This window comes from Centropristis striata, chromosome 7, assembly GCF_030273125.1.
Source record: "Centropristis striata isolate RG_2023a ecotype Rhode Island chromosome 7, C.striata_1.0, whole genome shotgun sequence".
Classification (NCBI taxonomy): domain Eukaryota; kingdom Metazoa; phylum Chordata; class Actinopteri; order Perciformes; family Serranidae; genus Centropristis; species Centropristis striata.
In genome coordinates, this window is record NC_081523.1 from 17,935,117 (window position 1) to 18,057,012 (window position 121,896).

At 39.2% G+C, this 121,896-nt stretch overlaps 5 protein-coding genes across 13 annotated transcripts in view; 2 read left to right on the top strand and 3 right to left on the bottom strand.

The window, feature by feature from the left end:
• Window positions 1-28,135, top strand: part of ntrk2a (neurotrophic tyrosine kinase, receptor, type 2a) — a 97,021-nt gene extending 68,886 nt beyond the window's left edge. For 2 of the 3 annotated variants that reach the window (XM_059336329.1, XM_059336331.1), the window contains 6 exons: window positions 9,579-9,709; window positions 15,511-15,683; window positions 16,248-16,403; window positions 16,722-16,812; window positions 25,455-25,613; window positions 27,893-28,135. In XM_059336329.1, the coding sequence (XP_059192312.1) occupies window positions 9,579-9,709; window positions 15,511-15,683; window positions 16,248-16,403; window positions 16,722-16,812; window positions 25,455-25,613; window positions 27,893-28,078 (896 nt within the window). In that variant the 3' untranslated portion in view covers window positions 28,079-28,135. The remainder of the gene's footprint in view (window positions 1-9,578; window positions 9,710-15,510; window positions 15,684-16,247; window positions 16,404-16,721; window positions 16,813-25,454; window positions 25,614-27,892) is intronic. The other variant, XM_059336330.1, reaches the window with a different exon arrangement.
• A 28,579-nt stretch (window positions 28,136-56,714) lies between these two features.
• Window positions 56,715-86,929, bottom strand: agtpbp1 (ATP/GTP binding carboxypeptidase 1). 6 transcript variants are annotated; one of them, XM_059336437.1, is made up of 27 exons: window positions 86,777-86,929; window positions 84,194-84,252; window positions 82,777-82,907; window positions 77,862-77,929; window positions 77,377-77,440; window positions 76,879-77,025; window positions 76,194-76,325; window positions 75,988-76,081; window positions 75,771-75,808; window positions 75,309-75,517; window positions 75,011-75,188; window positions 73,775-73,875; window positions 72,943-73,059; window positions 71,978-72,735; window positions 71,309-71,392; window positions 71,079-71,168; window positions 70,754-70,902; window positions 70,512-70,599; window positions 69,278-69,422; window positions 68,567-68,717; window positions 67,894-68,074; window positions 67,543-67,672; window positions 66,209-66,340; window positions 65,351-65,527; window positions 63,825-63,976; window positions 60,085-60,147; window positions 56,715-60,000 (listed from the first exon to the last, which is right to left on the bottom strand). In XM_059336437.1, exons 2-27 carry the CDS (start codon window positions 84,223-84,225, stop codon window positions 59,829-59,831), a joined length of 3,783 nt encoding a protein of 1,260 aa, XP_059192420.1. In that variant the 5' UTR covers window positions 84,226-84,252; window positions 86,777-86,929; the 3' UTR covers window positions 56,715-59,828. The 6 variants fall into 6 exon arrangements, with proteins under 6 accessions (XP_059192420.1, XP_059192422.1, XP_059192421.1 ...); XM_059336439.1 differs by lacking the exon at window positions 60,085-60,147 and having other exon boundaries at window positions 56,715-59,997; XM_059336438.1 differs by lacking the exon at window positions 60,085-60,147.
• A 156-nt stretch (window positions 86,930-87,085) lies between these two features.
• naa35 (N-alpha-acetyltransferase 35, NatC auxiliary subunit) lies at window positions 87,086-95,983 on the top strand. The gene is made up of 23 exons (XM_059336444.1): window positions 87,086-87,236; window positions 88,757-88,885; window positions 88,995-89,028; window positions 89,331-89,445; window positions 89,597-89,671; window positions 90,094-90,261; window positions 90,784-90,850; window positions 90,979-91,022; window positions 91,131-91,181; window positions 91,625-91,708; window positions 91,874-91,988; window positions 92,673-92,851; window positions 92,975-93,034; window positions 93,202-93,308; window positions 93,417-93,483; window positions 93,695-93,793; window positions 93,944-94,122; window positions 94,229-94,365; window positions 94,489-94,556; window positions 94,646-94,786; window positions 94,979-95,101; window positions 95,251-95,331; window positions 95,464-95,983. The coding sequence occupies exons 2-23, from the start codon at window positions 88,765-88,767 to the stop codon at window positions 95,521-95,523; spliced, it is 2,175 nt and encodes a 724-aa protein (XP_059192427.1). The 5' UTR covers window positions 87,086-87,236; window positions 88,757-88,764; the 3' UTR covers window positions 95,524-95,983.
• A 2,152-nt stretch (window positions 95,984-98,135) lies between these two features.
• golm1 (golgi membrane protein 1) lies at window positions 98,136-107,638 on the bottom strand. 2 transcript variants are annotated; one of them, XM_059337327.1, is made up of 11 exons: window positions 107,439-107,638; window positions 106,069-106,210; window positions 105,313-105,492; window positions 103,957-104,011; window positions 103,747-103,849; window positions 103,407-103,530; window positions 102,652-102,811; window positions 102,243-102,470; window positions 101,964-102,128; window positions 101,719-101,817; window positions 98,136-100,948 (listed from the first exon to the last, which is right to left on the bottom strand). In XM_059337327.1, exons 2-10 carry the CDS (start codon window positions 106,195-106,197, stop codon window positions 101,720-101,722), a joined length of 1,242 nt encoding a protein of 413 aa, XP_059193310.1. In that variant the 5' UTR covers window positions 106,198-106,210; window positions 107,439-107,638; the 3' UTR covers window positions 98,136-100,948; window position 101,719. The 2 variants fall into 2 exon arrangements, with proteins under 2 accessions (XP_059193310.1, XP_059193309.1); XM_059337326.1 differs by having other exon boundaries at window positions 102,652-102,814; window positions 107,439-107,637.
• A 924-nt stretch (window positions 107,639-108,562) lies between these two features.
• lmbrd2a (LMBR1 domain containing 2a) lies at window positions 108,563-121,120 on the bottom strand. Its single transcript, XM_059337833.1, has 18 exons — window positions 120,993-121,120; window positions 118,054-118,271; window positions 117,690-117,799; window positions 116,339-116,437; window positions 116,029-116,196; window positions 115,695-115,905; window positions 115,507-115,581; window positions 115,277-115,381; window positions 115,005-115,188; window positions 112,936-113,117; window positions 112,598-112,731; window positions 112,349-112,454; window positions 111,554-111,651; window positions 111,056-111,159; window positions 110,265-110,311; window positions 110,035-110,143; window positions 109,735-109,828; window positions 108,563-109,235 (listed from the first exon to the last, which is right to left on the bottom strand). The coding sequence occupies exons 2-18, from the start codon at window positions 118,225-118,227 to the stop codon at window positions 109,172-109,174; spliced, it is 2,064 nt and encodes a 687-aa protein (XP_059193816.1). The 5' UTR covers window positions 118,228-118,271; window positions 120,993-121,120; the 3' UTR covers window positions 108,563-109,171.
• Between the last annotated feature and the right edge of the window lie 776 nt (window positions 121,121-121,896).

The following is a 121,896-nucleotide window of genomic DNA, read 5'->3' on the forward strand; positions in this document are numbered from 1 at the left end:
TCCTCATTGAGTTTGAGAGGTTAAACTTCATGTTGCCTGAAAGATGCTAACTTACTTTGTGGTTGAAGAACTAATTCCTGTGGTGCCCTGTATGATCCATACAGGCGAGCATTAGCGGGCTAGCGTTAGTGAGCTAAGACGTGTATAGTGGCGCAATGATGTGGCACTCTAGCCTGTGGAAAAGCAAACAGGTTCTGAGAAGCACCAGCACTAGCACTAGAACTAGAACTAGGTTCGTGTTGGTCGAAAAAGGGGTAAATGTAGGTAGAAGAAGTTTTTTGTGTAATTTTTAGGGATGGGAAGAAACCTGCCAACTTGAGCTTCTATAATGTTAGCGATCAATTAATCGATTAATCGCTGTATGCATACATGGGCAAAATTAAATATATATATACAGTACTATGCAAAAGCCTGTTTGATAACGGGTGCTTTTATTTTGAAAGGACAAAAAGAGACTTCCTGTCGATCGTAAAACTAACTCAAGTGAGATTAAACTGTAAAGATAACGTCAAGGAGTTCAATGTTTCATATTTAAGCCCCTGAAGAGGCACGAGGTTAGTTTTCACATTAATCTTGCATATTTAAGTGTGTTTTGTGTTTAAATAAGTTTTGAATAAAATTAGACTCAGTAATTCATATCAGCAAGGTTTGATAGCCTACATTAAGCTAGTTTTACTCAAATTAATACTCTTGTATGTCTCTGTGTTTTATAATTGTTATTGGAACTTTTAGTTTGCAAACTGTAGCTTTATCCAACTTAATTCACAGCTCATGGGCTTAATGACCTACGGCCGCAGAACTGAGCGCTCGGCCTTGTTTCAGTTCAGTGAGTACTGATAAAATTTAAAAATACACACAGATCGATTAAAAATTCCACGTAATCGATCAAATTCTTAACAACCATTAATTGATCGATTAATTATTCCAAACCCTAGTAATTTTTCTTTTGAGAGTGACCAGCTCCCAATTAAACTAGAAACAGCACGACATGTACACAGCACAAACTCAACAACGCAAGAAACAAAAAGGCAAAGAGAGAGTGGTCAAAGAAAGTGGGAAGGAGAACAAGACAAACAGAAATAGAAGAAAAGAGAAACATGAGGAGGACAGAAGGAGACAGAGAGAGAGCAACAGTCAAACAGACAGACAGAGAGCACATAAGGATATTGACCTGGTCCATCAACGTGACATTAGAAATATTGGCAAGTAATAAAAGCTTCTCCAGGCTTTGGCCTTGTGTCGTGGTAAATTATGGAACAGCGTGTGTGTGTGTGTGTGCTCTTTTTTTTGAGGGCAAGGTTGAAAAAGATATAATGGGGGGGATTGGAGGTTGACCTCCTCAGTCCTGTGGTATAACTAAAAAATCCTGGGATTTACAGCCTAAAGACAAGAATGAAAGCAATGAAGATCACTGAAAGGCAATACGGTACTGCTGCGTATGTGTATGTGCCTGCGTGTGTTTTTAATATATTACAGCCATTACAACTATTATTCTGTACGCTTCTTTGACTCGCAGACAGGCGCATAAATACTAAAAAGTATCTGACCGATTATTTGGCGCTCTGCCTTTTCCAACCCGGGCAACAGCCTTTGATGGAGACAGTTTGGCAAAGTGGCAGTAGGTTGCATGCCAGGAACTGAACTCTTTTTAAAACATTGGCCTTAACCAGCTTGTGGCCTGCAATATTGAATATGCGCTCCTATTTAAATTATGGCACAGGCTTCTTCCTGGCATCAATAAAGCAACAATTACTCTGCAGAGATGATGGATCCTTGTGTAATTACGGGAACTCTTAGCCGTGTTGCAAAGCTTCAGTTGTGCAGCTTACCTCTGAAGTGAACAGCTCATTAACAATAATAACATCAGAGCAAGCAACTCAGTTGGCGAGCGTGTCACACGCATTATCAAAGTAAAACAACCATTTACCTCCATAGGAACTGCTGCTGTGTTTATGTCTAACTGCACATATACAGCATATTAGAGATTATTGCAGCATAATAAAGCAGGACTGTAGGGAGGATTTTATTAGTACTGAAATCATGGATTTAATTCCCACCAACAAGCCCACCCAGAAACCAAAATAACTTTCCGGTATTTGGAAATTCTGAAGTAAATAGCTACATTTTATTTTCCACACATAAACTTCTTAATGTTGTGTTTATTATTTTGTTGGCCTTAAAGGAATAGTTGGATAATAGTTAAATGGAAAGATTGATATTACTCTCATGTCTGCAAGCTAAATATGAAGCAACAGCCAGTTAGTTTAGCTTAGCTTAAAGACTGAAAACAGAAGGAAATTGCTAGCCCGGCTCTGTCCAAAGGTAACAAAATCTGCCTACCTGCACCTCTAAAACTGAAATAACTAATGTGTTACTGGTGAAACTAGGGCGATAACTGCATCGCCACAACACCACAGTCACATGCTGCTATGATGCATGGTGATGAGGTCATCATTAGGGTCAGTCAGCGCTCCTTGGAACGGTAAACCAGTACGGTTAGTCTCCTCCACTCCAAACCCACTCAGCTAACCCCCTTCACTTTTTCAGCAGTTGGATAATAAAAGAGGATATTTGTTCTCAGAAGCTGCAGCCTTTATGTTAAGTAACATACTGTAACTTGTATTGTACATCTCGACTGACAAGTTAGTGCTAAACTTTTCCTCTGCTCCACCCATATTCACAGACGCAGTCACTTTTTGCCACTTGCTCTCTCTTGTTCAACCATGAGGGGTGTGGCTTGGTCATGTCAAACCAGGACTGTGTATGAACCTAGAATAGACCTAGCAGACCATGAGGAGATTTTTGCTGAATCTGACAAAAAATGAATTGGATTAGAATCATCGACTCAGCCTTTACCTATTGCACGAAGCAGAATACTAATACTTCCCAAAATGTCAAAGTACTTAATTTAAACCTACTGAGCCTCAGAATATAGGGATTTGCTTATAAAACACTTGTGTAATGCATTCTAGGTTTTTAAAAAGTCAGAAAGAAAATACAGAGGGCTTGACCTCAGCAGTCACTAAAGGAGAGATTTCCTCTTCTTTGTTATGTTACCCATTCCTCTTGGCTTTATCTATAATATATCTCAATGTTTCCACTGTTTCCATCCCAGCAGATCTTGGGATGGGGTTTGTATTATGTTGTATCCAGGGAATGAGGATTAACATTGTTCTGGAAAATGTTATCCACCAGTCAACATGTGCATACAGTACTTGAAAACACCCATTTAGAGAGAGAGAGAGAGAGACACACACACACACACACACACACACACACACACACACACTTTAGGAAAAATTAGGTCACAATTAGCTACACCTCCTGATAGGAGGGCATACAGTTGGGAGCGGTGGCTGACTAGAAGAAGGTGTAGTGAAAAGGGAAAGGAAAAATTAGAGTCATGACATTAACTGCATGAGGAATGTGAGGGAGAAAAGGTTTGAAGTCTCTGTCGGTCCTGTTTTCAAAGCATCTGTCAAACATTGTTGTGCCTTTGACCTATCATATTGCTTGGTTCAAGCTACCAGACACACAATTTCCAAACTGTTTTATGTCAGATTTCAGGGTCATGGAAAGATTTGGGGGAAGGAGGAAGGGAAGAAGAGGCAGATGGGAAAAGGAGGAATAATTACGTCCCAAGACATTAATTTCTTTGGCTGTTTATAAGATGCTGATTAAGGAGGATAGGTGTGAGAGGTGGCTCTATCGGGAGGTGGGGAGAGATCGGGGGACAGATGGAAAAATATGGGAGAGGAGGTGTATGATGGGAATTATTATTCCTCTTGATATTAATGTTGTAAGCGCCATCATAAACAAGAAATGGAAAACAGAGTGACGGAATGGAGGAAAAGCATGTGCCTGGTTGTTAATGTTTAGAGGATGATGATTAAAAAGTGATAGGTTTAGCAGATGAGGAGAGCAGCAATGGGGAGAAAAAATGATGGAGCAGCGGGATGCTAAATAAGGAAAGTGAGAGTAAGATAATGAGACTGGATGGAGGGATGCTAAATGAGGGAAAATTAGTGAATACGATAAGCATGGAAAGCGGGTACTAATTAAGAAAAACATCAGAGAGTAAGAGTGTAAAGTTTGGTAAATGGGGAATAATATTTCTGTAGATCTTAATTAAGGATACTGATTAAAAAGAGGGGTGATGTGTTGTACTGCACAAAGAGATACAGTTTAATAATGAATGCAGGGGGGCAGAAAGAGTGTAAAATTGGCAAAGGCAGACAGCTGGAAAGCAGAATTCATGAGTGATATCAGGCCATAAAAAATAAAACAACATCATTTTCAAAGTTCTTGATTGCTATGCGCAGCAATTATAAGAAAGTCTTGAATATATGAATGCAAAATTAGTTGCAGTGACACGTTATAAATCTAACAATAAAGACAAGTTTAAAAAAAACTGCAGGAAAAGCTGTGAGAGAAACACCAAATCTTCCTGCCACAGAAAGAAAAGCAAAAGGGGAAGCACTGGTCTGCACACATCAATTTATTTGCTATTTGAGGGTGTTAATTAAGGAGAAGTGGTGCGAGGCGTTTTCATGGGTGAACGCTTATTATACAACCGCAGTAGGAAATGGTGCGGTGAGGTAATTAGCTGGTTAAATAGTGGGTAGTAGGCTTGTGGGGATATGGTTTATTGTGTGCTGCTGCTGCACAGGGAGTTGTGGGAGTACTGAGATCTGTGACCTGCTACTGTTGTTTTTGAACTGAAGACAATTATGTCATGAGGAATAGGCCATAGATGTGAAACATGTTTACATAAAAACATAGTGAGACCGCTGCACCCTTTCTTCTTTAAACATTATGCTTATATCATACTAATTTGCACATATCAGAAAATTGTTTAATGATGAGGCATTTCATTTTTCCCCCTACAATAAAGGTTGTCAGAATTTTTTTTTTTTTTCTCAATATCACTACCAAGTCCTAGGCAAACAAAACAGGATAATTTTTTCTTGCATAGTGCTGCTTGCTCGTGCTTTCACCTCAAGTCACAAGACGCTTTGTTGCTGGAGAGAACTCAGCTACAGGTTGAGGAGCACTTGATTTTCTTCCCTGTTGTTTTATGTATGCAGCCTTGGGTTTAAAATCTAATTGTAGATCTGTTTTTCTTTATGCCTCAGCACTTTCAATACAATCAAGTGTATAATTCCCAGAGATTTAAACACATTATCAATAAAGTATTTCATCATTTACAATATCTGCTCTTTGGCTGGCTGGAAAGAGTACAAGAATATTTTATCCAAGAACAAGTAAAAGTACTTGTGTAACAATCTACTTAGGTAAAAGTAAAAAGCAGGTAACTTCAAATAGACTCTGAGACTCTGAGAAAATATACTGAATATGGAATGCATTCGCATGTAAACATATACACAAAACACCACAGACCCTTAATGTCCAAACTAACAAGCCTGTTCCTATTTATAGAGGGCACTTTGCAATCTGTCACACTACTGATTATCAATTACACAAGAGCTTTCCTCAGTGTAACTTCATTAGAATTAACCAGGAAATAGATAAAAACTCAGACAATCGAACAAAAATGACTGAAAATATGTAAAAATAGCAGTGGACACCACAGTTGGTCCAATAAGCAATATTAAGCTACATAAATTACAAAAGCTGGCACTTGTTAAAGAATCAATAGCAGAATAAAACATGATAAAAAGACAGCACAGAGATGTTTCAGCAATAAATCCTCCACACAGCGCTGCAGCCCCAAACACACACATTAAAGCAAGGTTTACAGGTTGTCACACTGTTAAGTCATTTTTTGTCAAAATTGTTTTTTTTTCCTAAATCATCTCCTCATGACGCCGGCCACCTATGGTAAAATCGCCTACATCCTCAGTTGATCAGATCGTGTGATTTTACCCCTTTAAGATAATGGCCTATGCCAAGTGTGTGACTTAAGCGGATTTATTATGCCTAAGTCAAAATAAAATGTGACTTAGGCAATTTTTTGAACATGACTTTGTGACTTAAGCAAGATATGGTAACACTTTATTTTGAAGGTGTCTACATAAGAGTGACATGAGCGTGTCATAAACATGACATGGGATGTGTCATGAACATTAATAACACTTTGGAGTAACATTAATGCTCATTATACTTGTCATGTCATGTTTCTGACGGGCTTGTGTGACTCTTATGTAGACACCTTCAAAATAAAGTGTTACCATATCTTGCTTGAGTCACAGTGGCATGTTTAAAAAATTGCCGAAGACATTTATTTCTCTTAACTTACATAATTTACACACAGTGTTATTACTATGCCAATAGCCATCCTTTGTTACATCCTTTTGAATGAAATGATCAATAATTGTCATACGTTACACTTTTGGTGAATTTTTTGTGTTTCTTGCAAAACTTGAAAAAAAAATGAGTTATGCGATTATTTTAACAGGGTGACGAGGTCTAATGCACACATGCACGCAATGCTATTGACATTTCAACCATCACAACAAGTGTGCTGCTGAACTCACCTGTCTGCACGGCTCTGTGCGCCCACAGTCCAGTTTCTCTGCTCGTTCATTCCGGATGCTGGAGTTCACTCGGCCTTTCTGTTCCGCCCATAGGTCCCACTGTGCTCCTCATAGGTTACAGACATTGTTGAGCAGAATGAGGCTGCAGTCACACCAGGGGTTATTGCAGCTAAAAGCAGAAAGGCCTCGCTGAAGGTAAAGGTTCCTCACTGGACGCTGCTGGAGGATGCTAACATGAGCATGTTAGCATTCAACTAGCATATATCTGAGGGTGCGCTCGATTTTCACCCCGTAGCGTCCTCGCTAAAAGGTGCATTAAAACGGTGATTAATTAAGGTACATGAAGCTATCCATTCTTTTTTTGGTAATAGACTACTCCAGTCCTTCTGAACAGTTTTTCTTTGATTAATATTCTTGAATAAGATCCTGTTGCAAGACTACCCACAACTGTTTCTGGGTTCTCAGCAGACTCTTCAATCAACTGTTACCAGACAGTTTAGATTAGCTCTTTGCTATTAAACTTAACTCTGAGTCTGTTATACTCACACCTGTCCCCCACAAAACAAAGGCAGGTAGGAACTAAAAGTTCTCTCAGGCAATGGCGGCGAGAAATAGCAACGAAAATGCCTACATGTATGAATATGATAATGGACAGCCCCTAAGGTGCTTTTTTTAATGCACACAAGATAATAACTTGTGCAAGCTAGTTAATATTACATTTACATTTAGTCATTTAGCAGAAGCTTTTATCCAAAGCGACTTAAAGAAAAAGGGAAACAATCAAGATATATAATAATATAATATGATATAATAAAATCTATAATATAATAATATAATATTCTTGTGCACACAAGTTATGTATTACCTTATGGGAGTTGAAAGGCTCCATGGAATAAATATCGTATGTAATATAATCTGATCCTGCTTGTTTAAATAAGTCTGTTTCTTAGCAAAGTATAGTAGGTCTTCTGTTTCAACATATATTAGTATAGCAAACTTAAAGGCATAATTCACCCACAAATGAAAAATTATAATGCATCTCCAGCACTCAGCACCTCACAGCAAAACAATGTAGATTTATATATAGCACTACAGGGAAGAGAAAAAATATGTATTTTCGATTTGTGGTTGAACTGTAACTTAAAATGTAATGTGTACAATAACTAAGTTTACACTAACTATTTAGCTATTTATCCTTTGAATTTTTGCATCCTGCACACCTCCTGACACTCATGTGAACATTTTCATTTAAAGCATGTAGGCTATCATTCAGTGTCAGCTGAGTGTCTCCCATATAACTGAATGGGTCTTTCAGTCCCTCGGCCTCCCTCCCTGCTGCCCTGAGACTCCTTCGCCAGGAGAGAGTGGACAGCAGCTATCAGGGATAGACAATTATTCTGCCAGCAGCAGGGAGAGAAGGGCAAGGACTACTTGGTGCACTAGCAATCTGATAATTGTTTGATTTGTGGTCTGATAAACAGTAAATTCATCAACCCAAACTAGTGAGTTTGACACATGCACTTTACTGCCCCTCTGATGCATGTTGTCACCATAAAAGCTAAAAACAAACAAGTTAAATGTCAACAGCAAACTGTTCAACGTCCATTCTTCTTTCACTCTATTTCCCCTCTCTGCAGACAAACCATGCAGCATCTTGCTGATTTATCACCTTTCTTTTGGTCCATTCTCACACAGTTTATCAGGACTTTTTAATGTGACTTTTGTTTTTGCTTTATCAGGGATGTGACTTGAAAATAGTAAAAGTACAACACTAGCCTAAAACGTCTCCTCTTGCCGTTGGGATACAATATGGCAAAGCAAATTAGTAGTATGTAGACACTATTTTGGGAGATAAAGTTGACATACTGTAATGTATGGTTACAAAACCTCTGCCACCACAATCTTACACTGAGAATTTGATGGGTTTTGAGATGTAGCTATTTCTCTCTTTCTCAGTCTCTCTCTCTCTCTTTCTCTCTCTCTCTCTCTCTCTCTCTCTCTCTCTCTCTCTCTCTCTCTCTCTCTCTCTCTCTCTCTCTCTCTCTCTCTCTGTGTCTGTACAATATTGGGTTATGGTGGACGTCAGTAGCTCACAGTGTAGATCGATGCAGCTTCTGAGAGTCAGGCTGGGCTTTAATGTGATATTCTGAGTGGACAGCTTTTCTTCAAATGCACCTCTTAATCACATCACAGATAAATCTCAGCTCTTGGTGTCCTCTGTGTGTGTGTGTGTGTGTGTGTGTGTGTGTGTGTGTTCAAGATGTACCCAAGTGCATGCATTACAGGATAATCCGTGTATCCTTGCGTGCAGACAGTTGCACATCTGGCCCGCAGTCAAAAAGGCAGGGCTTAGCCAGGTTATAGTAAGGGCACCACTCTGTTCTTCGTTCTGTAGAAGAAATTCTTCTATCATCACCATGGTGAGATGCCAAATTTTCTAAAAAAAATCAGCTGGCATGAAGTCACGAGTTACTTAGCAACAGAGAGCAGGTTTGTCGACTCTGATCCAACTGTGGGTGAGCAGAAGGCAGGGAGAGATTACGTACATGAAACAGAGAGAGAGAGAGACGTGTTTTTAGAATTTACATTACAGTGAAAACTGGATCAAATTAGTGTATGACAAAACAGAAAAACATTTCAAAAACGTAGGAAATCCCCATTAAAGAAAACATGTATACAATATGATACAATGTTCCGAATTGCATACTGTTTCTTTTTACTTTTAGTTCTGCAGCCGACCTTAAGAAGTATGTACTGTTGCATGTAACATACAACTGGGAAATATTACTTCATCATAACATTGCACCTTTGAACTTTGACCCTCTTGCTCATACATGCTGCACAGAGAATTGTGGGTCAAAACAGCCAGAAGGCCTGCTGGCTTGCAAAATTCACTGTGATGCAGTTGTACATCCTGGTACTTCTGGTCTACTGTATTTGACATATTATGTTTTAGGACATACAATATATTTTTCTGGCACACTAAATAGTATAATATTATGGATACTGCAAAGTGTTTCCAAACCAAGATGGACACATTTTAATTGTTATCTTCTTTTCTGTATTTTCTCTTTTCAACAGTCGTCCAGCATATAAAGAGACACAACATTGTGCTGAAGAGAGAGCTGGGGGAGGGAGCCTTTGGAAAAGTCTTCCTGGCCGAGTGTTACAACCTCTCGCCTGACCAGGAGAAGATACTGGTGGCTGTGAAGGTAATTACTGCAACAAACACATTTCAAAAGGAGAGAAAAAATGTGTAACTTTAAACTGTCCAAATGTTATAGTCCCATTGATATAGTATTGTACCTTAAAGTTACAAGTCTACATATATCACGGAATAGCAACGACTTCAATCCACAGGCATGGTTTGACTATAAAGAAGACTTTATAGATTTCCATGTGGAAGCATTATGTAGTCTGGTTGTTCATCCCATTCTCATGAACGTGATATTTCAGGAACACATTTTTGGCCATAACTCAAGAATTGATATACTAAGTATGACAAATTTCACACAAATGGGGTTAGGTAGGGCTAAATAGGTTAAAATGATGAAGTGATGACATTATATATGAAAAAGGTCAAAGGTGAGCTTCACTGTGACATCTTAATCAAAAATGCTTTTCTGGCCATTATTCAACACATTAACTCAGTGACAGAAGGGGAAACATTTGATCAGATACTGAATTTATGACATTAACCTTGAAACTGTGGCAATTGTACAGTACATATCTTCTTTGCAGCCATTTGCAAGTTGATGATGTTTGTCAAGCATCCACCTTTTAGGATTTGTAACTTCTTTACATATATATATAAACATATATATGTATATATATTATGCTTTCTAGAAAATAACAAGAGAAATCCCAGACTTCAAGGATTTGTTTTCATAGACTTTCTATGGCCATTTTGTCCTTATGTTGTGAGAATAAACAGTAGCTTACAGTCTAAGTGAAAAACCACTCATGTCAATCAAAAGACAAACTTCATAGACATCAAAGGACTCTGTGGTAAAAAGACGATATTTCAAATCTCGAGTGTTGTTTCAGTATGTGATCATCTGAAAACCCCAGCTCCTAAAGAATGACTGGTGGAACCGATATAATTTTAGCTGAAATTATTGCTTTCTGATCAGTTGATATTTTCCTGTAATGGATACTTTAGACTCCATGTTCGCCCTCTCCTCACCTCCATTTCCTCTGCTATTGTTAGAAAGTCGTTCCTTTCAAGATTTTCTCTTAAAGTAAAAGGTGGAATTACACTCAAACCGCTGATTTCCGGGGTCAAATTGAACGGTTTCCCAAGGAGCATCCTCCCATCACATCTATCCGTCCATGCATCTCTCCATCAGGGATGCTTTCTGTCCTGGTCTGCGGTGAAACAGGATCTGATTGGTGCAGATCTTCTCATTAACAATACATGACCTGTGTGAGAGAGAGAGAGACCCCCCTCCCTCTCCTCCTGTCCCCCACTTCCTCTCCTCACTTCCTCGCCTCGCCTCTAACTCTCACCTGCAGTATACTTTTTCTCTCTTCTCTGCAGTCCTTCATCCTGCTACTTTCCTCTCCTCAAATCCTCCACCTTCTTTTCTCTAAACTGCTTGCTGGCCCGTTGATGTTTGCTGCCAGCTTAGCTTCAGCTCAGTCTGAGCTCTGTAAAATATGCACCTGAAAATCCCAGGAAGCACAGTTTTTGGTTGTAGAACAAGATGCTGTGTGTTGCTGTACTGCATTTCAAATCTGGTGAAACATTATATAATCAGCAAAAAACATGTGTATTTAAAGTGTATTTCTCAAACTGCCATAGGTGTGGCTGCATGTAGATTAATCATTTGGTCATTAGAGTCACTTCATTGATTCAACTCTCTCAATTCATCTGATTTTTTTTTCAATTAGCTAATGTACCACCTGCTTAGAGAACGCTCTTCCTGCTCTTTTTCGTCCTCATCGTTTTGTCAACTGGCATGACTCACCGTTTCTCTCCAGTTGTCTCTTCCTCCTCCTCCTTGTTGCTGCACCAACAAAGAGGAGACGTGATGAAAGCTGGTGGAAACAGATTTTTCAAATAAATGATGCCATTGTCATTGACTCCTCCTTGTTTAAAAGGTCAGCTCATCCAAATTACAAAACAAACTAAAAAGAGGGATTTTCCTTTGGTAGAAAGGGAGCTCTCGTTTTAAATGCTGGGAACACCGCAGACAAAACACCTTTCTTCTCCGTTGTACTTTGATGGAAGCCGAAATCTCACAGGCAGATTTTTCAAAACTGGTTAAACTAATGGTTATATCATGGTGCTTGAGTACAGTTTATGAAACACAGATTTACTGTGATTTTGGTGGACTGGCACTTTAATTTTTGGCAGTCAATTCAACTAGTTCATCAGCATAAGTTGCTGTAGCAACTGCCCTTGAACTGGGTTGAATTTTGCTGTATTAAACTGAATTAACTGAAATGAGACAGACTAACCAAAGTAAGCCTGGCTTATTTGGTAAACTCGCTTTCTGATTTGCATTTTCTTGTGCCAACTTTCTGAAAGTTTAGTTAAAATTTGTGCAAAACTGCAATTGAGATACAGGGTGACCCTTAAGTCTCTTTACAACTTTACACATTATTACAAAAGCAAATGAACAGACAAATATGGGTAATTATTACAAAATGAGGAGTAGATTTTTGCCTCATTTAATACACCTTACATGGGCACCATTAGTTGCACAAAGCACATTAAGACAGTACTCTATTTCTTGCCATGTTTGCTGTAGCATAGCTTCATCAATGGGTGCAATGGCATCAGTGATCTTTTTCAGGTCAGTGATGTCCTGTATCTTTGTTCCATACACAATATTTTAAACATAACCCCACAGAAAAAATGTTTTTGTTTCAATAAACCATACAACACATTGTTCCTTCTCTTTTATAGGGGTTCATTTTCCACTACCTATTTCATCAAGACAGTACCTGAAATTCACAAATGTAATGTAATTAAAGACTTTGACAACCATGGAGTACATACAACAAATCTGATTAAGATTTATCATCAATTGCCTTTGTAATTGCCTTTTTTTTTTAAATTGTAAAGAGGCTTTATGGACACCCTGTACATTGAGCAGCTCTAGGATGAGTCAGTGCATTTTATCATCATCAAAGCCTGTTTCGACATCATTTAGAATAATGAGCGTTTTGAGCTATTCTACATTACAAAAACACCAATTAAGGTGTATTATATTTTTAAATACCCCCCACCTCATGAGTACATTGTTCCTTTTCTACATACTTCACTTATGTTGCACTCTGTCATGCATGCTACATTAAAGAAACATGTACACCAAATTACAATAACCCTCACTCACTAATAGAGCTTAATGGTCCTGGTTTTAGAGGCGGCTATCAATCAGCCAGTCAGCCATAATACAGGAGCCAGTTTTACCGTTACTGTATATCATGCATACACTGAGGTGTCATCGATCACAGGCACACTTTAACACATGCAGATACACACAGAAACATACACATGCCTATTCAAGCTTACTCTCCTGCATGCCATCAATCACTAGCACCTAGCACTTTCAATAATGTTGCCGTCACACATGTAAATGTGAGTCACTACATTCCCGGGCTAGAGGTTGTTGATTGCTTCTTATTTGTCCAGGGAGCTGAATGTGCGCACACCGGATGACTAACATCACAATATTATGGCTTTTATCCTGGGAATTAAAGCTGCATTGAGTTCAGAGACTCATGAGTGTGATAGTTCATACTGTAGGTAGAGGTTTGTGGTTCACAGGAAAGTTTCTGAATTTAAAATGAATATGGTTTGCTCTGTTACAGTGGTCATATGATACATTGAACAGTTCAGCTGATTGAGTGCAGGTGTTTGCCAGAACACAACTATTTTTTTCTTAACTAAACAGTGTAAGGCCAATATTGTACATGTGCAGAATGAGTTGTGATATCTCTGATTTATAAGTTGTAAATATTAAATTAAATTAATTTATCAAATCAAATCAAATCAAAATTACTTTATTTATCCCCGAGGGAAAATTCAGTTAGTCTGGAATGAGACAGCCTGATGGCTGTAGGAGCGAAGGATCTTTTGTTTCTCTCCATCCTGCAACGGAGAGAGGAGCTGTCCACTACTTTTTTTTTGGTCCATAAAGGTTTTTTGTAGCGGATGATCTGGGTATTTCAGGATGGCCTGGAACATGTTGACAGGTCATCTCTCCACCACCTCCTCCAGTGTGTCCAACCTGGCTCCAACCACAGTACCAGCTCTTTAGACCAGTCTGTCCAACCGCCTTGCATCTCTGTGTCTGATGCTGCCTTCCCAGCAGACTGCAGCATAAAACACACTACATATTATAGTTAATAAATAATTTAGAAATGCTTTGAAGATAAGTTATAAACCATTGTTAGAGCGAAATCTGGGTTGCCCAGTTGTAGTCGTTGTTTTCCTGACACTTTCGTTGTCTTTCCAGCTTTTTATTTCCTCATTATAATCATATGAGAATAAAAATAATAATAATAATAAATACATGCCTCTGATTATTAATTTGACCTCTTATCTTCTGGACAAATAACTTTCTTTAATAACCTATTTACATTTATAACTGCAGATTTAATGGATTCTTAAAAAGTGAGTATCTATATATGTATTTTATTTTATTAATTTATTTGACAGGAACAATACATTTAGGCATTGTTAAATTTAAATAAAATGCAACTGCAAAAATCCTAAGCATATAGTACAATATAAAATACTTGTGCCATAGCACAACAATCTAATGCAGGGATAAAAATAACAATAAAACAGACAAATAAGCACTAAAAGCATCCACTATAAACAGATCCTGCAGTTATGACTGGATAATTGCTAATCAAAGGAAGTTTTTCACAACCTGACAGCCCAAAAGTAAATGATTTACGATTATTTTGCATCAATGTTTTTATAATCAGAGTGTTTTTCTTTTTAAGAAACCAAAAACAGAATTAATCACATGAACGGGAGGGTCTGACTAACGCAGGCTATCAAAACGCATTATGTGAGAACTCATCGGAGGAAAGTCAATCCAGTCAGCCAACCCAGATTTCCCAAACATGTCCGATATCACATTTCAAACTGTGATTGCAGCATAAGCTTTCATACAGTATCCATACTGTAATAATCCACCATATATCATAATGTCGTATCACATTACAGCCTGTAATGTACGTGATGTGACCAAGCTTCTGTTTGATCTTGATACATGATTAGCTGAACATATAAGTGGGTGGAGTTACAGTGCATCTCATTTTCTGGTATCTCAGCATTCCAGCTGAAAGGTCGCGGGTCATTTCCGTCTTCCTGAGCTTTCTTAGCGACGCCTCCTTGTCCTGTAAACCTATATCTGTAATAGGAGATTCCATCTGCGATGTTGGTACACAGAAAGACAAACACACACACACACACACACACAAGGTGGAAGGTGAACATATATCCATATCATATACTGTAGGAAGACAATCAATTATTCATGTAGGACAAGAGGAATTTTCTATATTTTTCTTCTTTTGATATGAAATGAATACAGACCCCGTATCATTTTCATTTCCTGCAACTCTCTCTCCCTCTTTTCCACATGTTCTTTTTCTGCCTCTGTCACAGATGCTTGCGTTACACAACCTCCCTGACAGATTTCCTGATTCATGGAAGGGAGAGGAAGATTAGTTTCAAAGGGAACCAGGGAATATAATGGATCTAAACAGTGTTGTACTTTGTAATGGCTTACATTAATATAAAATTTGTTCCTGCTCTGCTATTGTATCAGCCCTTGCCAGTAATTTCACAGTTACTGTAACTCACTTTTACAAGGCAAGACACTCAGTTTTTTTTCTTCTAGTGGACATCAGCCAAATAAATTGGAGCAGACTGGGTGTACTGTGAAAATGACTAATTGCCAATAGTGTATGTGGCACAATGTGTGAGATTTTCATTTGTCAGTGTATTAAAATGTCACTTCTCTGTGTGTTTATGTGTGTGCAGACACTTAAGGAGGCCAGTGAAAATGCCAGGAAGGATTTCCACCGCGAGGCTGAGCTGCTGACCAACCTACAGCACGAACACATTGTCACTTTCTATGGAGTGTGTGTGGAGAGCGACCCTCTCATCATGGTGTTCGAGTACATGAAACATGGAGACCTGAACAAGTTCCTCAGGCATGGCTCTTTTTTTGCATTAAATCAAAATGTTATTAAAATTGAAGCTGTTATATTGAAGAATATGATTTTTCCTGAAATGTCGTCATGAAAACAGAGGGATAAATACAAAATGATTGTACAGTAGAAGTTTCCTCTGCTATTTACAATAATAATAAAAAAAAAGCTTGAAAGGATATTTGGTATTTCATATTGCTCTTTCTAAAGCCGCCAGACTCAATTGACGAAAATAGTAATTTTCCCTTGCAGGACACAGGAGTTGCTGGTCTACTGTTGCCTCGATGGGTTAGTTTGTTTGTGTTATTGTGTGACTTTGGTCTTTTTAAGAGTGAGGTCAGATTCACCAAAGTCACACAATGACACAAGCAAACTCAACAATCGAGGCAGCAGTGGACCAACAACTCCTGTGCTCTGTGAGGGAAAATTACTGTTTTTTGTCAATGGAGTCTGGTGGCTCTGAAGAGAGCATAATGTAAATAATGGCTTCAGTTTCCACCCAACATAAAACAACATGAATCCAACAAACTGGGCCCACATAACAATTTTCCACCTGTTTCCTTCCAGGGCTCACGGTCCGGATGCAGTTCTGATGGCAGAGGGTCAGACCACCAGACCCGTGGAGCTGACCCAGTCTCAAATGCTGCACATCGCCCAGCAGATAGCATCTGGCATGGTCTACCTGGCATCACAGCACTTTGTGCACCGCGACCTGGCCACCAGGTTTGTCACCAACTCTGTTGCTACACTATTTGCTTCCTTGTGACATTACACACTTTTTCTCTTATAATGTAAGAAAACAACACCATGAAAAAACATGTGAAACTCTACCAGCCACAGATATACAATTACTATTAAAAAATACCAAATATAATAGTCAATTCTTACACCTTTTGTTAGGTGTATAAAAAAAACACATGTCTGAGGTTTAATACCCTATATATGTAACTCAAGTTATGTCAAACATCTGTATTTAAAGTCACTACAACATCTTCCTGTAATCCTGTTGTACTAAATTTGGTTATGTTTGTTATCCTACAGGAACTGCCTGGTGGGCGAGAACCTGCTGGTAAAGATTGGAGACTTTGGCATGTCCAGAGACGTCTACAGCACTGACTACTACAGGGTAGGTGTATGTGTCGATATCTTTTCTGGCCCTCTTTTCGCCTCCCTCTTCCCTGTTGCATGGGTCCCTCTCTGCTCCTCCCCTGCATGGGCATGACTGACGGACTCCAGCAGAGTTACAGTAAGAAGCCTTCTGTGGTAGGCAGTGCAGTCAGATTAATCATACATGTAGCCAGACTGTGTGTGATTAAATATATGGGGAGGGAGAATAAGTAGCATGCTTTGTAAGGTCATATTGTGTGTGTAAAATTTAAAAAAAGCGTTAATGAGGTGTTCATTTTAAATGTAGCTGCTGTTCACCAGAAAACTGCCAATCAGATAGCTGCACAAATATATTTGAAGACACTATTCCAGTTGATAAGAATCTATAAGTCATACTGATCATTTGTGATGTTTTTTTGAACAGCCGACCAATGACAAGGCAATGATAATTGAAGGTTTTTGAAATCTTACAGGTGCATCTCAATAAATTTTAATATATCATGGAAAATTTTCAGCAGTTTCCAGTAGTTCAAGTCAAATAACCCCAACCGAGTATTGAGAGCATATATATGGACATACTTTTCAGACGCCAACATTTCCATATTAAACATACTTAAAAACAACAGTTTACTTTAAAATTTGAAATTTTGTAACATTCATTTTTTTTTTGAGACACTGAATTTAAGGTCTTCATTAAATGTAAGCCATAATCATTATAATTAGAAGAAATTCAATAAATTAAGACTTGAAACATTTCATTCTGTGTGTAATGTACCTATATAATGTGTTATTTCCACTTTTTGAATTTAATTACTGACATAAATAAACTTTTCTATGATATTCTAATTTATTGAGATGCACCTGTATATATATTAAATATCATGTATTGATACGACACTGCATTAAATAGAACAGTCATATTTCATAAGATATCATATGATCCATTGTATGAGCATACATTTCAGTCAAATAAGCTATGATCCCTTTGGAGAAATGTGAAAAACAGAATATTAAAACAACCTTTGTGACCTACATTCAACTGAATACAGTGCAAAGACACGATATCTAATGCTCAAACTGAGAATGTTTTGTTTTTTTGTAAATATATACTCTCATCCTGATTTTTATACATTCAGTTTTTAGTTACGTTAAACAAAACGTCTCAACTTTTTTTGGAATCGGGGTTGTGTTTGTGTTTGTCCTGTGTGTGTGTGTTGCAGGGACGTTTAGCAGTTCCACTATGAGTGTCATGATAACTCAGGGGTACGAGAGACAGCCGAGAAGTGTGTGTCCAGTTTTTTTCCCCCTTGTGTACAGCAATCTGTCACCTTTCTGAAAGGCCAAAATCTAATAAATCGTACAGATTGATTGATAGCGACTGTCCATTTTTTTTCCTGCCCTTTCTCCCTTCCACTGTGACAAACTGACATGAGTGACAGTGACAGAGAAGAGGAGGAGGGAGAAAGAGAGAAAGAGTATAACCTTAATAACGTTCAGAACGATAACAATGATCTGTAGGCCATTTTGATGGATGCATAATTTAGTAATGACATTGATTGATGCATTTTATTTTATGATGTTAAAGAAATACTAAAAGAATCATTTTTAATTTGTTATGAAGAGCAGTTTAGTCTAGATTATAGCTTGCATTCAGGTTGAGCTCTCTTTTTATAGTTCAAAGATATATTCTTTTACCAGGAACCTGTTCTAAACATAAGGAAAATTGACTTTTTATTTGTGTTTTTCTGAATGCTGTTGAGCTTAAATTAGGAATAAATAGTTGTGTGCGGCATCAAATTAAAGATATAAAAAAAGATTAAGGTCCTTCCGCTGTGGCTTTCTTTTGTACTATCTCTGTGTGACGACACACAGCAACCCCGACCTCCTCCTCCTCCTCTTTCCTTTCACCCCTCCTCAATAAAGCTAAGCGCTGAGGCTGTAGCCATGGTGACGGGCGAAGGCAGTGGCGGTGAGCCTGCGAGTTGTATTCAACGTTTCTCAGGAAGAAAAGTAATCAGAAAACTTCTGTTTAGTATGCTGAGGCAGTACGAGAGAAAGAGAGGGGGAGAAGGAGAGAGATGGAAGTGTGGGAGACGGAGGCGGGAGAGAGGGAGGGAGATGAAAGGAGAGAGAGCTGGAAAAGAGAGAGGGATGGAGGGAAAGGGGTGGGAGGCCAGGGAGGGAGAAAATAAGACACAAATAAATATACGAAAGGAGGAAAGGCTGTAATAGAGCTATAAAGCAACATGCACATGCTGAGGTGGGAGAGGAGAGGTCTGTCGCCTGTATACAGTGTTCAGGATAGTCAATAACAACACAGTGCTGCAGCTTTAGACAGCAACAGAGCAGGTTATCAGACAGCAACAGCAAGAAATGTAAAAAAAAGGACAGAAAGGTAGACAGCAAGTGAGAAAACAGCAAGGCAGAAGAGAGGTACAGCATGGTGGGAGGTAAAACACAGTCTTCCAGCCGTGTTTTAGCATCCAGGAGAGACAGAGGTGTGTGTGTGTGTGTGTGTGTGTGTGTGTGTGTGTGTGTGGTGGGAAGTGAAGAGACCCAGTCATGCTCTTGCGTCAGACAGGAGCAAAGATGAGTCATAGAGGAATTGGAGCCCCCCCAGTGTGTGTATGTATGTGTACGTGTGTGTGTGTGTGTGTGTGTGTGTGTGTGTGTGTGTGTGTGTAGCAGAGGCGTTGGCCTGAAGGGGCTGTGCTGACGTCATTGACTCCCCTGTTATACAATGAACCTGACAGGAGCTTCAGAAGACAGACAGGATGCCACGTTTCAAACCTTGAGCCTCTCCTTGCAGGCTTTTCTCAGCGTGTGTGTGTGTGTGTGTGTGTGTGTGTGTTGGTGGGCGGGTGGGGTCTTTGAATTTGCAGTATGAGTTCAGGAGGGATTTACTCCTTTTCTCCCCTAAACTGATTTCATGCCCAAATGTGTAGGATGAAAGAAAATTAAATGTCTGCTTGGGTTTTAACGTTGGAGCCTGACTGTTTTACGCTGCTGACACAGACTGTAGAAAAACACTGGCAACAGAGCCGAGCTAAACAATCTCTGCAGAGCAATTTGGCTGGTGTGTTTTTTTTTTTTTACAACCCGTCTCTGGGTCTCGACCAACACAGACAAACAGCATCCTAATGGAGCACCTGGAGGAGCCATAGAGGAGCGGTTATCTTGTGCAGGAGCGAACAAAACACTGCTGTGTTTGTGTGTGTGTAAGATACACATCAACATAAAGATGATAATGTCGACACGTTAAATCTATGGTATAAAGAGCTGGCATGAAATCTGTCATATGGAGTATATAACCTCTTTATAGGTGGACGGAAAAAAGTGCATTGATCTTCTGGCTTCCTAAGTTGGAAATTTAACCAAGAAAAACGACTTTAAAGCAGCAAAGTCAAAGTATTTGAGCCCAACATTTCTGTTTGCTCCACATGATTCTCACATGAGTCTTTCAGTTGGTGGGAGTACTGGCCTTGATAGCCAATCAGCGTACCAAAATGTGTTACACCATCACATTGCTCTGTTCAATGGATACATGCGAGGCGATAGTTTTATACCTAGGTGGGTGAAGGCACAGTCAGAGGAGGGTGGGTCATGCCTTCCCCCACCTAAGAAGAAAAATACCACTACACGGGACGTGAACATGAGCATTTTAAGGATTACACAAGCTATGACAAATCCAGGTTGAACTGCAAAAAAATCTATGCCTCTGACAAACGATACATAAGTCCATACTCCTGTTCATTTTGGTTCATTATGGTTGCTTTTTCTATCCGATGTAACGCTATCATTAGAGCTGGTTCCTCTGGTAGCCGTCTTTACTGTTTGGCAAGCAACAGCCTGTATTTTTACGTCATCATCTACAATGCAGTCCCTAGCCCAGGGGTAGGCAACCTGTGGCTCTGGAGCCACATGCGGCTCTTCAGGCTGTATGCAGTGGCTCTTAGTCACTGTAACAAAAGATTATACGTAATGAAACGGTTATTTCTTTTACATTTTAATTGTCATTTATCAATGTTGTAGGCCCAACGCAATTTGTATTCTTCAACTGTAAAAATGTGTATTTTATATATGGCATTATTAAACAACTAAAATGGCCAACAATGGCTCTTTTGCTCTTAATGGTTGCAGACCCCTGCCCTAGCCCCTTTCTGACTGCTGTTTCAAACCACGAAACTAACGCCTGAGGTAGTAACAGACATTGGTGAGACTGTTTGAGGCGGGATCAATGTGAAGCAGCGGAGCCGGAAAGATGAGAAATACGTGATGTACGTTATTTGTGCAACCAACACTTGTGTAATAAGTAATAAGAAAGGATAGTGGAGCTTATCATCAGAAACACGCCTCTCACCTGAGTCCGACAGTAATCGAATCCTGTTCAGCAAAATGCAGAACAACTTAGCTTGAGTCTGTAGAATCTCTACAGTGAGAAACAGCACAACAGACAGTTCTTCCACCGTCATTGATTTGAATTCACCATCACTTATTGTACACATACTGCGGCTGCTCTTTTACACGCCACTACCGCCTCCTTCTTTTTTCAGCAATGGTGAATTGCAATGTGAAGCGATGCCAAGATCATGCCATTGGATTGGATGATTGGTCTTTATGTGTCAACTTTGCCGTGGTCTCTAATTGGCCCGGGTGCGGCCAGATAAAAGGCCAAACTATCACTTAGAGCAAACAAAAAACATCCCATTTAAAGCTCATATTGTATAATTCTCATGCTCTAGTTTTGCTTTTATGTATTGATACTGCAAAAAGCTGGTGAAAAATAGCTTCTTTTTTTTACAGTATTCATATTGTTGTTAACTTTACGATAAAGTGCTTTAAAAGTCTGAAAACCTGATTATTTGCCAGACTTCAGTCAATCATTCATTCATCACGCATCACGAAAATAAACAACAGCCTGAGGAAACCTATATGTCATCCATTTTACTGTTTTTTTCAGGGTGAAACACACACACACACACACACACACACACACACACACACCAGCATTGTTGGAAAGAGTTTTTGTTTCCATAGCAACACAGAGGGCAATTAAGGTAGGGTTCCTGTGTAACAAAGAGTGGGCGGAGTTAGTCACATAAGCCCATCCTACAACACATCCCATAATGCTTTCTTTTTAAACTGCTCCAGTTGCCATGGATACCGCAGCCTCTGAGGGGTCACTACAGCCCCGCTCGGCTTTATTTATCCGCCTTTTTTGAGGCTTTCCTGGAACACTCAGGCAGTGGTCTACAGCTGAAATGATGCATATTTATAAGACCGAGAGGAGAGAGACAGACAGGCGGGCTTAGAGGCAGTGAGGGAAGGTGAGAACGAGGGAGAGCGAGAGAGAGCGAGAAAGAAAGAAAGAAAGAAAGAAAGGGCAACAGCAAAGGAGACAAAGACTGACGACGAGGCCACTGACAGCAAAAAGGAAACTGAAAAAGAGCTGATGACAGAGAGAGATGCACCGTCTACACTTCAGTGAAAATCTATGAAAGTGTTTGGTCTGCTGCTCCACTGTAGACGTGATGTTCTGTATATTTGATGACGATGAGAAGAAGATTTAATCTGAGGCTTTCCCTTCCTGCTTCTTCATTTGTTTTCTTTCGTCGGTTCTCTCTTTCAATTCAGCTTCGTTAGAGCCTTTTTGAAGAGACCGCCCTTCTCTCTCTCACACACACACACACACACACACACACACACACACACACACACAGTTAACAAACATAAAAGAAATGTAGTCCTGCAGTTAAGGAGCCCAATATTAATATTTCAGACCATCAGGGGAAATGATCAGCCATGATGAATAAAACAAAAAGACTAATGTATGTAAAAAGGTTCAGAAACATCATTGAATAAATAATGTCAGAAAACTATCTATAGAACAGAAAGAAATAGAATAAACAATGGCGGTGTCTGGAATCAGATACACTATTCTTAATCTAATATTAATCTATTAACCATATGATGCACTGTGTTTCCTGGAAGTATATTTCTGTGATATCTGATTTTCACATTTATGCACAATACAACACCCCCAAAATTTCTCACAATGAAACAAAAATAGTGTCATTCTGCTAACAAACCCACAATGCATTTTATAGTCTTTATAGTCTGGAATATCCATCACTAAATCCATTTTAAATTATAGTTACTAATGTTCAGTTATATGTTAATCTGTACTAAGAAACATCTGTTGTGGAGCATTATGAGCGTTAAATTCCAAAGTAATTTTAAACAACATGTTAAACTGTTAACTGTTGATCCTTTGTTAACGCAGGTATTTTTCTACATGCATGCATGGAATATTAGCAATATTAGCACAAACGTGTCCTTGTCGAACACAAGCTAGCAGCTTTCTTGCATCTTTTCAGATATCACTTCTCATGTGTGTTTTGTTGAGTAAAGGTAGGTTAAAGAACCACATGTAGGGCATTCCTCCCAGTGAAATGTCTTGTAACGTGTGACACAGTGAAGCCGATCCCTTGTTTAATATGCAAACCACAACAACTTCAAGATAAGTTAAGATAATAAGTAAAGGGCAGTCCGTGGAGGTTAGGAATCGGGTTTGTAACCGGAGGGTGGTCGGTTTGAATCCCAGGACGGACAGGTGAAGGACTGAAGTGCCCTTAAGCAAGGCAGCTAACCCCAGTACGCAGCTCCATGGGTGCGCCCAAATACAGCTACCAACTGCTCCTTGCATGGTGTGTGTACTAGTGTGTAAAAAGGATGGGTTAAATGCAGAGTTTGAATTTTCCCATTGTGGGATCAATAAAGTAATTAATCTTTAAAGATAACATAAGTCAGACAAGCCATGTAATTTGACTTTGAAAGTCCTATAGTGTGTAGGTGCCATAAGTGAACTTCAGAAAAAACAGATTACCTATTATATGGGGAGTAGTGAAGAAGGGAGTGATCCCAGACACAGAAAATGCACTTAAAGGACATTATCTTTGCATTTGAGAATGTAGAGTTATGACTCTAAATTCAGGATTTCCAACCAGTATGTGCATGTTGTAGTATAAATACTATTGTACAGTGTATGTGTGTGTGTGTGTGTGTGTGTGTGTGTGTGTGTGTGTGTGTGTGTGTGTGTGCAGTGTACATACAGTATATAGTGTAATGTGCAAACTATTACTTTTCTTTTTTATTGTATTCTGTTTCATCATTCTTACATCATAACCCATGTGCCACACTTCTTCGGCAACACTGTGCATCATTATGGCCTGCCTATAAAGCACAATGGACTTTGACAGAGACAGAGAGAGAAATGCAAATACGTGAGAGACGAACCAGCACCGAGACACAGCGTTACAGGGGAAAAAGCGAGGGGCCCGGTGATGAAGAGTAAGAGCTGCAGATATGTTTCCCCAGACGTCCCAGTGAACATGATGGCTATCTATGTGACCGTGCACATTTTATTACTCCATTAAATAACCCACTGACTAACAAAGAAACAGGCCAAGTGTGGGTACCAAACCATTAATAACAGGCATAAACCTCAGAAAATGGATTGGGCTATCTGTGTGGAGCAATGGAGTGCAGATGGGTCTGTAGATTCATGTTCGGAGGAGAAGCAGAATATACGGCGTCAGTACTCACGGCTAGGTTTTACTCACTTTCACTTGGAGCAGGATAGGGTTAAAAGTTCAAGCACTGGAAACAGTTTTCACGCTCCAACCTCAGTAGATTAACCAGATTTATAAACCAACAAGTCAAAGTCTGCGAGAGTCTCCACTGAAATGAACTGTCGTGTTTATTAAATGTAAAAACAGCAAATGAATGCAACAATCAAACAGGCTCCGAAGGCTCACTTCAGATTAGAGCTTAATGAAATGACCGAATGTCTCTCAGAGTGCCTGTGAGTTCCTGTGTGGGATTAGCTGCTGATTTATGCTTTCTGACAATCGCTTCAACTCACTCTGATGTTTGATGCTACAATTTAAGTTCTAATTAAAAACATTTTTTAATTAACTAAATTTCCCTCACTTGGGACAGTGGCAGTTTATATACTCCAGCACATATTTATTTGTAATGGAGGACAGATGACTCACACAAACTGGCTCACACATTTCAAATCACACAGACTGTTTACCTTATCCAGCAACTTTTCTTTTTCTTTTTTGATTAGTTGGTCGATCACTGTATAATTTATTATTCACATTTAACCTCAAATTGTGATCAGTCGCCATTTAATTACTCCTCATGAGCTCAAAGACGTATATGCATACACTCTTTGTCAGAGGGAATATAAAGCAATGCTTTTTCACTTGAATCCCCTTCAGTTAAATCAAATTATACACTGATCAGGAGTGAGGTGTGCTATAGTCACGGAGATGATGCAATCTACTGTGCCTCACCATCAAACCTTGCTCAGATGCCTCAGGCAGCAGTTTTCAGGAATGAAATGTTTGCAGCGCTGCTTTAAAATGAATTGAAATTCCTCAGTGAACCTTCTTGAGTAAGAAATGTGGAAAGCTGCGTGACCGTGCATTCGAAATGCATGATGTCACAGAATAGAATAGATTTAAATAGAAGAGCAGTGAGTGAATATGTCAGGATGATAGTGAGGATGCGTAACTGCTCTATAAATCTGCATTCTTTCTTACAGTTACTGTACACAATACTGACTTTATGCTCTCTTTTTCTGTGTTGTTTCTAAAGGTCGGAGGTCACACCATGCTGCCAATCCGTTGGATGCCTCCTGAAAGCATCATGTACAGAAAGTTCACCACAGAGAGCGATGTTTGGAGTTTAGGAGTTGTTCTCTGGGAGATCTTCACTTATGGAAAGCAGCCGTGGTACCAGCTCTCCAATAATGAGGTACAGTCACTTATCATAGTGTAAAGTACCACATAACTTTATGGAAACTTGGAAACGAGATGTTGCAGCCCGAGATATGAGAAACAGCCCTTCAGTTAGAAATAACACTAAATATTTGATCAGTTTTGTGTCTCATAAGTTTACATCTTGTGATTCCTTCGGCCTGAGTCTTCTCATTTCATAAAGCTTAAGCAAATCATTGTTTCACGATATGGTATGTCTGCACTGCACTACTGCACTAAAAGCTTTTCTTGGGCTGTTTTGTTGGCTCAACTCACCATTCAGTGTGGGAAAAGGGAAGGTGCTGTTGTCAGGCATCACTGTCAGGCTGGTGCAGGGTCAGATCTGTCTTACAGTTTTTAAACCCTGTTTTTCAGAAGGGCTCTTGAAATGTCCCATATTTTTTTTGTCATATATTACACTGAGTTCAGCGGTCTGGAGACACTCATACAACAAAATATCTTGTTGTTTGTGTTCTCCAGTGCCAGAAAAAAAAATGTTTTCCTAAACATAACTGAGTAGATTAAATTCACAACATTAACCACATGCTTAAAACGGCGACCCAGTGTATCAAAAATGAATGCCAAGGGGTCCCAACGGTTCAGAACTGCAGCCACACGACCCTTCCACGGATCAGTTTGACACTCCTGGTCTAAGGATGGTTGTAACATTAAACATATATACTGAAGACTAGGGCTGCAGCCAACCATTACTTTCATTTTTATTTACTCTGAAGAGGATTTTTTCTAATTAAATGTACAAAAAATATATTTTTTAAATGCCTGTTTCCTAAAGCACAAGATGATGTTGCTAGATTGCTTATCTTGTCTACCAAATATATTCAATTTACAATAATATAAACTAAAGTAAAGAAGAAAATTACCACATTAGAGAAGCTGGGACCAACAAATGTTTAGTATTTTTGCTCGTTACATGACGAGTATGAACATTGTCATTGAAACCCTTAACAAGCAGTGGCCTGACTCAGTAGAAGCAGAGTCACACTAAGCAGCCAAACATACACCATGTACACCATCTGTATCAGCAAAAAAACAAACAACTGCCAAGTTAACAAAAAGATGTAAACAATTGGCTGTTTCTTCTGAATGATTAATGACTTACAAATCCTCCCAAGACACTCAGGGCTTTGACCCGGTCTTGACCTGCTCTGGGTCTTGACCCAGTTTCCGGAAAACAAAGCTGTGTCAGAGCCCTTCAACCCTTCCCCTTCACCTGGACCTCAACCCTAAGATGTCCTCAACTCTGGTTACAGCTTTCCAACCATGTCAGCAGTCCCCCTTTTTTTCTCCTGATTCACTCTGGTTACATCCAAAATTAACCTTTAGCCCCTCCTGCGGCCTTCTTTTCCCGTTTACATCTATTAAATCTCTCTCAAGTCACAGTTCACTCACCTCCTGAACCATATCTCATGCTCAGATATCTTTTACACAGGATATGGAGTTTTGTTCTGAAATGAGATATTCATTATTAAAGCACTCTCACAGACTGATAACAATCACAGGATGAGGAGGTGTAGGTAGCTGCTTGATTAGCGGAAGATGATTGCAAACTGTATTCTTGATAATTTAGAGATCTTGATTTTCAGGTATTAATTTTTTTCTTTTTCTTTTACCTAAACATTGCAATTTGGGAGACACATTTGGAACTTAATAAAAAACAACTAATTGGTATTCATTCCACGCACATAGCATAATGTATTTATGGTTGAGGAAATTATAAAAAGCTGAATTACATTACAGGCTAATAACAGTATAGATATTTTTCAAACCAGAACGATATATATACACACACACACACACTCTTTGTACCAGGGAGCTCTCCTCTGTATACAGCAGTGCAGTGTGGGTTTCAAAAGGTCTCCTCTGTTTGATCCACAAATCCTCATCATCATAATCATAAAATAGATTTAAAGCGTGTCTGTCGTTTTTAAAAGAATATCGAATTTTTGGAGTGTGTTAAAATACTACATATTCTCACTGCTATTGAGAAATTGGATTTGATTTGTCTGGTTGACTGCTCCGGTGTCGTATAACTTCATCACTCCAGTAAATAATTTATTCACAGTGACATTTCCACTGTATGCCACTGCAGTGTGGTGAAACAACTTCACTGAGCAGATGCTCAATCATCTTCAACGTGCACACAGTTGTGACTTTCAGCTCAAACTGTTGAGTTTCCGGATTTCTATTTGTTTTCTTTAGTAAGAGAAAGCTGACGTTAAACTTGATATCCGTCTTTCTTCCCTTCTTTGTCTGCAGGTGATAGAGTGTATAACCCAGGGCAGGGTGCTGCAGCGGCCCCGGACCTGTCCTAAAGAAGTATACGACCTGATGTTGGGCTGCTGGCAGCGAGAGCCACACATGAGACTCAACATCAAAGAAATTCATGGTCTGCTCCTCAATCTGGCAAAAGCCTCACCTGTATATCTGGATATACTGGGCTGAACAAAGGAGGAGAACGGAGGATGTGTGTGTGTGTGTGTGTGTGTGTGTGTGTGTATTTGGGTGGTGATGGTTATTGTGCATTTGAGGCTGCATGCATGTGTGTGTGTGTGTGTGTGTGTGTGTGTGCCGGGGTGGACACGGTGACACCTGTGAATGAAATGAGGTGTGCGATGCTCGTGGAAATGCGTGTGCGCAATGTACCGCTGTACAGGATGTGAAGCTATTATCAAACTTTTAAAAAGGCAATCAAAAAATTCCTCAACTCATCCCCAACCGCGTCTTTCCTCCCTGCCAATTTCCTCTCCTTTGTGCATCTCTACTTCTTCCCTCCTTCCTTTCCCGGAGAGACATTTACTAAGAGTAATTTAACTTTGGAGGGGGAAAAAAGCTTCTCACTTCTTTTCAAATGCTTTAAACTGACTGGGGCTAAATTGATGAAAACCTGATTAACAGGACTTTAAATTTAGTGACTCATCCTTCGCTGCCTGTCGGACAGCAGGACTCGTTTGAACATCTGGAAACTTCAAGGAGGGGCAGCGTTGGGAGGATTTCCAGAAGCTTCGATCCTTTTGCGTGTAAATATGAGACTGTAGGACGGTGAGACATTTCAGAGGAAATGGCTCTGTGCAATGTAGAGCCATAAAGACACTGTGTTTCCCCCTCTCACCCTGTCTGTCTGTGTCTTTCTGTCTGTCCGTCCCTCAGAACTGTACATGAGTATTAATATCAGCATTCATCCAACATGGCCAGAAGAAACGACAACACAGCTGAAGAAAAACACGCCGGTACACCAACAGTAAATTGACTGTAACAGAAAAGACGACCAGGAAAAGTGAACACAATCTTGGTTTTCTGCCTGTCAGATAAAATTAGGAGGTGAGATGACAAAAGATGATTTCTGGTTGGCAAAAGAAGAAAAAAATCACTAACAATACAGTGCCTACTGAAGCTGAACTGAATTGCTGTGGTGAAAAAGGCTGAGGTATTCTACTACACTGTAAAGGCCTTTAAACACCGGGGCGATTTTCTTCTCTCTTTTTTTTCATGCGATTGACTCGCATGTCAATGTTTTTTTTAAACTGTTGCTTCAGAGAGGGTCAGTGCGTCAAGGCATTGCTCTTGCATACACAACAGGGTGTTCAACACACCACTGTTTCCATTCTACTATGTTTTTTGAGGGCTGAATGCACCCCAGACTGCTGTTGCTCTGGGTCAGTAGGACCTACTGGTTGGTCCTCTGTTTGTGCAAACTGTCACAACCATCATATGAAAAGTTTTGATGCAAGTATTTTGCATTTTTGTGCCACTTATTTGTCACTCCCCCAGTGTGTAAAGGCCTCAATTGTGAATACTATAAATGTAAAAACAGCCTGATCTATATGATACTGATCTATAATATCTCCTCATGCAACAGTCTGATGTACATGATTATAAGGATATATGCACTCATATCTGAAAACAGTTTTCTGTTACATATTAATTTGCTCAGGCCTGAACTGCACGGTCATACAGCACAGGGTAACATGATGACTACTTTTTTTTCTCCTCCCTCGAAGTGACAGATGCTTCACTTGTGATGTCAAGCACTCGTGTCGGAGGTCAATTGATTCATTTGTCCGCAGCTGTCCGACAATCGTGAGGTCTTGCCGTTTGGGGGGTGGGGGTAGTGGGGGGTGTTAAGATTGCTAAGGGAGGCTGGGTTTTGAGTGGTCAGATCACGGTCACATGTATGGGCGGCTGCGCTGTAGAAGGTGTGGTTCATTTGGTCAACCCATATTAAATCATCAAGGCTCTCAGCACTCAGACATCCTTGAAAACCACATGTGTGCTAGAGGGGTTGCACAGGACACACACACACACACACACACACACACACACACACACAGTATACCTTATCCCGTCATCCCACCATCTCGACACACACACACACAAACACACACACGCAAACAGAAAGACACTCAAAACGGGACGAGAAGGAAATTGAATTGTGCATGTTTTATTATTTGAGCGGTGCAGTGCTTTAGCCAGGCCCCGTCCACTGTAATGGTGTAATGTATATTTCATTACAGCCTAATGGGCTCCATTAGCACAGTCTCCTCACAGACATTCAAGACTTATTGTTTTATGGTTGAGAAGGAAGGATGGAGGGATGGAGGGGAGAGTAGAGGTGAAGGAGACGAAAACATAGAAAGAGGGAAAGGGAATGAGGAGCAGCGGAGAGGACAAATAGGAGGAGAGGTAATAATGCATATTGGAGAGGAAGGAAGAGAGTTCAGAATGGAAGCAATGGAGTAGAAAGGAGAAGACGGTGGGAGCGGAAAAGGTACGAGTGGGTCGTGTGGAGAAAGATGAAGGAGAAAGAGAAGATAGTGGAGTGGAAAAGGAGGGAGAGGAGGTGTGAATGTCCTCAGGGAGAAAGTGAAAGTGAACATCCATCATTACTGTGGCCTGCGGACGTTATGTAAAGCCACAACTTGGACTTCGCGCTCCCATCACATTCCTACGGCTGGCCTCAACCACACGCACACACAAACACACTTTGCGTGCATTTTACTGGCAATCCACCAACAGCTTACACCGAAAATGAACTCAATAATGCACCACACATCCCCATTATTGAGAACCACTTCACTCACTTACAGCACAGCTCACATATCTGGTCAAAACGCTCACAGAACACTCTGTATATACAAACCGCTAACATGCATGCAAGGAAACACATTTACTGTTTGTTTTTGCATTTTACTGGGGCATATTTTACTCTTTACAGATTAAAAAGTCATAATCACTGCGGTTTCACTAACAGCCATTTGGATTTGCTGTAAAACATCGATCTGGATTTATATTTGTTTATTAACAACAGCACTTGATGGTATTTGATGTTTGTGAACTTGAAAATGTTGATTTGATTGATTTATAGTATTATTTATAAATTCAGAAGCATTTTGTACATTTCTTTCTATATCTAATGTTGCCTTTTGCAACAACAAACTGAAATTGATAATTTAATTGATTATGTTTTAGCTAATGTGTAAGATAATCTTGAGTGTGTATGTATTTTTATGTCAGGCTCCCTCTTAACAGCTACCTAGCCTGTCTTCGTGTACGGCGTACTCTACAACAGGGATGGAAGTTTCACTAGTCTGCCACATTTGTAGATTTAGTTTGACACATTGCAAAAATATCGCCACCTGTCAGAGCATGAGAGCGAGGGGCTAATGGCTGCAGCATTGACAAGGTTCTCACTGTCCATCCCTGCTGTATAGTCAAGTAGAGTTTTGCACTGAGTGAGCGCACTCGACACGATTAAAAAAACACTCAAAAACTCTGCGCAATAACAGAGGGCCTGTGTGAGAAGCAAACAGTGCATTCAATATGTCAAAAGAGGTTGCTCCACAACATCTCAGCTGGCTGCACTGTGTGTGTACGTTCCTGCTGTGTTTCCTTTTTTTAAAAAATATAATGAACTGTGTCAAGTTGGACAGCGGTGATGTGTCTGAAATTTATAGGAAGGAGGGATGTTTGTTACGAAGAAGACCTGTCAGCACAACGCAGGAGCATTCTGTGAAACTTTTAACTCCGGCTGCAGTTCGGCTGTCTTCGCATCGATGCCTCAGATCAAAGATATTGGTTGAACAAAAGAAAAAAAGAAAAAAAAGGTGGAAAAACAACAACTGCTGTATGAATGGACACCTCAGAAAAAGGAGGGACTGACAATCACAGACTTCTCTCTGTCTCGCTCTTCTTCAAGTGACCTACTGTAAAATAGACTACTCAACCAACTTTCCTCTTCTATGCTGCCTATACTGTACGTGATAGTCTTAAACTTTGGTCTCTAGAAGTGCTACTTTTTCTTTCATTTTTTTATTCTGTAAAATGAGATAGGAGAGGAACGAACAAAAATACATGTACAAATGTGAATACGCTGCTGAAAGAAATAAGCGTCGCTAACTGCTGTGTCCAGGACTGTGTCAGTATCTAGATTGTACTACTTTCTTTTGTCTTAGAAGTGGAGGGCAGAGAAATTCTGGGTAGCTATACGTGGGACTCACGACTACATTTAAGATAGAACAGCAGCCCCCGGGGTGCAGAGTGTTTGCTCATCTCGTATGTGTGTGTGTGGAGAAGACTGATTGATGCCGGAGTGAGTCAGGAGGGATCCGTAGGCCGGGTTCAGATTCCAGCCAAATCCTAGTTCAAATGCAATGAGATTCAACGGAGGAATCAGGAATTGATTTGTTGTCGCTGTTCACCAATTCATGATAAATGACTTTACCCAGTCGTGTAGGACTGAGGTTGGTATTATGGCAGCTAAGATTTATGGAATCACTCAATTGCTTTATTTATTACTCAAAAAGTCCGCCTTTTTCTCCTCTACACAGCTTACTAAAGCCTACATTTCACAGAAGTATATCAGCAATATTAATGGACATTTTCTTTCGCCTCACTATAACATAAATATCAGGCTGAGTTTGGGCTAAACCATGTGACTCAGCGAGCATATTCCTCATACAGATACACATCACAACTTTGAGTGTGTTACGATCCATATCACATTTAATCCCCTCTCTCTCACATCACAGTCTGAGCTAATAGAGCTGAAATATCATAAAGGTCATCTTTAAGATTACCTTTGTGCTCGGATGCTTCTGGAGCCCCTACGCCCTGAAGAATGTAATACCACAAAACTGCTTAACTGCTGCTGCAAAAAAAGAAAAATGAAACTGTGATTTGCTATATGCAGTATCTCTGTTTTTCAGTATTTTTGGTTCTGTGCTATTTGTCTGTGTTTAGAGGGTTTCACTGCTGCCACTGTGGTAGAAAAAAAGAAGGATTTTGGATGTTTCGTGGATGTTTGGATTGTAGAGGCTTAAAAATAGGACAAGGACAAAACACTGTAATGTTTCTGTATGGAAGCAATGTTAAAATGTCATTTCTATGCCTAAAAATGCTCCCGAAAAATGTAAGAGACATCTGTATTGCAAAGCACACAAGGTAATTAAAAGCTGGAAATATTCTGCTGGATTTAGCTAATGTTTGTCTTTGCAAGCAGGCTGTTATTTGGGAAAGCAAACGTTTCAATGGTGAACACACACACACACACACTGGGAAACACACCAGAGGGAACTTGTACAGTCATACAATTGCGTGGTGGAAGTGATCACAGTGAGTCATGATGGTAATGATGATATGATTTCTCTCTGAACGTGGACCAGTCTGTCGTGATACAATGTAATTAATAAAAAGTGTTATGTCATATTGAATCTCCCGCAAGTGAATATACTGAAAAGTTAAGTGTGTTTATGAGTGTGTTTATGTGTGTGTGTGTGTGAGAAAGAGAGAAAGAGAGACCCTGCAGACAGGGAGGGAGAGGAAAAAATGAAGTGAGGGTCTTTGTAAGAAACAGAAAATGCACTCGGGCTTGCTCAGGGCGGTGTGAGAGAAACAGAAAAATATGCTAAATTGAATTCAGTGATAGAGCTGGAGTGTTTGACTGATGCCAAATCTCTCCCATTCTATTAATCCCAGTATAAATCCAGTGTCTTTTAAGAGAAAAATATAACACTTGCTTGGTTTGCAGATTAGGAGCAGGCTGAGGGCTTTTGCAGGGAATTGTACAAGCAAATTGGACAGGAGAGTACGTCTAAATCCCTGATGCAATTAAGCAACAGCTGAATTAATATGTTCTTTTTACACAGAGCTCTGTCTACAATTTATCTTTTAATAAAAACGTCATTGGAAAGGAAATGAGAAATGCACGAGGCGGCACAAAATCCACCTTGTTCTTAGAGTGTGTGTGGAAAAGAAGCTAGACTCAGCATACTGCATGTGTGTGTGTTTGTATGTGTGCGAGTGGTAAGAAAGCAAGTGGTAGTAGTGCTCTCCTTGGTGTACGGCGGAGAATCCCTGCGCTCAGCACTTCAACCTCATAAATAACACTTTTAATCAACGGACACACACACACACATACCAAGTAGTGAGGATGAGAGAGGCTGTAAAAGCTGATCTACTGTATGTCCTGGTAAGACAAACGCAGAAGACGGCCGAGGGGCATCTCAGCTGCAGACATCGTGCATCATGTGACTAAAATGTCCTGAGCTTTAAATCCAGCTAAACATCTTTCTCACAACACCTCCCCTGCTTCCTGCCTGAAGACTGCATTAATACACCCTTGATCTCAATTAATACATGCTTAACCTCAATAAGCGTGGTCTAAAACGGTTCTTCTTGAGGAAAAGAGGCACTGTAGGCGAGACCAGAGGACTCCTCAAGAGTATATTAGTAGTTTTCCGTTGGCAATTTTAATTAGTTATAACTGATTTGCTTTAAGTAAGTATTTAAGTAATACTAATTAGCCTTTTGGCAGCTTGTTTTGGCAGCTTGTGAAGACTGAGGTTTGGGATTCAGAGGCCTGAGCTTGGCTTGTATACAGCTTGACCCCCAGATCATTAAAAAAAAGACCCTCCAGACACGTCTTCAGGAATATAATAATGTTTCATCTAGTCCCTCTCCCTCATTGAAAAATTCAGACCATGCACACCCAAAAATGGTTGTATAGGAAATCTGTGCAAGCAGCTTTTTACAACCAGTATATACATTTATTAGAGCAAATAAGGAAGTCAGATGACTTTGCATAAAGAGAGACAAAGCCCGCGTAGATCTGGGTGAAACACAGGATTTTGACCAAGGAGACTTGTGTTTGTGTCCTATGTGAAACTAAAACGTTAAGTTGTTTGTGCATAACCACGCCAAGTCACCTATGTAACCACATCACGTAACAGAACCATATCATATACTTATTTGAACTCAAACCAGGATCCTTTCCTAAACAATCAGTTTGGTCATTTAGGGAAAAAAAACATGCTGCTCCTGCTTCAGTGAAAACTCCATTGTCAGTATAAGTGCACCGAAGGTTTCAGGTTCCCACATCAGATATGTGTAAGTTGCATACTGAACAACTGGCTTCCAAATTCAGGTCGGTGATCATATGTTCACTTCTTAAACTTAGTTTTAAAGTGAGCACAGAGAAACTCTCCCCCCTGAGCAGATGAATGTAAAAAAAAGTTTTCTGGTGCTGAACTCTGCATGACCTTCTTTCTGCATAGTGAAGCTCAAACATGCAAGTGAAGTTGTAGCAATTCTTCCACTGCAAGTCATCAATATAAATGTACTATGCACATCGTTAAGATTATTACAGTAGCTACAAGACATAATATGATAAGCAATATAAGCAGTCAATATGAGGACTGAAATTTCCTTCATTGGAAGTGGTGCAGAGGCTTCAGTTTGCAAGGAGACTTGAAAACACATAACTGTCAAATCAGCGTCCATCTCTGTCTAAACTGCTAACATTAATATTGCCTAAAAAGAAGTCCATTATTGCCCTGTTTCCCCCCATTTCCTCCCTGCAATTTTTAATTGTGTCTGGTTGGAAGTCAAGCTAAATTAAATTGTAAAGCACTTAATCTTAAGTGTCAAAAGGCTGCATAACACCAACAGGTAAATTATAATTATTTATAAGTATAAATGACAAGGCAAACTAATGAGAAGTTGATGTACACCCCCGGAAAACTCATTAAAGGAAGAAAAAAAAAAGGGAGGACCTTGTAAAGGCATTTATTTTTACTTCACTGATATGGGTGCCACCTTTAGCATGGTCAGGCATGCCTTCAGCAGGTAAACACTGATAACTAAAATGGAACATAAACAATGTAGACAGAATAAACACAATAACAATGCTCAGCAGAGCGCCATCAAAGTCAGCATTGTCATTATTGCCAACAAGGTCATGACTGGAAGGACAGCAGAGTCATTTATGAGTAGCCAGGAGGGAAGCTGCCGCTGCTCAGTCTGACATGATGATGTGATATTTGGAGAAAATCCTGGACAATAGTAAGCATTACAGTACATCGACCACAACTAATGCGAGGCTGTGATTGAACGTGACAAGCAAAGAAAACTAAACTCCTAAAGTGTGTGATTTAGTACAGACAATTAAATGTTGTGGTGCCCCTTCAAGCCAATGAATGCACTGATAAACTGCAACGAGTTCCAGCTAAATGTAACCAGTGGCAGTCAAGACATCATCCATGATACACACTGAACAGACAATGAAATGATGAGGAGAAAACACATCATTTCATGACCTTATCTTGATCACAAAAGTGGGGAAAATGCTTTTGTGACAGAAATGTGAAGAGTTGTTTCAACAGAAAAGCTTCTGCTTCCTGAAAATTGTACCTAAAAACATCCAAGTTGGAGTTCAAAGCCAGACAAAGCCTCTTAAATGAGTGGTGAGATAGCCAAAAAGGTGATATGTCACCTGACCCGAGTGACTGAAACCCTATAAAGACAATATCTCAGCACCTTTTAACCTTTTACAGCCAGGGAAATAATGGCCACTGAGCTGGGCTCTATGAAGCGTGCGGTACATCAAAAGCCTCAGTAATGCTGCCTCTGCCTTAATACTATACTATTAGCTGGAGACTCATCCCAGAAGATCTACAGAGCAGCAGGAAAGAGCAACTGTTGCTCGGAGGAAATGTGTCATTATAACAGAAACATAGGCTGAGAGAGAAAACAATGGTTCGGCGGAGACAAAGACGAGGCAAGCCAAAGCCGCCTCGTAATGACTCGGACCAATTAGAGATTTTAAGGGAATGACAGGTGGTCATTAGTGGTAAATCCCTCACTGCTGCACCTGCGTGGTGACATCATCAACGCCACAGGAAGGAGAGTGCATGTGGATGTGTTCCTCTACAAATATGTGCTTGTATGTGAGTGATTTATGGTAGTTTCCTGCTGCAAATTGCACAATGAATGTGTTTTACATTATAAGGCTTTGTTCCATATTACTTTTTTTTCATTAAACTAAAAATAGCAACAAATACATTTTTCCTCCCCCCAGCATTTATATTTTTTATTTAACCTTTATTTAACCAGGTCGGTCCCACTGAGACACAAAGACCTCTTTTTCAGGGGAAGACAGCAGCAGGGTTAAAAGTTACAACAATAAGACAGACAGTGCATCATGACAGAACAGGCAATAAAACATGGACGTACAGTAAAATACAAGCAAGCCAGACAACACAGTAAGATAGGCATGGACAGTACAAGATCATGACATCATAAAAAGCAAGTGCAAAGGCGATACGAGTCTGCTTCCAGATCTCTCAAGAGTTTTTATTTTATTTTATTTTTTTATTAACAGCAAATATGTTTGAAGGGAAACATAATGCCACTTTTTTACATTTTTAAAGCATTATTAAGAAACAATTGCAATACATGTATCTGCAAACTATTGACTACAACTGTGTGTCAATATCCACTCAAAGAAACTTCAAGGTTACAGCAATGAAACGAGAATATGTTGTATAGTTTCCATCCTCCTGTTTATATGCACATTTTTAATAATAATTTTGCCTGAGAAAAAGACAGAAATGATTTTACTGTTGGATGAGGTGGAAAATATGGAGGAAAGATGGTATATGGATAAAAACATAATGCAACAAAGTGCAATGAAAACAGACTTCACAAACATGCACTGAAGCTTTCAATATGCTGGAGAAAAAAAGCCTTCCATCAGATGAAAACATCAGATGGAGGAGACTGTATGTTCTTCAAATTAATGTATAAAAAAGCACAATGCCATATGTCCTTGAAATATCACCTGTTAACCCAGTCGCCAGAATAAAACGTTGGCATTGGACTGATCTGCAAAACACTAATATGTTGAATCTTAAAGTTTCAGAAGTGCTGCAACCTGTTCTCATTCATGGTTCGCTGTTTCAAACACCCCAACCTCCTCCTCGTACTTGTTTTACTACAGTCTAGTGTGTTTCCTACAGACACTAAAGGGTGCCAAAAAATATTTATAAATGTATCTGTGGTTTGCAGAAACATACAATGACAGCATTTCTTTCTGGTGACTGGGCTGCACTTTTTCCAAATCAGTTTGAATTAGTGCTCCTTTAAACAGTCACCATTTACTCTTCCTTCAAACATTTGCTCTAACTGAACAAATTAATAGTATATAAAATAATTTTCAGGAGACAGGTCTTATTTCTGTTCCCCTGCCAGTCTGCTGAGGCCATAACACAGAGAAAACTTCGTTGTTTAATTATCACAGGCAAACTAATGAGCTGGCTGTAAAACAATTAGAAGTAATGGATCACTTAAATCCAAAAACGAGGATTAGATACAGACCCTAAAATATTAGGGTGGCTGAACAAATACAGATATGATTACAAAACAACACCTCTGCAGATCCCTCGAGTGAATTCCAGTGAAAAAGGCACTCTCAATATTCGAGCATGCTCTCTCCCGGAGGACACCATCAAAATGGAAAACACAGAAAAACAGGACAACCTCATGAACGAGAGCCATTCCTCATCTTCTGTCTCCTCCTGCTCCTGCAAGAGTTTCCTGTTCCACCGAAACGGAACAGCCAGTGGCTTTATCAAGATTTATGAGCTAAATCATCATTGGAAATATAAGACACTTGTTGGGGCACAGGGGGAGATGAGGAGCGGAGGTGGGGGTGGGGGCAGGAGGAGAGAGAGGAAGGGATGGTGCCGGCTGGAGAAGATGAGGAAAAAGGGAGAAAGAGGAGACAGAGAAAACAAGAGAGAAAGAGATGAAAGGAGTAAGACAAACAGGGGGAGATAGGAGGATTTTGGTAAGAACAGATGTCTAGACTTGATCCACAAAGCCATCTTCAGTACTATCTTTTATGCTCCTGCTGTTTTTCCTCTCTCAATGTGCTGACATCCCATTTGAAAGCTGTTATCAAGTGAAACACTAAAAACAAGCAGAAGTGCAGCAGAGATAAAGGGCTGAAAAGACTGGAGACAAATGGAAAATGAGGTGAATCTCAAAGTCCATCAGCCACAGCTGTTATATTACATGACCCTCCCTGATGATGCACTTATTCTCCTCACTTCACTTTTTCAATCTCACACACAAAGAACTGAGACAAAATTATCACACAAATCACACCATTACATGGATGACATGAGGAGTGACAGGTCGAAAGGCCAAAAGGCTAAGGAACAGTACTGAAAAATAGACAATATTTATGCTATCTTTGAAGTAATACAGTACAACAATATAGTGTGTTTTGAGTACAAAGCTGAAGCCAGAAGGTATGAGCATAAAGGCAGCAGAAAGATATATGTTGGAGCTATTAAACGGTGTAGAGGGTTACACCTGAGATTCGACATTTGAAGAATCTCACCTGATTCAGGAAATGCAGGTTGCAGGAATCATGATGCAGGCATTGGTCGATACTGGGAATAGAAGGCAGTCCAAACACTCGAATAAATCCAAAAGGAAGGCAGAAAATCAGTTAAAGGTTCCAGGTTTCGCTTGGCTAGAAACGGCAAGAAATAACAAAGCAACATCACAACTTTGACAAACTGACAATGAATGAATGGAAAAGGGCTGATTAACTGTCTGCAGGGCTGATGAGGTAAGTGGGAACAGGTGTGTAGTTGGGTGGGGCAGTCAAGTAATGGGGGAAAACAAAGACTAAAATACAGTGATGAAAAAAATATTAGACCACCCTTTTTTTTTTTTCAATTTCTTCATTCATTTTTTTTTCAGTTCATTTTAATGACTGGTACAGCTAATGGTACATTTGTTTGGACAAATATAATCATATCAACAAAAATACCTCATAAGAGTTTAATTTAAGAGCTGATATCTAGCCATTTTCCATGTTTTTCTTGATCATAACCAAAATCATTCTCATACCTTTGGCTTTAATGCTACCTTTAGTTGTACCAGGCATTAAAATGATCAATAAATTGAAGAAAACAAAGGTGGTCTAATCATTTTTTCCATGACTGGATGTGGATGTAGCCACAGTGATGTCAAACACTGATTTGTGGATGACTGTGTTACAGCCTCAAGAGTGGCATTTTGGCTGTCTACATCTTAGTTTTTTTGGAGCCAGTAGTCACCACGTAAAGACAAGATGGTGAGGCTGGGGAGGAGTTATCACTCAGCCAACCAAAATGTTACACTGAACGAAGATAAACTGAAAACTCAAAGACGAAACACAGTGTGCTGTGGCAGCGACCTGTCAATCACAAGAAAGCCCTGCCATTATCTATTTTACTCTAAATGGGACCTTAATTTACAAAATGCACATCATGCTGTATTAAGGAAGACTTAGACCATAAACTCACAAGGAAAGTTTTTAATGAGGTAACAAATCACATGAGAAGAATCATTTTCAATTATCGCTTATCCCCCAAAGGTGCTGTCAAAGAGGACAAAACCATGATCTTTAAGATTGTAATTACATTTAAGCTGATAAATTGTGTTTTTATTGAACTGACTGTTATAGATTTTTTCACTAAATTAACATAAATCTACTGACTCATTTGTTTGTTGTGTTGCAACAGTAAATTCAGCATAAATAAGCTAATTGACCTGAAAACAATAAAAGTATTCAAATCAAAATTCAAAACAACTATTAACACTAACAAGCACTATAAGCGTTCTAATTATTAGTCCAATGAACAGAAGCATATCGCCCGAAATTTTAAACCAATCCTTCAATGCCAAATGCACCACAAAGATACAAATTAGTATTTTAATTATATAAGGCAGTTAACTAACCAAACTCATTTGTATAATTTGTCAAGTCCACACCTTTGTTAGGGCAGAATGATCTGTTTTCTGATCTCCTAGTTTAACTTTAAATTCTAACCCATCTGTTCTGTAGCGATCTGCTGAATATTTAATTGTACTGAGGTGAAAAAAAAACAACTTTAATCAAAATTCAAACAGTGAAGTGCTTGATAAATGCCAGCTCTCATTATTTGGCAGCTTGTGCCACCTTTAATGAGCTTAACGTCCATCCACTGAACAATACGACACTCTAAAATGACTGCTGAGCCACGTGTTTCTGCAAATTGAATCAAGTGCATCTGCAACTGCCTGATTTTCATATGATTGACTAATGAATTGATTTAAGTGACGTAAACTCAACAAAATCAGTTTAATCTGCACTTTCTGAGATTTTAATGATAACTGCTTGTATATTTCCTGCTGTACAGCGAGACGTCTGAAGAAAACTGCTAAACAAGCAGACGGCAAATGACGACAGCTAGAGGATAAAAACCCCCAGAAAAACTGGGAGAACAAAAGGAAAGAAAGAGAAAGTAATCAGTTGAATAAAAGAAAACAATTGCAAGAGAGCAATAATAAGCAGGCCAAAGAATAAGAAATAATTCCAACCAGGTGCACAGAGTGAAAAGAAGCATCAGGAGCCAACAACAGAAAACACTGGGGAGCTTGATGCAGAGAGAGCAGCAGAAGAGAGCCAGTGAACGAGGGATGGGCTTTTGATGGAGTCTCATCTGGAGTGTTTATGACGAGGCAGCGCCAGCAACGTAATGAGTTGACTGATCAATCTTTCCTCCTTGCCCCGCTGGATCAATAGCACTGTTTTGACATCCTACATTAAGCTCTAACTAATTGCCAGATTGCTAAATGCTTTTAAGAAGGAAGAAAAAAAAACATATCCAGGCCAATCAATAATGCAATCACACCAGTGACTCTCCTGTACTGCCCAGGGAGGAGGGATGTGCTGCTGTGTGTTTGTTTGTGGGAGGGTGGTGAGTGTTAAGGGCCAAACTGTTACCTGCTTCATGAATTGTAGGACTTATGGATGCATCTAATGTGCTTATGAGTGTGTGTGTGTGTGTGTGTGTGTGTGTGTGTGAGTGGTGTTGCGGCGGCTGGGAGTTGTGGTCAGGGAATGAGAGGGCTGGCGTGTTTGGGGTTTGAACCTCTACGGCCTCAGTGGGACAGTTTGTTGATTTGGCTCACAGCTCCATGGCTAAACCACCAAGACTTTAAAACAGCGTTCAGTGACAGGGGAAATGAGCCTCAACAGTTTAATAACGGCTTTGTGTGCATTAATATTGAACAGTACTTAAAAAAAAAAAAACACTGTACACTACCTATATGACACAGTCAGCTGCTGAACACAGTGGAGCCAGATATTTCTCTCAGGAGATGGTGGAGACTAAACATAGAGCTAAAACAGAATGAATATTGGTGTTCAAAAACCACAAATACAAATACAAATTACAACATACAAGGCCTTCACAAAAAAGTTGAAATTCTGGCTTATCAACCCCTACAGCTGCCAGCACTAAAAGATAAGCCTGTTGTGTTGTTTTGATGTTATGATAAAATGTTATGTTGTGATGTTGTATGTGATGTTGTATTTTTTCTTAATTGTATAGTAAGTGTTTGTATATGTATTTTGTATATAGTACGTAGGTTTTTTTTGTTGTTGTTTGTTTTTTTGTTTTTTTGTTTTTTGTTTCGTAATTCTCTGCTTTCTTATATCATGGCCAGGGGACTACAGATGAAAACTAGCCTTCTGGCTAACTCTGGCTTTTTTAACAATGTACAATCATGTGTTTTATGAAATTGCACTGTCCCCTTTTAAATAAACTAATAATAATAATAAAAAATAAAAAATTAATGTTAATATTGTGATGCAACTGCTCGTAAATAAGCAACACATTTGTCCCATCTCCCTTATTTTAGCCTCTTTTTACCGCCTGTAATATTCAAATTAACTTGGCTGAGATTCTAAATCATTACTCATTGGCCCTCTGACGCGTCTTACCCTTTTCAGTCCATATTAGATGAAACCATGGCCTGTTGTGATTGGCTGTTATTAGATCTGTAGACTACAACCTGTCTGATTTGTTCTGTGCAAATGCAAGTCTCAACCGAGATATGTCGACATCATATAGCTACTTCATAAGACTTGTTAGAGACTTGTTAAAACCTTTTAATAACTTATGGCATGTCAAGTTAGCAAAACTGAACAAATCTGCTGAGAAAGAATGTGGGATACAGTTCCAAAACATGCAAGTGGGTGGAGACCTTGAGTGGAGACTGCTTTGTCATCTGCTGATGCCAAGGTTAGGGAAAAAATGTCAAGTGCAAATATTTCCCTTTTTCAATTAAATGCTCTCCACAGTTCTTTGGAGCAGGCTGGTTGGCTCACCCTGCACGCTAACCTTGGACTCTTCGTTGATGCTGCCCTGTTCTGAAATTCTAAACTCTCTGAATACATTGTTAACATCACAAAAAATATTCCTACAAAAAAACGTATAACTTTTTTTGATAAAGTGGAATTATCTCTCTTTTTCTCTCTTTGTTTTGAGGATAAGCACATATGGAGTTGAAAAGAGAGAGAGACCTTTCTTATTCACCCATTGTTCTGTGTTTTTACACGCCTCTTTGTGTGTATGCTTAAGTACCAACATGTTTTTGTGCAGGACTAACAGGATCAGAGATGCACCGGTTGATGACATCGGACAACAATCTCCTCTTCTTCTCCAACTCTGCAAAACAAGCGGCGGGATAAAAACCCTTTTTCATGAATTTTTCAGACAAGCCGTGCTTCTCAGGCTGAAGAGCCTCTCCTGTTCAGTCAGTTCATGCATTTTTAACAAGGAGAAACACACCGGACAAAATGCCATGGATTTAAAGTGCAGGTGTAAGGGCCACTGACCTGGTGTCTTACTATTTTCACAATTCACACAATCCTTTTCACACAGCCCGACTCAGGAGCCTCTGATGAATCATGAGAAGAATTTAAAATGGAGACCCAAAAGATGAGCATGGAGGACAAAAGAGAGAGAAAGAGGAGGCACAAGCACAGCACCGTCTACGTGATCAAAATAGCATGTTGGTTTGGTAAAATTACACTGAAACAAACAGTGTCTCTAATGATCTCTGTGAACGACATGTTGATTTGAATTTCAGGGTGCTGATTGTAGGAGAAGCTAATTGCGTGCAGATGATATGATGGCAGAGTGATTAGGCTCTAATTGCTCAGCAACTTTTAATATTATACAAAAAAAAAAGTAATAGAATCAATGAAGCAAATCCAACTGTCTATGCCAGACAGAAGTGTGCACTAATACTGATAACTGTGGATGTATTTAGAGCTTAAATAAATAATTGAACAATTAATTAATTAATGTCATTTTTCAAATAAAAACCCAGACCATGTATTGCTTCCAGCTTCTCCAATTTGATGATTTGCTGTTTTTCTCTGTTTAATCGTGAACTAATTATTTTTAAGGTTCCGGGCTTAAAGACATTTGAAGATGTTATCTTGGACTTGTGATGAATTATTCATTATTTACTGAGATAAAACTTTAAATTTTTACCACTTAAAAACAAAAACAAAAATAAAACAACAACAACAACAATCAAAACATGCACACTTATTTCTTTGCACCTGATTTGTTACCTCGCCAAGTAGGTCATTATTTTTGGGTCAGTTGGTCTGTTTGTCAGCAGATTACAGGAAAACTACAGGCCCAATTTTCATTAAACTGGGTGGAAGGGTGTAGCATGCGCAAAGGAAAAAAACATTAAAAATAGGGGGTGGATCCAAATCACAGGACAGATACAACCTTTTTTTCCAGTTCTGTTGACATTACAATTTAGGGCATGGCCTTCGGGGGAGGTCTGCGTTCTCCAAGGGCCCTTCTAGTTATTTAAGCTTTTGGTCACTTTTCTCTTATCTTTTTTCATTTTATAGACTGAACAATTTATTGAGTTAATCAAGACAATAATTTACATAACTTGCAGCTCAGACACCCTATTTGTTTTTCTTTTGTAAAATGTGTTTGTAATGTCCTCAGATATCATTTTCTGCTTCTACGCTCAAGATCTACATATTTATTTGATTGAAAAAGAAATTACAAATTTTTCTCTGGCTCAGGAAAGTGAGTTATATGTTTTAAAGTAGCTTGCCCAAAGGAACATCAGCAGAAGACACTGAATGGAAAAGACAGGAATTTCTTTATCATGTCCTCCATAAAAAGTTTCAGTCTGTGAGTCAGGCTCATGACCATTCAGCTCTTCGTTACCACTCCTCATCTTTTCCCTGCTCTCCTGTTTTTCCTCCATTTCCATGATGTCTTCTTTATTTGTCCCCTTTCTCCTCTTCATCCTCCTCCTCCTCCTCTGGCTCCACCCCTGTCCCTGAGTCTTCATCTTCCCCTCAGCTTCCATATCTCTGCTATTAAAACAACTAAATTATTAAACCTTTAGTGATAATCAATCAATAACACTCTTTCTTAGAGGGATAGACCGCTTAATAATTGACTAATCCTAAGGGGACCTCTGCCCCCAGTGAGTTTATGAGTGAGTGTGTTTGTGCGTGAGTGCGCATGTGTACATACCCTTGGAAGGGCCCATCTATTTGCATTTGTGTGCACCTGCATGTGCTTATTGTTCCTTTTGATTGAGGCGAGTGTTATTGAGGTAGACCGGCCCTGATGAGGGTCATAGAGGACTAATTAAACCCTTAACTCTCATTTCTAGAGATGCAGGAAAAGAGAGCCATCAATGGATGTAATTAGAATGACTAAGCCACAGGTGCAAAAGGGTAAACAAACACATTGCATGCTGCGTCACACGACACAGATTTTACTCATTTAGGAAGATAATTTCGTAATTCATATACCTTTAAATCTTTAAAGCTTTTACATCTCATTACAACCTCTTAAACCAGATTATCCTCATTTACCTTATTAGAGTAGGAACAGAAAAGTGACCTACTTACAATACAATGTATTGTACATGTGTCCACTGAAACCAAACTGATGTGGTGTAAGTAAAATTAATGCATTTTCATAATTAAATGTTTTCATTTTACAGCCACTGTATCATTTATCACTGATTGTATCGTTAGGTTTAATGTGCCATTTAATTCAACCCTAACATGCATGTGGTTTTATTGCTTTGCTTCTACTTTGTAGAGATTGAGAACATTTGTTATTGACAAGTGAGCTCTACTCTGCAGCCACAGCTAAATAACTTCACTTTAAAGCTGCAATAATCAATATCATTACATTAACTATTGAAAAAAGATGTAATGTGTCAATCTTAGAGAATTACCACCCGACTTTGCTCTACAATGCATTTCAGCATCTTGCTGACTACTGTTTTGGATGTGTTGCCTACCATTGTTCCAAAACCCTAATGTCCCATTGGACCAAAAGCCCATTCCACCAACTGTTATCCTGCAAACCTTATGAATCTCAGTTCGTTTGCTCACAAACAAAGCCCATAAATGTGATTTATTTCTTGCTACCTGCAGCGATCACTGTCTACATGACTGTTGCTTAAAAATTCACAAAGCAATTGTTGTGAATTAATTTGAAGATGTATTGAAATATCAGACATATATCAGTTTAATCACATATGATTTGACAAACACACAGAATTTGACCACCAGTCTCTCTGTACAGGAAACTCTTGCTTGATTAAGATAAGAACAGCTCTGATTTAGGAAATCCCACTGCATCATTTGAGAACAATAACAGGAAATATTGAGACCTTACGCACGAACATTAGGTAACAGAAATAGGAAAACTACGCAGTTGCTGTTCGAATCAAGGACCTGTTTGCGTATCTTGAGTATTGTATTTGTTTATCGATACTTTCATTAAATCCTGCACAGGGCTGTCTTTCAAAGAAAATTTTGTGGTCTGTTAAGATTTTCCACTACACAATGAGTGAAACAGACTTGAGGCAAGTCTATTTGTTGCTTTTTCAGTCAGTGAACTCAGCACAGCCTTATGTTAGTCCATGAGGCCTTAATCTGAAGTCCAGAGGGCGAACATTTGGAAACGGCTACACTGACAGAGATGAGATGATTGATATCAGTCTAACGTATTAAGAGGCAGTAAACCAAGCTTAATAAATCAAATTGACATGTATAATGTGTATTTTCACTGCTCTGCCCTCTTAAAAGATGCCGTAGTCCAAATATGGGAAAACTCAAAATATTATTACATTTGATATATTTATTGGTCTTGCTCCAGTACATATAGAGGCAAAGTAACGCTTTACCTCCCTTCACGAGATCGACAGACTCTAAGCTCAACTCAGAGACACTGGTAAAAAAGTAATAATACTGATACTGAACTTATATCAAAAACCTGACCTCAGACAAAGTAGACTGCATTCTCTTTGGTAAAATATATATAAAACAAATGACATATGAAAATAAAGTTTGACAATAGTGGGGAAAACCCCAAAGCACATAAATTAGTAAACATTAAGATGGTGTATGCACATCATAGACACAACTTATACGTTTCTTATTTGTCTTCTTAGCTTGCAAAAATATAGTGTTGCAAAACAACAGCACAGATCTGTACTGAATACAAGGCTGAACACAAAAAGCATATGCAGACTTAAATGTCCTCATCAAAAAGTTGCAATGCATGAATCAAAAATTGCAGCTAATGACTCATTTCAGTACAACTTTCTCGATCCTAAACTCTGCAGTTCTGCAGACTCTGTCCATACTCACTGTAACATCAGCAGCAGCACAAAAGTTTAGTAATCAGGCAAACCACACAGCACATAATAACAACAAAGCTGAGCAAAACTTTGAGCCCGAACTGTTTAGCAGAAGAACCAGCAGTCAGGATCATTATTAACTGCGTCATGACTAGGGTTGTCACAATACTAAAATTTTCAACTCGATACTGATAATCAGGAAAATATTCGATACTCGATACCGTTTTCGATACCACAAGGATAAAAACAAAGACCCCAAAATTTAACAGAAATATTTTTATTAACAAGAAAAATGCAACATGTAAAAATTAACAGAACCATGGGTTAAATATTTATAATAAAAAACAGTTGTGCAAAAAGAAACCGCAACTATGAGAACAAGCTTCAGATACTCGATACTTTTGAAAATGAGTATTGTATCCGGATACAACGTTTTAGTATCGATACTTTTTTGAGTATCGATACTTTTGACAACCCTAGTCATGACGCTGCGTAACGCTAAGACTAAATAACGTGATGATCAATCACCCAAAACTCACAATTTAAACGTTGCCGATGTGTTTCTGCGGCTTCCAGTGTCACACCTGCATGTGAGCATGACGGAGGCCACGTCACATGATGACCTTTTTTTTCCCTTTTCTTTTATTTATTTGAAATGTATTGAATACAAAAATTCGAATATACAAACATTTCAGACAATGTGCTCAATGTAACAATATATATGAAGTAAAACATTTTTTCCATGGATAAATAATAACAATATAGTAGACATGATGACCTTTCACCTGCCGCAGGTCATCATGTGACATAAACTAAGTAACTCTTCATGAGGGCCAAATAAATAAAAGAACAAATAAAATAGAATAGCTATTTAGTACCATGTGTTTTTTGGTTTACTGTAACTTCCAATAAAACCATAACTGGTCCTTTTTGCAGTACTTGTGTGTTTCTTTACAGTGTATTTATTAATAAGCTTTACAGATGCTGGTAGGTGTAGTTTTGACCTTTGGAGAGAACCAAGCTATGCTGATCAACCTTCTGGCTCCCACTCTATTCTTAACGCACAGATTCTGTGAGAGTGGTTCTCATCCCACTCTTGGCAAGAAAGCAAATGAGAATAATATTCATAAGAGCACAAGAGCATTGGTAAATTTTGTATTTTAGCATTCCTCATTTAACAAATTAAGATTTTTTTCCCTGGCTTGTATATGAGCTATGATGCAGCTCTGCTTGTGTTACTGTCAGGTTCCAGTATTGTGTTACGTGCTCAGTGGAGCTTGTTGTATTGTACACACGCTCTGATGTATTGTGGCTCCTGTGAGTCCTTGCTCTTAACATACCAAAGTGCTTTGAAGCTCTTTCAGTCAGGAATTCACCCCTCATCCCATCTCCGCCTTCTGCATCGATAACAACTCTCCTGTCAATTGCAGCAGTCGAGTACCGGCTGCCTGCCTCAATCCTTAAATTACCTCCTAAATCTTAGAGGAGGGTCACACAACTGCTTTTTTTCCCTTTTTCTCGCTGATGGAATTGGAAGCTACCTTTTACCTTGACAGTCACTCAGTCAACCGTTGGGGTCATGCAGGAGGTCACATATTTTAGCCTTAGGTGGATTAGAGATGTTTTGATTGACAGCTAAGGGGAGAAGACATAGCATTAACAGAAATGATGTCATGTATCACCACAGTTTTAAGAAAAACACAGGAGGAGCCCATCATTTACCTCCCTATCTGCAGTTATGTTAAATCCTTTAAAAAAAAAAAAGCTATGTGTTTGGACTTTGAAGAGGTGTTTTTGATTGATTGGTCAGATCGGGGTTGCTCAGGTCTTAAACAACCTGTCCGTCACCTGTCACACACCTGAATTCCCATCAGCCTCTTTAGCGCTGCTGAATGATCGTTACTTTAAAATTGCTTCTTCATCCATCTCTCCTTTGGCAATTACCTCTGTCAATTAAACAGGAAGATACAAGCACATGCATATACAGATAAAGGATGTTGTAAAAACTGTCTTTAAATAATTTATACTGTATGCACTTTTACATTAACAGTTTAGATGCACACATATAGGAAAGGATGGCAGCCCTAAAAGAAGATCACACTCTTTTAACTGTTTTTAAAGGAAACACATGGAAATAGACTCAATACCAGCAAAATAAAGAAATCAGCTTCACCAATTTGATAAACATATGAAGGATGGAAAAACATGCCACAAACACAGACAACACAATCAACTACATACTCTTATTGCAATTGACTGTTTGGAAAATAGGCAAATAATCTGAGTTGAATTCAGTTCTAACATCAAAAATACATGATTCAGATATTATTGATAACTTGTAAGAGAATGTAGTGTACAGGCTACAGAATCCTAATGAGACACTGATAGAAAAGCTCCAAAAGGCTATGCACCGTTTTCTTAATGGAGGAGGGGCAGTTAAGCAGATATGTTGTTTTAGAGAAGAATGGGGTCATTGCTTGGGGAAAAAACATCCGTTTTGGTTCTGCAATGGCCCGTACTTATGGGGTTCCCATGAAGCCAGCAAATATCTGGATAATGCAGAACGTACATCCAGGCCAAGACTTCGTCTTTACTTGCGGCAGTCATTGTTAACAACTTTATGCATACTTCTTTTAGGTCTAGACTACATTTTGGCTAACCTCTCAAAACAGATATATGCACATTAATGCAGATAAATAAATTTTTAAAAAAGCTAATAATAGCTTCACCGTTGTTAGGCCATAGCTAAAGGGATTCCATGATTGCATTCCATCTCGTTTGCTCAACACAGATTCTGTTCCCACATGCAGGTAGCAACTGCGATTTTTCTATCCATGCGCCCTAGATTTGAAAAAATTGGCAGCCCACAAAATTATGCCGAACAATTGACATAGCGCTGATGTTCATCGTCTGTTTCATTGCTGATTACAGGATTCAGCAAGTGTTAAGATTATGTCACTGCAATTTCTCGGGACAGCTGAGAATGCTGAGTTTCCGCAATAGAAATTGAAATACAGAATAGCATCTCATACCAAAAGTAATTGGTTTTGTAACTTAATTCAATTTTTCCCTGTGCAAATGAAACATTTTTGAAACAGAATTTGCAGCAGCTTCTGTATTTGGTTGTGTTTTCTATGTTTACAGGGCCTTTTGTGGAGCTTTTTATGTGTTTGGTGAATTCATTTGCTTGTGTTCTGTCTTTGCATTTACTTAAGTCTCAGTGTTCTCAGGGCCACAGTAGATAGAGAGGGATCACTGCTCTCATATCTACAGCAGACGTACTTCAACTTACATATTAATTACACTCCTGAGACAGAGTGTGTGCCAGTCTGTCTCTGTGTGTTTCTCTCTGGATCTATCATCACCACTCACTGTTTCAGCATGTTCATTAGTGCCATGTTTACTGTGCTGTCTCTACCTCAGCGTCCCATGAACTCACCGTGCTTTATGCTTTCTGTTAAGTGTGTCTGTGTGTGTTATGCATCCATTTGTGTAGTAAGTCCATGTGTTAACATGAAGGTTATTGCTGTTGACCTTGCTGGCGTCCATCCATCGACGTCCCCAAGTCGCCTTGGTCTGGGGCCCGGCTGGACGCTGACACAGGACTATCAGTGCTTGCTGTCTCTTTGTCTGTCTTTTCTTTCACCATCTGTCTCTCTCTCTCTGACAGAAAGCTGACACAAGAGTATAGAGCTGTCCCTTCCTTTCTTCTCACATTCTCAGCATCTTTTTATTCCTGTTGTTTTCCTCTATCCTAACTTCGGAATCTCTGTTTTTATTTTCTGTCTTTTATTTCTCCTCTTTACTCTTTACATTGTCCTCGACATAACACCTTCATCTCTTTCTGTATAATGTCAGTTTAGAAACTTTCAGATAAATAAATGTAGTCTTCTTTAAACTCCTGCAATTCTCACAACATGAATGCAACAAACATGATATTTTAAAGACTAATTCTCCGATACTGTGATTTACCTCTCACATCACTGAATTCATCATTATCTTTTGGGTTAATATGGTATCATTGACCATCAAAACGTATGGAAAACCCTTTTCAATAATTTCATAATTGGTTATGGCAGAAAATTGCTGCCATGAGACATTTTTGAGGTGGCCCCATTCCTGAAAGTGTCACCCAAGTCACCAGAATAAACGCTGGTATTTTAGGTTTCTGTAAGATAGAGTTAAATTTCAACATTTTTGAACCACAAATATGTTGAAGGTGAACATTTTTCAACCAATGCAACCTGTTCTAATTGTGACACTTGACGACCGGTGCTTTAAGCATGTGAGGATCCGTGTTTTGAAAACTTTCAAAACCACTTGTTTAAGGTTAGGAAAAAGAAAAACAGGGTTAGGCTTAAAAATCACTGCTTCCAACAATGGGACAAAAACAAAAAAATTAATGAAATCAAGCTGATCCTGAATGCCACGGGATTTTATATATATTTCAAGCTGTGCTTTCTTTCTTAACACCTGTGTAACGCTGAATCTGGTTGATGCACTGCTCTGGAGCTTCAACAGACTTTCCCTTTTTTTGCAGAAAGACACTCGTGCCCCCAAACGGAAGGACGTTTGTCCATCTAGTATCACCATAGCTCTGTCTATGGAGCAATATATACTTCCTGTTTCCTGCTTTGTGGGCCAATGATAACCTGATACACCCTGGAGAGAGCTGCGGGGACGTCGAGGGGGGAAGTGGAGGAAAAGGATGAGACAGTGAAAGCAGTGGAAAGAGATGGGGAGTAAAGCAATGCAGCGTTTGAGGTTGCAAGTTAAACAAGGAGTCGAACTATGCAGATTAAATGATCAAATCAGTCTCCATTGTGCTGATGATACAAGCAGCAGCTCTCTGAATTGATACAGACATTGTAGCTGCTTTGATGTTGTGTCAGTGGGTCTGAGCCACTATCTCTGTGTCCAGCCTTTGAGGACACAATGCTGTTTGTTATTCAATTATTTTTAATTGCTTTCAAGTCTGTCTCATTTGCGTATGCATGCTAAGAGGGCATCTTATTGGATTGGAGGAGAGGTGGGAATGGAAATGGGTTGAAAAGCACCCAGAGAGAGAGAGAGAGAGAGAGGGTGTTGTATAAAGAAATGCTAAAAGGAGGAATGAATGAACAAACAAGTGAATAACAGACGGGATGTGAGTAAGTGCTTCTAGAAAAATCAGTCTCTCCGGTTACCACGGCAACGAGAGGTGCAAGTTGGCTTTGCTCCCTACGTAACCAATTATGTCTATGTGTGTGTCTGTGTGTGTGTGTGTGTGTATGTGTGTGTGTATCTACTATCTAGGGCTATTCATATGCAAAAGAGGAAAAGTGGGTCCATCTGAGCGTCTGTGAAAATGTTTGCAGGGCATTTGATTTTAACGCGATGATGTGTTTGCATCTGTCATCTGTGTCAAGCTGTCTTCTGTCGGTTTATCACCAACCACAATTTATGTCCTACACACACACACACGCCCAGAGTGTAATGATTGGGTTAAAAATGAAAGTGACACAATGAAAATTTTACTTATGACACTCATTTTTACAGAGAGTCTGTGTTACAAACTGAAGGTGTCAGGTTTGATACAAATCGGGCATTCAGTTAGAGCGGGGAGGGTCGGATAAAAGATGCTATTGGGTTGCATCATGGGAATTGTAGGATGTAGTCTTTTTTTATAAATCTTTCATCTTTTTTTTTAGTATCTTTGTTTCTGCTGCCTTGAGTTTAATATTTTTTTCTCTTCTGTCTCTTGTGAGTCCCCAAACTTTATAGAGCAATACAAGTTTTTTGGAGACGTTTTTTTTTTTTTACCACTTTATTGTCTTAAAGTCTAAAGACATAAAGACATAGCTATATATTAAAACAAGATAGATGAGCTTCTTTGCATTGGTTGCCAGGTGACTTTAGAATTGATTTTCAGGTTTTACTTGTTACCTTTTAAGAACTTTGTGTTTTAGTCAGCTGTGCCCTGGAAAACTAAACTCTGTTTGCATTTCCACCAATCTAGAATCAAAATGAGATTGTGTTTGCTGTCATGACCTTGACATCTATGTCCTGTGACCTCAGTGACTTTTAAGGTCCCTACAAAAACACATTTACCCCTACACAAGTAGTCCTTTTGTGCCCCCTCTCATTTACCCCTTTTCATTATTTTATGTCATCTGTATGGACCTCTTTTGTGAAAGTGACTTTTGAGCTGGTTACATAAAGTTCTGTCTATTTCATAACTTATAAGAGGGAAAGTCACATTGTAGGATTGGATGTGAAAAAACTGTACGGTAACAGGATTGAATTTTGTACTTTAGTGGCACCATTTTTAATCATTCAACCATCTTCAAAAGCACTTCTCCCTTCCATAATGTGTAACAGCTTATACTGCTTAACTCTTTATTGAGGACTTCTAATGCTGAATTACAATGAGATCACACACACGCACGCACGCACGAACGCATGCGCGCGCACACACACACACACACACACACACACACACACACACACAGTTTTCCCATCTTGTGTGCTGCTGTGACATGTAGCCTATACACACACGTCTTTGTCAAGCCGTTCTTTGTGGACTTGTACCTTTTCATTGGAGCCATTCTGCCCCTCAGTGGGACCACCAGTGAGTTAGAGCGCCGGCCAAGTCGGACACTGGCCCTAATTGGCTACGCTATTAGAGGCCCGCAGAGCCACACTTAGACTACAGAAATGAGCTCGTCAGTGTGAGGATGGAGGCTGGGCACGGTGCCTGCGTGAATGCGTGAGCCGGAGGGAGAGAGATTTCTAATTAGGGGTTTCTGATGAACATGAGAAACCTACAGCAGCAGTTCAAAATCCTCCACTGTGAAACACACACACACTGTCCGTCCTCTGACCAGAACAGTTAATTGGTTGGTTGGTGCTGGTGTTTGTGGTGTTGGTTGGAGGATTGGTGGAGGGGGGAGGGAGAGGGGGGGTCTCTTTTGTTTGATGCACTTCAGCTGCTCTGACTGACAGCAGGGACAGGAAGTGAGGGCGTGGGGCTTAGAGAGGAAAAGAGCTTTTCTCTCCTTGCTGCCTCCCTCGGATTAACATTCTCGTCCACCTCTCCAAATTCCTCTCGTCCTCCTCTCTCCTTCTTCTTCCGCTCCTGCTTTCACTCACCCTCTCTCTCTCTCTTCTCTCTGCCATGTCTTACTCTCCTCCTCCTCCTCTGCATCCTTCTGCCCATTTATATCTATTCAACATCATACAATACTTCTTTTAACAACATGTGTTTGTGCTGGCTTTTTGTTTTCCCCCTTCTCGACTTGTTCATTTCCTCAGAAGCAAAAGATTAGGTTACTCGGGGGCACTTAAGCAGCGGAGGTACATTGCTAAACAAATGCTTATACAACTGTGCCACTGACATAGAGTGATTGAGTGTCTACTTATGCTCTATTAGCCCAGAAATAAATCAAGTCAAACCAAACCCAGACAGTACTTTCTGCACTGATACCTGTGCATGTTTCAGGGGTTAATTGTCAGGTTAATGTCTCAGTTTTGATAGAAGCTGCAAGAAGACAGTTTCACTGCTCCTGATGGCTTCAGCGAAAAAATAAAATCATTTTCTAGCCCTCAAGACTGAACTGAGAGCTGCTGCGCGCCAGGAGGTTGATTGAGGACAAAACATTACATCATCAGGTTTTCGAAGCCTCTTCTCTCTAGTTTTAACTGCTGCATTTGCCTGGAAACAAAAACATTATCTTTTTATCACCTTTAAATATATCACTGCATAAAAAGAGGAATAATTTCTCCTTCTGTCTCTGGAGAGAGAGACAGAGACACAAAGATAGATACATAGACAGATAGATAGACGTAATTAATTAATTAATTAAGCATATTAAGGGTACTAAGGGTTCATAACATTAACATATGTACCTTTGAAGTCCGTTTCCATGTTCAACTATGTCCCATAAATTGGTGCAATCGTGAGCAATATTTGGGTTGATACCATTATGCAGTTTTATTTTTTATCGAGAATGTATAAAAATGGTAAAAGAAAACCCTCCAGAATAGTACATCAATATAGCAAGACCTTTGTAACATAGAAAAAGCCATTCTGTGATTTGGGTTAAACAACTTTTGTCATTTTGGAGATTTCTCTATTTTCAGCGATCGGATGACAAGCACTTTTGTTCTTTAAACTGCTGAGAAGCCCCCTTATTGTCAATATACATCGGAAAGCTGTACATCCTTAATACTGAATGCTCTAGGTCTCTAGTTTTTGGTTGTAAAGTTTCACAAGGCTGTGATTATCCTAGAGGTCACAGCAGCTCATTTTATACAGTGAGGTCGAGACTCAAGAAATGCCCTCCACAAGAGTCTAAGCTTTCCAGTGATACCCAGTTTATGTAATTCAAAGCCTGTTTAGGGACCCCAAAACAGCTGTCTGTACGGTAAGTGGTTTATAAACAGCATCTAATCTGGGAGAAAAGTGAGGTGCAAGGGGCAAAGGGGTTGTGCTGAGTTTCTTAATAAATCATAGGTTTTCTTTCTGCATAACATGAATTAAACCAATCATAGTGTTATCTCTTGGTCCTTTTAAAAGCCAGGTGTTTCTGCACCTGCGCAATGCTATGTAAATGACAAATTCAGCACAGCAAGCAAGCAGACCCTCCACCGTCTCCCAGTACTCTGTCCCATCGACAAATACAGTTGACTGCATGAGCAGATGCCTTGATTACCTATTATACAGGCGAGGAGGATCATGCTGTGCGTCCCAGTATGTGTAACAGAGTGTACCTGTGGAACTGCATCTTACTATGTGAAAAATGCACCATTTAAATAGCAGGAAAATACTGCGCCATTGTCTATTGACCAATTTGATCATTTATGCGCCTGACCACACCTCGTTTTAAGATCAACATGCCCATGGGCGCACATTTGTAAATTATCATTTTCAATGCTCATTCATCCCAGTTATGCTAACATTTGTCTCGCCAGATACCTGTAGAGAAATGCTGGACTGCTTTAGGAAAGAGTGGATGGGATACTGAAAACTTGTTTGTTTAAACAAAGTCCTGTTGAAGCAAATGATCTAAACCAACGTCAGAGGGTGAAAGTGAAAGGTGAAAGCAAAACTATGAAAATAAAACCCAGATTGTAAGAAAAACATTTTCCCCTGTTTATGTTCTTGGTTTGGTCTGCCAATCACAGCACTTTTCTCCCCATAACTCAGTTAGGATCCATTTCACTTACTTCACCAAGTTTATAAGAAAGGTTGTCATGAGGACAAAGAAAAATAAAATACAGCAGACAGTTTCCCACATTCACATTTTATTTCCCCATGTCTTCAGTCAATTTTCTGCGTTACAATCAACTTAAAATGAGTCGCTATCATTGCTTGTTGCCTTCAAAATGAATGAAAGTAGCTCGACATAAACTGCAACGAACAAACATAAATATAACAGCACACACAACTGTCATAGGAACATTAGTTCATATCATATAACACACACACACACACACACACACACACACACACACACACACACACACACACACACACACACACACACACACACACACACACACACACACACACACACACACACACACACACACACACACACACACACACACACACACACACACACACACACACACACACACACACACACACACACACACACACACACACACACACACACACACACACACACACACTCTGGGTTTGTAAGTTGTTCATGAGTAAATTCTGAAAGGAAAAAGAGGCAAGAGAAAGATAGAAAAAGAGGGCATGAAAGAGGTTAGAGGGAGAAAATGATTGGGGGGAGTGAAGTAGAGTGAGAGGGGATAATCAAATTGAAAGAAGAAACACACTGTAAGAGCATTAGCTGAGCTGAATAATGGAATAACTTAAAACTCCCACACACACACATGCGCACACACACACATGCGCACACACACACACACACACACACACACACACACACACACACACACACACACACACACACACACACACACACACACACACACACACACACACACACACACACACACACACACACACACACACACAAAAAGCCTGATATACATACAGGTTTACATCCCAGAAACAATACTTAATAAATTACAAAATAAAAACAACAGAAAACTGCCATGCACCAGCTGTACAAATGCAACAGAATCGTACTTCATCTCCATAAACAAATAACAAAAAAAATCAAACAAACTACTTTATACTCTCAATACAAAGCACCATCTGTTTTATGCATGGGTCTCTCCTCAGCAAATGCACAAAATGTACACACAGATTTGAGGAACGGATAAAAAGGAAACTAAATTCCAGTATAATTCTTTAAAACATCACAGCAATGTTACGACCAGCTTTGGGCTGAGAACTTATGAGGTGACTGAAGTGGAGGTTTGCAAACTGTGCCATTGTGTAAAGTGATGTTCCGTTCAGTTTGTTTCTCTTTGTTTTGCGTGTATAGTGTTTATCCAAAGTGCAAAAGGGTTTTCTGCTCTCTGTAGCTCATGCGTCTTGTTGGTTACTGCTCTGTCTAACATTATAATACTGTCTATTCTTAAAAACGATGAAAACACCGACAGTGCTTGTGGATATTTTACATTCCGGCTTCATGTTTTCAATGCTGTATGTGACCCAGAAACTCAAACCAGACCTGTGTTAGTTATTTTGTGGTGTGCGTTTATATCTGCATTTCGTTTATAGTACAAGGTTTGTCTTGATAAAGACGTGAACATTCTACATCTGAGTGATATAAATAGTTTCAGATTTGGATAAAGCAAGGCAAACAGCACATGGGCGATCGGACCACGTGTACTGCGGCCGAAGAGGAAGGGGTTAAAGAGAGAAAGTAAGGTCACATCGCAAGTGTAGTTACATCTGAGAAGGTTTTTCTACATAAGACATTTGGGATGTACCTCTAAGGACAGGGGCAGCAGCAACATTTATTTTAAATAATATATATATATATAGATAGATAGATATTGTCATGTTTTAACAGCTTTACCTTGCCGTCAGACAGCCCTGTTTAAGTTTATGCGGGATGGAAATTAAGCCAATGTGTGTTCTCATCAAAGCCACCAGACTCCATTGACAAAAACAGTAATTTTACCTTACGTAACACTGGAGGTGCCGGTCTACCGCTATCTGGATCTGTTAATTTCTTTGCATAATTATGTGAACGAAGCCTTTTAACAGCAAGGTCACACAATAACAAACAAACTAAATGATCTATGCTGTGGTAGACCAGCAACTCCAGAGTTCTGCGAGGTAAAATTACAGATTTCAATGGGGACTGGTGACTTCCATGGAGAACAGCTTTAGATCTCCCTTGTTTAAACAGGGCTATCTGATGGCAAGCTAAAGCAGTATTTTTTATTTTTTTTTAATGACGCATACACTTAAACAGATATATATATTTTTTTAATGGCTAACATACATTTTGCTGCTGCCCACATCCTTAGCAGTATTAAGCTTTGCTTCCATGCTGGTACTCCTGCCTGCTTCTCAAAACTAGGGACATGCCGACTGCAGTCTACTGTCGGTAATACACAGACTATGGATGGACAAATCCTCTTAAATAAATCTAAACTATTTCTTTAACCTGCGGCTAAGCTATGATAAAGCTGTCCTGTCATCCCTGCATCCCATTAAGACAACACTACCTTGGCTTGTCAGAAGGAAGGGAGGGAAGAAGGAGGCGAGCAAGAAAGGACACAAGGATGTGTTACCAAAAGGAGTAAAAAGTTAAAGTGCAGGGTGAGACTAAAGAAAGGAACGATAAAGGAAACAGGAAGGCAGGTTGGTTGGTTGGTTGGATCTCTAAGCTGGTCAGTGGGGGAGATCCAGTTTCCCTCCATCACCACAAGTTTTTCAGCAAACACCGGGTGATGTGTGAGAGGGGGTTCAAAAACAGTACCTACAGAAGCCACTGGCTCAATTACACCACCACACCCTCGTCAGGTAGCTTCAGTGTATGCGCGAGTGGACAAGGGTTCAAGTTAAGGATCGGCGGTGCCTGCTGTTTGCTGCTCTGGTAGCTATAAGTGAATCTCAGAGGCTATATGGTGTCTGAGGTCAGGGGTTACAGTTCATGAAGGTTAAAGTGTGACGGTGAAAGGTGAGAACATTCATTGAGCAACACAGTTGGCTCCACTGTGCCAACAAAATCAATCCACCTGGAAAAGGAGCACCTCAATGTAGGCTACGTACCATCATAAAGTGTCTATATAATAGGATCAGGTGTAAATCTAAGCTATTTATTCACCAGTCAAAGTGAGAAGCGTGGCTTCTGTCTATTTCACCTATCAAATATTTCACTTCAGATCAGCTGACAATCCATCACTGGCTGGTTATACGCTCAAACTGCCACGTTTAGAGGAGATAAGCACCTCAGCGTTAGTCCCTGTGATTCGTCTCAGAGTCCGACAGCTGTTCTGGATTCTCTTGGACTTCGGTGACGTGCTCGATTTCAGGCTCGGCGTCCTCATCGTTGCTCTCTGCGCTGTAGTCTATCGCCTCCAGAAAGGACGGCTCGTCCTCCTCGAGCACATAGGTTGTGGGGCTGCTGCTGGATAACAAAAATAAAAGTGTCATTAACTTTTGTCTCTAAGTTAATGATGTGAATAATCCTGTCACGGTCAAAACTCCTCACCTACACCATGTCAGGACTTTAGAAAAACAGGCACATCGCACCACTGATGGATGTGTTGTATTCCTGTATGCATTATTTTTGAGAAAATATATAATACATTGTAAACATTTGTACAGCATTTCTTAAAGCAAGCCATTATCTTCACATACATATAGAGTACAGCATATAACTGTCCTGTTGCTGTCCTTCACTCTGAGCTGAACTCACTGGAGGTGACTAAGAGCTCTCTGATTTCACAGAGTAAAGCACCCATCCTAAATGGGTTTCATGGGCCTTGAAAATGCACTGTTGAGAAGCCCATTTTTTGAGTGAACAACCAAATACAGCATGGGGCACTCATACAAAATGTAGGATTATTAATATAGTTTAAGATGAGATAAGGTAAGCCATTAATCATTCCCAGAGGGGAAATTCAGGTATTGAAACAGCTCAAAAAAAGAAATCAGTACAGATAAACAGGGAAGTAAAGATATTAAACTAAGAATAAATAAAATAAAAGCTATATAAAACTAAGTTGAAGTGTAAAAGTAGTTAGAGGCAAAGTTTACATCTTGCATTATCTTGCTCTATTATGTGTTTAGTCAGAAGAAAAGAAAACTGACAAACAAAAAGAGGACTGACATGAAGCCTGTGATCTTACAATCTGCCATTATATTCTCACTCTTCCTGAACATCTCAGACCATTTAGACAATGTCTGATGAAATCATTTGAATACTGATTATTTAAGACAAATCAATACATTGTTTGGTTTCGAAAATGTGACAAAAGCCTATCAGAAACTCAGGAGAGCCCAGGGTAATGTCTTTAAATGTCATGTTTTTTGTGACTAACAATCAGTGAAGTATACTCAGTTTAAAAAGCAGAGAATGTTTGACATTTTATCCTCAAAAAATGTTTGTATGGCCCTCATGGCATCACCACTGCTATTGGCTAATTGAGTTATAAAACATTACTTAAAGAAACCTTCCCAACAACAGACATTGAATCTACTACAATATTATACATGTTAAGATACGTTTTAAAATCTTAACAAGATAGGAGCTGGACACAAAGTGTACTCTGACTGGTGAGGCTGTTTTTTTCCTCTGGGTCTTAATGGTTAAATGGTTGCTGGTTCTTTGAGGTTTTAGTGGCTTTAGTGGGTTTTTAATGGTGTTAATGGTCTGAAATGTGATCCCAGGGAGACAGTCGATCAGGGGGGCTCAGACAATGATCTCCCACCAAGCTCACAAGTGTGTGAGTGCAGGAGAGAGAGACTGAGAAATTGTGCGTCAGTATATGTACAGTAAATGCGTGTGTGTGTGTGTGTGTGTGTGTGTGTGTATAATGACGTGGATGGACAGAATATTGTCCAAACAGATAATGAGAGTTGTGAGTCAACCATTACAGGCCATTATAGAAATACCAAACACAATTTCTTCTTTTCTTTGGGTTACATTTTCTGTATCTACCAATCTCCAAACTCTTACATATGTACATCTCTTTCTGTCTTCCTGACACTCACATAAAAACACACCCATGCCCGTATCCACCCATTTACTCACTCCGAGACACCCAGTTATTTGCAGACGCCTCCCAATGGCCACGATATCATTGTTGTGATGACCTATTAAATGGTAAGTGGTACCATGCTAAGCCCCACGCATAAAACCATAAACCCGGGATGAGAGCAACCAATCCCAAAGGATACTCATGCAAACACACACACACACACACACACACACACACACACACACAAGCAGACAAAAACACTTTTGGAGTCCCTTAATGATCAGACACATAAATGATGAATGAATATATCAATATTAGAGTAGAGTAGGTTAGGAGGAGAGAGAGGCCGGGAGACAAAGAGAGATGGGGAGACATGAGCATTAAGTGGTTTTGAGTTTAAAGCTGTTCTTTCAAATCAACTGCTTTAACAAATCTGCAGAGGAGAGAACGCTGATGTAAAAAAAAAAAAAAAATTAAGATAACCTTGGTGGTCACAGCTTGGGTTTGGCCAAGTTTAATAATTTATTTGCGGTGCTGGACTGAAGTACAGTTTAATCTGTGTGGACCTCACATCTCCGAGCAGGGAATTTTTTCTGAGTTGATTTGACATACAGTCAAGTTATGTGGTCATTTGTTAGGTGGTACAAAGGTAACGGAGGCTCATTGTTTTGCAGCCATTTCTTAAAATATGGATGAAGACTCAAGAAAGTTTACTGCTACAAACATTTTTGATGGAGTGTGTTCAGATTTTGATCGTGATTTTCCAGTTAAAACATGATTTTTTTATTATCTTGAACTGTTAAAAACCGATATGTGGATTTTGGTATATGAAGTGTTTTAGGTTGTGAACTCCAAGACAATAATAATAATAATAATAATAATAATAATAATAATAATTACATTTTCTAATGAATCACCGCTGATTCTCTTCTACAAAGCAAAAATGTCATGGACATAGACTGTATGAACAATGGACGTAGTCTCTGTGATGGGAGCCATTGTGAAGCTCAGTGTGGTGGCTGTCCCCATCTTAGCAGTGCCTGACTCTGCGTAGCTCCCAGCTAATCCAATAATGGGCAAAGAGGTGGAGCATGGGTGGAACATGCCACTTGTGACAGCACCCACCTGTCACTCAAAGTGACTAGGCCCTTAATTAGTTAGACATAGACTTAATATAATCTTAATGGGTGAGTAGCATAAAAAACACCCTCCATACAGTTGTCATAAATGGGGGAATTAGCTATAGAGACTTAAACTTTTTTGTACCAGGCTGTAAACATGTTTATTAATGCTGTAAAGTTGGACACTTTAACATAGGGGTCTATGGGGACTGACTCAGTTGGAGTCGGCCTCAAGTGGCCATTGGTTGAACTGCAGTTTCACTACTGAAATGAATGTTTGTCTTACAGTTGAATATATTCAATGCTGCTGTCCTCTGAATATACTGAAACTTAAGTCAGGACATGCTCTGAAACTGATCACTATTATATTTCCATCCTACTTTGTGTTAATAGATTTCAGCTAGAAGCGACGGTGCAGAAAAGCAATGTACTCGTTTGCATGATCCATGTGCATTTAATCGAACCTGTACCATCCAGTTCACTGTTGCCCTGAAAAACCTCATTGCCAAGGTGTAAATGGCTTAAAAGATCTTGTGGCTGTTTCACACTCTTTAAGAGAAATAATGACATTGCTGACAATTATTCATACCCATTCCCCTCTCACTCCAGCGTTTTCATTATATTCATCACACATGATCATTGATAGAATTTAAATGATGCTCACAGCAGCCCTGCATAAATGCAAGCCTTCATGTGTTTCTTGAGTAGTGCTTCAGAGGAGATCCGGAGTGACAGTCACACCGCTGAGTATCAGTGCCAAGGGGGAACTGCGTCTGGCAGTAAGGAGGGGGATTTGTGCAGATAAAAAGGAGAACAGTCTGTAACCACTTTACTGTTTTCCAGGTAGAGTTTTTGGCAACAGAAGATACTTTTCATCCGAGATTTCTTGGGATGGTAACAAAAGTTCTGAAATATGTAGTGTTATTGTTCCCTCTTGTTTCAGTGAGATCACAGAATATATTCCTAGTTTATATATGGTGTGTGTGTGTGTGTGTGTGTGTGTGTGTGTGTGTGTGAGATTCTAACCTTTAATGCAACACTTTCCATCTCTAAATAGATTCACAGCATCTGTGTGCACCTGCATGAACTGTGCGTGTATGAGTGTGTGCAGACTCCATATTACTAACCTGACCACTTTCGACTGAGTCCCAATGATATCGCTCTCTAAATCCAGCAAGTGTTGGTGATTGCGGAGCCCCGTCAGCCTCTTCAGCCTCAGCAGAGCCACACAGAACTGAGCTCCCATCTCCTCCAGCTCTCTGGTGCCGATCTGAAGACCCTGAAGAGAACGTGAACACGCACATCAGAGACATGTACTAACAGACGGATACTAATATGTTTACCAGGAAGAACCGTCCCCCACAAGAATGCCACAATCTTACAAACTTGCACACACTTTACTGCACACTTCCAACATACAGCAAGATTTAAAAAAAAGTAATAATTTCAAAAGGTCCAACAGAAATCTACTTTAAAATGGCTGCTGTGGATTTTTATAGCTGCTCTGGAGCCTGGGGATGGGGCCGTTGTCCATCTTCAAACACCCCAATTCTCAATGCTGGAAAGCAGTTGCTGAGGAAACTTTTCATGTTGGAACATGATAATATATTTCATTTGCAGGAAGCACACAGTCAAAAGCATATGCACTCACACCTGCAACCCGAACAAAGTCTTCACAGTGCTGTGCAATCATACAAGCAAATGAATACTCACTCAGGGACACACACACACACACACACACACACACACACACACACACACACACACCTTACCCCCGACTCAACTGAAAAACTTTCATGTTCCTATTTCCCCAGAGCAGAGCTAGGAACATCTAAACTTGGCCTGGCCACAGAGATATGAAGCCCCAATTCAGTAGACATTAGTTCCTGCACATCTGGACAAACACTTCCACACAAACCAGTGGGGGTGCTAATCAGTGCCAAAATGGCATCCCTAGACTGCCTCTGAATATGTAAGATGTTGACATTGGCAGAATTCAGTAGGAAGGAAATCATCTGTGGTGGAAAGACAGTGAGAGAGAAGAAAGGGAGGTAAAAGGGTCCAAAGAAAGGAGGAGAAAAGACAGAGGTGAAGGGAGGAGAGAGTGGAGAAAAAAGGACTGCAGCTCCACCTGCTGGACATTTGGAGATTTTTAAGGGCACCTCCCTCTTACTTAGTGTGAACACAATAAAACAAGACACAGTGCAGCAATTTATTCTGTGCATAATGTTACTTGCTTGTTAAACTTATGTCAGAAAGGAAAATAGCTCTGGCTAATTTGCTTCCTTCCCCACGCTGTGGCTCATTAATTAGCATATATGCAAATAATAAAAGCTTCCAGGGTGCCCTGATAGCCTAGGGATTAAGACACGGACCATGAAGCACAACGACACAGGTTCCAGTTCAACCAAATCATTCCCCATCTCTCTCTCGCTCCCATTATCCCCTGTCATTTATCTCTACTGTCTACACAGTAGGATATGGCCCATGCCCCTCAAAAGTTAAAAATGTTTAACTAAATTAAAAAAAGCTTCCTTGACATAAGGACAAGGCTGCACAAAGGGAGTATTTCCTGCAGAGTTATTGTATTGAAATGCATGACTTTGGGCAGGTTTTTCTATTGTTCATACCCTAATCAAAATAAAATACTTACCTTATATTTGCCCTGATCACAACCACACAGCGTGCTCTCCATGGTGTAGCTGCGTTGCACTCCTATCTCTCTCCATACAACAACGCGGGCGGTTGATTCTTTGGAGCGCTCCACAACAAAACTACAGCTCGCCATGCTGAAGGCCGGGGCGATCTGGGACAAGATCTTAGGAAGCGCCTGAAAAACACATGAAAATGTTTGAGTGTTTTTGTGTCGGTGTGTGTGCACTAGTGCATCTTAGGGGCAGATGATAAAGTTGATTTCATACTGGGGACAAATAACTGTATCCAACAAAGCGTGGTTTATGTACAGAGCATCTGCTTGGGAAAGCAGTAGTATTGACTGCTGCTATCCAAAATGTTTGCTGTGGGCTCGTAGCCCGAAGCGACGGGTCCACTAGGAAACTCAGCATTGAACTTGAGTCTTTATTAGCATTCTGCTGAGTGAAAAATATGTTTTTGCATTCCTGAACGCAGAGAGAAACAACAAACTGATCTTGACCTGAGCAGCCTGACTGGTGAGTGGAAAGAAAAAGTCCTACTCTACTGCAGGGTAAAATTTAATCTAAAATGACTGAAATAAAACAAATTTAAACATGATTGTCAGATAGGAAATTGCGTTGACACACATGTTAATAACTAGATGGAGAGTAGACTAATAGATAAGGGATTTTAAAAAAAGTCCTTTGTATGGAGTTCAATGCAATTATTATTATTCAGTGATGTGAGAACAGTAATCTGAATCAAAGGGAGAAGGCAGAGTGGTACTGTGAGGATGAGTGCTTGTGTGTGTTACAGGCACAGCACATTTGTGTGTGTGTGTGTGTGTGTGTGTGTGTGTGTGTGTGTGTGTGTTTACCCTGTATCCAAGGTCCTCCTGTAAGTCACTGGATGTAGCACTGATGTTGGACTGCCAGACTGTCTCCTTCACACTGCAGCCGTACATGAACACATTCTTCTTCCTGGAATGACCGTGGTAATCGCAAAACACCTGAGGAAGGGCGAAGGAAATGATTAAGCTCAAGATGCACATGGACGTCAATCAAAATTGGCTTTATGTCCTCTTCCTCGATTTTTAAAATCTTGTTTAAGTGGCTACGTAAAAAATAATGAATACATTTTTTTTTTTTAAATCAACAGAGACAGTAACAACATCCCAAAATTAATTTACTGTATCATAATCAATTTAACAGTGATTTTGTGTATAGTTGCTGTAAATGTCAGTGGCAGTGTCGCTGCTCATATTTCTCAAAAGATGTTTCCTCTGGTCTGTTTTCAGAGGACTCATAGCAGCCTCACATTGCTTTGTGTTGTAAAGTCATAACCCTTCGGACAGTAAACAAATCTCCCACAAAAGCAATATCCCATAGAGGTCGATTAGTTTATGGGTTTGGAATCGGATAGAATGATTTATAAATTATAGTTACAATTATAGTTACAGGTGGAACTGGGCTCAGATAGTGGCTGATGGCAGTGTAGCCTTCACCTGTTTTCCATTAGTGTTTTGCATAGAGGCTCCATACACAAAATTAATGGCATGATAAGGTTATTGGTTATAGTATGGGGTTATTTATGCATTAAAATGAGGATAACTGCTGCTCTGCTGAGTGTGCTGTCTCTGTTACGCTAGCAAGCACTGTTCTTATAATTTGTATATGTGCAAACCTAGCACAATTATGGACCATATCTGATTACTGGAGGGCCACTTTTACAGAAAAAAAAGCTATGTGTATGCAACTTACATAAAATGGCACTGGTGCTCAATGAGCTCTAGCCATAAATGTGCAACAGACTTCAAATGACCCTTTTTTCAATGATATTTGACCAATGAATCAGCTATCAGCTTTTTTTCTGCTCTAATCCATTGTTATTATATTGACCTTTAAAAAAAATTCGGAATTGGTCAACCTCTACCCATTATATTTAATTTGCTGTCACACTGTTCAGTACGGAGGCCTGTGGAGGCTGTTGTTTATGGTAACTGCATTAATGTATTAAAACTAATGAGGTGATTTATTAATGTGAAATTTAGTGGACATGCAGCTAAACAGAGTGTGCAGCTGAACAGAAGAAATGGCACCAACATTAATAAGACGGGAGGAGAAGTTCTTTATACTTTCAAAATGAAAGATGATGCAGCAAAGTGCAGAATGTCCCCAAATGTATTTAAGTCCAGTTCATTAGAGGTCATACCAGTGGTGCTCTTTGTATTTGTGCAAGGTACTGCAGCAGGCTCTTAGTGTGGTAGATGGTGGGGTGGAGCTCAGGATTGGGGTTCTGCCATTGGCGATTCAAGTCCTCTCCACTCAGAGAACAACGATGACTACAGCAGAAAGGAAACAGCAGAGAAGGGGAAGGATACAGAGTGGAGGAGAACAGAGCAACAGCTGGAGAATCCTTCAGGACGAGATTTTGTGTGTTAAAATGGATAAAGCTGTGACCAGCGTGCAGGCCCAGGCTCAGAGGTGTTTGCATCTTTACTGTGTAACTTGGAAGCTGTGAATGTGTGTTTCATTTCTTCCTCGTCTCTTTTTTTTTACTCACTTTCCGTTTACAACTCCATCAGGGTTGAGCATAGGGACAATCTTGAAGATGTAGGCTTCTCTCAGGCTGGCTGCCAGCGGGCTAGTGCCCATCAAGAACTCTAGTGTGCCCTTCATTACCCAGCTGGCGTTGGTCTCACCAGGGTGCACTCTGGCCGACAGGAAGATCAACGGACGATTCCCTGAAGGGGCAGAAAGCACAAATACATACAGAGAAATTATGAAAAAACTAACAGATATTTCAAATTAAAGTTTTCACAGCTGAGAAACAGCATCTGTAACTACAGTGTATGGAAAACTTATTTGCGCTGATACCCCACGGCCGTTCTAAATTAGTAGTATAGTAATGCAGGAAAATGTTCTTGCAAGGATTAGTTTTTAAGCCATTAAGCATTAGAAAGGAAGATTTTTAACTCACTATATATATTTATTTATTACTTAAATGAATACAGTTAATCAATTATTCCTCATCCGTCAGGCAGGGCAGGGGGTCGATATGTTGGTAGGGAAAACACTGCTTTACACTTGCTGACGAGATCATTCCAGATTGTGTCAGGATGATTGATGAAGTTTTTGTAGTTTTTCCAGGACATGTGAAAATCCTGCAGCTGAGACTGTTCTGCTCTGCTCATGTATGAGAGCAACGGTGAGCAAACCTACAGTGATTTACTCACTGAACTGACAGATGTGATCATTGGAGTTGGACTCTGGCATGGCAGTGATGGTGAGGAGGGGGCAACTGTTTCCCCCCAGAGTTTCACACAGGACATCCTGTCTCAGGTAGATCTGGGGGGTCCTCAAAGCCTCCAGTTTAGACAGGTGCATCTGAGGACACAATGACGAAATGACAATATTTTACATTTCAATTTCTAACAATATTATCTAGAACTGGTGTCTAAGCCCACATCTTTCACACACTTGACTGTTGTATTGTTGCACTGGCTGCTGATTAGGTCAATTGTGATTAAGTGATTGCGATTGGGCTTCTCTATTGATGCTTGTGTTACAAGCAAGTATGCACAGTTGCTCTATAAAAAAGGCAGAACAAATGAAATCATAAAAACTATTTACATAATGAGTGCAAACTAGTTTGAGAGCACAGCAGGTATCTAAACTCAGATTTGAATGACATAAATTGTACGACAAGTAAAAACAAAACAAGAGGCAGGTGCATTTGGGGTCACACTGGGGGTTTGGGAGGTTGAGCACTGAGAAAAGAGTCATGATTAATGAAGCAGAGCATAATGAAAACTGACATTTTCCAAGGGAGAAAATCCATTACAACTAGAAAATAAGGTCAGGAGGGGGAATAAAGTCATCAGAAACATGTATACTAAATGCTAAAACCCTCGACAGTACAGCACACAGTGGCACTGTAATACTACCTTAAGAGTGGAGTATGTATAAGGGTAATGATACGCAAAGTAGCAGACGTCATCCTTGTGGCTGAAGCTTGTGCTGAAGGTCATTGTATAATAGGATTTTCCTTTCTGACCACCAGCTGCAATGGAACTCCGAGCAAAGTGATTCCTGGAGAAGACGGAAAGTTTCATGAGTAAATGTTGCACAATACAGCACTCATAACATGTTCACCTATTGGTCGCTTTATTAGGTACACCTGTATAATCTATTGCTATACAATACAATAACTGTGCCATATTGAGTTTATAATGTTAGACTATTATGACTATGTTTGTAAAATGACCTTGAGTGACGTGAAAGGCGCCCATAAATAAAATGTATTATTATTATTATCTCTTTTTATTGCACATGTTCTTTATACTTTATATAATTATTTCTCCATCATATGACAGGGTAAGTGCAGCCTGAGTAGATATTTGATCCCCACTATTTCTTATTAATAGCCATAAATTCCTGTTAATTCTCATGTTTTTTTTTGCAACATTATTCTACTTTTTCAGAACTTGCTTTAATTTATTCTCTCTTACTATGTTTATTATTATCACCAATGCAAATCCTTATATGTGAAAACCAGATTCAGATGTTTTGCTGAAATTGTTAGAAATGTATAGATTCAAATATATGTTTATTAGCTTTTTATAAGTTGGTGCTGTACTGGACTACCTTATCCTGAGATTAATATATAAAATTCGGACCCCCTAATAAATGATAACAGGGAGAACAAATGACTATGGCATTGTCTAAAAACTAAACTCTGAAGCCCATTATTGGAATCATAAAAATCTTTGCCTGAACAGTTGTACTGAATTGCTTTAGATTTTACAGGTGTCTCATAAAATACCCAATAAGTGCACATACTATTATAGATCATCTCTAAAAAAAAAATAGTAATGCATCTGAAGCATTACTTTATAAATATGTGGTGACATTTGTGCAGAAAGGGCATAAAGGGTGTGTCGCCCTCTCCCTGCTAAAGGATCCTCGCTGAAAATTGCAGTACTAAGTACATTAATACCAGCTCATAAGAACTTTGTCATTGCAGCAAGCTATAAAGTAGTCAAGAGTGCTTTATAGCTACTGAATATAATATGTATTAATATACATGGTCATTAATTAACTACAGCACAGTAGCTGCAGTATGGCAAAAATAGTATGCTGCATCTGCATATGCCGCTCTTCCCCTCAGAGTATACCTACTTGTAGTAACAGATGTCCGTTCCTGTTCGGACCCAGCGAGGTCTGCCACTGATCGCCTCCTGCACAGAGTACATCAGCACCTGCATGCCTACACACACACACACACACACACACACAACACAACACAACACACACAGAAAGTCAAAAACATGAAATCTAAGAATGTGTGCTGTCTGCTCAAGTGACTAACTGTGGGTCTAAAGGCTTATAATTTCAATTCCCCATGTTGTTGTGCATCTCACCGTAGTTGAACTGGCTGTTTGACTTCTCAGAGTTGATGATGTTGAAGCGGTAGGTGGTTCCAACACGCATGCCGCTCACCTCAAAGTAAAACCACTGGTGGTAGTGATTACTGTTGATGTCTGAATTCAGCACCAGGTCATACTCATATCTGGAGAAACATCACAAAATAAACTATAAATGTGGACCAAAACAAATAAATAAGTAAAAGTTGATCATTGGTTTAAATGTTATAATTTTGATAAAAGGTGATTTCATTTAAACTTCACATCTCATTGTGTAACTCTTACTCATTCCCATGTAACTGATGTGACAATAAATACTTACTTCCTAACTTGAACTGCCTTCCTGAGGTTGCCAGACTCAAACTGAGAGTTGAACTTCAGAGATTCGCCATCGTCTTCAATCACAGGACAACTGAAATGCAACAAAAAGAGGATGACGGATTGAGCTATTCTGCTTTATGAATGTCAAAGCTCTCAACATATTAGAAAAAGGACAAAATTGTTGATTTTAGCTTCATTTTTATGTCATCGGTCTCTGTAAGAGGAACTCACCTGGGAAGGTCCAGATCATATACTACTTTATCCACAATGTCATTAGGATGAATCAACCTCTCAATGTCCTGGAATATCTTAGACCTGCAGGATTAGACACACAAATACACTCTTGATTAAAATAATGGATGGAAAAAACATGTTCATTAAAATGTTTTAATGAGGAGGAAAGCAATAAGCCTTAGGAAATGCCTTTTTCCACCACCATGACATGACCATACACAGCAAAGTTACAACTGTAAGCTGTACCTCACATTCAGATTGAAAAAGCCAATTTGGACTGCCATGCAGAACCCAAGAATGCAACCACATGATTGTATTTAACGTTTTCCAAATTGTGCCTAGAAATTTGACTCACAAGTTGTCCTTGGAAAAAGCATTACCAAAACATCACTACTACTGAGGCTCCAAAAGGTCTGTCTGGAGCCCCACAAGCCAGCACTAGGTCATGTTCTTATGTTCAAAAGCTTCCCGTTTTAATTCAATCAGAACAATGGAATCTGCATTTGTATTTATCATAGATGCTGTAACATCCAAAATCATAATCAAAATCAAGAGTTTTACAGAATCGATACAGAATCACAAAAAAATAAGACAAGACTCTAACGTATTGTTATTTTCTTACACTCCTAATTTCCACAAACAACAATTTTCATGAAAATGTCTCACCTCTGAACACCATAAACTCTCTCCTGAAGGGGCTCCCTAAATGTTGGGGCCACATGGCCAAAGTAGTCTGGGTAAGCCACTTCAGCGTACTGGGGCACCGAGTGTGTTCCCTTCACCATCTCCACGTAGAGGTCGGGGTCATGCATTGGGAGGAGCCGCGCCGTGTCTGGCACCTCCAGAACTGCTCCTTCCCCTCCTTCATCCTCAGCACCCTCCGAGCCACAATCTGAACCCCAGTTACTGCCCCCTCCTCCCACGCGACGAGTAGAGATACCACCTAAGAGCAGAGGAGAGTGTATGTGTCTTGTGGCATTGACTGGGGATCCCTCTTGTTTGACTGCCTTTTCTCCATCTCCTTTGACCAGAGCGCCCTCCTCTTCAAAAGAGACACTGCCCAACACATGTGCTAGGTCTTGTTCTATTGTGTGCTCTGACAATGTTGTATGTGTGTCAGGGGAAGGAATGTGGGTCTCCTCTTTTTTGTCTTGGTCCTTGGTGAGGTGGATGGTGTCCAGTTCTAGAGGTGTAAGAGGAACAGGAGGAGCAGGAGCGGGAGCTGAAGGAGACGGCAGGGTGTGTTGTCCTTTGGTAGCATTGCAATCCCCCTGGGAGCTCAATATGGGGGCGTGCTTTGGGGACAGGGCTTGAGCTGTGGGTACTATAATTGGCCGAGTGGATCGAGTTGAGGCCAATGACGATGAGAAAGATGAGGATGAAGATGTGGTAGAGGCACTCTTTGAGGATTCAAAGTTATAACCCTGTAGGAAAAAGAGGCATCAATCAGAAACACACAGGCAACAAATGGTTGTGTTAGAAACTTCACACTCAACCTGATATATACATAGTCATGGATCAGGTTTAACCATCTCAGACATTCAAATTCCATTCACCAATGGTTTAAAAAGGAAGTTTTGGTCATTCTTTTCACTTTAAAAATCAGTGAAACATTGGCACAGATTACTGACCTGGAAGTCTTCAGAAAGCTCCAAGAAAAATCTCTCATAGACCCTCAACTCCTCGAACGGACGGCCAGGATTCTTTTTGGGATGTAGCTTGTTTAGGTCCGTCTCTATGTCTTCATTCTGATTAAGAGGACACAGGGGGAACAAAAACATTACATCTAAATTAAGAACTTCAGACTGTGTGATATCTGGCTGTATGATATCTGGGTGTATCTATCTAAGGAACATGAGAGGAAGGAAACAAGGGGAAAAAGAACTACAGCTAATGATACAATATCAGTAACACAAAACCCCACTTATTTTGTGTAGCTGTTTAATTTTAGAAGGATTTTATAGTGCTTGCTGGATTGATTACTGACACTACGTAAGGGAAGAACAATGTTTTGATTAAATCAGTAATTGTAAATGAATAACAGATATGACTGACATAGTAATATGACAGTTTAAGGCATTGTCTGATGAGTTGTGGTTGGTGAGTTATGACTGCCCTCTGCAGGAAACTAAATCAAAATCAGCAAGAACTCTGCCCTGACACAGCTCTGAGGGATTCTGCCCACAAATGACTGAATGTTTTTGATTGTGGCAGCTTCTGTCCTCCATATATTTATGGATTCACATCCTTTAGCCAATAGGGCCAATTATATTATACATCACCATCCCTTGTGAAGTTCAATCATGATGCAAAAATGTTATAGAAAAGGATATTAATCACTCGGGCTTAAACTATGCACTGTTCTATAATACCAATTTCTCATACAGAGAAAACATAACATTTGGAACACCAAGTGCAACTTATAATGTGTCCAGGTGAAATATTGTGAGTGCTGAATATTACCGCAGCGTGTTGATCCTTCTCGTCCTCTTCATTCTCAGTATCGTTCTCTGTGTCCACATCAGTCTCCTCGTTATCGTCACTTTCATCCACCACATCATCCACTGGGTACACAGACACAAACATTCACAAACATCATTAGGTGACTGTCTCTAAAACAAATATTTTCCTTTTTTTCCATCCAAGCTGGGAGTTTATTATTTTAAATAGGGTGTGTAAGACTGGAGCAAAACCAGACTGGGAGAAATGAACTGATTTCCATCAATTGCTATGGCAGGAACAGAGAAAATGTTAATGAAAAGATGTGAGCAGCCATGATTCAGATGAGTGGCAGATTTAGTGGATAGAAGAAATTTTAAATAGATTTCTTCAAATACATTGAGCTGGTAATCTCACCGACAAGTCTATGTATTAGCAGTAGCGTTTTATGTTACACTGTTCTCCATGGTTGGGTTACTGACATCCCTGACATGTTCTTGGGAACAGATAAGTAAACACAGCTTTACACTAAGGCAGAGGCAATTACTGTGTTGCTGTTGCCAAATAGAGCTGTCAAAATTGTTTCTGGAGTTCTTCTTTCATTTTGAAATCTTCAAGAAATGACCTTAACTGTGTAGTCATTTACATCATCTAGTAGATTCAATTAAATATTTTGATCAGACATGTTTTATTTTAGATCAGATTAAGGGAAGATCAAAAGGGCTCAAATATTCCAGACAGCCTGTGGATGCAAGGAGGCAAATTAGTTGAGTACAGTGCAAGTACATAAGTCTACTAGTGAGCAAGCAAGCACAGAGCAATGTGCACTGAGCATCTTTATTACGTGTCTATTGCTAACACATGTCATGTGTTAGTTTAGTGAAGTGAAGAGTATGAGGTGAGGTGAATAAGAAAGCGGCAGTGAGTGAGTCTATGTATTCTGAGGATGGAGTTGTGTCTTACGTACGTCTTACCCTTCTTTAAGGGCCTGTTGCAGAGTTGATGAATTTTCCTTCCTGTAAGGCACATTGTGTGCAGCAGTGTTGCCATTAACCATTTATGTGGTCCAGGAATGAAAGCATTATTTGTGTAAGTGTCTCTGTATTACGCAGGACTGATTCTAGGGTCGACAAAAAAAGTCTTTGTGTCTGTCTGTATTGCATAATAATCAATGAAAGGCATGCACATACACTGTAGTGTGCTGGGGCACTCTCTAGTGAAGTGCATGTGTGTGTTTGTGAGCGTGTGATGTGTTCTCACCCCCTAGTGGCTGGCTGTACAGCTGCGCCACAGGCCCTAAAGCAGGTACATGTGGCAGCTGGTAGTGGAAGGCCGATTTGATGGTAGGCAGAGGCAGACGGTTCTTAGGAAAACACTTTCTCATGATGAGACTGGAAGTGTTGACAAGTGGATCCAGAGTCCGCACTGGGAGACACTCCTTGAAACACATAAAGTAGAGAGTAGGTGAGAAATGTGTGTGTGTGTGCGCGCGCGCGTGCAGTAAATATTTGTTGCATGCTTTAATTGTTTGCCATGCCTATGTCACATTCTCACTCACGGTGGATGAGTTGTAGAGGATCCTCATGCCATCAGCGTCTAAAAAGGCTTTCCTGCCGAGCTTGATGTTGGTGATGTTCCTGAGGCAGACCAGCAGCCCTTTGCGGATCAGCATGTGGCGATGCCGTGTGTCATTACGATGCCAGTCCAGGTACAGAGTCAGCAAGACAGGCACATGTCCACCATCCACTGCACGGCGAGCATTTGTTTCTACGCAGGGAAGAGGGATGAAAGAAAGCAGTGATAATTTGCACTTTATGACTGTAAGATTAAGAGAAGCATGGTAGAAGTCTAAAGGGTTAAAATCCATATTGAATAATCATTTACTGTGTCTGCTTCAGGATTAATGATGATGGAGTTGAGAGAGGCAGAAGTGAGATATACTGCAAAGGCACCAGCGCTAATTAAGGATCACTACACTACTAAAGAGTCACAAGTCAATGCTACAGAGAAAATTACTCACTGGATTTGAGCAGTGCTCCCAGTGCGTCCAGAGCTACCCTGTTGATTTAGAAACAAAGTGAACAGGTTACATGCTATGCTAAACAAACATCCATGACAGATTAAAAGTTTAAAAAAAGTCTATCTGAAAGACCTTAAGGAGATGCAGCCTGTGGATATCACTAGCTTATGGTTGTAACAACATGCATACAGGATCATTAACTCAATAGACCACTTACTTAAGCAGGCTGGTGTTCTTCTTGCTGTATGGCCCAATAATCTTGAACATGAGCTCCACCACTCCGTTCTTGCCCAAAGAAATAGCATTCACCACTTCACAAAAACAAACACAGGAATGAGGAGATATGAGGCCAAAGTAGAAATAGACATCACATAACACTGGAAACTTCATCAGTTCAGTATTTCAATGTTAAAAATAACTTACAGTTGGTGGAGTAAACCCTGAGAACCTGCAGGCAGGGCAGAAGCAGTTTGGTATTCTGTAGGTTCTGTTTCATTAAGTTGACTGTGACGTTCAGGGCTCCACTTAAACGGGCTTTCACTCCAAACTTCCTGTCTGAACACACATGATCATGCAGGTAAACATCACTTAATTTTTAGTGCTTTCAGTCTTTCCTGCAAAAAAGAAATAAGAAGTTTTAACGGCACCCTGTAGAGTTTTTCACCAGAAGAAGTGCAATGTTTTGTTCCACATGTAAGGGTGCACATGCATGCAGGGACACAGGTGGTGCAATGCATCAGCAGTGAATATGACTACCATCAAGGATGTAACCCTTTCTCAAGTTAAGACATTTTAAAAATCAATTTTACAACTGTTTTATGAGGAAAAAAACACACTCAATCTGTTAAATATCAACACACAATGGGTTTTGGTGAAAAATACAAAATGTAAGCACGACTTGTATTTGTTCACAAGGAAGCTCAACAGGGCAGCTTCACCAGCACAGACCTGACTTTTGCTGACGTAAGTGACATGATATTTTGGACATATAACAAAGTCAAATGAGAACAGAGACAAAAGCAAACTCTTATAAATATATAAATATAGACATATAAATAGCAACCCTGCCATTGGTGCATTGTGTGTTTGTGTTAAACATTAAGCCTACCTTTTGGGCCAACCTTGGCAAGCAGTGAGTGAAGCTGCAGCATGAGTTCTTCACTAGGAGGCAACTCTTTACTGGCAGTGATCAGAATCTGGAATAATATTCCTGTTCCTCCTTTAGACACAAACACTCCAACCCTGCGACCTCTGCCTAAAGACAGAAAACAATAACAGCAGCATTAGAGATGATAAAACATTATGCATGATTGTAATATGCAATCCTGGAAAACATTACTACTTCATTGATGGCTACTAAATTTACAATTTACTACCACTTTGCCATTGATTAGATTGGCACAATGAATGGTTTATGCTTCTAGAATATATTTATCACTTCTCTCATGAAAAAGTAAACACTTTGCATGTGCCCCTGATAAGAAATGACAGTTAAATTGCCCACTAGGTGATCCAGCAAGGAAGTAAATGTTTTTATCAGCTCTCAAAATCAGGGCATAAACCTTTCATCAATTTTGAGAAAAAAAAGAGAGTAAATGCCACTCACCCACTGTCAGAAGCTCACTGAGAATGTACAAAATATTCAGAGTAGTCTGGACATCCTTGGTGTTCTGTCAAAGCCACACACAACAAATAGATATGTATTGTTAATTACCTCTTCAGACATTATTACTACAGTTACTCGATGTTCTCTGTCCTGTTTGTGCAGTCCAATATCAAATTATCAAATATCAAATATCAAACACATCAGACACCACAGATGTTCATACAAAGACAGAGATACATTTCTTATGTCTTGGCATGTTTTACTGAGTGGTAAGTCTTTGGAAGGTAAATTTAAAGGAAACCACTCTAGCCATTTGTGCAGACAGTTGAAGTTAAAACAATAGAGTAAGCTTAGTGTTACAGGCACAATGAGTAGGATTTGTTTGTTGCAAGTGAGTCATGAGTGATGATCCTACTCATTTTGCCTTTAAACTGTTGGCGGGATATCGAGCTGCAATGTGCAGTTTTGTTAATAAGTGAACTGACCTCCAGCGAGGCCAGGATGACCTCCATGCCACTGGAGCCTTTGGACATCACCTCTTTTCCGCTCTTCTCTGCAACACACAACAAAATAAAAGGTTTCAGAAATGTGAGGATAAATAGTACAGGAACAACAGAGGGTGGGGGCTGTTATTCCAAGTACAGCTGGAAGTCCTGGAAACGTTGGGTCAAGACAAGTCACAATGTCACAGAGGATTATCTTGAAATGTGTGAAAACTGTCCTGAGTTACATGTAGTTACAATTAAAATCCTGCTGCATGACACAATAAATCCATACTTTTAATTACATTTGTGTCAAATATTAGCATGTATGAGCTTTAACACTAACCTTTATCCTCTTAGAAACTGTCTCACTTGGCAAGATGTCAAAATAAACAGTTTGGCTACAACTCCTACTTCAGCTCTATTTTCTTTCTCTCCTTCAACACCTCCCCACCTCTTTCAATCACACCCTTCACCTGCCCTATAATTTAGGAGCTGACAGATTCCTGACCTCTTTGAAGAGGCCTCAGTAAGTGATCCTGTCCAGTCGTAAAAACAAATGCAAACCGCAAAGCCGATACTGAAGTCCTTCAAGCTTTTAAAAATGACTGATTGAAACCAAGGCTATAGAAGATTATAGAGTTATATGAAAGAAATATTCTGAAAACTTCCCTTTTATATTAGCAATGCTATTGTTTATTGTATGGTAGCAGATTGTTACCATATTGAGCAACTGGAAAACAATTATTGATAACAGACAACACTTCATGTGCGCTGGTTTAGTAAATCGCTTACATAAAGGCATCTGTTTTAGAGACAAATGTTACTCTGAAGTGAAAAGTTCAACAACACAAATGCATGTGTAAATTGATTCAACAGAAACACAACCAAATGACCCTGAGTGAAAAACAAAAATGAAGTTTGTTAAGTCTTGAGAGGCAAATTATCTCTGCATCTATGAGCTGGTCGTAAAAATTAAAATACAAAGCTTGTACATACACCTGCCAGACTGGTGATCAAAAACTGATTACCAGTCTGGCAACCAAGAGGTAGTTGTAGTAGTAGTAGTAGTAGTTGTAACTCACTTAGTGATGATGTTACACGTGAGGAGTTCATGTGTCTGACATTACACGCAGCAGGTGAATATACAAAATGAAAGGTGTCAAGCATGCAGCTTTCATGATTGACCACTCAATACAAAAGCATGGGAAAGTTAAAGTTAGAGACTAGACACAGAACGGATGTTTACACACATACGCGCATACTTGACAAACTCACTTTCCACACTTGCACAACTATGTACATATTGGAGCATGTAAACACACACACATGCACACAGTTCAGGCCCTGGAGAACAGTGACCTCTAAAACCCTTTCTGTCATACCAGACTTTTTAAAGCTCTTCAAAACAGACTGGCACCTCAACGCTAATCCTCAAACACAAGAAGGGTTACACATAGGAGCATTACCACAAAACAAAATAATAATAATTTTGCAATCATGCAAAATAATGATTTACTGCAATTGCACTGATTTTATTCTGCTTGTAAAGTGTTATCCAAGAGTTTATCAGGATCTCTGATGGCACTGAAAAGTATGATGTTGCCCATGTTACCCTCATTCATGTATTTTCCAGTGAATGTAGATATTAGTAAGCTAATCTATATCCTTTCAACAGTTTGAGCCAAATTACCTGAAGCACTGTCCTCGATCTCAACCCTACCTAGTGTGTCTGGGGAGACCACAGATTGAGAGTATCTCCTGGTGTAGCGGTACTCCATTTCATAACAAAAGTCTCAAAGTTCACCAAAGCCTCGGGCAGAAAGATGTACAAAATTCCAGGTTCACAGTCTCTGTAGGCGTTAAAGTTGTGCAGGTCTGCTGTGAATCCAAAAGCCTTAGTTTGATAGTCTACATGAAGCGTAAAAGCACTCTAAAGCGTATTTCTTCATCCCTCCAAGGCTGGAGGAGAACTGTTCCACTGGTCAAACGTCCAACTGTGTACAAACACAGTGAGCTTAGGGGCAGGACACCATGAACTTGGTAATCAGCACCTCCCCTTGCACGCTACCAGAAACTAAACCACCAGCTGCTCCTATAGAAAGCTGACAACTGTATAGCATAGCTCACCTCATGCTCCTCACCTAACCCCTCTCTACTCGTCAGCACTGTGAGGACAGTGAGAGCTGCTTACTAAATAAAAACAGACTGCATTTTTTATGGTAAATGAGAGAGAAAACAGATAACTGTTGCCTCTAAGAATTAATTAATTCTCTGATAAAACAAACCACAACTCCTATGGTGGAGTGACTTTTAAAATATTTATTATGTTTTCATCAGATCTATGAATTTATGGCTGCTCTGCTTGACTCATGGCTTTGCTTTCTCCCCGTCATCCTTGTTCTTCCTTCTGGTATCTCCTGACTGCCTCCTGAGCTCCAAAAACTCTGAACATGAGACAAGAGTACACCAAAGTCCATGTCTGGGTGTATAGTTACTGTGAACAGGGTCACAGACCCCCTCTATCCCCCTAACCGGCGTCACGCTCATACACATTTCAAGTTGAGGCTGCAGGCAGGGTGTGACAGACAGCCAAGCAGGAGATGAGAGGGGAACAGCTGATATATCATGATTGACTGCGTCACAGACATAAGGCTCTCCACTGTGCCTATCAGTCACGATGGATTAACTACAAGTTTACTTTGAAGAAGTCGGAAAAAGCATTGAATTGTGGGAAGTGGAAAGATGAAATTTAAGAAAAGGAAAAGGGTAGAACTTCAAACCAAGTATGCCGACAGTAGGCTCAAAATACAAGGTGATGATTCAGCAGGATTCTTCACATCCTTCACATAAAGGCTCCACTAAGGCTTGACTCAAGTAATTACAATATTCTCGCTCCAAAAAAATCCACAATGAAAATACCACTGACTGAAAATGTCCAGGGCAATAAGTTAACATAAAAATTATCAAGAACACAGAGTTTATAAGTTAGTATTCACATGTGGAATCTTTAAGCAGTTCAAATCTCCAGTATGGTGGTGAACTGTTTGTTATTTTTTGGCTAGAAGTATAAACTATTTTCTTTATTCATTCATCTGTCCATTATTATTTTATTTTTTACAATTACCTAATAAATTGTTTATTCTACTTGAGAATGCACAGTATAATTTCCAAGAGCCCACAACAGTCCAAAATACAAAGAAAAATGATTTACCATGATGTAAAAGTACAAACGAAAGAAGTTTCGAGAAGTTGTAACAGAAAATATTTGGCCCTTTTGCTTAGTAAACGACAGAAACAAGTATGAAAACTGTTGTAATTTTTTGTCAGCTTGACAAATCCATTAATCATCTCATTTTTAAAGCACTAGAGCAAAGATGCTTGCATCAGAGATTTCTATTCATCCATTCCTCAGCGTGGCAGAGAGGCACCCTGCTAACAGAGGCACACTCATGTTTCAGTCGGTTCTACACGGCGACGCGGCACAATGGCTTCTTCATCTGATGTCAGATCTTCTTCTCTGCTCTCCTTTCAAACGAGTGATCAGTGAACCAGACAGGGAAACACTGTATTAGTCTATCCACACTTTGACTACTGGTGCACTAACCCGTCTCGATTTACACAGCAACTGCACTGAACACATTTTTAATGAATTAAATTTAACCACTCAAACTGACTCACTGAAGCTACACATCAAGATATTTTGAAAGGGGAATCAATTTTACACATCAAAGTCAGTTTACAGGTGTTGAGGAGTACTGATGTAATACAAGTTATATAATGATCTGATAATCTACCTCAAGTGAGGCCACTTCAGTGAACATTAGCTGCTGCTAGGACAGCCCAAACAATCTGAACTGCTGTCCGTCAAGTTTCATTTTGGGTAATGTGGGCACCAGGTTTTGACTAGGAGGGAGAATGTGTGGGATAAATGTGATGATCCCTCTGCTTACTGTGCTTTGCTTTCTGTCTCCAAGGCTGCAGACCTATTGGAGGGTAATCAGCAACATGGGACACACCTGGCTCTGGTGTGCTCCCTGCATATGAGCCAGATCAACAGTTAGTCCTTTGAGACAAATCTCTCCACTTCTGTATTTTGGCTTGTGATTCCTTTGCTTTGCTTTTGTTTCTACAGCTGTATATTTTCACTCATCCCTTCCCCACTCTACTGACTTTACAGAGTATTCCCATCTATTTGTTGCCTCCACCAATCAGTGGATGTTTTCAGTTTCAGATTACTGAAAAGCTACCAGTCTGATTTTCATAGAATGTGGTGGAGGGACATAGCATGGGCCAAGCAGAGCCGATTACATTTTGGAGGGGATTTAAATCCTTGTGCTGACACACAAACTACTTCTCAAATTCGTTAACATTGTGCAACAGGGCGTAGCCTTGACTGAGGTCTGTGCTCTCTCAGTAGCCTTAAATTGGACTTGTTTCAATTATTTTGTGTTGATTAAATGACTTTAATTAGTATAGAGCCGTAAAACAGATATTTGTGGTTTTGCTGCCAATGGCAGAATTGTACCAACACTCTATACATCCGATGAGTCAGACTACTGTATGTCTAACCTTTTATTCTAATGTATTTTGTTGTATATGTAATAAACACAACAATGATTAATTTCCTTACACTTGCTAGTATAAATTACTATTACAAGAAACACTTTTTGTCATAACCTATACCAATGCAGGTATGAGTCACTGCCAACAATACTAATGTACCAAGAGGTGGCAGCATTACTCATCGGTATCTCACTGAGATAACACCACTATACACATATCACATGTCTCTGAACATAACCATGAATGGAAAATGATGGATTTAGCCTTTTTTATTGTTTCAGTTTGAGTACTGTAAATTGCATGTCAGTGAGTGAGTGTGTGTGTGTGTGTGTGTGTGTGTGTGTGTGTTTACCCTGTGTCTGTATGAGATGAAATATCTTTGCAGTAATCTGTCTTGCTGTTTCGACATCCCTCACCATGGCCTCTCCATTCATCCTCTCCAGTTGGCCAAGGAGCATCAGTACCCTGGAGTTACTGGGAACACTGCAAACACACACACACACAAAGAGATTTCATGTTTAGGAGGGGTGTAAATAACAGATTGGCTCAATTCATAAATTAATTCCTGTATTGGCATTTGGAGAAAGGATGAATAAAGAAATATATATGTATACTGCATATTCAAGTCCACCTGGAAAGGGCAGAGATCTGTAGGATGTGCATAAGCGTCACACTCAGACCACGTAATGGTGTGTGCATTTACAAACATATGTGGATATCTGTCTTGATATCCTGCTCCATGTTTAGGATTAGAAGGATTAGAATGATGGATCAGTTTCATTTTATCTAGCACTGTGTTGACACTGGAGAACAAACATAAAGCCGCCCCTCATATGCGCAGATGCCCTTATATGCCCACAGAGAGTCTTATGTCTATGCCAAAATGACAACTTACAAAAATAGCATTTTCTGTAATACAGTGCAATGCTAAAAAAAATACAAATTGACAGGCCAAGTTCAAATGGTGACATTAAGATCTTTACTTCATTCATTTTAATAAATTGACTGTCTCCCAGCGATTCACTATTTCTGGGATAGTGACCCATCCCCCATTTATAATCTTAGCTCAGCAGCACTCAGCTGGAAACACAAGGTTAGAGGTTAGTTGTCCGTTGTTGGTGGAGCAACGGCAAACATGGGAGCGAGAACCAAAACTCTGTGATTGCACCCAGTGGAGTGGAGTTTCTCATATGTCCTTATAAAGACAGAGAGACAGAAAGAGAGAGAGAGAGAGGTTGTGTGTGTGTACACGTGCTGGAGACAGAAAAAGAAAAAGAAATGGATGCAAGTCTGGACAAACAAAGTATAAACATTAAGAGAAGTAATGAAGGAGAAGTATTGCCTAAAGAAACACACTGCATTAGTCACATAAATGAACACAAATCTAGATCTAGATTAAAAAGAAAATGAACAAATATAACTATCAGGACAAATATATTGAAATGGAAGGTCACGAAAGGGAAACTAATCATCTGCTGTGTTGCACAAACAAACTTGCTTTTGGAAACTGACAGTGCGACAAATACACAGACATCAAGGACAAACACAGCTCAACAGAGAGTTACAAGTTAGCAAAGCAGGATCACATTGAGGAGGTTAAAGGTAAGCACTCAGTGAAAGAGACAGAGAGAATATGTGTCAACAGATTGGTTGTGACAGAAAAGCTTTCACACAGAAACACAAATACACAACATATCATGAACTGCATGTCCATTTGTGTTTGTTCACAAAAATGAATTTGGTTGTCTTAAAATAGCAAAGGTACTCACCCTTTCTCTGTGGCCATTTTTGGTTTGTTCATTTTTACCACTTTAACATTTCATGCCGTCTGCAAGAGAAGGATTGCTGGTTAAAAAAAAAAGGAAAAGCAGAAAAATACTGTACAATTATAGAAATTAGCATAGTAAACCTTTGCCCCCAATGCCTGAACAGATCCTGCTGAACTCCCTCTGATGTAATCAACCTAAACTGTGCATAGATGTTAATGTGCTGATCTGTCCATGTGTCTTAGCCTTGTAACAAACTAGTGACCTGCCCTGGGTGTGCTGGGACAACCTACAGCTGCAGAGACATGGCTCATATTGACTTTTATCAGATACACTGAACCCCCTGACTGATTTTACAAAAAACAAAAGGGGCTGCTCTACATGCCGCAGAGCTCAAATGTCTTGAGACAAAGGAACGGTGTACAAGGTAATTTGAACACAAGATTTTTTTTAAAACAAGCAATACTAGCATTCAGCCATGTAACGTGAAATAAGTGATGTCATTAAATGACATCACTTATTTCAAAACAGAAGAAATAGCATCATTCAGCATTAAAGTCTTGACAGTGACTGCAGCAACAGTTCAGTAAATTGCATTTTCACAGGTCTCCTAAGAGTCCTAGATTAGATTAGGTCAGACAGTGAATACAGGAGCTTTTATGGGCTGAGATATGAGTCATAAACAATGCTGCTGTAAAATTTGGAGTGATCTGTCAACATCACTAGTGTTAGATAAAGATAAAGGTTATGTTTACATAGGATTTAACAATGTTTTAAAGGTGCTTAAAATGACATATTGCATTTTGTTAACAAATACAACACATAAAATGGAATTAATAGTACCAACTAATCTGAATTTAAGTGAAATCACAGTGCAATATTTAAACTGCAGGTGGCGCGATATTTGTTAAAAGGCAAATTATGGTTTAAATACAATTAGAGCTAGGTACCAGAGCTGCAACACTTACTGGACTTTTTGATTAGTCAATAAAATAAAATCAGTTTCTAACTATTTGAAAATTGATATATCATTAAGGTATGATTTTGAAAATATGATACTATCTCAAGTATGGATATTCCCTGCTTTTCTATTATTTACATCACATTAGACTGTATATCTTTCTGTTTGGACTGACAAAACAAGAAATTTTTGACTGAAAAAACAAAGACCAACTTGAATCACCTTGGACTTTAGGAAACTGGGGCGCACAATATTTCACTATGTTTTGAAATTTTATTGACTGAACAGATATTTAGTCATTGCAGACCTATCAACAAAGAACATAATATTTTATTGCTGGCCTATTTGGTACATACCCTCGCAACAACAAAAAAGGACAATTATGATTAGGGATGCACAATATTATCGGCACACTATCGGCATCGGCCGATATTGGCTTAAAAATGAACTATCGGACATCGGCCAACACGCCGATAACCTCTCTGTTGCACCTTAAGCACATGTTTACTTATTATGTCAATTGTGAAATTGATATTTATTTATTTATTCATAATATTTGCCTTGATTGTGGGTATTGTTATTGGTCATCTCAGGGAGAGCATCATCCAAGTTATAAGTAGGATGTATCTTTTTGTATTCTATTTGAAAGCAATTGTCAAAAATAAGTATGCAGTTTTAAGCATCAAGTATTTTTCTTATTTTGCACAAGGAATGAATATTACATAACAAACGTAATAAGAGTATGCTCCACAATACTGTATGCTAATTCCACTACAGAAGAGAGATGAGGTCTCTGAAATTTGTTGTGTGGGAAAAAATATCACTATCGGTATAGGTAATCAGCTAAATGAGTTGCAAAAAGATCGGCATATCGGATATCGGCAAAAAATCCAATATCGTGCACCCCTAATTATATCGATGTTTATTATGGAAAAAATCACAAAGAGTAAAAAAAATAATAATAATCGCAATTTAACATTTTTTTCCCCAGAACGTTCTGCCCCACTAACCTTAACTCCTCAGTCAGGCTTTTCTAAAGCTTGCAGCGTCAGACTGCCAAAGCCCAACACAAGTTCTTACTAGACAGGTACAACCGGATGACCATACCTGAGGATCTTAGGTAACGTTTGCTGTATGGGCTGAGTAGGAGCAGCTAAATCTGACCATAAAGAACATTATGTATGAGGGATAATCTATGTGAAGCTTTCTCCAAAGCTATTGTAAAACTGCCATGTTGTGGAGGCCAGCTTACACAGGACAGATGGTGGCCTGGTCACTATCACCCTAAAGAGCTGCCTCTCCTTACACTAACCACAATCCATTTAGAAAACATGATGAACTACCGTTACAACACCAGCCAGGGACATTGGGGTTAGTCGCTGTCATTCGGCTATTGTTAGGAATATAAACAGCTAGGCAAGGCTGTTTTACAAGATGCTAAGTAAAATAACCTTGCTGAGGCTGCTGTCCGTTGCACCTGCCGGACTAGTCACTCATTGACGGCCGCCTGTCTGCGCCAACGGGCTAGCTAACGCAGGAATATGCTAACAATACGGAGCCCATAGGCGATATTAGCCAAGGCAATAAACCTACATTTTACTAACAACAATGATGACTTGACGAACCTGTATGGAAAGGAACTGCTGTCCCATTCAGGGTGGACCAATTCCAAGATAAGGGGGACCGCTGCTGTGTTTCAGAGCGTTGACTGAAACGCCCTGATGATGTTGTGATGAGACCAGATGAGACCAACCCCAACTGTCTGAGGGGCTGAAGGTAAACAACGCGAGAGTTCGTATCCCTGCGTGGTTTTAGCCGCAGTTAGGACAAGGATGAAAAGCTCTCAAATGAGCCAAGTGCATTATAATCTAAGCCGAACTATATCATTAATATAGTTTCATACATGCACTTACTACGTTTCAAGCCATAAACTGTTTTTGGGGCTTGTGCTGGAACGTTACACACAAGGACTACATTTCCCAGCTCTATAGTGACCTATGACGTCAAATGTATGCGGCGATCTTTACAGCAGTCGTTGAAGAGATCTTTATTAGCTAGGTTACATGATTAATACAAAATACTAAGGTACGTGCCAATTCACAACGAAAACATGGCTTTCTAACAGCAGTATTCTTGTTTTGTATACCTGATGAAGTTGAATAACGTGTTAAACTGATGACATTCATGCTTTGTTTATAGGAAACATCCACTTTAAGCAACATTAGCTTGTTAGCACACGGTATTACAGGATAGTTTGAGGTTGGTGATAGCTAGCTAACATGTCATATGCATCTCACGGCTTTTGATGCCTTGCATGAGAAAAACCTGATTTTTTTTGTATGACGTACGTCGTCTTTGGTTTAGTAATTGCACTGGTGTTGATAATGGTGTCAAAATATCCAAATAAGCTGATAGACTGTTAGCTTTACTATCGTGTGCATTCGTTTGACTTGTGAGTTATTTTTGTCTTAACAAGATGCTTACTTTTGCGAGACTGAATGAAATCAATGGATGCGTTCTTTAAACTGTTTAATTAAAACAGTTTTTTATTATGTTGGTATTACACACATTATGTCACTGGCTAGGCTGTTTCATGTCAGTTGGTAAATCATACAAGACTTCCCATTAACCGTCGCAGTACTGATGTGTTCTTAGTTTAAAAGGCTGAGACTTCCTGGTGCACCAAGGCGTGCAATTTACACCTTTTTAGGCTCTAATTAAAGCTTGTCAAGTCAGTCCACAGAGCATGATAATAATCCTTTGCTGTTGCCCAACCTTAGACCATATTTCCATGAGTAGAGGTTAAGCGTGAACATAAATGTGTAACTGTTTCTAAGAATATAGATCATCTAACAATGTATTATATGACAAAGTATTACCTGTTTGATTCAATATGGGATGTTATTGGATGTCCAGTTATGACATGTGGCCACACTGAATTATTACAACATTCACACCTGCTCAGTTTACATACAGCGATACAGTCTAGACTTGTCACCTTACTGTGCTGATTGCACTGCATGTTTAAAGCCTGATCAGCCAGTAGAGTGTTTGCCAAATAACCTTTGGAATGTCCAGTGGAGAAAGTGAATGAATGTTGTAAATGATTGTGTGAATGTAAATGTGTATTTTTGTAAATGTGTAAAGAAAGCTACTCTAACTCTTCCAATCCTATGAAACCAGGCTCACGTCACAGGGACCTGTGACTTTATCTTATCAGATAATTCTGCATTTTCATATATATCTTAATGCATATACGTTCTCTCCTTACTGTGTATAGTTGCCATGTAACTTTTTAAAAACATGATTATTAGTAACATAAATGAGGGTGGCATTCAGTATTAGGTGTGCAGTTTGTTGTTCATGCTGTCTGACTATCACACCCTGATTGATAAAAGGCATCATTAATGTTATTGTTATTATTAGTTCCACCTGTGCACTCCCTGCTATGTTAAAGCAAAATATCAGGTGAAAGAGCTGTAATTAAAGTGACAAAGACAAAATACTTTGATCTTGAACTGTAGTTAATATTACTTGTTTGTAATAGCTGACATTTTGTAATTTCTTGAACACTTTGCCCTAGTTTTTTTTGTGTTTCTCTTTAGTAGTCACCATGGTGATGAAGTCATCAGTTGAGGATGATGATGCTGGCTGGGGGCTGGGCATCCCAGAAAAGATGAAGAACAATGCCAACTGGGTGGATATTACACATGAATTCAAGGGCGCATGCAAAGGTACAGGCTCTGCTCGTGTTTGTGTGTGGGGGTTTTATGTGTCCAGTCATAAAAGCTTCTGACATGTTCCTCCTTTTGTCTTTCCTTCTCCTCGTCCTTTTGATATCAGAATTGAACCTTGGAGAGTTGCTTCATGACAAACTGTGAGTAGGACAAAATTATTTTTGCACACATAACAAAAAAAAAGTCAGCCTTCTTACCCTCCCCTAAAACTGTGCTGATTCATTGGATCAGTTTTCATGTCCCCAAATTCTAAACAGTGTTTTAGAAATATAGCAGCCTCAACAGGACAGAGTAATTGCAATGAAACATGGAATTTCTTTAACATTTTTTGTGGCACACACAAGTGGTTGTATTTAACCACACTGGTATCTGCATCAGCTATTGGATCATTTTATAAACACACAAACAAAACACACACTTATTGTTGTGCTTTGGGTGGCAGGTTTGGCTTGTTTGAAGCCATGTCCGCCATAGAGATGATGGATCCCAAGATGGATGCAGGAATGATTGGAAACCAGGTCAACAGGAAAGTGCTCAACTTTGAACAAGCTATCAAGGTACAGTATATCTGACCTCTCACTGCCACACAATGGAAATAGTGAATTATCAGTTTAATGTATTTACCTTTTGATTGCACCATCGAGTTGAATTCGCTTTCTTAATATTCCAAGTGATTTATACTGTATTATTATCTTGTGTTCAATCAAGGAAGGAGCCATTAAGGTGAAAGACCTTAGTCTTCCTGAACTCATTGGGATCATAGACACATGTTTCTGCTGTTTGGTGAGTTGTTTGTTTATATATGTGTATACAAACTCATGAAGGCCTGACTTTCTCTTTTGAGAACTGCCCCTCCACAAGGAAAACAATAAAGGCTTGGTCCAGTGTTAATGGATTATTCAGGACCAATGGTAGTCAAAGATTTAAAAAATGTTGTGGAATTTGGACAGATGCAGCACAGAAACTTGATACATTATCTTGGGAAATCACAGAGAATTTAAGATGTTTGTTGTTTTACAAAAAAGGCAAACACAAATAATAAACGATAAGCCAGTTTATAGTGCATAGGAAACTTTTGTTTTCTTTCTCAACAGACAAACAATGGGGAAAGACACTTTTTGACATTCGAGTCATTGAAGCTTTTAGATCAGAGCCACTCCTTTGAAACCCAGTACTCATGTGTGCATGATTGTGTGTATTCCTAGATCACATGGCTGGAGGGCCACTCGCTGGCGCAGACTGTGTTCACCTGTCTGTACGTCCATACCCCTGACCTGATTGAGGAGCCAGCCCTGAAAGCATTTGCCCTGGGCATCCTGAAGGTGTGTGACATCGCCCGAGAGAAAGTCAACAAGGCTGCAGTGTTTGAGGAGGTAAGGAACTTCCTACAGTCAGCGTGGGAATATTATTCCCTGGCCTTTTTGTTAAATATTTTATCCACCGGTGTTTTCATGTTGTTAGGTTTTTATGATCCATCTGCTATCTGTATTTCATTCTTACTGTTGTTTTATATTTAGTTCTTTTGTCTGCTGTTTTTTGTGTTGTTGGTTTTTTTTTGCAAAGCACCTTTTAACTTTTTATTTTTACTATTATTTGATTTTATAATATATATATTTTTTTATGTTATATATTTTTATATGTCCCAACCTTGAACATTCTGTGGGGGTCAGTGAATCATTTTTATAATCTGTGTTTGTGCTTTGGTCTCTCATATGTATGTGTGTTAACATTTTTTTTTTAAAAGGAAAAATTGCAAATAAGTCATAGAGAGCCCCATTGCTTTTGATGATTCTGTTCAAGCCTTACTTGTAAATTCCAAAAAAGTTGGGAGTTGTGCCATATGTTTAATTGTAAACCGTACAAATATGGTATATTTTATGTATATTTTTCTGTAGGAGGATTTCCAAGCCATGACCTATGGCTTCAAGATGGCCAATAATGTCACAGACCTGCGGGTGACAGGTACTGTACTGTGATAGATCATTAGTCTACAGCTTTGCTTTGATTTCCTTAAGCCATTGCAGAACAATACTGTTGGTCCAGAGAAACAAAGCTGATGTCATCTCTCTCTCATTTGTTCTTCCAATCAGGTATGCTGAAAGACGTGGAGGATGAGTTACAGAGGAAAGTTAAGGTACTTATTCTCAGCTATTTTAAGCCACAGTCTTTTCCATTTCAATTAAATTAAATTCTACTGATAAAAATGCTGGGTATTATATTGGTATCTTTTCTCCTCCCTCAGAGCACACGCAGTCGGCAGGGTGAGCAGCGAGACCCGGAAGTTGAGCTGGAGGTAAGTCGGGTTATTCCATCATGTCTGTGGAGTCTTTGCTTTTTGTTAAAGCCATGCTTTGAAATATAATTTTGACCACCTGAAAGATAAAACAACTGTTTTGACTAATATGGTTTCCATTTTAACATAAAATGAATATGAATCATTTGCTGTCTGTTTTAAGTTGGTGTATGTCTACCTATTAGAGTGTGGGACTCATTTGACCTTTCGAATCTACTCTGGAATTTCCAGCCGTTTCATTACTGTAATAACAATAATAAATGAAGAAATATCAGACCCAAAAATGGACTTTATCTGGGTGGTCAAACAAAACAAAACAAACATTCAGCCTTTGTGATTCTTTTGCCTGGTAAAGGTTCATAGACAAATTAGGAAATATGTGTATTATTAGCTTTTCATGTACCCGTGAGCCTGTTTAATGTTCTCACACTTTGTTTTTCCAGCATCAGCAGTTTTTGGCCCTTTTCAATAGAATAAAGTTTACACGCCTTCTGCTAACTGCACTGATCACCTTTACCAAGAAAGAGGTAATGAACATATAAGTACACACAGTTGGACAGTGTTAATTACTACCACATGAATTTTGAAAATGTTCTTTTGCTTATGACCGAGCAGTTAAAAGGATTGTATTATTACTTTATTAAATTTTTCATCTTCTTCTTTGTTTTTATGTGTGTTTTTGGTTGTATCAGACCAGCTCGGTGGGCGAGGCCCAGAAGCTTGTGGCTCAGGCAGCTGACCTATTATCAGCCATTCATTCCAGTATTCAGCACGGCATCCAGTCACAGAATGACACCACTAAAGGAGGTAACATACACACATACACTAGCGCTCAAAAGCTTGGGGTCACGCAGAAAATGTTTGTCTTGTTTTCCATGAGGATTTCCATTCATGAAACGAGTTACAAAATGAATCGAAAATATAGTTTAGACATTGACCAGGGTAGAAATGATAATTTTACTGTACAAATCTCCAACTTTACCTCTAGATACTCAACTAGCTTGGGGAAGGATCATTTTATTGCTTCTCAAATCAAGCAGAAACAGTTTTCAGCTGTGCTAACATAATGCTCAATGATCAATCAGCCGTTCAACACAAAAACGTGAATTAACACGTATCCAGTGCCACTGGAACACGAGTGATGGTTGCTGACAATATATAATAGATATTTCATAAGTAAATCAGCAGTTTCAGCTTAAATAGTCATTTACCACATTAACAATGTCTAGACTGTATGTCTGTTATTTTAATTGAAAAAAAAAATGTTGTGGGAAAAAAAAAGGTGAAGTGCTTTTCTTTCAAAAATAAGGACATTTCTAAGTGACTCCAAAATTTGAGGAGTCATGTACATTCATACATTATGAATTTACAAACTAAGTGCTCTAAAGAACCACATATAAACACACACACACACACACACACACACACACACACACTGAAGACTTTAAATATGACCAGTGTTAACATTTTTTCTTCCTGTGTTTGCTGCAGACCACCCCATCATGATGGGCTTTGAGCCCCTTGTGAACCAGAGACTGCTGCCACCTACCTTTCCTCGTTACGCCAAGATCATCAAGAGGGAGGACATGGTGGCCTACTTCAGCAAACTTATAGAACGCATCAAGACTGTCTGTGACGTGATCAACACCACCAACCTGCATGGCATACTGGTGATTTCCAGATCTTACTCTACTTGCTGTGGTCATCTCATACATGCACCTGCTTTCTAGTGTGTTATAAATTAGAATTGCATATGAATTCAAACAATATGAATTGTTTGTGGATTTTTTTAGGACTTCTTCTGTGAGTTCAGTGAGCAATCTCCCTGTGTGCTCTCCAGATCTTTACTCCAGGTGAGTTTGTAATGTTGATTCTTAAAAGTTGCAGTTTTTCTTCTGATGCATGCAGAGCGATTCATTGAAATTTGTGTTGTTTGTATCCAACAATGGATAAAACCTTAAAATCATATCCTGTACTCGTTATTAAAAAATAACTAAAAGGATTGTTTTCCTAAATTCAGACGACGTTCCTGATAGATAATAAGAAAGTGTTTGGGACCCACCTGATGCAGGACATGATTAAAGATGCTCTGAGATACTTCGTCAGCCCGCCTGTCCTCTCTTACAAGTAAGTCTCTCATTGTTTCAATGATAACTTGTGACTCATTTCGTGTCATTCACAAGCTTATTTTGTGTTTATGTGACTGTGTGTGTGTCTGCACTTGTTTCTCTCAAGGTGTTGTCTGTTTAACAACCACCAGGCCAAGGATTACATTGACTCCTTTGTTACACACTGCTCAAGGGTACGTTACCTTTACTGTTCAAAGTTCTGAACTTTGTGGGCTGCTGTCACTTCTACATAAGTTTGCAATTTTCATTTCTGCTATTATAGATTTTTTTTTAATCATCTGGAAGTTAAAAGCATGGGCTAATCTATCATCAGCTCTTAACATTAATAGCCAGTGAGGCTGTGTGCTAATTTGTTTCTTTTTGTCTTGTAAATTCTCCCCACAGCCATTCTGCAGTCTGATCCAGATCCACGGACACAACCGAGCTCGACAGAGAGACAAGCTGGGTCACATTCTTGAAGAGTTTGCAACGCTGCAGGATGAGGTAAAGTACAGCTGTTTTCTCTGTCATATTCCTTTTTACTGTTTTTGCATTTTGCGCCCCACAAGTGTAAATACTTCACCTACTCTGAGGGCAGTTGGGATTTTTATAATTTATAAACCAACTACAAAGTTCTTCTTTTGTGCTCTGCAGGCAGAAAAGGTGGATGCAGCCCTGCACAGCTTGCTGATGAAACTTGAGCCTCAGCGACAGCATCTAGCCTGTCTCGGCACCTGGATCCTCTACCATAACCTGAGGATCATGATCCAATACCTGCTGAGCGGCTTTGAACTGGAACTGTACAGCATGCATGAGTACTACTACATCTACTGGTGAGAGAGCACGCTTGTCTGTTGCTGGTACCTGTAAACCTCTGCAGTACGCACAGATGGACTTTTAAACATTTATGAATGAATATGTGTTTGTTTTTGACCGTAGGTATCTGTCTGAGTTCCTTTATGCATGGCTGATGTCCACTCTGAGCAGAGCTGACTCCTCTCAAATGGCTGAGGAGCGGATTATGGAGGAGCAGGTCAAAGGACGCAGCAGCAAAAAGACCAAGAAGAAGAAAAAAGGTACGCTCTTTTGCAGCCTCTGTGCTCAGAGTATGACCACACCATTAACCACAATCTGCATAAACATGTGGAAGTGTGATCATCCTCGTCTAAAACGATGTTGTGTTTTGGTTTCCTCTGTAGTTCGACCTCTCAGCAAGGAGATAACCATGAGTCAAGCATACCAGAACATGTGTGCTGGCATGTACAAGGTAGGACATCAGTATAGATGCACTTTGCCCCCTCTTCTCTTCCACTTGACACACACTGCAGTATAGTCATCCCCTGTCTCTCTCATCAGACGATGGTAGCGCTCGATATGGACGGGAAGGTGCGAAAGCCTCAGTTTGAGTTGGACAGTGAGCAGGTTCGCTACGAGCATCGCTTTGCCCCCTTCAACAGCGTGGTCACCCCTCCACCTGTGCACTACATCCAGTTCAAGGTACTGTTGGTGTGAATGCAATTCATCCAGAAGTGTCTCCACATTTTCTGCATTAATTTCCTAATGAAAGCGTGTCTTTCAAATACACTGGTGGGTTGCAGCCCCCCTCTCCCTCATCACTTTCCTTCTTTACTTGTTTCCTTTTTGCCCTTTGACGGCCTCTCTCTGATTTGCCCGTCTTACCCTCTCAAGGAGATGTCTGATCTGAAGAAGTACAATCCTCCGCCAGGCTCTGCTGACCTTTACATGGCTGCCAGCAAACACTTCCAGCAGGCCAAGCTCATCCTAGAAAATGTGCCCAGCCCAGATCCGGAGGTCAGGAAATTTAAATATTGTAAAATAATTGCATGCTCTTAAAGGAAACCTACCCATTTGCAAGTCCTCACTGATTTCAGCACCGTTTGTTTGTACAAAATTTTTCACCTTTTTTCAACTTTCAATAATCAGTAAATAATTGTTAACAGGCAAACCGTATACTGAAGGTGGCCAAACCCAATATTGTAGTCATGAAGCTCCTGGCTGGAGGGCACAAAAAGGAAACTAAGGTAACACAACATACACATATTTGGTTCTGTTTATTCAGTTGATATGGTATGCATTGTAATAGATGTATCTTAATGTTGCTTAATTATATTGTGAGAGCTTTACTGAAATAAAATTCCCTTGTGCGTCCCCAGGTGCTTCCAGAATTTGACTTCTCAGCCCACAAGTACTTTCCTGTGGTCAAGATTATCTGATTCTGCTCTGCACTGCTGGGTCAATTATGAGAGTGTCATCATAAAGACCATCTGCAGCAAAGACAGCACCCACACCTCAAGTGTGCAACGGCCCTGATCCAGTTCACGTCTGAACAATATGTGTGTGCACCTTTGTGTAAAGGAGTGTTTGATGCACCCAAGTCTTTTTTTCCCACCTGAATGAGAGATGAACCCTGACCAGAAAACTCAAAACCTGGATCTAAGTGACGGACAGTATCTGTGAAAGTCTGTTTGAGTGTATGTGTGCGCAAGAGTCAGACACAAGTTGCGGTGCTTTTGCACAAAAGAAATGGCCAATGGAAATATTTTCTAAGCTGCCTCCAGAACAGTCCTGTGAAGGCTCCACCAGCTGTAATGATAATAAGTGCATATCATTCAATCATATGAAACCTTTCTATGTATTTATGTGCTTATCTGAATGAAAATGTTGATTCTCAAAGGACTACAGTATCTTGTTTTACTGAGTGCAGTTTAATGTGAGTATTGGATGGCATCAGTCTGCAGTGTGAAACCCAGACGGGACAAATCTGCAGAGAAGAGCCTCTCACAGTGTTTATAATCTCGTAAGTGCAGAGTAAAGTTGCAATACACAAAGAGATCCAACATTCCCAACTAACAGCGGTGGCAGAGCTACTTGTCTGGAAACCATCTGCACTGCTTCCTCCAGCCAATACCAGCTATTGTCACACATATTGACAACATATTAAACATATCCTTCCATATTCTATCCTTTAATTTCAACAAAATCTGTTCAGGGCACTCTGAATTACATTTTAATTATAGTAACAGGTACATTTTCTACCGACAATGGAAAATATAAGTAACAATTTTCAAAAAGCGCCTAAAAGTGACACGCTTCAGATGCTTCACATCTCTAGTTCTGTCCTCCAATTGTCATTAGACATCTAGTAAATTGAGCGACATCATGTAGAAATTAATATACATAGATGTACAACTGATAAAATCTTTTTTTTTTTTTTTTTTCAAAACTAGCTCCCTGGAAAGCAGGCCATGTACATTTCTTTTTTTGCAGTATAATTGATTCACACAGACAATGTCTGAGTGTAGCAACTTTTTGTGGAGCATTCTTAGGTGTAGAGACCTGCTGAACAGAACACTGGGGTGCACCAGCTCGCTTTGGATCACCTAAAGGTGTTGGAGCCGGATGGAGAGCATCCTTGGATATAGCACCCTTTTGTGGTAAGTCCCCTTTCTCTGCCTGCTCATTTTTGGTGATACAGGCTGTATCCCAAAGTCAATGAAGGATCCTCAAACGGCTGAATTTGAAGGATAGTAGGTCTTTGTCATCCGACAAAGGACTGTCCCAATGTTCAGGATCCTCCGGAGGACAGAGTCCTTCTTTTGCCAAAATTCCAAGGATGCATGTGTGTATCCTCTGTGAACCCCGCGTAACCATAAAGCAGGGATGTCCAAACTATTCCACAAAGGGCCGTGTGGCTGCAGGTTTTCATTCCAACCAAGCAGCACACCAGTCTTGACTCAGTTAATCAACTGATCTCTGTCTTCAGACAGTTGATTGGTCAAACTGTGTGCTTTTGCTTGGTTGAAACAAAACCTGCAGCCACAAAGCCCTTTGTGGAATAGTTTGGACATCCCTACCATAAAGCCTTGCGCACACCGGTCTACACTGAGATTTAAAAAATGGTTCACATAACTTCTACCAAGGAAGGATCCTTGACATGGGATACAGCCACGGTTTCTTCTGGAGGCTTCATCTCTGTTGACACAGCAGCCTCGTTCTGCTTGCAATTGGATACCAGTCCAGTACCAATAATGATTGAAAACTGGAATGTAACGTTTTCTAAAGAATCTTAAAATATGGCAAAGAAATTAACAGGGTTCGTACACTTTAGCAGTGGTCAAATTCAAGCATATTTCAAGGACTTTCAAGGTAAATTTTCAAGCTTTTCTAGTATCTTACACCTGTTGTAAATTGCATATTACACTTTTAGGAGGAGCGGTCTTCATTTCAGATAGGCTACTCATTATTTTTTACATTGAACATGTGATTATCTATCGTCTATAGATGATATAGCCAGATTGCAAGAGAAATACAGTACGAATTTCAAGCATTTACAAGCACTTTATCGAAAATCCAAGCACTTTTTAAACCTTGAAAATACAACATTTAAATTCAAGCATTTTCAAGGATTTCAAGCACCCGTACGAACCCTGAATGAAACATGGATCCTTGCACATGAGGACACACTAGCTGAGACAACATTTATTATAACTCTGTGGGCCGTGCATTCTCTCCAGCTGTCAAGATATAATAATTGGTCCTATGGTTTTCTGTTCGATTGTAAAAGCTGTTGGTGCCAACTTACAACATAATTGGCTCATGTTTTCTATAATGTTTACCTGCTCATTAAGGCAGCAAAATATAATGCGTTATTTGTAGAAATTTGATTAGTTCCATATTTATCTTTGTTCTCAACTGGAACGGCAACAAACTGATCTATTGGAATTCTATGCAGAGCTTATCAATTACTCCCATGCATTTAATTTACCCATTTAAAATGTTTAAAATTTAAGAATAATGGTTGCACGAAACAATAACTCCCACCATGTTTTGATAGTGGTAATAAAAACATTTTTATTCTCTATCATCAATAAAGCCTATGATCATTTAAAACTTTCACAAATTTGTTCAACTTTTCAGAATAAAATTAAAATATAGGAAATCAACAAAAAAAAGGAAATCCAATTTATAAAAATCAAAAAAACATTTTCTCTTCAGATACACAGACTATTAGTTCAGAAAATGGGACTTTTTACAGAAACAGGCAGACAAAGCTTTCTGACAAAACAAAGCAGTAATTGATATCTAAAATGTCAACAACAAAATTGACATGAACAACGACAGGAAATTAATAAAATGACACCATACAAATCTGGTACCATATTTCTTCTGCGACCAAAGGGGAGACAAATATAATCAGCACTCCTACTCTGTATTTATATGGTTACTTTGAGACATAATGGCCAGGACCAGATTTAATATATTACAAATAAAAATAAGTTCATAAAACTGAAAATACTTAAGATGTGATATTATCTTTGAAAATTGAGACAGTAATTTGAAATCTCACTGGAAAAACCTTGAAATGATAAACTTTTTATTTATTTTTTATTTTCAATTTGTGCTCCATCACAGAAAAAGTTGCCTGGAAAAAGTATTTGCACTGAATTGTTGAGTCTTCATAGGGTCCTTTATTACAAACACTTGTGGTTTTAAATCCCAGTCAAGTACTCAAAGTTTCCAGTGTTAAATAACACACTGATTCTACAGGAAACACATAAGATACTGTTCTGTAGCATCATATCTGTTTGTCTTGGGCAGTTAAAGTAAAAAGTATGATTTTATTTTTGAATGGTTCAAAAAAAAAAAAAACATTACAAGGTTTTGATAACACCTATTTTGCATGATATAATATTTTCATTCATGTGATTCAAGCAGTCAACAATGTTCCATATAAATTCAGTATGCATCTTCATTGAAGCTGACCTATGTCATTATTGATAACATGTTTTTTTGGCTGCTTCTTTACATCAAACACTGACATTTTGCTGGAATATAGGCAGAATATGTTGGTAAACCTCAGTGTGCTGACTTCTGTAGAATGAATAATGCCTGGCAGCCCACTTGTAATGATGGACACATAGGCAGCTGAGCAGCTTCAACCATAGCAAGAAACAGTGGGGTTGAAGACTTTGGAAATACTAAATGGTAAATGGACTGTTCAAGATAAGACAAAGCAATATGGAAATAATGGACATTAAAACGATAACATACCAACTAACTGTGCATTTAGTCAAAGTCAACACTTACAAATAAAGTACCAGGAAAGTAAAGTAAAATCATCTGTCCTGTATAAAACACAAGGCAACAACAGATCCCACCATGAAATGTCCCTACGTCTTGTTATTTCTGATGCCTAATATTAGTTCCTGTTTCCACTCACCCACACAATTTCCAGTCTAGTGCAGATTTAAGTTGAATGGAATAATACAATTTAGCACAGTCAGCTACTGAGTAGTTCACATCTGCAGGAGCTCTAAAGCACAACACAATGTTCCTACTTCAAGGAAATGTCCTCTCAACCACATATAATGTCCATTCAATTCAGCAGACAGCACCGACAAAGTAAAGGCTCAACGACTTTTCATCAGACCCCCACTGTCAGAATCGACTGAGCGTAGGGAAAAAACTAGTGTACACAGAATCGGTAAGGCATGCGTAACAATAAAATAACAAAGTTGACCTACAAATATCTTCCAGGTATTTCAAACTATTCCCTTCATTATAAACTAAAAGTTTTTAGATTTTTTTACTGATCCCAAATGTTGAGCACAGCCCACATTCAACATTGTGACACTTTCTGGTCTTGAAATACAGCTGAGAAGAAAAGCCCTGCTGCCACAAAAAAATGCCAAAGCAATTCAACAAAGTGAAGCTTCAGAAATGATGCACATTAATAAAAAATGTCCAGTTACAGCAATTAGAATATAATATGTTTTAAACCTGACAGCTTGTCAGAATATATCCAGAAGATGAATTTCCCTGTTTGTTATGTAGCATGTCTATTAAGCCGACGTCACTTTTTACAGCCTTTTTGGATAAATGGGACCAAACGCAACAGGCAACAAAATGACGCAACTGAATCTTAGCACGTTTCCTTCATTTGCTCCAGTTATGGAACCCCTTATTTGTGTTCACTGACAGATATTTGGTAGAGCAAAATGTTCGGGAACCAAAATCAGGCTTAAGATGCTGTTTAACCTGTGCTGCAGAGTTCTGTCATTAAAATCACTTCCATCTTTTACACTTTCTACAGTATTTTGCACCTCGTAACCCTATAAGGGTCTGCACATTATCATTATTTCAGTTGCAGTGAAGATAAACAACACATCTAATCACATGATAAAAATCTACTGATTTCCAGGGAAGTTGAGATGTTCAACACTACAAACTACTGAGTGAGCCCTTACCACCAAAACATACTGAAATTAATGTGAGCGCAGTTAAACCATGAGTGTCCACGCTTGACTGACATCTGCATATTTCAGTCTTTGTGGCTCTTTTGGAATATTGTGAGTTGAACATGAAGTGGAAAATTCTTACTCCAATACAGAAAACTTGACTGTTAAAATATCTGACAATGTGTAATCAAATCAGATTTACAGAAAATGACAAAAGACATTCGAAGAAGCAAATTCTTTTGAAATCAATCCCCCGACCTAATGCCACTCTTTCTTGGAGAGATTTTCATCTGGGTTTGCTTTGTGTTGGAGCGCTGGATTAACCTGTATGGTGCTGTTGTGCTGAGGTGTTTAAGGGGTCCTGCTTCCTTGTGTGCAGGCTCCTTCTCCAGCTCCAGCCCTGCAAGAAAAAGAAAAATCAATATTGTGTTAGTTGATGTTACATGACACATGTTGCAGGTGACAAAAGAAAAACACTGGATCTAAAAAGCTGCGTAAACTTTCACAAGGAAAATATAAATGCAAGTGAATGTTGTGTCATAGGCAAAAAGGTGCATTAAGCACAAAAACTTTAGGAATTTCCTACAGTAAAAGCCATGTTAGTGAAAAGTCAGCTGAACTGGATAAATCAGAAATCTGAAGCCAGAGTTACCTGAGTCCCTGGAACCAGACACCTTAATTAATTACCATTCCTCAAGGTAAAAAAAGAAGAACTATAAAAGCTCTTAAAAGACCTTAGAGATTGTGTCTTTACAATGTTACTTGGATCAGCTCCCAAATGTAATGGGTTCTTCCTTGGCCCATGCTAAACCCTTTCTCCAAGTTTCATGAAAATCAAATAGTTTTTCCCATAATCTTGCTGACAAACAAAACCCAAACTGAATGGAAAGCATAATCTCCTTGGTGGAGGTTATGAACGTACAGCATTATTATGTAATGTTCCCATCAATAACTTCATTATACAGTACAGCAGGTTTAGCTTTACATAGCTGCAGTTCAGATTAACCCTGTTCTCACTTTACAGAATGAATTCATCTTTGCACACGGTAGTGTTTGAAGTAAAACCCTGAAGTCATTCTAGCAATTACATTGTGTGGCTTGTTAAGAGGGTATTATTATACTATTACTACATGAAGAACAAGGGGAGAATCTGTGTGCTTCAGTGTATACCTTAGTTCTGAGCAAGTTCAGCTTGTTTGTCCGCTTCAAACTCGCCTTCATTCTCATCGTCTCCATTATAGTCAGCCAGCTCCTCCTCCATGTCCTTATCTGTCAGAGAGAGTTTTATGGTTAATACCATAAAACAGACACACATCAAATAGTCAACTGCACTTTAACCATTTCTAGAGGAGAAACTGAGGATGGGCTTAAACATGTAATATGTTTTCAATGTTATTGTATAAAAACACACATACCTATATTTTCAGCCAGTTTACCCTGCTGCCGTTTCTCCAAATCGGCTTCACCGACAACTTGCTCGTCTCCGTCATATTCTCCTGGCTCGTCAACTTTCTGACCAAGAACAGTCTCATCGGTCTTCTCTGGGCCGATCAGCATGCCCTCCATCCCGGGGTCTGCCTCTGGAGACATGACCAGGTTGTTCTTATTTTATTAAAAGTAACATGTCGTTACTGAGAATGCCTGGATAGAAATAAGACACCAGTTCACTGCTTTCAGTGAAGCAGGCCCTCTACCTTCTGTCTGAGCACCGTCTTCATGAGCATCCATCACCTCCATGTCTTTATCCTCAGTCAGGTTGTTCTTCAGAGGCTCACTGGTCTCTGCATCACCCTGCTTTGTGTCAGCAGCTCCTTCTGGTGGTAGCAAAATGTCCTGCTTGGCCGCAGCAGCTGAGGGGACAGAGTGGGACTCGACTTTAGAGATATCCTTCACTGGAGGCAGGTCCACCGGCGGATCAAGACCTGGTAAAATAACAAGGTGGCAATGTGACGGTGTACACTTGTTCATAAGTCAACATAAAGAAATGGAGAAATACACATTGGATGCACATTATGTAAACATTAATATTAGTCTCATTGCATGCTTTTATAAGTTGTATTTCAGATAAGTGGACTGAGCTGCCAGAACATCCATGACAGTTACCTTTGTCCACGATGATCTCATTGGTCAGTAGCCCAGGTGGATCATCTTCTTTGGGCTGAGAGAGGCTTGGTGTGTGGCTAACAACAGTCGCCGTCTTAATTGCCTCAACCGCAGTCGGGACTGATTTGTCCTCCTTTGCAGCTCCAGCCACTGCATTTTCCTGCTGAGAGGCAAACAACATTATATCCCACATTTCTTTATGTCAAAGCCAGTCATCATATTAGATCTTTCTATTATGTACACCAGAAAATCTGAAGCCCTTGGATGGCTCCATCTACTGTAAGCGGGTCAGTCTTCTCCTTTTATTTTTGTTACATAAACAGATGAAACATTAACTCCATTTTCTTCACTGGACTATTCGGAATTACTTTGCTGTTTCTGGTATCATGTTGGCTGAATTGTTGTTGACATTCTTATGTAAACAAAACGTAATGTCATGTGATATATGGACAAGATCTTGATTATTTTTGCTGACCTTGGTAAGTCAATAACATAATTATTGTGACAGGCCTGTTTGGGAAAAGGCTTTAGGGTTTTAATGGAGTACGATAGAGTGTTTATGATGACTGTTGGGCCCTGAGTTCAATGTGTTACAATCAACGAAGATCAGAAGTGGTGATTGATCAGTTTACAAAATGGCTTGATTGGCCCTGACCCTCTCTCCTGATCCTAATTCTGTGGAAGGACTCTGCTTGTCTCCAGAGTAAACATGGTTTACATCTGTTCATGTCTGTCATTGTCAAACAGAAACTTACCTGTGAGGTGACACCTGAAGGAGGGATGAGCTTCTCCATTTTTTTCTGAACTTCTAGTTTAGCAGCAGCCACTCGCTCATCACACAACTCCTTCTGGGACAAGACTTGGGAGTGACAATGGGTCCTACGCAAAAAACACACAGAGACGTTAGAGAGAGAGATGTTAACCAGAAATTACTTCCTCACTGGACTGAGGCACTTCAGTAAAATGAGCTAATGATGAATTGTAATTATTGTATCATATCAAGGTAGCTGCAGTTAACATAAATGAAGATTCAGCTTGATCTCCTTTGAAACAGACCTGTATAAATATAACTGATTAAAGGAATATTTTTCTTACATGTCATAAGTCAGTTTGTTGTTGAGGGTTTTAATGTTGCCTTCACAACCCTGCAGCTCCTTCTGAAGCTTCCCCAGGTCATCATTCAGCTGATTTAACTGACCTACAGTACAGACACATATATGACATTACAAATTGCATAATTTTTCTGCAGAGCCCCGTTGGCTACTTGTGCAATGCAAAGATTAAGAAATCGAGGTTTGCGGTTACCTTTAAGTTCCTGTATGGTTTTGGTACTGGAGGAAATGTTCTGCTGCAGCACACCCTAAAAGCAAAAAAAAAAAAATGTGAAAAACTCTTAATATTCACAGGTGCTTTACAGTTTATGTGTGAAAGTGTGTGAGTGTGGTGTGAACCATAGCAGTGAGCAATCAATGCCCCAAAATATTTTTGTGGCAACAGTTTATAGACAATAGTTAGGGCCACTGGGCAATCGCACAGAGCACTATTGTTATACTGTGGATTTTTTCTTCTTCCAAAAAATACATTTGAAAACTGCGCTCCAGGCAGCAAATTCCACTCCACAGAAATAATTTATACATAGAAACGTAGTTGTCTTCTCACTCACAATCCTCTGGTAAAGCTGTCAGAGTTATAGTTTGGGTGTAGGACGCACAGATGCGCCACCAACACGCACCAACAGCCCCATTGACTCGCATATTAAAAATGCAGGAAGACTTCTGTAGAAAAGCATATTTAACAGTTTTTCAGATCTCTTACAAAGCTATTTCTTCATTTTTCTTCACAAAAAACATATGTAGCTGTTCAGGAAGAACTCAGGACGCTCAAAGTGAAGTCGGATCAATGATAGGTATTATGGGTTTGCCAGAAATGCTTTCTGTTCGAGGCCAGAAATTCCAGTCTGTCCACCTCTGGCTGCTGTCACTCTACAGCGGCAGTTAATTCCGTTGATTGCTCTGCTCTGATTGGTCGATCCCAAGCCTTTGATCCTTTAATTTATCTCTCACAGAAAGAGACACAGACAGACAGACAGACACACACCTAACTTTATGTGGTTACACTTACAGATACACACACACACACGCACGAGCGTAAGCGCGCACATTCCTCCAGAGATTATATATATATATATATATATATATATATATATATATATATATATATATATACACACACAACTTTATGTGATTTTAGTTACACACACAATACAAAACAGATACACATGTTTCTCTCACACTCTCTCACACACATAATTGGGGAGCAGCTGGCTGATGGCTGTACTGTACACACACACACACACACACACACACACACACACACACACACACACACACACACACACACTTTGAGGTTGAAAAGGCATAGGTTGCTGTATAAATAAATACTTGAAAAATAGGTGTTCTCCTTGTATATAATATAGTATCATAACATTACTAGTATTAATTGTTTGAAATCTCTGAAGAATCTCATCATAGTCTACACACACCGGCAGTAGGCCCCGTGGCCCCTTCAGAATTTCCCCAGAGGAAATTTTCTAGTTTAACATGCAGTTGGTTCCTGTTGCATTTTGTTGCCATTTAAATTCTCAGTGATGTTTGTGTGCACCTTCTCTTGGCTGCAGGTGTTCTGAGATCCTTCCAGCTGTCTCTTGTAGAGACTTTCTATGTGGGTGATCTGTTCCTTCTGTCTCTGGATCTCCTCCTGGAACTCAGTTTTTTTAATCTCTGCTGCTCCTCTCTCTGCTGCCCCACGTCGCACCTGGCCTTCCAATTCATACAGCTTAGTCTGTAGCACACACACAAAGACAAAGGGTAATGACACAGGTAATGATGATGACAATCTGACAGTGCAGTGAAAACTGAGTGTGTATTGACAGAAACTCTGATTATAATGACAAAATATAAAGCTCACTGGATGAGATTTGCGAACTGTTCCCCACATACACAGAAAGACAAAAAAAAAAACAATGGCACAAAGGTTTCTATGAAAGACAAAAAAGTGTTCGGGCCTTAAATATATTCCTGTTCCACAAAGCAAATAAGATTACCCTGGGTTTAGTTATTTGCTCAAAGTGACCTACATTAAAGGAAGTGGTTTGAAAGTTGCAAAAGGAAATGACAAAACCTAACCCTAACCAAAACATTGAAAAAACTGAAGACCAAATGAGGAACTGTTGAACAATGACAATGTAGTAGTGTTGCAGATCTGCATCAACAAAGTCAAATAATAATAATATTAATATAAATATCCTATTAATATTATACAGACTGTGAACCCAGTAACACAGTTTTGTGAATGCTAGAAGCTGACATTGCAAGGTGTATTCTGAGAGAAAATATTAACCAAAAAAGGAGAACCTACCTGTAGCTCCAGGTTGCGCGAGCTGGACACCCAGTAGTTGAAACCCAGAACCAGGATACAGGCGATTAGAGCACCAATCATAAGAGGGGGTGATCTTCCTCCACGACGCCCGTTTCCCAGCCCACCCATAGCTGTCTACAAACTGGACACACAAAACCACATCCAGGGTCAACACATTTCCCATTAATTCTATGATAACATGTAAACAATAAAAAAAAAATCTGTCTGTTAGCCCTCAATTACATCTACTACTTGAAACTGGTCAGCCGGTATAAGAGCTTGTTGTTACCAATAGGTCATTAAAGGTCTTTTGTTTTTGCAGGCTGCATATACAAATGCAAAAAGCTCACTGTCACGCCTGCAACAGAGCAGAGCTACTTCTGCTCGTATCAAGCTAATGTCTAACCAAACTAATTTTTATGGTGCCAGCAAAAACACAGCATACAGGAAATGTTAGAAAAGATGCTGAGAGAGACAAATCAACAGGACATTCAAGCAGACCCATGGGTGCTGTAACAACAGGTATTCACCAGTACAAGGATCCAAAGTCTGATATACTTTAATTTCACTGATACAGTGTCAGAGTATCATATATCTGTTTGTAACAAAGCATAATGCAAAATAACAAGCCCAACAATGCCTATTCATGCTTGGGTTCCACCCATCACGCAAATGCAGGCAAGAGCCAGGTGCAAATGCAAAAAGACTGGAATAAAGCCATAAAACAGTGGCCATAAAGTAAACACCATTAAGAAATAAGATTTAAGGTAATTCTAAGAGTGAGTTGTTACCTGAGGAGAAAGAGATGCATTGTATAACCAAGCTAGTTATAAAAATGTTGGCATGAATGTCGACGTATGTGCTGTCACACAGCTGTTACAGGAAAGGGAGTCAACCCCAGCTGATGACAAACAAACACTGCATAAGATCACAAAATCTGGCGTTTACTACCAAATCACAGCACAGGCATAAAGAAAACGGACTGATCTTTTTTTTTCTCCATAAATGCACACATTGATCAGATAACATTAGCAAAACACATCACTCGTATAATCGAAAGGCATAAAATCAGGTCAGGAATCAGCTATGACGTTAGCTGCTTTTAACAGCCACCACACAGACACAGTAGTCAGTGGAAGATATTTGGTGCAATATCATTTTTCAAAACAAGACAGCCAAAGCGTCATTTGTGAACGAACACAGCATAATTTGGGCAATTTTACTATTTGTGTTCATGCTTAAAGCCATAATCGTTGCCCCTCTACACTGTAAGATAACGCTAGCGTCGTTAGCAACGTAGCTTGTCCCCAACTGCAGTTAGCTTGGTTAACAGTTAGCAGTTAGCCAACGTCAGCATCTACTTAACTTACCCGGTAGACTCGAGAGCCGCAAAACAGGATTTAAATGTTGATCCCTGTATATGGAGCTATACTTGTGTGATATATCTGTCAATCTGCCTACTTTTCTCTGGCAATAAACAGCGCATTACCACTAGGCTGTTAGCTTGTATCCATTATTGCCATACAGACAGCAGCGTCCTTCTAGTGTTGTCGTGCGTGGCTGGTCTGCGACAGTCAGCAGGGTGCTGCCTCTGCTTGCTGTAGGAAAACGGCGCTTTGAGTAAACCATCATTTCACTGGTAAACAAATAACTGAGGCGTACTTCTGTACGGAAGAGGATTAGGGCCACACATGAAAAAAAATATTGAGTTCTGACTTTATTCTTAGAATTTTGACTTTATTCTCAGAAATTTTATCTTAAAGTCAGAATTTTGAGTTTAAAGTCAAAATTCTAAGAAAAAAAAGTCAGAATTCTGACTTTAAAGTCAAAATTCTGAGAATAGTCAGAATTCTGACTTTGAACTCAGAATTCTGAGAAAAAAGCCAGAACTCTGACTTTAAAGTCAAAATTCTGAGAATAAAGTCAGAACTCAAATATTTTTTTCTTGTGTGGCCCTAATCCTCTTCCGTACTTCTATAACATTCAACCATACATAAAAATAAAAAATAGGACTGCAATAGCCTTTCTGCTGCAGTTTTGATTTTTTTTTTTTTTAAACTACTGATTACGGAATGCTATAGTTTACGAAGCACATGGAAGGCAGCACGGACACAGGTCAGTATACAAGTATACCTGTTAACGGCGAGAAATGTAATTTTAAATCGGATTAATACAGAATTAAATCAACAAAATATTACGAAAAATGTTGTATAATTATGATTTTTGTTTAAATAAGCTATTTATTTTTAGTAACTGTAAAAATAATTTTCAGTCATTACTAAAAAAGAATGGAGACATAAACAAAAAAAGTTTTACTTTTAATTTACTCTTACTTGAACTTGAAGTTCATATTAATGCTAGATTTCGAGACTATTGCCCTGACTACTTTTATGATATCAAAAACATATTGTGATGCAACAACTGAAGGTCTTAATAAGTGCTTCCAACAGCATGTGTTGGTGCATCATGTTTAAGTCATTCATAATCTCATGGGTAAAATTGGTATATTTTAATGCATTATAATTTTAGACAAACAAATACAAAACATACACACCTTTACAGAAAATAACTGGCTGTAGACAACATGACATACAAACAAGTCAAGCCTTTCCTAACTTGAAATATCCACCAAGAAATAAGTTAGGCTATTCATATTTTCCCTTTGAGTAAATGGATCCATTTTCATTTTGTTTTGTTTCACAGTTTACACAGTGAGCCATTTAATTAAAAAATAAAATACATCACCTGGTGTGTTGAAATATTTAAACATCAATAAAATTCCATGTCATGTGTGATTATCCCCAGTTACTGAAGGCACAAAACTGCCATTGATTTCACTGTTCATCAGTCCACACCTGTAAAACCATATTTCTTAAAAGACAATATAAAAAATATATTTGAAAGGAATTGGCTATACACAGAAAGTTGATCACAGTTTGTGTTCTCTTTCAGTGAATAATGATTACAACTGGTTGTATGTCCATGTCTCAGATACATTATCTCCCTCTTCATTTCCAGAGAAACCGTGTAATCCTTTGCATTCAGACTTCCTTGGAGAATTCGTTAGTCCCTTTTCCAGCAGTTTTTTAATGTCTTCTGTCTATCAAACATCGTCAAAGATACCCGTCCGAGAAGGTGACAAAGACAGGTAACGTCCTCCAGTGGATCTGTGTCAGACACAGAAAGACAGAATAAGTGACGAAGCAACCCTGCTTGATAGGTATTCAGCTCGAATTAAAGCGGGGATAGGCAGTTTTGGGCGAGGTTCAGAGTATAATTCCATATTGAACTTTCAGTGAATTGTAATTCAAATGGTCTGAGTGAAAATTGATTTCAGGCTTTAGAAAGTCTAGCCCATGCCTGGAGACTTTAGCCAATCATAGGTATTTTCAGGGAGAGGGTGTTCCTTTTGGCTGTTCTACAAATGCAGATGTGCATGTATGAGCATTCCTTCAGATGATGAAAGCTTGACTCAATGGTAGAAAATCCTGCAGAAAAAGGTGCTATTCCAGCACTGGTGGCAACTGGCTATAGACTAAACAATTTGCAACATTTTCTCTCCAACTCTCTAATAGTTTAGTCTTTTTGTTTGGTTTTGCATTTTCCAGTAAACAGCCTACCCCAGCTTTAAATGCTGTGTTCAATTAATTTTGTAAAGAAACATACCTTCTGCTTGGTGAACCTTCGTCACTTGAATTATCTCGCAGTAAGCCTCTCCGCTGCTCCTCTTCCTCTCTATCTCTTCTGTTGAATGTGACCACTGAGAAAGGAAGAGAGCACTGTAAACACTAAGCAGGCAGACATCTTGGGGAATAAAGGTGTGGGTCAAGTGGCAAACTAGCTATAAAAAACTCTAATACAAACAAGCAGAATGAAATCAAGCTAAGATGCTGTTGGAAAGGTCTTATGATATTAGTGTAAAAAAATAATTATTCCATGGTTATAAGAGTGTTCTTTATTCCTCACCACTACTCTTGATCTCTGTGACAGGGCTGTTCTGGTTATCCTTCAACTCAGTGTAACCAGCTCTGGTCCGCCCATTAGCCCCCTGAACTGCATATCGCTCCCTCCAGGCCTGAAACAAAAAAAACAAAACAGGCACATACATTCACACACTTAATACAAACCAGTAGAACCAGTCAGCCAACAAACTGGGAGGATTTAGACAGAAATCTGATAAAATAAAAATTTCTAACCCATCTTCGATTTTCTCCATCCTCAGCTTTCTGTCTTTTTCTTCTTTCTACAAAAGAACACATTTTTGTGCATATTCCTTAAAAAAAGCATGTGCAATTTATTTCATTATAAAAACAGTGAGTGAACAATTAATAACACCTTTCAGGTATGTTATAAATTTTTTTATTAATCTGGGTTTTTTCCAACGTTTTAATCATATTAAGCAAATGTGATCCTGTCTGCTGTATGTAGAGGCACTGGCTTTGGGTTACATCAGACCAGTGTTTCTGCTAAAAGCTGGCAGGCTAGATAAGCTTAACTATATGTTAATATAAAGGGAAGTACACATGACAGGGGGAGTCAGACACGGGTCAGACGTATTTCTGCTGACCATACCTTTGACTTTGGGGAACTGAGAATAACAGCATCTGTGTCAGACAGGTCAGCTAGACGTTGGAAACCTCCCACTATAGGAGGCATATAAGCCAACAGTTTTGACTATCATGTGAGCCTTTTTCTCTGTAACCGTACTTGCTGTGTTGCATGATTTAAACGCTCCTCTTGTACAAGACTTTAATTAAATTCAACTTAAACTTTGATATTCTGAATCCAACTGTCTTTATTGAAGGGTCACTCTGAAAAATTCTTATAACAAGGTATACAATAATGTAATGTAAACTGAGGTATAAGAAACAATAGTAAATAAAACCTGGTTTATTTTTTATTAAAATCAATAAAAAAGCCAAACAAACACTGCACTTTGTGCAGATGCATCAGAAATAGTGAATGTTTGAATATGTGATAAAACTACCTCTTCTGATGAGTTCCCTGCCTTCATCCACCAGGTCAGAGGTCAAGTGGTCATCAGTGATGTACTGATGAAAGCCGAGGAGATTCAAACAACGAGAGCCCAGGCTACAAAGCACAACCCATATAATTATAAATAAACTGTTAATATAGTCTTTACATAAACAAGAAGATATGCAGTACTGATCTGTTATAGTGCAATCACAATATCAGATTTTCACAACACCATCATCATGCCCAAAAGATACACGATAACAATATTACCATGGTATCTGTAGAAATATAAATAAAAAAATAAAGTAAATAATTTAATCACTCTGATGTATCTTTGACTTTGTTTTTTGTGTTTGCTTTATTGGCAGATCAATTACACTCAAAATGTGTGAGGTGGAATCAGGGTCTGTTACCATAACTGTACAAAAGCATAAAAATTAAATAAGAAAAATGTAATAGTGTAATAAAATGAAAAAAAAAGTTTAGTTGTTGGTGATTATTAACTTACCTGTAAAAAGTGGCAAAGCACAGCAGCAGTACCAGCATGGGGTAGTAGATGTAGAACCCATCAGATATGAAATACAGTACACGCATCGAGCCCATGATCTGACAGAGGGACAGGAAGAGGGACATTGCATCACTCAATTTGATTTGACTGTCAGGAGAGTTCCGAGATATATTTTTTGTATATCACCACCTCACCACCTAAATGCAGTGAAGTTCAATGGAATTCAATGTATTTATTTGTGTTCACAGCATTTAAAAATTACATTCATAAAATTTAGCAGTAACATGTCTTTGCATAAACAGTACAGCCTTTAAACTAGGTCTGCTCTGTTTTTCTTGATAATTCATATTACTTCATATTAAAAAAATAATTTGGAAACTAAGTGTAAGTATTCAAAAAACACACTGTGGGAGGCAGTTACACACATCTCTACAGTGTTCTTGCAACTTAATAACACTGTATGTTTACATCTATGCTCACACTCTTATGTGTGTGTGTAACAGTGTACCAAAGGTGTGTGAGGAACCATGGAGTTATATCCCAGATGGCGTCCTACCGGTGTTCTGGAGAGTTGTTTACTGGACTTCCCAGATTCTTACTTGGTAAGATTACATACAGTACATTTACTCCTTGAAACCCTGACTGCAACTGCTGTTTTCCACCTTTGTTATGAAGATAATTGTGCTTTCATATTTGACCCTCTCTACTGTGTGTGTGTGTGTGTGTGTGTGTGTGTGTGTGTTTGTGTGTGTGTGTGTATGTGTGTGTGTGTGTGTGTGTGTTGGCGTGACCCACAGAGGTGTAGGATGTCTGTATTCTGTCCTGGTGTGAGATGGCAGAGTCCATGTGAATCAGCCCCAGGAAGTTGAGGCATAAAGGAGGGGTCAGACGACAAAACAACCTGAGAGGAAAAAACAATGAGAAGCACCAATATAGGAGTTTAACACAACGTGAGAAGATGAGACTTAACTGTGATCCTCGATTAAAACTGAACAACCAACAACTTCCTACTATTTTAAATAAATGTTTTTATGAGGAACATACATGCCGCTGAACTGTAGGCTGTAAGCATCAGTCTGGTGATGTGGCACCAGGTAATAGTAGTTGAAAAATCGTATCCTGAACACTGTGGAGTAGACACAGACACACAGGAAGAGGATGCTGACAAAGCACACCACCTGGTGGAGAGAAGCAAAACAAGTAGAAAGAGGAAGCAGGTTATAGTGAATACAATGTGTGCTGTACATGTCAGAACTATGGTCAAACCTACTGTACGGACTACTGTGCAGGCTATGGGTGCTGTGTATTTTTGTTGAGTGTGATCTTGCTTAATAAAGTTTGGGTGTATGCATTTCTGTGTGCCATACTGAATAAATGCCCACCTCGATACAAATGTAGTTGTGTTGTTTTTCAGCCATCTGAACAAAAACAGCAAAGAGGGATAGGACAGGGTGTGTGCTGAAGAAGGTGCACTCGGACCAGACAACTGCTGCTGAGAGGAGACACAGGAGGACTGCCAGCAGCCTGTAGAAACCCTGCCTGAACACACACTCCCAGTACCACTCTGAAACAGACACAAACACACACATGTATGCATGTTTGAAAACGAATCAAACTGACATTTCAGTTATTGCTGCAGGTATGGATTTCTATATAAAAACTAGGGTTAAATAGGGTTGTAACTAACAATTATTTTCATTATCAATTAATGGATTAAAGGTTTGATCTTTAATTTCATAAAATAGTTTAAAATATCCTATCGCAGTTCCTCAAAGTCCAGGGTGTTTACTTAAAATGTCTAATTTTGTGAGTAAAAACCCCCAGAAATATACAGTTTAATATGATATAAAATATATAATATGATCTAAATCACAAAATCTCTACATTTGAGAGGCTGAAAACAACATAACAATAACAATAACGTCTGCCGTTTTTGCATGACAAACAACTTAGAACAACTGATTAAAGACTAACTACTTTATTGAATAACCATTCATCAAAAATATTTGGCAATTAATTTTCTTTCAACTGTCTTATCAATTAGTTGACTAATGATTGCAGCTCTACAAACAAATATAATTATATTATGTTGTGCTGCCAGCCTTGAAACAATAGTTTTCAATTCTTTCCTTCCACCATGTCTTTTTATTCTAACACTTACATTTAATACTAGACATCATGCTATTCTAAAGAACTTGGATTTGTACTGCAGCTGCCAATAACTGATATTTTTTTCAGAGATATCCCAAAGAATATCATCATAAAATAAAAACAGAGCCTAATGGAGTTATTTGAAGTTGAGCAGCTTTTTCAAGGTAGTAGCTGAAATTGGTTTGGTAGTAAAGGGTATTTATCAGGCAAATTGGGTCTTAACCCATTGACGCCGGGAAAGCATTACCACATTTCTACCATTAAAGCCGGGAGCGATGTTGCGTCACTCTACCATTAAGGCCGGGACAGCGGATATGTCATTTTGTAGTATTTGTATTTTTTTCCCACCTATTTTCGGTCTCTTGGCCAATGAAATGCATCAGAACATGATCAGAATACATGCGGGAGTGTCGCAATGCAACATCGGACTTTTCCAGAACTTTGAAATCATGGAGGAAGACGACAATAGCGGAGGAGCTCAGCAGTAAGTGAAAGAAGCAATCTGACTGGCATTTATGGATGAGGAATATGTTTTTAGATGACATATTTTCACCAAAGAACAGACAGATTTGTGGCCATCTGGAGATAATAATAATATTATTAATAATAAATTAATATTAATAATAATAATAGGCTAATTGATTGTGATGATGATATAAGAAATCATGACTGTTTATGTCTTATATTACTTTATGCGTCGTTGAGTACCCTGAAAAGTGGCATATATAAAATGTATTATTATTATTTATTATTATTATTATTATTATTATTATTATTATGATAAAAAAAAATTTATTAGAGTAGGCTAATGAGAACTATGTCTTGTTCTTCCAGTGGTCATATCATGTTTGCATCTTGCTAATGGGCATGTATTAGTATTATGCATAGGATTTTTTATTCAGTCAAATGTAACATTTGCTGAGTTTGTTGATTTAAAAAAAAAATGTATTGAAGGTTTGGACAAATAAACTCAACTTCGTATGACAGCCACGGGTATAAGCTCTCAAATACTTTTTGAATTTCAGTTTTATCTGCAACAGAGGCTGAAAAATCTATTATTTAGTAGGTGTTGAATTTCCAGAAAAACTTCAGGTTTTAGGGGGTCATTTGAAAATCGCCCATAGGTTTTCCAGGCATTTTTTTCCAGGCGCTTTAGGCCTTAATGGGTTAAACTGAACAGTTGTAGAATATATCTCAAAGAAACACCAACAGGCTATTGAAAGCCCAGTACAAAACAAAGCTTATAGTCAATCAGACTTTCCATCAGTAAATTTGAGATTTTGGTACTGACTGAACTCACCCACAGCAGGAGTGTAGATGAAGCGATGGATCCAGCTGTGGGGATGTTCTGAGGGGAAGCTGTGAGTGAAGTGTCGGACCGGGCTGGTCTCACTTTTAGCTACATCTTCTAGATGAAAGGCCTGGTCTAACAAGATAGACCACTGAACCTGAGTCTGACTGTACCTCTGCACTGCAGAGATGACCTGAAATGCATACATTCAAATGATTAATGTTCACATTTACATGCCATATTTTTACCCTGTTTCCCGTTAAAACCACAGCAATCATTACTTTTTTATGAAGCTTAATGAGCCCTCTTTTGGTGGGAAGGACATTCTGTTCACCACAAGAGCTTTCCACTTTTCTTCCCATCTCCTCTTGGTACTCAGTGGGACACTGAAATGAGATAAGACTCAGGTGAAGATGATCCCAGAGAGCCTGACTGTAAAAACTGTAAATTCACCATTCAACTTTGGGGGAAGGAAAACTTGGTGAATTTAATATAATGATGTATTCCTCACCTTTGTGATAATGGTGTCCACACACTTCCTGAGGTTGTGGTTGTACCTGACAGACTCATGGACACCTGCCACTTCCTGATAGTAAAAAATATGTTTCTTCTTGTTAAAGTATGAAAAAAAACTCATATTTCTTTGACATGCAAAGTATAATGAAAAATAGACGATGTATTCTCTTCAAAAACACTTACCTCCATAACATCAGCAAGGTTTTCCTCAGCCGATGCCTTCTCAGTAGCCATTTTTGCTGCCTTGAAGTAGGTCTTGGCCAGCAGGTAACCATGGGAGGATGAGAGCCAATAAGAACGTGGGATCTCCACCAGGCCGTAGCCGAGCAGCAGCACCAGGAGGAAGAGGCCCCAGGTGTTGGCGGCTGTGATGCCGATGGTCTGGAGTTCTCTCCTGTAACAGTTTTACAGATAAATCAATACACTGACATTACACCAGCTTTCAAAACACAACCACAGAACAACTCCAATTCTCATATTATCTAAAGTTTCTTCAGCTGAGGTACATTTCACTGACCATGTAAATTTCCACTTTGGGTGAACTGCCACATAGATGAGCAGAGAGATGAAGATAAGGAGGTAGGTGCCATAATAGAGAGCATTTTCAAAGAGTGCTGTTTTAATCTTTCCAACTCTGGAGAAAGCTCCAGCCCGTGCGTAAGATTGCATGAAGGGCAACAGCAGCCTGCACACACAGACACACAGACACACAGACACACACAGAAGAGAGGGTCAAATATGAAAACACAATTATCTTCATAACAAAGGTGGAAAACAGCAGTTGCAGTCAGGGTTTCAAGGAGTAAATGTACTGTATGTAATCTTACCAAGTAAGAAACTGGGAAGTCCAGTAAACAACTCTCCAGAACACCGGTAGGACGCCATCTGGGATATAACTCCATGGTTCCTCACACACCTTTGGTACACTGTTACACACACACATAAGAGTGTGAGCATAGATGTAAACATACAGTGTTATTAAGTTGCAAGAACACTGTAGAGATGTGTGTAACTGCCTCCCACAGTGTATTTTTTGGACACTTAGTTTCCAAATTATTTTTTAACATGAAGTATTATCAAGAAAAACAGAGTAGACCTAGTTTATAGGCTGTACTGTTTATGGAAAGACATGTTACTGCCACATTTTATGAATGTAATGTTTAAATGCTGTGAACACAAATATATACATTGAATTCTATTGAACTTCACTGCATTGAGGTGGAGGAATAAATCTAAGATATTAATATCTTAAAAAGTGGACAAATGCTAACAATCCTATCTGCATGGCTAGATACCATAAAAGATAAGTGAGAAAACATGAACCAGCCCTTTAAGTCAATATGATGGTTGTGAGAAGGCTAAACCCTTATAAAGGGTTATCCAACAGAGTGGGTGAGCCCAGTTTGAAAGTTCAAAATCCACTGTCAAAGGGAAACTTTTATGAACAGACACTCTATTGCAGAGGATATGACCACTACTGCATTATTATACTATAATTGAGTGTGATTATATCACACCTACAAAGCAGTACAAGGAAGAAGTGTAAAGTGCTGAGAATAATGCTAAAGTCAAATGTAATGCTGTGAAACAAAGTGTTTTTATATTTGAAAACACTTTGAAAAGAAGTGAGAGATCAACAAATGAGACATAAAACAGCCTTAGAGCATGTAAAGAATATTACAATTTTGCAATAATAAACACATTTGACTTCTTTATTGGATAACATCTAACTTCTCCTGTGTTTGATTATTCTGAATCTTGTGTGTAGATGCCTCTGACAGAAGTTGTCTGAATATCAACAAATGTTGTTCAAGCCAAAAGGTCATACACCCTGGCCTGTGGGAGAGCAACCAGAGTGTTTGTTAACTAGTAACATCTGAGAAGCCAAAGCTGATGAGAAGCAGCCTTGACTGGAGGGAGTACGAATAGAAGGGGACAAACTGTTCCAGTGTATACAAGAGACACACAACTTCTAAAGGGTGCACTTTTCAAACTTACCTTTGTCTTGTGTACAATACTCTAAACATTTATAAGTGTCACAAAACTGTAAGAGATTCATGTCTTGTTCTTCTATGTCAGAATGAAATAGCAAAATTGTGACGGCAAACTAAATCTGCAGGAATGCATAACCTTAAAATGTGCAAACTGTGCAAATGAATCAAACGTTATCTCATTTACCTGACAGTTGGATAAACAGAGGAGTCGCTGTCTGTCTGATTAGTGCGTCTCCCTCGAGTTACAGGAGTAGGGTGGTCTGAATTGTCCAGAATGCACTGCTTGTAGATAGTCTAAAAGAGGAGCAGTTTACACAGTCAGTTAAACTTACTCCATGATGAAGCCTATTTTCCTCTCACTACAATGGCACAGGTAAGACACCAAAGGGGAAGATAAATAAAACACACAGAGCTCAATACGGATTATTATCAAAACTGCAAACAAACTCATCCTGTTGATCCTGTTTTTGTCCAGAGAAAATCCAAACAACTCAGGTTACCAGGGCTAATGTTGACACACATTTTAAACAGCTGCAATGGTTTCATACCGTGCTGACGTCGAGCGGCAGGATGAAGACAATGAGGAAGCAGAGGTACCAGGACAGCAACGTCCCCAACAGAACCATCCGCTGCTGCCTCCGCAAATCTCCATATCGCTGGAGGAGGTAGAGGGCCAAGAGGAAAACAACTACGACCACGACAGCCAGCGCAGCACCACTCATAGTGATGAATGAACAGACGGAGGTCAAGAACTCATGATGACACACTGGAGGGGAAAAGAGAACAGAGTCAAACTGATAGGATATCAGCTTTTATCTGCTGAACAGGGAGAAACAGTATGACCTGAACCCTCAGGGCAAAAACACATACATATACAGCGATGACTTAAGGTGATGAGGAGGCAGACAGCAGGGAAAAATAAGGAAACAAAGGAGGGAAAAATATAATTAAAAAGAAGACAGATTAGGTGAGACAGATGTAAAAAAAAATGTGATTGGCTATTCAAAAAAACTTGAAGGGCTTGAACTACTGAGTCTAATCACTTAAATTACAATATGATGAAAGGCTATTATGGAACTTTCTCCCAATGACGCCAAAGATAAGTGCCTTCTCCAGCTTTAAGGCCAACTTATTAAGACACTTTCATTTCCACTTCTCTCTCCTCAGGTGTTTCTGTTCGCTGGATCACAAATCTAATTGAAAGCCATTTTAGTTTCCCCAGGCAATGTGCAAGAGTGAGGTGGTAATGGACAAAGGTTTTGTGGTTTTCACCAGCTTGAACCTCCATTAAAATTTCAGCGGATTCTCTCCTCCAGATAATAATCGTTACGAATCCTGGGCAGCTCAGTCGGTAGAGCATCAGACTTTTAATCTGAGGGTCCAGGATTCAAATCCCTGTTCAGGTGGACAGATTATTATGTGTTGTGTCAGTAGTGCTCATGAGCTGGTCTTGCAGGAGGTCCACACTGCTTGTGTGCATGATAGTCATACATCTGTAAGGACTCAGACATCCTAGGAACACGTTTATTATGTCAACAATTGTTAAGACCTTATTTACTTGTTTTTGTTCAGCAGAGTGTATAATCAAAAAATTGTAGATTCTGGATAGCTCAGTCAGTAGAGCATCAGACTTTTAATCTGAGGGTCCATGGTTCAAGTCCCTGTTCAGGTAGAAAGGTTATTATGTAATGTGTCAGACAAGTTTGTTGTGTGACTTGTCTGAAGTGGTCACAATGACACCCTTCTGATTTGCAGAAGGTCCACAACAAACCTCTGCATGCTACATCCTCTACTCTTTAGAGCACTTTCATTAAACTTTGCCACATAAATCACATCAAAAATCGAATATCATTTCAGGAACCCACTCTTCGAAGCCAGGATAGCTAATTTAGTAGAGCATTAGACTTTTAATCTGTGCGTCCAGGGTTCAAGCATTACATTTATTATGTGATGTTGTCTATCTCATAATTGTAATTCTTCATGCAAGATCACAAGAGCACCAACAACAGGGTTGGTGGTTCGATCCCTGACGGTCGCAGCCTACATGTCGAAGTATCCTTGAGCAAGATATTGAACCCCAAATTGCTCCCGATGCTGCGTTCATCGGTGTGAGAATGAATTCCCAATGGTGGCAGGTGGCACCGTTTAGGGTAGCCTCTGCCACCAGTATGAATGTGTGTGTGAAAGGGTGAATGAGCGCAGTCTGTAGTCTAAAGCGCTTTGAGTGGTCGCAAATCGACTAGAAAATCGCTATATAAGTGCAGGTCCATTACCATTTACCAATGGTGATCTGGTCAAGTAGGCAATGTCAATAAATACAATTAGATACAGAACAATATGTCACACATGCTGCAGAATAAAAACTTACATCCACGTTTCAACAGAAGAACTCCATTATACAGAAACAGTATGCAACATACAGACAAAAAGCCCTCAGGCGAAGACAAAGTTGTTACACTACACCGAGAACCATCGGACAGCTTCTGTTTATAACTGGTTGGACGAATGAAGGAATCTAGTTTTAGTGTCGTCTTGCAGGTCATTCCATGACCAAGGGACATAATTAAATTGTCTCTGTTTTCCAGACTCAGTCCGCATAAGTGGAACCTTTAAGCAAAGCTAATTGTTGACTTAAAGATTGTAGGTACTTTGTGTAGGTATACATGTGTACATACATAATACAACATATACAACATATACAAACATCAAACATATACAAGTTATAATGTTATATCTGCCCAGAATGGCCTTGTAAATCAAGTCTGTTAGAAGACCCTTTTATTTTATATTAATATAGTGCAAGCTTTTAAAATTTGCATTTAAATAGCAGTGCCAAATGTAACCCTGACAACAACGGACGCAGACCTGATGCTCATTATGAGGAATTACAAAGCTCAAGCAAAAGTGTTATTGATTTTCGCAAGAAGAAATTAATGAATATCAAAGGGTGCCTGGAATGATTGGATATCTGTATCCACAAGCCGAAAACGCAATGTGAAGGAAAGCAGGCCTATTATAAATAATTTGTTGTAAAAAGCTAACTATGCAAACACAGAGATGTTTTTACAATCTACTGCTCTGACGCTCAAACCGTGAAATACACTATGGTCAAACGATGTTAGAAGATGACAGTAATTCAGTCATAAAAAAGGTGTGGTTCAAAATATTCCAACAAAAATCGGTTATTTATTATGGTTATTTTATTAGGCTGGTTACAAGCCCGTTACACGCTATATATTATGTGCTTATTCTAGCAACCATCTAAAAGTGAATCATTTGTTTTACCTCCAAGAGAGGAAATGTGCCAACAACTAGCTCCATATTTTCACGGTTTCGGGCATTCATTCACTGTGTTTTATCCCTGACAAGCAATAACAAAGCAGGATGTTCCTGACTGTGCTGTCGCTTTGTTGGTCCAGCTCGTCGGTGAAGATTCACTCGCTGAAAACAATCTGTGATTCCATTATTGAGAGGAAAGGATTCTTACCTTTTGGGTTTCTTCTGTCAGACTGAAGCTTAAACTGCCTGAATTTACTGTCACATTGTGTCCTTCAGACGTGGAGCAGTCAGGCAAATGTACACAACCTTTGAAACTACATTACGTAATAACCATACGCCATGCGCTCTCTTAAGCGCAAGGAGTTCTGGGTAATGTAGGAGAGTAATACCAGGCAACCAGACGCTCGAACCCTCACTGGCATGGTGCCACGAAACAAGCCTGCTGCAAAATACTGTGACCGCTTAACCTATATTTGAACAGTGGCAGGAAGTAACTACAGGCAAGTATGCTGCGTGCATTTACTCACGTTTTGAGGTACTTTACTTTGTATTTTTTTTTGCCTTTTTCTATATTTTGCTAGCCTACTTTATCCAATTCAGTGACGAATATTGACCTTTCTACTCCATTACATTTAATAGATATCTTAACTTACTTGATGTTGCTATGTTTACTGAATCAAAGATCAGAATCTCTTCCAACAATTTCATTTGAATACATGAAATAAGAACAAAATACTGCACACACAGAAATATAGCCTACTGCAACATATATATATATATATATATATATATATATATATATATATATATATGTATGTATATGGCCCATTTCAGAATTGCGGGTACATTTGAAGTTTAGACAAAATAAGAATTTTATTTTATTTTTTTTCCATAAAACCTTTTTCATTCCCATAAAGAATACTTTAATTTTAACACTTCCAGCATTTGCCAAGCTTAAACATGTAAGATTTTAAATATTTAATCTGAAAATCATCGTAGTAACAGTAAAATCAGTCAACTCTGTTGCAGACAAATTTGGGTAAATATGTATAGTACTCAAATGTAATACAGTTTAAAACCATGTCTTTCCTAAGAGAACTTTTGTCTTTACA

What these genes read in the sequence shown, in the direction of transcription:
- golm1 (XM_059337326.1), bottom strand. Translation starts at nt 106,197, where the DNA reads ATGGGTGGGCTGGGAAACGGGCGTCGTGGAGGAAGATCACCCCCTCTT. An exon ending in TGAGATCATCGTGGACAAAG is followed by an intron (nt 102,471 to 102,651) that starts GTAACTGTCATG and finishes TTATTTTACCAG; the next exon opens with GTCTTGATCCGCCGGTGGAC. An exon ending in AGACGGTGCTCAGACAGAAG is followed by an intron (nt 102,129 to 102,242) that starts GTAGAGGGCCTG and finishes TCATGTCTCCAG; the next exon opens with AGGCAGACCCCGGGATGGAG.
- naa35 (XM_059336444.1), top strand. Translation starts at nt 88,765, where the DNA reads ATGGTGATGAAGTCATCAGTTGAGGATGATGATGCTGGCTGGGGGCTG. An exon ending in GAGTTGCTTCATGACAAACT is followed by an intron (nt 89,029 to 89,330) that starts GTGAGTAGGACA and finishes TTTGGGTGGCAG; the next exon opens with GTTTGGCTTGTTTGAAGCCA. An exon ending in ACACATGTTTCTGCTGTTTG is followed by an intron (nt 89,672 to 90,093) that starts GTGAGTTGTTTG and finishes GTGTATTCCTAG; the next exon opens with ATCACATGGCTGGAGGGCCA.
- agtpbp1 (XM_059336437.1), bottom strand. Translation starts at nt 84,225, where the DNA reads ATGAACAAACCAAAAATGGCCACAGAGAAAGG. An exon ending in AAGGCAGTTCAAGTTAGGAA is followed by an intron (nt 70,903 to 71,078) that starts GTAAGTATTTAT and finishes ATGTTTCTCCAG; the next exon opens with ATATGAGTATGACCTGGTGC. An exon ending in AAAGTCCTGACATGGTGTAG is followed by an intron (nt 60,001 to 60,084) that starts GTGAGGAGTTTT and finishes TTTGTTATCCAG; the next exon opens with CAGCAGCCCCACAACCTATG.
- lmbrd2a (XM_059337833.1), bottom strand. Translation starts at nt 118,227, where the DNA reads ATGAGTGGTGCTGCGCTGGCTGTCGTGGTCGTAGTTGTTTTCCTCTTG. An exon ending in CACAGAGATCAAGAGTAGTG is followed by an intron (nt 109,829 to 110,034) that starts GTGAGGAATAAA and finishes TTCCTTTCTCAG; the next exon opens with TGGTCACATTCAACAGAAGA. An exon ending in GAAGGTTCACCAAGCAGAAG is followed by an intron (nt 109,236 to 109,734) that starts GTATGTTTCTTT and finishes TGTCTGACACAG; the next exon opens with ATCCACTGGAGGACGTTACC.